General features: G+C 45.5%; 1 protein-coding gene across 1 annotated transcript; it reads left to right on the top strand.

Annotated features, from left to right (window-relative positions):
• Positions 1-26411: 26411 nt before the first annotated feature.
• IQCA1 (IQ motif containing with AAA domain 1) lies at positions 26412-143811 on the top strand. Its single transcript, XM_063161431.1, has 21 exons — positions 26412-26427; positions 29109-29295; positions 41353-41677; positions 45163-45276; positions 47607-47789; positions 48514-48585; positions 60591-60763; positions 83769-83853; positions 90031-90150; positions 94098-94173; positions 102787-102893; positions 103074-103166; positions 110941-111002; positions 113447-113529; positions 115900-116007; positions 118409-118605; positions 128105-128191; positions 130755-130932; positions 133828-134066; positions 138710-138757; positions 143716-143811. Exons 1-21 carry the CDS (start codon positions 26412-26414, stop codon positions 143809-143811), a joined length of 2649 nt encoding a protein of 882 aa, XP_063017501.1.
• Positions 143812-144179: the final 368 nt, after the last annotated feature.

The following is a 144179-nucleotide window of genomic DNA, read 5'->3' as shown; positions in this document are numbered from 1 at the left end:
ATTTTCCCCAAGTCCCAACTTTACCAGCAAAGCTGTCCCACAGGGATCCAATGAATGCATCCTCCAGAACAAGCTGTGGGGGATGACAACATCTAGTGATGCTTGGACATCACCTTTTTCTGTCCCTGCTAAGCCTCCTCAGAGCTCTCCTAGCACATCTCCAACCTAGAGCAGCTGGTTCATCTCTGGATAAATATCAAAAGGAGTTTAGTCCTTCTGCTGACATTCATTATCCACTCCATTTTACAATAAGGAGCTGGTCAAATCCCTGCAGCTTTCCCAGACAAAACCAGCCAGGGTTTCAGGAGGTGCTTTCAGGAGATGAAGGCAGCCTCTGTGGGAAGACATGAGCGCCACATTCCTCATTTGAGTGCAACTATTTCTAAACACAGCTCAGGGAAAGCTGCATATTTATTTTTTTTATTGTATTAAAACCCATTTTATTAACCAACTGGTACTTTAATGTGGATGATGCCTTTGTTTATAAAATAAATTATGCTGTTTCCTTGCATCTCCCACTGTGATTGCACGATTCCTGGTCAGATTGTATAATGTTTGATCTAAGAATGTATAAACTCCGCTAAACAAAGCTGCAATAGAAAGTTGAATAATAAGTCGAGACTCCAATCTCTCTCAGGGAAAAAAAAAAAAAGGTGAGTTTGACAAAGTAACATGCTGAGAGAGCCTGGGAATCTTTCTGATGGAATAAAGTATTTTAAGAGGGGCTGAATATTCCAACTCAGCATTTCCCATCTGCGCCTTCTAAAAGTGACAGCAGCTTCACCCCTGACTCAAGCAAAATCTTCACAAATTGGGATTTCTTTTACAACTGTGTGAAAATTAACACTTTCACTTGCAATTAGCAGCATCACAGCCCTGCTCACACTTTTGCTGCAGAAACAAGCTGCACATGAATATTCACAGGCAGGCAATGCCATCTCGAAGAAACCGGTGCTGGGGAGGGCTTTACCTGTCTCTCCTTCAGACAGAGGAAAGGCACACATCAGTCTCTCCACGGGGGTTCTGCAGGTTGTTGCCACTGCTCATCTTGGAGAGCTCTGGGACAATCATGGAATGGTTGGGACGGACCTCAAAGCTCATCCCCTTCCACCCCTGCCGTGTCAGGGACACCTTCCACTGTCCCAGGCTGCTCCAAGCCCTGTCCAACCTGGCCCTGGGCACTGCCAGGGATCCAGGGGCAGCCACAGCTGCTCTGGGCACCTGTGCCAGGGCCTGCCCACCCTCACGGGGCAGAATTCCTTCCCAATATCTCATCCAAACCTGCCCTGTGGCAGTGGGAAGCCATTTCTCCTTGTGCTGTCCTAAGTGTCCTTGTAAAATCACTTCTCACCTGACAAGAATTTGCTCTGCTGAGGCAGGTCTAGGCATTATGCATGTAGAAACTCGAGTATTTTTCAATGGACACATCTTCCCTTCCCAAAAAATACCCATCACCACAGTAGCTGAACTTCTCAACCCCTCTGTGTTTGCAGGACCATCTTAACACTCTATAAGTCAGTTCCACTCAGAACAGCAAAAACATGAGCAAGACCAACCTGGAGATATTCCAGCCACCAGGAGAAGGCCCAGCATGGAGAGGACCTGCCCAGTCTTTATCCATGACCTGCCCCTTCTCTGCTCAGGTGCCAAGTGCATTGCAGCCACAGCACGAGAGTCCTTTCTGCACAGCTCACACCACTAAAACCAGCTGGAAAAGAGGGAAAATTATTGATTTTAATATCACAAGCTTGACATAGAGGGAGTTAAGCAGCTCTTTTTAATGCAGCAGTCTTCAAAGCAAAGCTGTGGCTATTTCAACTCCATCTTTCCTGAGCAGTGCAATAAAAGCTGAAGGAGCACAAGAAATGCAGGAAAGGGAAGGCACTAAGGAGGAGGAGGAGGTGGGAAAAACTCCAGCTCTGCCTCATGGATAGTCCAATTTCAAAGCACACTGCTTGTGGCCAAGGAGTGGAAGCCAAAATTATGAACTCAGTTACCAACGAGACCTGGAGCAGAAACTGTGCCCAGAACTTTAAAAGTCCAAGTGAAATGTCATTCCTTGGTGGTGTTCCATCCTCAAGCCAGTCTGAAGTCATCCCCAGGATTTGATGGGTGTTTCCATGACGTCCTGAAGAGCCAGAGGCCACCCTGCTCCACCCTTTCCAGGAAGGATGGGCCCATCCTCTCCTCTTTCTGCAGGCCCTTCCCTTTCCAGGGCTTGCTCCAGCGCCTTTCAGCTGCACCAAGGCACAAAAGATAAAGAAAGTGCCCATTTTCCACTGTCAAAGAGAAAAAGGAGGTGCCCCGAGGCTGCTTTCCACTCTTTAAACAGCCCAAAAGTTGTTCTCCACCCGAAAAGAAATCTGGAGCTGATCTGAAGCCCATCAGTGGAAATTGGTAGAGCCCTCGCTGTTCTCAAGGAAGCCAGGAGACCAGGAAACAGAGAGCCACACTCCTCAGAGCTTAAAATATTTACTAAAAACTGGATGCCAGGAAGGTGAACCAAAATGATGCTTGAAAAGACAGAGTGGCTATTTAAGGGATGGAAAGACAGGTTGTAATTATAGTGTCATGGGATAAATTTAACATGGCTCATCTGAAACAAATTGAGAACTGATTAGGCACCCAAAATGAAACAAACACCTCTAAGTCCTTTATTAACTCTTGCTTGGAGTAGCAGAGAAAATTCAGTTTTAAAAGCAAATGCCTTCTCACTTTGCAGAGAATTTTATAGGGATGAATCAGGTACTAAAGTTCTTGCCAGCAGTTGTTTTGCTTGGCTGCCTTAAAAGCAAACAAATAAACAAACCAAAAGCCCCCAAACAACTCCTTGACTGAAACTTCAGGCTAGTCCTGGAAAAGTCCCAGCCCACCAGTAGAGCTGCTGGGGAGTGTTCCAACAGGCAGGCTTTGGGCAGAAGAAAGGTTTTCTGCTGAAAAAAAAGGTTGAGTTTCATGGACATACCGTCATGGAAATATTTTCAGTTTTCCAGCAGGATAAAATTTGAAGGAACAACATCTTAATTTTCAAGGTTAAGTCATCGTTTGGTCTAGATCAGCTGCTGTTCCCCACCCTTTGTGGGTGAAACTTTCTGCCAGAGTTCCCTTAACATGATTCATCCAACCCTCTCCCAGGAGAGACATTGCTTCCTTGGCATCCCTCCTGTATCCTGAGAAACACAGTCCAGCCAGAGGAGAATGGAGGCAGCTGCTCCAGGCTCTTGCACAGAAACAGGAGGACTTAATCATGCTCTTGACACGAAAAAGAAAAGGATACATTTGGTTTTGAGGCAAGCTGCAATGACGAGTCAGGCACAGCGCTGTAATCAGCACACACCCACCGCTGCCTCCAGGAGAGAGGCAGGGAAATTCATGGGTTATTACAGGCAACCAGGGGACAGCAGCATTGCCACCAGGCCAGCTGCCACCTCTGCCAGTCCCTCTAAATCCTCTGGATCCCCCAACAAGCTATGAATGGCCAGATGGATGAAGGAGAGGGCAAAAGGCACTCCCAACCATTCTGCAGGACCTTCACCGAGCAGCCCCTGTTGAGCAAGAGGCCCACACATGGTGATTGCTCTTGCAAAACAGACATTACACACGCTCTCGGGGCTTTCCCAGGCTATCAAGACATTTTGGCTCATCCTTCAGGACTTGGCATGAAGCACTTGTTAGCACAGACAGGTGTTTGGGCCGCAGGGATGGCCAGCCATGGTAGGGTAAACATCTGGTGCTCACGATCAGCCCCTCCAGAACAGCTCCTCATGCCTTGGCAATGCTGGGAAGTCAGAGCAAACCAAAGATGGATTCAGGGCAGTCCCTGGCACTCAGCATTGGTCTCACAGTGTGTTTGCACAGAGCAAAAGGTGCTGCTCACTGTGTTTGGGCTGTAACCATCAGTAACTCCTGGGCCTGCCCAGGAGTTCAGGGCAGGTCAACACGCCATGAACAATTCCTGAGCTCCGGAGATCAACATTCAGCAGTGACTGGTGTTTACTTCATACCCTGAGTCACACAACCACTGTTAGCTCTGCCTCAGCTAATTTAAGCAGACAGGGCTATGCTGATGGTATCTCAACCCCTCAAGACTTGTTTTGTCAAAGGACCCCCGTGCCCTGCCTTACCTTCAAGGATTTGCTGGCATTCAGCCTGGAGGAGCAGTGAGCTAGAAATCCCAACATGGAGCCAGAAATAAATATTCCTCTCTGTTTACTCACTGAACTGCAGTCTCTTGGCCTTCCCACTCAAGGAAAACTTATCTTTGTAAGATTTCAACTAGCATTTACATCCCCATAACAAATCCACACAGAACTTGAACGAGCCAGATTAAATGAATACGAGTGTTTTCGAGGTCATTGAAGTCAACAGAGCAAATTTCCTGTTGGGCTTCTCTCAAATAATGGAAAACAAAGCCATTTATTTACTCTCAAAAAGTATCTGGGATGACATAAGCCTGCTCTCACCAGCAAGAGGCAAGTGGGGCTTGTAATCCCTTGCATACATTTGGTCATTGAGGTCTTCTCTGAGTTACAAGGGGAACTTCACACTTTGGGACAGCTGCTTTTGGAATCCTAAAGGATTCCAAAATCCTAAAGGACCTGATGCTACCAGCTCAACATCCAGCCTATCAAGTACTTAAAAAGAAACAACACTGCTGAGAGTGAACAGGATTCAAGAAGCAAAATTACCACATTTAAAACCTTTTCAGGTGTTTCAAACCCGCCACATAGGTTCAGAAAATTCTGAGGCTCATTCCTACCTTCTTTTTCTCCTTCCTGCAGAGGATGTGAGGGTTTTCATGTGAGCCTGGTACATGTCAATGCCATCTCTAAGGACCCTCATTCCTGGATATTCACCAATATTTTATTGCACAGCTGAAAAATGTGAGAAGGAATAAATTATGAAGCATCTTGAGCAATCCTGCACTCCTATAAGGCACTTAAGATACTTTTAGGAAAAATGTACAACTACATTACAAAGCCCCTTGTTCTTCAAAGTGATGCTGATGCTGCAGAAAGTGATAAATCAATACTGCAGAGGGCTTTCAAAACTGCTTGTTCCTTGGGGTTTATGAGGGGGCTGTGATGTCCAAGTTAAACGTAGGGGTTGCGTGCCTCCAAACCTATGTTCTTCCCTTCAGTGGGCTTTAGGCTGCCAAATCAAATGCAGAAATAGCTTCAAAAAGGGTTCAGAAGATGTAGGCGCACCCCAAGAGGCTGAGACATTGTGCCTGCTCTTACAGACACAAAGCCATCTGAAGTACTGAGGGGCAGCAAAGCTTTGACACACGGAGAGTCACGAGCTGCTGGGGACACGGAGCTTTTGGCAGCTGCCCAGCTCATTATGCCCAGCCATCCTTTGAAGGCTATCGTGCTGTGGGACAGAAATCAATACCCCACACACTGCAGTGAGCTGAGCCCGGGGCTGGGGCAGTGCATCACCGGGAAAGCAAGGAAGGGAGTAGCACACAGAGAGCCAGCACAGCCTCGCCTGATCCTGAAATATGGAAATCCTGCAAAGGGGGAGCCAGGAACACAAAACCTTCAGGTTCCTGCTGCAGGGAGCCTGGCTTGTGGTCCCTCCACACAAAGGCAGGTGCTGCTGATGGGTGCTTGCCATCACCCTGTGTGGCCAGGCTGATGTCATCAGCCCTGTGTCAGACTGAGGGCTCTTACAAACACTGCCTCCGCTCCAAACCCACCATCACTTGCTACAAAAGCCCTCCTTTATCTTCACAACATCGTCCCAAATTGCACAGGAAACACACCTTCCAGGGAGGCATTTTCATATTGATCACCCCTGGGGATCTGTGTCAGCAATGGATGAAGAAAGGCTCTGAGCACATCCGACAGGATCGCTGTTGTCCAAGGCTTTGGATCTCTTTGTTGCCCTATCAAGACACGGCTCCGACCCGCTGGGCTCGTACCCCTCAATGCCAGGGGCTGGCTCCAGCTGCTTTTCATCGCTGTCTAAGAAATTATCACAGGAGACTTCGTGCAATTAAGCCTCAAAAATGGGCCTGTCAGTCCTCCAGGGGAACTAAGCCTGCTTCATGAAAGCCACTTCAGCCTTTGCTTTCGCTGCACAAGGTGTTTTTGTTACCCTGAGGATTTCTATCAAAGCGAGACACTAGTCAAGACACAGCAAGCCACTGTAGTTTTTTACCTCTTTGTAGCTTATCAAGGTGAATGTCAGTGGAAAAAAAAATTTAAAAATCTCAGAGGTGACCAGGCACAGAGATGGCCATCTAAAGTTACATACTTTGGTACAAGAAAAATAAAGAACCCACCCCTCTGTTTTTAGTAAAAGCAAACCTGGTCTGTCTCAGCGCCAGGACTCCGTTCAGAAATCGGCAACGGGAGCGTAATGAGCCGCACAAAGGCAGCCCTGTGACACCTCGTGCTCCTCCCTGCAGACTGAAACCTCTCTCAGGATCCTCAGCCTGCCTGAAGGCACCTTCCAGCCCCCATTCCCAGTGTCCTGGGGCCTGGCCGGGCACCAGGCTGTGTTTCAAGGCCATGCTTCTCAGGGTGGCTGCAGCATCTTGCAGGATTTGAGGCACGGGCGGAAAGCTGCTGGTCCTGCACACAGGGGAGGATGGACGGGGATAATATTTGTTCTGAACGTGTGTGCTGCAAGAGCGTGCTTCAAACCCAGCTGTGCAAACAGAGAAAGCAAGGAGAGGTAACTCTGGTGAAGGCCAGCTCTGTGTGGAAGGCTCTGGACAGCACAACTCCTTTTTCCTCCTCCACCCACTCCCAACCCTCCCTGATCTTTGCAGCCTCTCAGCTTGAAGACACACGTGGGGCATCCCCAGAATTAAAAGCCTGCCATGTTATGATTGCTTTAACTAATCCCTGCTGAAGCCAGGCTGCTGCATCTGGCACGTTCAGCCCACCTGGACTGGAGCTCCAAATGGAGGTGATGCTCCCGTCTCAGCAGCCCACATTAAAATCCCAAGGCTGACAGGATTAAGGAGAGGAGACGGGAGTTGTCACTTCACCACTTCCCTTAGCATCTTCCTCTGAAGAGCTTAAGGCTTCTTACGTGGCCAAAACGTCTCCTGCATTTTCTCTGGTCTTGAAAAGCAGCAACAAATTGCGACAAGGTGAAGAACTAAAGCATTCAAAAGTTGCAGCTGACATTCCCACTGGAGAGATCCAAGCTATTCCCAAAAGGGAAGCAGTTCCATCTTGAGAAAAACCCCTACATCTTGCATTTTGGCTGGGCTGGACTCCTACAACATTTATTTTCACAGGCAATTTATGCCTGTGCAGCACCTGCTCACCCAGACCATCCATCACTCTCCAGCTACCCAGGCATTCCCAAAAATAAATTGGATAAATGTGGTCCAATCCTTCTTTTTTTTTTTCCTCCTGGATATGACACCTAATTCCACACTGAAAACAAATAAAAGCTGAATATCTTTCAGTGTGCATGACTGCAGGATTTCGCTGCAGATGTTTTATCCAAAATATTTCCTAAACATCTTCACTCAGCAAACAAGGACTGAGCCTGTAACTTCTTATTGTGCTTCACGTTTCTATTGTGTCTCTGAAATGAAGACATTATAAAACAAGTTAGTCTTGATCCCTTTTTTCCTTAAATCTGCGTTCAGGGGAAGCAACAGGATGAACTAAAATACAAATTTACAGATAAAATCCATATTTAGCTTTATGGAGAAATAAAGCTCTTTATGGCTGGACATTTTGACAGAGATATTTCCTTACTGTGGCTGATCCAATCTGCAAAATTTCCTTTCATTTTCAGTCTGGATATAAAATGTCAGCGATCCAGGGGATAGAAATATTTGTCAAACATCCATTTTTTTCCTGGCCCTGACCAACACACAGGAATTGTCAGAAAACAAGCTAGAAGATGAGGAATTGATTCTTGGCTGAACTACAATTAAGTTGTAGCTTTGCCTTCACTTCCAGAGCTATATTAGGCAGATTTTATTTGATGAAATCAATTATACGGCACGCTGGAGATAAGTTAGGGAATTAGCTTTGCTTATGCTAATGCCCATCACTCCGGGGTGGTTTTGCCTGGGAAGGAGGTGTGGAATTTAATGTGATTTATTTAGGAACAGGCCTCGTGTTTCCAGGAGGGGAAGATGGCTGCAGGGAGGAAAGGTGAGGGAGGGCAGAGCTCCTCAGGACCATCACCTGTGGCATCTCCTCATTCCCTAACGTGTTCTTCCCCCAGCACACAGGAGTCTTGTGGAAATTTTGAACACTGGGAGGGGCAGGGAGATGTCAACTCCTTCTGGAGCTTTTGGTTGCGGTGGATTCACCCTTGCTGGACTAACTCTGCCTTCCTTATTTCCAGTTCTGTTACTATAATACCAGCACTAGAACACTGCAAAAGGGCCTGACAGAGCCTGTGCCAGTGGGGAGAAATTGCTTTCCTCTCTTCTGATAATGGGGCACCCACCTTAATCCAGCTCCAGGTGCTAAGGGCACAGATTTTCAGTGTTGCTGTTAACCTATCTCATCCTGAGATCCTTTGGAATTAAGCACCTCTGGAGAGGAGGGAAAACCTTTCAGTACCCATTTGACACTGGACAAAATCAAAGGTGAGTCCAAAGGCTTCAGCTGATTGCAGAAGGGGACAATTATCTGCTAATGATGGTGCCTGAAAGGCACACAGAGCAGGGTACAAAGCTTAGGAAGCACAACTGGTGTGAGTGCCACCTCTCCTTCTAAATGCACCATTCAGACTGGGAATAAACTGGAGACACTGGTGCTAAAAGGGCCTGACTGGATTTGACACAGAAATCTCTCAAAAATTGCTCAAGTGCCCTCTTGCAAACCAAGATTTCAGAGGCTTCCAGCACTTCTTGATAAAGCAACACATTTCCAGAAAAGGCAGAACCAAATGAGCAAAGTCAAATGCGAGGCTTTGTTTGCTTTAGAGCACAGGAAAAAGCCCCCAGGAATGAAACCTTATCTGGTGCCTCTAACAGGCTGGATCCCTGTTTTTGCCTTGCTCCCAGGTTTCCTCCACACAGGCTGGCCTCTGAAGAGTCCTCCTGTGGCCACATGAAAGGCTTTTCACACCCCTGCATGGCACCAGCCTTTAATGCAGCCCCAAAACCAAACCCACCCTTAGATCCCTTCCTGCTGGATCAGAGCTCAGGCTGCTCAGCCTTGAGTCCCCACCATGCAGCCTAAATGTACCGTGAAAAAATCTGGAAACGGAGGCACTTAGGCTTTTAATAAATGGAGATTTACTTAGTTTGAAGCTCAACATCAGATTTCTGCTGTACTTAAAGTAAATACCATCCATTAATGAAGAAAACATGGGATTTTTTTTTTTATATAAAAATAAACACAGAAGAAATTTAAAAGCTACAGCTTGTAGCTTTCTAAGGATTGCTTTTAATAAATTGTACATGTACCCACTTTCATGGAAATGCATTTGACTGGGAAAAAAAAAAAGAGTTTTTTCTCCAGTTTGATAGAAATGCTGCCAAGTTCAGGCTGCCCAAAGTGAGACACATCAGGGATGTCCCTACAGCTTGGCACTGCGTGGGTCCTTGCTGGGGGCACATGGAGCCACACAGACCAAGCAGAGAGCGGGGAGCAAGGCTGAGAAGGTGATGGAAATCTTAAAAAAAAGGGGGGAAACAACAATCAAAGCTTCCTGATGGTTTTCCCAGCTGATATCAAATACCAGCACCAGCTGGCTGCTGGTGGACAGAGTCCACACCAAAGTGAGGGGTCTGGTTTCTGTCAGCCACAGCAACAGGCTGAGCCCCTCAGAAGGGCTGCAGCAGTTTTTGGGGAAAGCATTCCCAGGGAAAACATTCCCAAGGAAAGCAGACTCTCCTTCCCACATGCCAGCCAGGGACACCTGCTTATCACCAGCACTATCTGTGGTGACCAAGGATGGCATGTGAGGGCACACAGTGACCAAGGGTGGCACACAGTGACCAAGGATGGCATGTGAGGGCACACAGTGACCACAGAGAGGGAGCAGGCACTCCTGTGTCTCCAACAGCAGAAAACAACACAAATCCCCACTGACTGAACCCATTTACAAGTGTTTTAACCTCATTTTCACCTCTGCATTCCCCTTCCCAGCCTTGCCCACCTAGCACAACAGCAATTCCCTGCTCCCATCTCCGTGACCTTTCTGCTGTCCTGCTCCCCCACCTCTACACATGAACGTCACCTGTAACACTCAGCCCCAGTCAGCTCTCCCTGACCTCTGCACCACACAAGAATTCCTCCTGCTAACATCAGACATGCTTGAATTAGCAAGGAAATGAAAACAAGCCACAGGAAAGGAGCGGGCTGGGGGAAAGGTGGGGATGGAATGCTAAGCAATCATGTCAAGTCACGGCTGGCCACATCCCGTTGGCTGTGTCTGAGGGCTCCTTGTGTCACAACAGCCCAGCAGCAATCCTGCACAGCCACTCCTGCAGCTCCTTGGGCTCTTTTTTGGGACACAGCTCCTTCAAGGCAATGGCTGCACATCCCAGAGCTGCCCTGATTTACACCAGGAGAACCCAGAAAGCGCCCAAGGCTCAGCCCTACAAAATCACCACCACTTTATGAAATACCTGGCCAAGTTATTGTGCAGCTGGGAGAAAGGAGCTTGGAGTGGAATGAATGGATTTTACTTGGGATTAGAAATTTGCAAAGTTATGATAAAATGAAGATTGAAAAAAACCCAAACCAACAACAAAAACATACCACTGTTATTTCCAAAACAAGCTTGTTTTCCCTATTGCTGGTTCTAACACAAACACCAGGAAAGGTTCTAATACTGACACAAAACCACTTCATAAAAATGGCTAAAAGTGAGAAAATAAGTTCATTTTCTTTTCATCCAATATCTCCTCAGCCTCGTTTTTGCTTGAGCATCCCAGGAAACAGAGATGGACAACTCTTTGAAGGTTGACCAAATTGAGGCCTTGAACAGTTTCTTTAATTCACCCAAGCAGAACCTTTCCCCAACATATTTACATGTGAAAAACTGTCTCCCAAATTAATCTAGCCATGACTCTGGGGGGAGGGGGGGGTAAGGGGACTGTCATTATATTGATGTATCTTTATATTTTCTAGTTCAAGGTATAAAACTGTTTCCAACACTCATTATGCCTTTTTCATTAGTGTATTTTTAAAGCTGTGATGAATTTTTCTCACTGTTAATGCTCTTAGAAGCCCATTTCCTCCAAGCATCCCTTTAGAAGAACATGAGGAGGAGGAACCACCACAGCCAGAAGAGCTGGGATCCTGAACACTCAGGTTGGGCCGCAATAGCAAAACAAAGAGAAAACCAGCAGTGTCTGGCTCTTGGTAGGTTGATTAAGTGAGAAATGAGGAGGATTTGCTTCCCAGGACAGACTATTTGCTCCTCACCATATAAACTAGAAAGGTCTTTATATAGAGGAACATTTATCAGCTCTTCCTGAGCTCTCCAGATCTGATCACACTGCAGCACTCCAGTCTTCAATGTGATATGGAAAGAAATAAAGTTATATGGAAAGAAATTAAGTGACCACCTTCAAAAGAGCTCCACAGGTTATAACCCTGGGAGAAGACAGCCCAGGAACATTAAAGATCAGACTTAAATCCAACGACTCTAATGAAATTGTGTAGCTGCAGATGTGACTCCCTCCTTAGCAGACTGGACCAAATTCAACTCTGCTCCAACACACCCAGCCCAGCCATGGCTCCCATCTCCAGCCTTAATGAAAGCTTGTCCATGGTTTGAACCCAGCAACAATTAACCTTGACAGGGGGAGATAAGATTCAAGTTTCAAAGCACAGAGGGTTTGCTGGGGTTTCGTGCGCTTTCATGAGGCTCTGATTATTATTTTAATGCAGTTGTTTGTGGTTTAGTTTCCTTTCCTTTTCTTTTTTATTTTTTTTTCAACTCTCCTTAATGGTAACATTGAAAAGATAAAAGTTTATGCACTCGTGGCAGGAGCCAAAGGATGGCCCAAGTCCAACCTACCTCCACCCCACCGCACTCCTCGGATACGCTTCCAGACAAGGGGAATCAGACAAAGAGGTGCTGTGGAGACTTCAGGACTGACTGGCCTCAGACTTTTTGGAAAAAGGAGAAGAACTCATTAGGTTAAAGGGAAAGCCAAAAGTAGTTGGGAGAGTGCTTTTTTTAGGGGCCTGAAGTAAGAAGCCAACAGATCTCCACGTACTTCCCAGCAGGAAGCCTGCAGTCATCCCCAGCACTGCTGATAGCCCCCCGTGCTTGGCAAGGTTCCACCCAACCATCTGGAGCTCATCCACCAAGGTGCAGCTCTGGGGAAGGAGACAGAGGGCCTGGAGAGGTGCTCAGAGAGGAGGAGGTCGGGAGGGGGACGAGGGCTTTGGCTCCTGGGCCTCAGCGTGGTATCTCTGGATGGCAGCTGAGGGTCCGTTTTTACCTCTTTGTAGCTTATCAAGGTGAATGTCAGTGGAAAAAAATATAAAAAACAGATTAAAAAATAATAAAAAAACCCAGCTGCAGATGGTGCAGCTGCCACTGGCGTGGAGAACCTGAGGATAGCCAGCAGTCAGTGCTGGCAGCAGCATGGAAACCCTCCCAAGAGCTGGGCCTGCTGCACTTTTATCGGTGCCATCACCACTCACACCTGGCGTGTCCTCCTGGCAGCTCCAGCCTGGTGCAGCAATTCCTGCCTCCCTTGTGCTCTCCACAGCTGATGTTTAGACCCTGCTGGTGCCTTCAGCAGAGCTCCATCTCGGTGCCTTTGAAGGCGGCGGTGACGCTCAGCCCCGCCGAGGGCTGCTAATGAGAGCCTGCTCTCTGCCGAGGTGGAAGTACAGCTCTGCAGCCTCCACCAGAGCTCTGCAGACAATGCAGCCACGGGAGGCCTTTCAGCAGGAGGAGAGAATCAAAGCTGGGGAGCGACCTGGTCAGAGCAGCTGGGGAAGGAGATGCAGGGGGCAGGGAGGTGGGAGAGAGCGGGCGCACTGCAAGCGTTGCAGTTTTCATTTTCTTCCCGTGGCCATTGGGCAGCAAAGAGCAGTGGCAGGAGAGGTCACAGGGGCTTTCACCATGGGCAAACATCACCTGGAAGGGTTTGCCACCTGTGGGGCTAGCAAATGTGCCAGCAGCTTCAGAGAGAAGCACACTAGAGTGCAATATATGGGGTTTGTTTCTAGTCTCTCCAGACACTCCTATGCACACTTGTGTCCCACCCCCTGCTCTGCATTCCTGCTGCAGGCACTGAAACCACTCATTAGGTTGAACACATGAACTTCCCTTCTCTCAGCCTAAACCTGACCTGGAGGGCACCTTGCTGGAGGTGAGGGGAGCAGGGAAAAGGAGAAACAGCAGAGAAAGAGAAAAGGACAGGACTGTGACCGTGTTCACAGGGGTCCCAGGATGAGGGAAGAGACGAGGATTTGACTCCGTGTTTCAGAAGGCTTGATTTATTATTTTATGATACATATTACATTAAAACTATACTAAAAGAATAGAAAAAAGGATTTCATCAGAAGGCTAGCTAAGAATAGAGTAGGAAGGAATGATAACAAAGGTTTGTGGCTCGGACAGAGAGTCTGAGCCAGCTGGGTGTGATTGGCCATTAATTACAAACATCCAACATGGGCCAATCACAGATGCACCTGTTGCATTCCACAGCAGCCCATAACCATTGTTTACATTTTGTTCCTGAGGCCTCTCAGCTTCTCAGGAGGAAAAATCCTAAGGAAAGGATTTTTCATAAAAGATGTCTGTGACACAGGACTTTTGCCACAAGACCACCAGTAGATCACATAACCACTTCCCACTGCAGCAATGAAAACACAGCCCAGGCTGAGCTCTTCCTCCCCAACACACACCTCCATGCTAAGGTGAAGCTGCCACATTCTCCCCATGGGAGCCTTTAAAGATGCAACTCATTCACCTTTTCCCAAAAGCAACTCCTCAAGCCTCAACCCAATGTTCCCAGATATTTTGTTCTTTGTTGGCATGCTGTAAGCACACCCATTTGTCTCCCTAAAGCTCCTGCACCTCTCTGCCCTCATGCTAGGAGTGACCATTTACTATCTGATGACCACCCCTTGGGCCAGAAACATGGGAAGCTCTTTTTTCCAAGGGCTGTTTGGAGCCCAGGAATGGTTTTTAGAGCATGTTGCTCTCACTGAAACCAGCCAAAGTTAAGGCACAGCCTTTTTTAAAGAGCAATCCTGCAAGGCTCTGCCATGAGGATTTCAATCACTGGGGAGAGGAGATTGCAAGAGCCAGGGATGCTCCTGGCCAAGCCCTGCAGGAAAGATGCACCTGCAGGCAGAAGTCAGGCTACTGCCAGAGCCCAAACCAGCACCAAACCCACAGCTGAATCGTGTGTCTTCTTTCAGATTTTCAGCCCCTAGATCAAAGGACACAGCCACAAGGGCACAGTCATCTGTCTGACCTGTCCCAGATTTTTTGAACTACCCTAGAAAGCTACTTTAGGCTTCAGGGGAAAAAAATGTTCTTGATAACACAGAAAGCCAGGTTTTAATATTGTGTGCATCATGGTGTGGCTCACAGCAGGGCACCAACTTCGCACAAAACCTAGTTCAGGGGAAAAGTCTTTCTAGTAGTCCAGGAGCATCTAAAAAGGGGGAAAAATGGGGCATCACACCTCCAGAAAAACAAGACACACTGACACACTCACTGCTCACAGCTTCCAAGCAATAAACGAGCCATGGCCAGCCTTGATTTTTAACAAGACATCACTAATGGTGTATTCTAAAAGTGAAGAACAGCTCCTGGGGCCAAACCACCAATCCAGGGCTGCTTAAAAATCCCACAGCTTGTGAGAGCTTGCAGAGCAGCACTCTGAGGTGCTGCTTAGCACAGGATGGTTCAGCCTTTGCCCCATCCTTCCCTGCATGGCTTTCAAGTGCCAGCCCAGCAGAGTGTTTTTCCTGCTGCTGGGTGACTTCAGATCCTTGACCTGGTAATGGCATCACATCTGCTAACTATTATCAGAGGGGGGAGAAAGGCTCTCCCTCCTCACTTCCCTGCTCCAGCACCGTGTTGTGTCTGTTAGAGCTGAAAGCAGCCGAGCTGTAATTCAAACAAATCAGATCTAATCACCCTTATCAGAAGGGTGATAAAATCAGCGAGGCTGAGAGGCTGCAAAAACACGAGGCAAAGAGGTTGTTTCTCGATGGGCACGGAAAGCCAACACCTCTGAAGAGCAGTTTTCCCTGCAGAGACATCGGATCACAGCGGGGCATTGCTGAAGAGAAGTGTCCGTGCCGGTTCTCTGCCATCTTTTGTAGAACTAAAAAATGTTATTTCCCAAACTCTGCCGCTGAGGAGGGCCCTGAGACACAGAGGGCAGCACTCCACAGCAATATCCCACAGCTGGGTCTCTTTGCCTGGTCAGCTCCTGATCCCAAACTGACCATCTCAGTGGCCCTGTACCACAACAGGAACAGTCCTTGGCAGTTTTCCTGCCTCGGGCTGCCCAGGCTATGATGAGATCCTTCTGGCTAAGCTCAGCTCCAGAGGAACCACCCTTGGCCAGCTCCAGGAGAACCTCTGCCTTGCTCTGACTCACCTTCCCGTGGCTGAGGAGCCTGAGAAGCGTCCAGGAGAAGGGCCTTGTGCAGGATGAGGCGGGCATGGGTGTGCAGACAGACAGGGAACTTCCTGACACACAGCCCTGACCTCGCTCCAGCCAGCGTGATGCAAAACAAAGCTCCACTTACCCACTAGCAGGGGATGTCATGCAGGGATGGAAAAAATGAGGGCTGGCAGAGACCTCAGGGGGTCACCTAGTCCAGCTCTGGGGCACGTTGGAAGAGTTAGCACTGTATTATCCCTGTCAGGCACACATCTAACCTATTCTGAAAGGCCTCTGGTAACAAAAGCAACATATTCCTGGCTTTTGCTATTTATATCCTGATTTCGAGCACTGCTTGAAGAATGGAGGGCACAGAGGGGAATTGCTGCATAATAGCTGGGAATAGCTGCATAATAGCTGAACACTGCATTACTGAAATCTTGCAGGACCCCGGGGGAAGCTGCTGAATAGGTAAGTACATCTCAGTACAAAATGTGAGGGCAGGGCCACCAGCAAGGTGACAAGTGCACATTGGAGTGCCCCAATCGGCCCGGCCAGGCCACCCGGCAGGGCTGTGACATCTGGCAGAGCTGCCCAGGGTGGTGTGGAGTCTCATTCTCTGGAGACATCCAGACACACCTGGATGCATTCCTGTGTCACCTGCTCCAGGGGGTTGGACTGGAGGATCTCCAGAGGCGCCATCCAACCCCAATTATCCTGACCCTCCTGCGCTGTGCGAGGTGGTCTCAGAGCTGCCTGGGTCCTGCAACCTCTGCCTCCCACAGAAGCTGTCCTGACATCCTTCCCAGGGATTAAGAAGCCAGGCAAATAAAGAAATAAAGTGGTGTTCTCAGCTGCATGGGAGAGGGTGTCTCTGCAAGATGGGGGTCTGGCCATATTGACACAAACATGCAGACTTTTGAAAAGAAGAGTGGAAACGCTTAGCACAAAATCCCATTAGCAAATAACGGGATTTCTGGGAGCACCATCTGTGCACCACATTGAGCACCCGCCCCGGAGCACGGAGACCCAGGCACGTTGCATATGGAAAGCCAGACAAAAGAATATACAATAATACACAAAGGCAGGGAAAACACATATAGCACGGGGAAGAAGCCAGAAGAGATGTTTTCCTCCCCGTCCTCACAATACCCAAAATCCCATTCCCTTCACAGCCTTCCCAGCGTGGCTCCTGAGGCACCTCACGTCCCTTTGTGCCCGCTGTGAGGCCCCGTGATGCTGCCACAGGAGGGGAGAAAGAGCTTTGACCTGAATGAGAATCAGCTGACAAACCAAAGCTGTTGAGTGTGAGGTGACACAGAGATTTTTAGCCTTAGAGGCGGCTTTTTTTCCCCCCTCGGGTGTTTTCCAGGGAGGTCTCCCAGATTTCTAAGGCAGGAGATTACCTGGAAAGGGCTTTGTCTCATCCGTGAGCTTCTTCAGCTCCACTGCAGTGGAAAAGTCCAGAAGTAGCCATGCTGTGGTAACTGAAAAAAAGCAAGAGAGGATTTGGTGTGAGTGGGTTTTGGAGAGCAAAACAAACCCAACTTTACAAGTTGGCAACTTGAAGGAGCCCTCTTGAATGACACTCGAGCACCCTTTCTCCTCTGCACTTCCAAACGTCTCCGTCTTTGTCCGCTCTCCCAAGGGCTCTTCAACAGCCTCCTCCAAAACAGCTATTACAGCAATTACTGCAATTAATTGATTTGCATATCCCCAAAGCCCCATCATTAGTGCAACACAGCCAAGCGTGTTAGTGTTTAATAATATCAATCAACAATTATTCATAACATCCCGCCCCGGCAGACCTAAATATAGAGACAGGCATTCATGCGAAAACAAAAAGGAGGGGAAAAAAAACCCCAGCAGCTAAACAAAAGAATTAATTTAGAGCAGAATTAGGATCATAGAAACAAGACAGACAAGAGACAAGGTCAGATGTCTCGCTCCCAGCTGATGTGAGACTCTCCCAACCTGCCTGCTCTCAGTTACTGAGTGAGCTGCAAGTAAATGAAGTGATTTTCTCCTTGTAGCGAACAGCCAGAGAGCTGCAATGAGCACCAACACGGTGGGGTGGAGGCAACAAGAGGTGACTTCCCTGTTCAGAAAAGCACTTCAGCTAAAGCTCAAGAGGCTCCCCATTCAGGACAACACTTAAGCACATGCTGAAATTTAGGTACGTGCTTAAATCCTGCTCCTCCCTGGGCCAGACACGAGTTAAAGGGAAAGGCTGCTCGCCACTTTTCCAGGCTTTTTTAGCAAGGCAAGCTGCATCTCTTAGGGACTCTATGCTCTTTGCCAGCCTCTGGATTTGGAGCCACACGGGGATGTGGGGCCAGTGGGAGTCCAACACCACCAGGATATCAGAGAGCTGACACATCTTTACCATCCAGAGTGTTGGATGTGCCCAGATCCCCCAGCCACCCTCTGATCCCACATGTGCTGCTTCAGTGCTCACTTCAGGGAGGGTTTCCACCACCTTCAGCAGCAGGAGGAGGTTTTTGCAAGAGCCCAGAGTCAGATTACCTTAATGTAATTAACAGATATGTTGATCAAGCAAGGAGAACAGCTATTGCCCTGAAACAGCACCAAGAAAACTCAGGCAGTCAGCTCCTCCAGTGGTGTTGGCACCAAAAGCAAGGAGTTTTTTATACTGCTGGAGGAACTGGCAAGACCATGGTGGTAAAGCCACAGCCTTGCTGCAAGCCCCAGCTTTTCACCCAGCTGATGGAGTCCTACTCTGGCAATATCCCATTTATTGAAGGAATTGGGCCAGGAGGGGCTCAGGAGGTGCTTCCCACTCTCATGGAGGCAGCTGGAGCTGGGCAGGAGTGTCCTTAACCCTCATCACTCATGACATCCCAACCATGCAGCAGAATCAAAGCCATCCTGAGCTTCCTTCATCCTCATCCAGTGCATCCCAAGGTCCCTCAGACAGCTCTGCCAGCACAATTCCAACATGGCAAATGGTCCAGGTATCACAGAGGGTGGCAGGAAAGATGGATCTGGCCATGAGGAGAAATGTGGTTGCAGGGAAGGAGCAATTCTACCCTTGCTTCCCACCCTTTGGCACTGGGACAAGCTCTCCAGAACACTTTTCCCTCTGCTTTGGCTCTGTCAATCCCATAGTCAGATCCCAACACTGTAAATCACATCAGCCTGAGAAGAGGACACGCAACTTCCCAGCTCTGGGCCCAGGGCTCCTGCTAAAACTACTGACTGCAGACTAAACAAAGCTTTTTTTTACCCTGCCCACAGTCTGGACTCCTAACTGGAGACTCATCCAGCATGAAATCTATTCCCATTCCTTCCCCACCCCTCCCTGCCTCCACCAGCGCTGATGCTGGGGGACACATTGTGCCTCGATGGTAGGAAGGAATAAAATGCAACGTCTCATTGGCAGCACTCTAAATAGAGAGAGAAATAAGATTTTAGAGTCCCCTTGCCTTTTGTTGGCCTTCCAACTTCCCCCAGTGCCTGTAGCCATACACAACGAGCTGGGAGGTGTGCCCAAAGCAGGAGCAGGAAGCAAAGCAAACTACAATTGCAGTAAACCACTTCAAAAAGGCTTCGGTTTCACTCAGAATTGCTTGAAAGGAAACTCGACGCCTCATCCTTCATCTTTCACACGTCTGAAAAGAAACATTCGTCTGATTGTCTGGGTTTTTCTTGGGAAAAAATGCATTTCTGGAAGTCACAGTTTAAAAGCAAAACATAAATAGGAAATATAAATGCTTCCTTAAAGCCATATTCGTGTTGTTTGTGAAAATCCCCAGCAGTTTTCATTGCCTCCCAACAGCGACTGAGAGATTTCAGGGGAAAAGTCAGATATTAGAGGCCACACTGCTATTTTATGGAGAACGTGGAAGGGGAAATCCAAAACAACTCCGAGCACAACGCTGAGGACCTTAGAGAGAAGCTTGCCTGGGGCAAACATCTCCTAACTGCTGTAATTACCGTGAAAGGTCACCAAGGACACCTCCCCGTGCATGCTAGAAAAATTCATGTGAGCATTTTGCGTGGTCAGCGCGCAGTTCTGACACTGAGCTACACGAGGTGACATCAGCAAACAGGCATTCCCCTCGCAAAGAGCTGAGGACATGGAGCACCTTCCAACTCCTTGCTCTCTTGGTTTGGAACACGGCCATTAACAAGTCCGAAGCGACCAAAAAAACGGGGATGAAAAGCGAAGGCTGCGCACGCATTGGCAGCAGTGAGGACAAAAGGGCTCAGTTTGCAGATATAATTGGATTTAAGAGCCAAATTTCTCCCGGGAGCTGGCTGCTGGGAGGCTCTCCTGTGTCCCATGATCCAGCAGGAGCTGGCTCCTGCCCACGGTGCCTATGGGGTGGCAGCCAGGTCCCACATCCATGCGCGGCTTTAGGGGAGCCCCAAGGAAAGGCAGATGCAGAGAGAGGTTTGCAGGAATGTTCATCCTCAGGTGCTTCCCTCCCCAGCTACCCACCGAGGAGGGATGGGCTGCTGAGGAGAGAGGTCCCTCCACAGCCTCATCCCACAGCTGGAGCCGTGTCCCCTCTCCCAGGACACCCCAGGGACACCCTGAGCAACGAATCCTTCAAGCCTGCCCTCCTCTCTGCACAACATCTGGGACTGGCCACATCTGGCCACCTGGTTTCACCTGTCTCAGGCAGAATGACCATTTTGGAGCTGGACTGCTTCCTCCAGAGCCCCACATCACCCTTTCAGAGGTGGGGGAGAAAGCCTTTGACCTGCTGTGGGCCGTTGTGAGGACTCACTGTTGGCATCTGCCTCTCTTGGCAGGGTGAGTGTACAGTCATGCAGGCTGGAAGGGATCCTCACAGCCCCATCTGCTCCAAATCCCTGCTCAAAGCTGCAGGAAACAAACCCAGCACGTCCCCTCTGCTCCTGCAGCCAAAGGCACAGGTGGGGGACACGTGAGGAGCAGGGAAGGAGGCAGGAGGTCTCAACACAAGAAAAATCCTGCTCTGAGCATTGTGGAGAGCAAATCTGGGTGAGAAGAGGCTGCTGAAACACAAATAGTCCTGCCTGAACACCTCAGCTTAATATCTCGCTCCAGACACAAAAAACCCTCCCCAAAAAGCAGGTTTTAGTCCTCAACTCGCATCCAAAGGAACACTCAGGCAAAGAACTGACCTTTAGCTGCAAAAACAAGTATCCTTGGTGCTTTTCTTCCTAAACTTTACCCCCTTCTTCCCAGACCTGGTGGCTCTGCTGTGCACCTCACAAAGCAGAGCTATCCCAGCAAGGGCCCACCTGCTTCATTTACCCCACACAGCCAAACTGGGGTAAGAGCAGGAACTGCTGCCTCAGAGGTGTCCCATCACCACACACTATAATAATAAAGAAAATAAAGAATATTCTGTCAAATAATGAAAATCCTGCAAAGCCACTTTTTGACTGAGCAAATTCACCTGTTTCATACTTTGTGATACAGGAAAACCCCTTCACCAACTCAGACCAAACCTTTCCCTGTGCTCATTCCCAGTGACAACCCTGCAGCACTTATGAGCTGTTCCTTCTCTGGCCTTTTTGTTGCATTCCATAACACCAAAAAGCAGAGCCAGGCCTGGAAATTAAACTGCCCCCACTAGTTTCATTCATAAATTTGGCTGCACAACCACCAAGTCAGCTATTGTTGTTATTTCTCACAGTTTACCACCTCCAAGCCAAGGAGTATTGTTTTTATTGCTATTGTGAGAACAAGAGCAGGGGAAAAAAATAATCTTATGCTTCCCTTCCCCTCCCAATCAAATATAATAGAGAAAAAAACAAAAAAAAAAAACCTCAACAGGGCGGATGTTGGATCCTCAAGGATTTTTTTTTTTTGGAGCTATCTACAGGAGCTCAGCCTGGCGCTGCAGGTTTCTGAGTCTGAATTTTTATCAATGGGCTGCACTGGGTCCATTTGAAAAGCCAGCAGGTGTTCGAACAATGAAGCAGAGCTGCCTCTGCATCTGGGCCACAAAAGTCATCGCCGTGTTTACAAGAAACAGGATAAGCAAGAAAACATCCTGCCACAGGCACCTAAAAAGCTGCAGCCCCTTGTTATTCTTTTTTTTTTTTTTTTTTCTCACACTGGGCTGTTTATTTATAGCACGAGAAGCTGAAGCAGGAGGAGGAAAGAAAGAAGTGAGAGCTTTCTCACTCATTTCCACGCAGGAGTGACGCACGTGCGACGCGGCAGGCGCTGGCTTGTATTGTCCCTTCAGCTCTGGGATCTCATTAACCCCTCAGCTCTGGCTGCAATTAATTAATGGTCAGGGCACAGCCTGCTGGGTTTGCTCCATCGATGTGACCAGTTAAGCCTGACTCATTCTGGGACGCCCTGGAGGGAAACTGAGTCACCACGTTCTGGAAATAACATCCCTAAAGCCTAAACTCACAGACATTGTGGGGGAGGGATGAGGGAAACTCCTCATCCTCAGCACTTAAGGTTGGATCCTGAGGGCCAACAGAGCAAGAGGATCTTCCAGAGCTCAGAAAGGACATAGAGGAACTTCTTCCCTTGCACAGTGCACCAAGCACATCTGCAGAACCAAGGGTTGTCACCAAATTTCAGCTGCTGATGGCTCGTGGTCCCCCACAGAACCACTGCTTCTGCAAGTTCTTTCTCATGACATTTTGCTCTGCTTCCTTTCAACTTTTAAGTTTTAAACAAAGCAGGACACATCCAATTTAGTAACAAGACCAAGTTTTTTTAATCAAATTCATTGAAGATGCACCAAAATGAAACCTCTAAAATGTTTCTCACCATCCTTAAGAACAGCTTGGGAAGCTCCAAGGCATCTCTGCCTTCCAGACTAACACTTTGTGACTCAAGTCATTCTTAGGTCCAGCAATCAAGTATTCCCTCACCTCATGTCCTCCTTTCAATAGTTTCACTTCTGGAAGCCTTCAAAACACACCAGTTAGAGCCCCCCTCAGAAACCTGGGGAAATGAGAGCTGAGCTGCTCAGTCTCTCGTGGAGTTTGACTTCCTTGCTTTTGAGCTGAGTCAAAGAGGATTAACTCAACAGGTGTTTTACTGAAGAGTGGGAGGGAAAACAAAACAAAACACAATGAAACAACTGCCTACGTGCACGAATAGCAGATGAATTCCTCCTCCCTTTCTGGGGAATGAACTGCTAAAGCAGATGGCAGACATCCCCTTCTCCTGCAGCCCCGAGTCACTCTTACTTCTGGCTTTAGACACTTCAAGTCCCAGAGCTCAAACGCTTCCCCTCAGTCAGGTCTGGAAGGGGATCTTGCTGATGCAGACTTGACCTCTGAAGGGTTGAGCTGCTTGCACTGCCCCTGACTCGTGGTCTCCTGCACCCTGGTCATGCTCAGAGACACCAGCTGGAGCACAAAGGACTTTCCAGCAGCCTCTGTGCCCCGTGCACCGTCTAGGATGGCTGAAGCCCAGACTACTGCCCTGTAAATTCATGATAACACCTCACAGCTCTTTTTTCATGAGCAGGAAGACCATCGAACAGCACAGGAATAAACAGAGACCAGCATCTTCCTCCCCTTTGGGCCATGGAATGCAAATTACAAATTGCTGTTCTGATTTCTCACCAACCCAGCTGGTCCTACCAAACCTCCTGTTGGCCACAGCATGAGACATGGGGGCTTGGGTCAGCTAAAATCCCACTGCAGCTGGAGGGAGCAGACAGCAGCTGAGGCTGTGTAGTGTTTGTGGAGAATTTCTTGAAGCTTTCAGAGATTAATGTGCACATAAGCCAGTGTTAGCACCCAAACTTTGTCATTTTTCCATCAAAATCATGAGAAAAGCAATAAAGCACTTCAGATTGCTGATGGTGAGCCTGTACAGTGAGGAAGTGGTCAGAGGCTCTGTATATCTTAGCAGAACTGAAAAGGGTCTGTCTAGAAGTGTCATTCCACATGCCATACTGAACATATCTTCACAAGAAATGCTACTTATTTCCAATATTTGGGTTGCAGGATGATATAGAAGTGAACTTTGCCCCTATAAGTGACTAAAGCTTGACAGAGGGTTTGTGTGAATTTATTAAAAACTCCTGAGCCAAAGCCAAACATTCAAGCCAACCAATGTCCTAAAACGTCTGCTTACAAATTACTTGGATAATTGCCAGAAGCCCGAGTCTGGTCCCTTTTTCTGTTTCTTTCTCACCCAAAAAACATCTGGTGTGTGTTGCCAGTCTGTATTGACTGCTCTCTTGATGCTGTAGGCATCTTTAGGAACAGCATCCTATATAATTAAATAGCTGAGCGCTGACGAACTGTTGTCAAGACAGAATAAAATCAATCCACTCCCTGTCGTGTCATAATGATACAGAGCTGGCACTGTTTGAACCAGCTTCTTTGGAAAGCTTTAATTTTATCAAACAACACTCTTTCAGGGGAGATGATTTGGGCTTTTGCTTTTTAACAAAGAGAGAAGTGGAGTGCAGCACACGGCACTTAATATCTGGCTGAGATTTAAAACGCATGCTCCTTATGAAGTGTGACATTTTATCCCTGAAGCCACAGGAACATTTCCCACATTTAAGTGATAGAGGGAAAATTCTTCAAATTAGATTTGAACTTTATACCTTCTAATTCTGCTGCAATCCCCCTCCTCCATGTACCACGCTCGGGCCTGATGAACACACTGTGATATCAAAGTCTAACAGACCTGAGTGCTGACAAATCCCCTTCACTTAGCCTGGAAGTAAGCAGCAAACCTGCTGGAGATCCAGGAGTCAGTGTTGGCTGGGAAAAATAGCCTGGAAGTAAGCAGCAAACCTCCTGGAGATCCTGGAGTCAGCGTTAACTGGGAAAAATACCTTGGAAATAAGAAGCAAACCACCTGGAGATCCAGGAGTCAGTGTTAACTGGGAAAACAACCCAATCACAAGGCTAAATGAAGTGGTGAGTGCAGCCCAGCTGGCAGAGCCACCCCTACTGGGTGTCACCATGAGCTGGAAGCCAGCACTTGAGGCTTCAAGGGTGACCCAAGTCCCCAAGGTTTGCAAAGGGCCACCCAGAGCTCCTTTAAACACTTCCATCCAAGCCTAAAGGAAAACCAAACACCCACCTGCAAGGAATCAAGGTCAGAGGGAGGGAGCAGCCCTCCTACAACAGTGGGCTGGGTGAGCTAGGGGTGTTCACCTGGAGAAGAGGAAGCTCCAGGGAGATCTCAGAGCCCTAAAGAAGCTCCAAGAGATCTAAAAAGGGACTTTGGACAAGGGCCTGGAGCGCCAGTGCATGGGGGAATGGTGTTAAACTGAAAGAGGGCAGGATTAGGTGGGATAATGGGAAGGAATTGTTCCTGTGAGGGTGGGCAGGCCCTGGCACAGGGTGCCCAGAGCAGCTGTGGCTGCCCCTGGATCCCTGGCAGTGCCCAAGGCCAGGCTGGACAGGGATTGGAGCAGACTGGGACAGTGGAAGCTGTCCCTGCCCATGGCAGGGGGTGGGATGGGATGATCTTTGAGCTCCCTTCCAACCCAGACCTTTCTGGGATTCTGTGAAGCCCTGAGCAACAGCTCCCAGGCTTGCCCATCACAAGGTCCTACTTCTCACTTTCCAGACTCACAGGTTTGCTGTGCAACTCAGCTGTAACCAGGTCCCCATTTGGGGACAGTTGTCCTGCTGTAACTGCCATCCTTCAGGATGAGGAGAACCCACAAGGATCATCAGGTCCAACTCCTGGCCCTGGACACCCCAAAAATCCCACCCTGTGCCCAAGAGCCCCTTCAGAGGAAGCTGCAGACCCCAGTGAGGTCTGACCTCTCTCTCCTCCAGGCTGAACAATCCAAGTGCCCTCAAGCTGCTCCTTCCCTATCTTCTGTGTCTCCTTTGAGCACCCTCTAACAGCTTTAGATCTTATCTAAAGCTGCCCCAAACCAGAGCAGAGAGGACAATGCCCTCCCTGGCCTGGCTGGCACTGCTGGGGTGATCCCCCAGGACAGGGATGTCCCTCCTGGCTCCAGGCACTGCTGACTCAGATCCAGCTGGCCACGGACCAGCACTGCCAGATCCCTGCTGCCCTCTCACTCCCCAGTGTGTCCCTGCCTCCAGGGCTGCCCCATTCCAGGTGCAGGATGCAGCACTCTGTTAAGTTCCACACAGCTGGGAGTGCCCGGCCTCACAGAGCACATGGTACACTGCATCCCAGGCTGTCACACCTGTGTCACACCCTGTGTCACACAGCAAACAGAATGCTGGACTCCCAAGTGGTGGCCCAAAGGCCTCAGCCCACCATGGATGAAGGAGGAAGCCCTGACCCACAGCTTCTCCCTTTGCACTTCTCTGGGCCAGCAACACTCAGGAAAAACCCACTCCACCTTCCACCCTGCACCCTGAGGGACAGCCCAGACCTCTGGAAGTGCTTTGAAATACAAGTTGCAAAGGCAGAACATGATTCCCATTAGGTTGCTTGCTTTCCCTAAGCCCTCCTCAATAACAGACAGGTGCACTAAGCTCTTTGCCAGGGACCCACGTTGAGAGGAACAAGACCCTCCAGTTTTATGTTTTACCCCCTTTGTAAGCTCACAGTCACCTCTTAAGCTCATAATAAAAGATTTTTTTTTCAGAAATGATGGCACCTAGTTTCCAAGGCAGCAGGACTTTTAAGCCTGTGTTTGCAAGAGCCTGAGGAATTAGAGATGCCAAAAGGCACAGGCTGTACAAAACCCATCCCCTGTTCCTGCTGGATAGATCAAATAACACACTTGGAGTTTTTAATGCAACACGAGCTGCACGAGGAAGTGGCCAGTGATGCTGTACAAAAAATGTACAATGAGTGGGATAACAGCTACAAATCCCTTTAATCTCTGGTCTTACCTCGACATCTCAGACTGTTTGGAGCCTGCAGGGATTATTGGAGGCGTGTGATTCCAGAATGGAAAGAGGGAGATGCTTCATGGCGTTCACTGACCGTGAGCGGTCTGCTGGACCTCAGCTGCAGTGAGCACAGAATCATTTTGGTTGGAAAACACCTCCAAGATCATCAAGTCCAACCCGTGACCAATCCCCACCTTGTCACCTAACCCCAAGCACTGAGTGCCATGTCCAGGAGACTCTTGGACACCTCCAGGGATGGGGACCCCATTGCTGCCTGGGCAGCCCCTTGAATCCCTGAGCACCCTTTCCATGCAGAAATTTCTGCTGCTGTCCACCCTGAGCCTGCCCTGGCCCAGCCTGAGGCCGTTCCCTCTGCTCCTGTCCCTGTCCACCCCGGCTGTGCCCTCCTGGCAGGAGCTGTGCAGAGCCACAAGGGCCCCCTGAGTCTCCTTTGCTCCAGGCTGAGCTCTGGGGACATCACAGCCCAGGCAAACCTGTGTCCTTTCACTGCAAATTACTGAAAAGCTCAAGGACTCAACTGGAACCCTGTTGGAAACCAGAACATCTCCCACTCCCTGCTTTCCCCTTTTATAAATGTCTTTTTTCTTAGGTGAAACCAATTACTTACTCTTAGTCATCCCCAGCTCCCATTTCAGTTCAAAAACAGGCTCCTTTCCCATGGAAGAAAAAATAAAAACCAACTCTCCTCATTTCATAATTAATTTTTCTTCATGACTTTTCCCAGCAACACAACTCATTTTTTTTCCCAAGTTCTCTAGGAACTGATGAAAATGAAAATCCCCTCAGCCTCCCTGCACGCTCTCATGTGCATCACTTCTTTGTAGCTTAATTTCCCATTTTTAAAAGGAAGACATTTGCTTTCCTCCAACTTTTTTTTAGGGGGGGCAGGGTGGAGAAGGCAGGTGGGGAAAGTGAGCAATAAATATTATTTCATCATTTATACAACGACAATCTTGTGCACTGTGACACCGAGGTGCTAACAGAGGGCAATAAATCCAGATTAATAATTAACATCCACATCATATCAAGCCATCTTGGCGCTCTCACTTCAACTGCTTCAGAAATCTTCCCACTTCTTTATTGCAAACACATGCAATAGGTCGATCAGTCCTTGAAGCCACACACGCTGATGGAGACAGCACTGCTGGGACTCTGCAGGTAAAACTTTTGGCTGAAAAAAGCACAGTTTGGCATCAGAAGGGGCGTACAGATGCCAGCACCAATGGAAATAAAAATGCAAGGTTCCTATTTGGGCTGCAAAGACTGGAATATTTTATTTAAAAAGGAACAAAATACAAGTTACTTACTGCTTTTGAGACCCTCCTGACCTGCACGTGGATGAGGATCAGGCACTGGAAGGAAGCAGACAAATTTCCCATGTTAATTTCAGCGTGAAGAACCCCTTTGATATTAACATTGAAAATTACAAGCTGATTTTACAGCATTTTCTAACCTCAGCACGAAGAAAATGCAACAAGTTCTCCTAAAAACCCCCCACTGATCCCATGCACTTAAAGAAATGATGTGGTGGGCATAGTCATCATATGGCTTGAAAAACAATATTCTTAGACGCTTTTATTATGGTCTTCAAGATACATGTTTTCAAGCTTTTCCTCCAAAACCAGGGAGGGCTAGAAACTTTATTTCAAAAACTTGATAGCCAAGAGTCTCACCTAATTATGTGAACTGGGGCTTCAATGGGAGAAAAAAAAAGGGGGGGGGGGGGGGGAAGAAAAGGAATGCAGGCATACAGAATTTTGTGTTAAAAAAATATGATCACTGGCAAAACTTTACTTATTGTCCCAAACTTCTTGCTTTTTTCCTTCTCACTGGCTCTGTGGATGAGTGCATTTTCCCCCCAAAATTTGTGCTGTAATCCTGTCCTCTAAACTTTTTAAGTTTTGTAAGTGTTAAGGGAATGGAAGACCTCTAGAAAGTTGCCTCAATAGGGAAAGAAATAAGAAGAAGAAAGAGGAAAAACGTGAATGCAACAGGGACAAGCCCTTGGTGGGAGAAGGAAATAACAGGGAGGGGGGAAAGTAAAAAAAAATAAGGAGGAAAGAGAAAAATATAGGAAAGGGGAAGAAAAGGGGGGAAAAGTACAGGAAAGGGGGAGGAACATATAGGAAAGGGGAGAGAAGGAAATATAGAATATAGGAGAGGGGTAAAGGAAAAATACATGGAGGGAGGGAAGGAAAAGAAAGGAAAGGGTGAAAGGGAGAGGGGGAAGGAAGATATAAGAAAGGGAGAAAAAAGGAAAATAAAGTGAGGCAAAGAAAGGGAAGTGAAGGAAATTAATGGGGAGGTGAAAGTAATGGCGGGCTGGGAATGAAACTCTCGGGGCAAAAACCAAAACTAAGGGAGCAGGCAGCGTGATACTGATTGCAACGAGGGATGGTTTTAAAGTAAAAAATGAGAGATTTAGATCAGATTAAGAGAAGAAATTGTTGACTTTGAGGGTGCTGAGACCCTGGCACAGGTGCCCAGAGCAGCTGTGGCTGCCCCTGGATCCCTGGCAGTGCCCAAGGCCAGACTGGACAAGGCTTGGAACACCCCGGGACAGTGGAAGGTGTCCCTGCCATGGCAGGGGTGGCACTGGATGGGCTTTGAGCTCCTTTCCGACCCAAACCACCCCGTGATTCTGCGGGCAAAAAAAAAAAAAAAGTGTTTAAAAAAGAAGGGGGAAAGCCTGGAGCTCCCTTGGCTCGGAGGAGAAGCCGCGGGCACGGCTCGGCCCCCCCGGGCTGTGTCCAAGGCAACGCCGCGGCCGCGGGCGGCTCGGGCCAAGCCCGTGCCGGTGTCGGCCCAGCGAACTCAGGCTCGGTACCCCGGGGCTCCAGGGACGTGCCGGTGCCGGCCCGGCGGGATTCGGGCCCGGTTCCCCTCGACCCGGGCTCCGCCTCGGTGCCGGGGCGGCTCTCGGCGCTCAGCATGTCCCAGAAGTGAGTAGCCCGGGGCTGCAGCAGGGCTGAGGGCGAGAATCCCCTCAGAGGGCTGGGATTCGGCCCGGGGGAGGCGGGTGGGTGCACTCACAAAGCCACAGCGTCCTCACAGGAAAACCGGGCAAATGTTAATGTTATTCACTCGGACCCTTTGTGCAAAAGGTTCCTGAACTCTCTTATAGCTCACTGTTTGCGAAAATGCCCTCAGAGGGCTGGGACAAGGCCCGGAGGGAGGTGGGCAGGCGCACCCACAAAGTCACCGCGTCCTCTCAGGAAAACCAGGCAAATGTTAATATTATTCCCTCAGACCCTTCGCTCAAAAAGGGCCTCTCTCTTACAGCCCACTGTTAGTGAAAATCTCCTCAGAGGGGTGAGACACAGCCTAGGGGGAGGCGAGTGCCCCCCACAAAGCCACCACGTCCTCGCAGGAAAACCACTTAAATATTAACATTATTCAGTCAGACCTTAGTGCAAAAGGGGTCTCTCTCTTTACTGTTCGTGAAAATCGCCTCAGAGGGGTGAAACACGATCTGGGGTGAGGCGGGCAGATGCACCCACAAAGTCACTGCATCCTCACAGGAAAGCCAGGCAAATGCTAAAGTTATTCCCTCAGACCCTTTGCTCAAAAAGTTCCTGTCTCTTACAGCTCACTATTTGCAAAAATCGCCTCAGAGGGGTGAGATACAGTCCGGGGGGAGGTGGATGCACCCACAAAGTGACCGCGTCCGTCCTCTCAGGAAAACCAGGCAAATGTTAACATTATTCACTCAGACTTTGTGCAAAAGGTTCTTGTCTCTTTACTGTTCGTGAAAATCGCCTCAGAGAGGTGAAACACAGCCCAGGGGGAGGCAGGTGCACCCCATAAAGTGACTGCATCCTCACAGGAAAACCGGGCAAATGCTAAAATTATTCGCTCAGACCCTTTGCTCAAAAAGTTCCTCTCTCTTACAGCCCAGTGTTTGCAAAAATCGCCTCAGAGGGGTGAGGAGACACAGCCCGGGAGGAGGCAGGCCGGTGCACCCACAAAGCCACAGGAAAACCTCTTAAATGTTAACATTATTCTGAGTTGTTAACATTAGTCTGGGTTATTCACTCAGACCTTAGTGCAAAAGGTTCCTCTCTCTTTACTGTTTGTGAAAATCGCCTCAAGAGGGGTGAAACACAGCCCGAGGGGAGGCGGGTGCACCCCACAAAGCGACCGCGTCTACTTAGGTAAACCGGGCAAATCTTAAAATTATTCACTCAGACCCTTTGTGCAAAACGTTCCTCTCTCTTACAGCTCTCTTACAGGGTCAGGGCTTCCTCCTCCATCCATGGTGGGCTGAGCCTTTGGGCCACCACTTGGGAGCCCACTGTTTGTGAAAATCGCCTCAGAGGGGTGAGATACAGCCCGGGGTGCACCCCACAAAGCCACCGCGTCCTCACAGGAAAACCAGGCAACTGTTAATGTTATTTACTCGGGCCCTTTGTGCGAAAGGTTCCTCTCTCTTACAGCCCACATCGTGTCTTGTTGCCCCCCAGTAATTTTAGCACAGTGCAAAGCTTTATGAGTTTGTCTGCAAAAAATAGACAATGACAGCACTGGAGCAAAGTGCCTGCAAAGAGCTGTGCTCATTGCCCCAGAAAAATCACTCCAAACCCAGCAAGTATTATTATTGTTATTGTGCTGCAGTGCTGGGAGCTAAACTGTGAGCATCTTCCATAATATTATCCCTCACTGTTGTGCTGTTTGCTGCTCCCAGCTCCAGCAGCACAGCCCAGTTTGTGTAGGCTCTTTTTCCCAGTTCCAAGCTGGGTATGGCTTATTCAAGTTCACTGAATAATAGTGCATTAGTAAAAACAAAATAGAAAACACCTTGAGGTGGTTTTGCTACCTCCTTCTGCTCCTCTCCTTCACACCCAGACCTGACCATATCCAAACTGCAGGTTGTGAGCAAAGCCTTTCCTGGCATCTTTCCCATGGTCTCCCTTCTCTGGCATCAGTGGTACCAACCTCAAAGCCCACTGCTTCTTTTGCCCAGTATCCCATTTCCAAACTCACAGCTTTTTGCCAGGGAAAACGCCCTCAGATTCTAAACCATCCTTCCAAATTCAGAACCGGAGCAGCTCTCCTTGTCACCAGCGCCTTGGGTTTCATAGAGCTATTAAGAATGGACAAGATTGCAAAATCACCAAGTCCAACCTTCAACCAAAACACATCATTAAATGCTACATCTGCTTCCAGGGATGGTGACTCCACTGTTCCCCTGGGCAGCCTGTTCCAATGCTTAACAACTCTTTTCAGTGAAAAACGTTTTCCTTACAACCAATCTGAACCTTCTTGACTTAACTTGAGGCCATTTCCTCTTATCCTAGTGCTTGTTGCCTGGGAAAAGAGGCTGAGCCCCAGCTGACCACAACTCTCTTTCAGGCAGCTGCAGAGAGCAATAAGGTTTCCCCTGAGATTGTTTTCTCCAGCCTTCTTTACTCCACTCTTGCCTCCACTCATTGGCAGAGCCAGACACCAGTGAAAACTCCACTGCTTTCCAGCCAGGCAGCTCCTTGGTTCAGGAGAGAAAGGTGAGAGGAATGAAGAACAACATCCCCAAGGGCAGGGCAGAGAAGGTCTGGGAGCTGTGTCCAAGGACAGACCCATCTCAGCCTGCAGTTGGAGGAAAGCTTGGTTAGATCCCTGGTGGATCCACTGCAGGGCTTGTATAAATGCTGCCTAACACTCTCATGGAATCAGTTAAGTGAAGTTCACAGGGTAGTGGAGAGTTGTCTGAATTGTTCTCTTTAAAAAGGAAAAAAAAAAAAAAAAAAAAAAAAGAAAGAAAAAAGAGATAAAGGAAGAAAGAAAAAAAAACCACAAAAGCAGTGTTTGACCTCTTCTTCAGAGTTATCTCAGAATCTGTCATTCCTACCCAGTCTCTGGATCATGGCTGCTGTCATTTGAGCCAGATTAACACCAAAGGAGTCAAACTGAGCATAGCTGGAAAAATACTTGTGCTTCAACTGGTTTGCCTCAGTTTAATTTTAACAGAGACAGGGATTTTAGCATTTCCTATGGCATTGCCAGCACTGAACAGCAAATCCATCTAAACAGGATCATATGCCCATGCCCCATGACAAGAGCACACATCCCCTCCTGTTTCTGAGCAAGGTGCTGCTCAGGGACTCACTCCAGTTTGGTGTTGAAGCCCCTTGGCTCAGGTTGCTATAATGACACTGTAGCTGTGGACAGCACAGGATTCACAGCTGGGCTAATCCAGCCCTTCCCAAACACAAGCCAGGGTTGGATCTCAAATAAGTTACCGAGGCTACTGTTAAGGTGGTTGGTTGCAGTGAGGTTATGCTGGCTGTGTACCATAAATCAGAGTTGTTCAGGTTGGAAAAGCCCTCTGAGATCATCCAGTCCAAGCCTTAACCCAGCACTGCCAAGGCCACCACTAACACATCCAAATGGCTTCTAAATCCATCCAGGGATGGGGACTCCACCACCTTCTTCTTTCCATGAAGAGATTTTTGTTAATATCCAGTCTATCCTGTATCCTCTCAGTAGCTCATTCCCACTGGGGTTGATAAGAAGGCTGGAGAGGGACTTTTCACACAGGTATAAAATAATAGGACAAGGAGGAATGGCTTAAGCAGGAGGGCAGGTAAAGATGGGATATTGAGGAGAAATTCTCCCCTGGGAGGGTGGGCAGGCCCTGGCACAGGTGCCCAGAGCAGCTGTGGCTGCCCCTGGATCCCTGGCAGTGCCCAAGGCCACACCGGACAAGGCTTGGAGCAGCTGGGACAGTGGGAGGTGTCCCTGCCATGGCAGGGGGTGGGATGGGATGATCTTTGAGCTCCCTTCCAACCCAAACCATTCTGAGATTCTGTTATTTTACAAACCTTCCCTGGTGCAACTTGAGGCCATGTCCAAGGTGTTTTAAATGCCATGTGACAAAAATGACTTCCAACAGCCTGCCTTACCTGAAGGCAGTGAGACAAAGAGACAATAATGCAAGGGGGTTATGAGAAAGAGCTTTGGTTCTTCAGAAATAGAAATGCTACACCGCTTTCCTTGTTCTGAGGTTCTGAGGCACGTTCACCATCCTCCAGGAGCTGTGATTCTCAGAGGTGTGGGCTGAAGCAGCAGGTTTAATTGCCCTGCCTCAGGAAGCTGTGTCAGGGCAGGGAGGGAGCTCAGAGTCAGCCGTGCTCTCTTAGGGTCACTAAGTGCAGCAGGCAGCCAGGGGAGCAGTCAGCATGCCCAGACATGCCTGGGATTTTCCAGGGGCAGTCTCAGCCTCGGGAGGGAACAGAGCCATCAAGGGCAGGGTGATTAAAAAGTGCTGGGGTGTCTCACTTCCCAAAGCACTCAGCCCCAGCATTTGCATGCAGATGTACCTTCTGTTCCAGACACTGGAGATTCTCAGAGATGCTGCTGCATTTATGTTTTCCTGCTGTTTCCTCCTCTTTTATGGATTTGTTTACCCTCTCCTTGACCCCTGGGATCCTGACCAGTGATTTCTTACCTTGCCCGTGACAGCCCTAGCCCAGACACGTTCAAAGCCAAGCCTTGGCACTGCTACCACTCCTGCCAGGTTTTAATCAGCTACAAGACATTTGCCACTGCCACCAAGGAGCTTTAAACAATCAGAGCGCTTTAAAATTTAATCTCGTGTCACAAATAGAATTTATATTAATTCACTGGTTAAATATTGATCTAAGACAAGATCCTGAGCATCTCCCTCCCAACAGAAACAGCCAAAGCAGAGCTCTCTGTTTTACATCACATCCCCGAGGCTCAGCTGAAGAAAATTAAGGTTGCAACACCCAAATGTGAAAAAATGTCAGTGCAACTTCTAATCCCCCCTGCCGTCCCCCCTCACGTTCTGTGGCTGCATTACGATGCAGTTTCTGATGCTGTGATCACATCCTATTCCCTTCCCACGGGGCCCCAGCCTCATGCAGCCATTGGCCCGTTGTTGAATATTTCTTTTTATCCCCTCATTCAGCGTTTGGCCCCAGGCCATATTCTTCAAATTCCAACCAAACGCCACAATTATTAGCTTCCTCCTGGGCATTCCTTGCATGTTCTCTCTCATACATCTCCCAGGCAGTCACAGATTCATCTTTGCCCCTCTTTCCACCCCTGGTGAGCATTAGCACATCATCTTGCTTATGTTAAAGCAGGAAATCAGAGACAGGATCAAATTGATCACAGCTAAGACTCAAAGCTACAACTCCCTCCTGTGCCTCCCTTCATCCTTAATGAGCAGGTAGGGAAAGATCTTGTGTATTACTCCTTCAGTGTCTCCTCTGGGAAAAAGCATTGTCAGTGGAAATATCCCAGCAGCACTTGTGCTGGAGAACGGGGAAAGAAAAGGCTGCAGTTTTCCAAGAAACTGAGTAGATGGTGTCAGCTTTGAGCCTAAAGCCTCCTGCTCCTGGCAGGGTTAGGGCAGCACCCAGCCCTTTATGGATGAATTGTAGGCAGCTGGATGGGTAACTGCTCCTTCCTGGCCTAAGGAAGAGAGGGGTAAAAAGAAGATGATACAGGATGGTTAAAGCTGAAATAAACCATGTTGTCAGAAGCAGTGAAGTGTGTTAGAGGCAAATACTGCTTGGAAGGAGAAATTCTGCTTGCAAAGGACAGGAGGCTGCTGTTCATGTAACACAGAATAGTTTGGGGCTGGAAGGGACCTTAAAGCTCACCTCCTGCCATGGCAGGGACACCTTCCACTGTCCCAGGCTGCTCCAAGCCCCATCCAGCCTGGCCTTGGACACTTCAGGGATCCAGGGCCTGCCCACCCTCCCAGGGACAAACTTCTTCCCAGTATCCCATCTATCCCTGCCCTCTGGCAGTGGAAAGGCATCCCCCCTTGTCCTGGCACTCCAGACCATTGTCAATAGTCTCTGTCCATCTTTCTTGCAGGTCCCCTTCAGGTACTGGCAGGCCACAGTTAGGTCACCCCAAAGCTTCTCTTCTGCAGCATTCCCAGCTCTCCCAGCCTTTCCCCATGGAGCTGTCCCATCCCTCTGCTCATCCTGGTGCCTCCTCTGGACTGTCTGCAGCAGCTCCAGGTCCTTCCTGTGCTGGGGCAGCTCTTCAGGTGGGGTCTCACTGAGCAGGGCAGAGGGGCAGAATTCCCCCTTTCCTGCTGCTCACACTGTGGGATCAGCCCAGGGCACAGCCCAGGCGGGAGCTGAGGGACAGGAGGGCAGCCTCTGGAGCATTGGACAGCTCAAAATAGCTTAAATAGCTTTTCCCACACCTTAATTGCTTTGTCATTTAGGAAAACATTGTTTTTTTAAAAAACCCATGAAAGAAAAGAGTTCTTTTTCCTGCCAGCCTTGTGAGTTAGGCTGGAGCAGGTGCTTGAGACCTGCTGAGGTGTGTTGCTGCTGCTGCTGCTGCTCCATGGAGCTGCTTCCTCGCCTTCCCTGTGGTTTCCCATTACATTTCTGCCACACAAATCTTTTATTCCCCCTTCACTTTCTGTCATAGTAGCCAGGACTGAAATTGGAGATGACAGAAGCACAGAGCTGTTCACGTTAACAATGCCAGCAGGCTGTGTGTTTTCTTCTCTTGTCACAACCAAAGCCTACTGAGGTTTAGCCTTTATTTTCCCCCAAATGCTTCCAACTCTGTAAAACACCGTGGCTGGAGCAAGCCTGCTTAAAAAGTCATCTGGCAGAGTCACATTCACCACCAGCTGAGAAGTTTGGCATAATTGTGAGACTAATCTTATTTTAGAAGCAAGGCAGGCTTAAACAGGCTCATGAGCCTGAACTGCTCCAGACTGCAGGCTAAAGGCTTTGAAATCAGCAATTAATTCCGACAACATTTCAGGCAATTTGGTTCACAGGATCAGTGCTGAGTTGGAAGGGACCCACCAGAGCCATTGATCCAACTGCTGGGCCTGCAGCTCAATTCCACAGGACACCCCAGGAACCCCACCCTGTGCCTGAGAGCATTGTCTAAGCACTTCTGGAGCTCAGACACGTTTTGTTGTAAGGCCACACTGATCTGTGATTCTGCCTGCACCTCTCCAACACAAAGCATGTTTGCCTGTAATAGGGCAAAAGAGAAAAGGGGGGTTACTCCTGTAATGTAATCACCCCACAACACCTGTGAGGGAACAGGTAACTGCTGACCTGGATCAGCCAGCATCACCCTAAGCCTGGTGATTTTTAGAAAAAGAGAAGAAAAAAAAGCAGCAGCAGCAGCATAGAAAACCCTTTTTCCTCTCAGGGCCTCACTTTCCCCTCCCAACCTTTGTCTCTTGTTTCTTTATTTTCCCGAGGCTGCAGGGCAGGGTTTCCCTCCCCCGTGTTTGCCCAGGGCTCAGCACAATGCCTGACCTGTCAGGCTCCCAGTGTGGCCAGGGGACCCCGAGCTGTGGCCCCTGCGTGCACTTCCTTGTCACCAGCCCTGCATCTCTGTCCCTGCTGCCTGCGTGTCCTGTGCCAGGCTCCCTGAGCCCTGCTCCGCATCCCTGGGGCTGTCACAAACCCTGGGGCACTTTCTCCAGCCCCGGTGCTGAGGAGGAAATACAAGGTGGCCTTGCAGTGGCAGCAGAGGTTCCTTCAGCAGCGGTTTAACACACACAATTTAGAGTTCCTTTAATCACACAGGAGTTCCCAAACGAGGTGAGGAAAGCTGGAGTCAGAGTCTAATGTTTTCCCTTCCACCTCCTTCCATCCATCAGGATAAACCGGGGAGACCCAGGCACACTGCACTACTGCAGCTTTAGCATGGGAAAGCAGGAGATACTGCTGAGGGCAGCCCAGAAAAACCAGGCAGCAAAGAAGCCAGGGTTCAACCCATGCACAAATCCAGAGACAAGCTGTGCCATGTCCTGGAATAACAGGGGCAGTGTTCCCTCTGGCAGGGAGTGAAACCCAGAGACGCTCTGGGGGGGAAGAAGAAAAGGCACACAAAGGTGACCCCACTGATGGCAGATTGCTGCCCTGGCTCAGGAGTGGCCTGAGGGACAGCTTGCATGCTCAGCACAAACCCTTCCAAGAGGGGCATGCTTCAGCCTTAAAACCAGCCCAGCGCCAGTGAGCAGGCTCACCTCAGCTGGACTGCAAACCAACAGGCTTTTCCAAGTGTTGGGAGAGATGGGGCAAGCAAACATGCAGACTTGGAGGGCCCTACAACACTAAAACAAGGCATGCACAATTTGGCAGGATTTTAAACATCTCTTTGTAACTTCAGCAGGAGAAAAACCCTGTGTTGTTAAGCTTCACTCTACATAAGGAGAGCAGGCTTTATTTTGAGCAATAGAATTGAGATTTGAACTGGCAATCAGGCTAGGGGCAAAAGAAATTCTTAAGCCCATGTTTTAGACTCTGTTTCTACTCTGTGGGAGGGAAGAGAAAGGACATCAGTGAGGAGTTAAAGCTCTGACCTTCCCTCCAAGCTGTGAGCTGCCAGAAATCACTCTGGGGACTCTGGAGTTCAGTCACTTGATGTGCTTCTTCCTCATCCCATTACAGCATTGCTTATTTCCCCCATAACACCCCTATTTGGGAGTTGCTATGACAATTTGTAGCATTACTTACAGTGCTGTATGCACAGAGAGATCAGGAAACAGCTTTCTTTCCCAGGATTTTATTTTCTTAAGCCTTGAATGAGAAAGCTAGGCTCATTACCTGCACTAATAGGTGAGTTAGAGGCTCTAATCCAACCTAAATCTGGTGGAATATCCTTGGGCACAGACACAGCTCAGGACAGAACAGAGCCTGCAAGGTGGACCAGTCACAGTAAATAAAAGCCCAGTGCATTCAATGCTACATTGTCCTCCCCCTGCAACGTGTGGAAGCAATTTTGAGGCAGTTCATAATTTAATGCAAAGGGGCACTGAGCAAATAGGCAAAAATTCCAACAGGGACTCAGGGATTCACACGGTGTCTGATTCACAGGCACGGAGAGGCAGTGCTCTCCTTTGCTTTTGAGGCATAACCTTGAAGTTATTCCTCCTGACTACCCCTGAGCACGTTTGTCTCTAAAGCTGAAAGGCTCCTCTGCTTCACAGCAGCTCTGCCAAGTGCCCCAAAAGCAGCTCTAAACACCAGGCAGAGCTCATCCTTCAGACTAGTCCAGAAGGGCTCTCATTTGGACCTGGGATAACCATTTTAATCCCATTTTGGGGATGTGTCCTCTAGTTTTTAACCAGGGTGAAGCAGTATAACACTCAAATTACATTTCTGCTTGGCCTGTACCCATCCCATGCCTAAGAAACTTGGGGGGCAGGTCCCCAAGGTGTCAGTGACCCCGAACACAGCAGGTACATAGGGTTATCAGCTACAAATTTACCACTTTCACATCCACCTTCTCCTTCAGCACTTCATTTTCCAGTGGGCCCATCGTTTCTTTTGCCCTCATGTTGCAAAAGCCACAATCATCCCATAATATCCATAGTCTTAACATCTGACCCCCAGCAACCGCGCCTGCAATCATCCCTGTGCTTATCTGATAAACTAATGCTTTATGGAAGCACTTATGTCCTATCTGCAGTGCCTCATGGAAACGTCCTGCAGCCCCCTCCCCTCCTCCCTCCAGCAGCCATTCCCAATGTAAAAAGAAACTGGATATGAGCTGGCTCAGCAGGAGGAACCACTTGACATTCCTCACTCAGAGAAGGCAGATTATTGTAAACCGGTCACTTCTGCGTGCACAGAGCAACCTGCACGGGAAAGGCTCCAGCCCCAGCATCCCCAGGGCTCATCCGTCAGCGGCATGGCTGTGGGGACACCCCACAGGGCTGGGCTTCCTCCGAGGCTGACGAGCTGTGCCCTATCCGTGGGAAATCACACAAAGTACGCAGGACACCACGCCGTTTCCTCCCGCGCTGGAAAACCCGCGTGCCTCACATCCTTCCGTGCCCTGGCTCCAGCCCTGCTGGCCTTGCTCGGCCCCATCTCCTCCCCTCGGCCGGGTTTGTTCTGTTTATCTCCCGCACCTGGCTTAATTGCCGCAATTGACTGATACGGGTGGTGCAGTGGGATGTAAATGAAGTAGGAAAAAAGGGAAGGGGAAAAGAGCTGGGTGGGCTGCAGAAGCATTAGGAAAAGCAAGGCCAGCTGCATCCTGCAGAAAGCCAGGTCAGCTGAAGTGTATAATACGCCCTCTAAAACGTTAATGGTGCAAATTCAGTAGCAGGGTTTGGTTGTTGGTGTTTTTGCTGACTGCAGGGGGGAGTCCCACAGCCGTGTCACCATCCCAGGGCACCCCACACTCGGGGCACTCGGGGCTGGAGTTTGTCCTGTCCCACCCCACACGTCCCTCTTGCAGCACAAGCCTTGGGTCACTCTGACCTCCAGGACTGGCAATGATAAGATCAGCTCACAGAGCTCCAACATTTATTGTCATGCACAAACAATGCTAACATCTGTCCAGCTTTCTGGTCATGGTAAATAAACCAACACTCCCCCAATGTAAGGTCTGCTTTCAAAGCTCATCCAACAAAGGCAGGGCCTTTTGCTGTTCTCATCCCTCTTTGAGAAGCTCTAGGAACAGCAACTTGGTTCAGCAAGGATGGGTCTAGACTGCACCATTGAAGCCTTCATTCCTGGGATTAAGGAGCAAGTCAGCTGTCCCTGTTTCCATTGCCACTGTTTTCTCCCAATGAATGAATGGTTTTCTCCCAACACAACCATGGCTCAGCGCAGAAGGAATTTCCTTGCTCTGTTCCCAGAGAGGCATTTTCAAAGATGTAGGATTTTTTAACACTTTTCACTGCCAAGAGTCTCCATCTGGCAAAGGAGAACAGGACCTAAAAGTGTCTTCTCTGCCACAGGTGTTATTAACACCCTTGCACGACAAACCTGCTGTTTGAGCCCTTCTCTGAATAAAAACCTCATGGCTCATTTCTTGCTCCTTTAGGCTCATGCCCCAGGACATTCTGATTTGCTTTTCCCATGAAAAGCCACTGACAGCCAGTCCATGCTCACCTCAGAACTCCACCTATTCCTACCAAAACTACCAAGTGAGCAGCATTACTGCTCCTGGATATGGAGATGGCCTGAGGTGACAGCTTCCATGCCACATAATCCCACGGCCACCAGACCAGACATTTAGCAATTCCTTGGACTGCAGCAGTTGCTACCACAGAAATAAATCAAATTATTTTCCTTACCTCACATTTGAATTAGGGCCCCCAGCTTCACTCCAGCATTTGCACCAACCCCACCCTTACCCTGCAGTTAATGCCAAGCAACCACTTCAGAAAGGCAGAACAGCTTTAGAAACACAAATTGGTCCAGATCCCAAAAGTGCAGAGCTTCAAATAGTCCTTCTCCCTATTAAAAGGGAAAAGGACTATTAAAATGCCTATTAAAAGGCATTGGAGGGAGACACCTTTTCAATTAAACCATCTTCTCAATTAGCACAGCTGAATAAAACTCCTGGCACTGTTGGGGGTTGTAACTTCAAGCATTTGAAGGATACTTCAAGCCTTTTAGAATGAAGTTGGAAAGCTTTAAAGTATTAAGCTTGTTTTAATAAAACAAACCCAGAAACTTCTGCTAATGGTTTTCAAAATACTTTGTAGTTAAAAACTGTCACAGACATATTTTCTGAAAAATCCTTTGCTAGGATTTTTTCTCCTGAGGAGCTGAGAAGCCTCAGAGGAAAAGAAAAACAACAATTATCTGCTGCTGTGGAATGCAACAGGTGGATCTGTGGTTGGTCCATGTGAGTTGTTTCTACTTGATGACCAATCACAGTCCAGCTGTGTTGGGACTCTGGTCAGTCACAAGATTTTATTATCATTCCATTCCTTTCTTTTCTAGCCTTCTGATGAAATCCTTTCTAATATTCTTTTAGTATAGTTTTAATATAATATATATAATAAAATAATAAATCAGCCTTCTGAAACATGGAGTCAAGATTCTCTTCCTGAGATGAGAAACAGGGGGCCCCCTGTGAACACCGCCACAAAAAACCTCCTTATGAATGCAATGGCTGACACTTCCAGGCTTGCTCTGTGAGAAATCCACACCCTCAGAGCCCTGGCTCTGTGCGCTCACTCCCGCTTTCATACCCGGCTGACACGAAATTCTCCTCTTCCCAACCAGCACTTGCTGCCAGATATGGGCAGACACCCAGAAAGAGCTGGACGCCATGCTGGAGAGGGAGAGAGAGGAGTTCCAGGAGCCCCAGGAGGACGCTGAGGAGGCGATGAAGATGCTGGCCACGGCCTACGTGCAGTACCTGGCCATCCTGCGGAAGCTGGACGAGGCCCACGCCCCCCTGATCCACCAGCAGAAGCGCGCGGCCGTGCGGCAGGCGCTGGACGGCGTCATGGGCCGCATCCTGGAGATCAAGGGGGAGATGGTGGCCCTGGAGAAGTGCGAGTGCCACTCCATGGCTGCCGTCCTCAAGGAGCTGCAGCGAGTGCCGGTAGGGCCGCTCCACGGGAAACGTGGGTTCTGTCTGTACGCCTTGTGTTTGTAACCCTGGTTTGTTCTGCTGCCTCTCTGGGGCCGCCAGCAAACTTCCACGTTTTTCACACCCCACGGGGAGCTGCTTCACGAGAAAGATGGGTTCTCTTTGTGGGCCTTGTATTTGTAATGCTAGTTTATTCTGCTGCCTCTCTGGGGCCACCAGCAAACTTCCACCTTTTTCACACCCCACATGGAGCTGGTTCATGAGAAAGATGGGTTCTCTTTGTAGGCCTTTTATTTGTAACCCTCCCTGCTGCCTCTCTGGGGCCACCAGCAAACTTCCACGTTTTTCACACCCCACATGGAGCTGCTTCACGGGAAAGATGGGTTCTCTTTGTGGGCCTTGTATTTGTAATCCTAGTTTATTCTGCTGCCTCTCTGGGGCCACCAGCAAACTTCCACGTTTTTCACACCCCACATGGAGCTGCTTCACGGGAAAGATGGGTTCTCTTTGTGGGCCTTGTATTTGTAACCCTATCTGCTGCCTCTCTGGGGCCACCAGCAAACTTCCACGTTTTTCACACCTCACATGGAGCTGCTTCACGGGAAAGATGGGTTCTCTTTGTGGGCCTTGTATTTGTAATCCTAGTTTATTCTGCTGCCTCTCTGGGGCCACCAGCAAACTTCCAAGTTTTCACACCCCACGCACCTGATCTTCCATGCAGAGGGCAGGGAAAGGGTGACACACAGTCTGAGGGTGATCACAAATGATTTCAGGGTTCTGGAACATTTAGTAAGGGATTCTGGGGCATGCTCCTGATACTTCCAGTTGAAAGCAGAGATATGGAAAGAAGCAGATGGCTCCCCAGCTGGTGTCAGCACCATAATTTTGAGGGTTTTGACAGTGCAATGGCTTGTGCAGTGCCAGGAGTGCTGGCATCAGTTGGCACCCACCTTTCTCAGAAGGGAGGGGAGTCTGCCTGGCAGCAGGAGGGTGGGCAGATGACCCTTTGTGGTCCCTTTCAATTTGACCCACTCCATGGTTCCATATTACAGCATGAATTTGTATTTACAGAATCCCAGAATGGTTTGGGGTGGAAAGGAGCTCAAAGCCCATCCAGTGCCACCCCTGCCATGGCAGGGACACCTCCCACTGTCCCAGGCTGCTCCAAGCCCCATCCAGCCTGGGACACTGCCAGAGATCCAGGGGCAGCCACAGCTTCTGTGGGCACCCTGTGCCAGGGCCTGCCCACTCTCACAGGGAGGAATTCTTTCCCAATATCCCATCTAACCCTTGTCTCTGTCAGTAATAACTTCACAGCTTTGCTGTTAAGTGTCAGGAGCTTGACTCTGCCAGATTTTAATGTGGGGTGAGATAGAAAATGGGCCACTGATAAGTAAAGTGGAGTCCACTGCAGCCTGCCCTTCGTGGCACGGTGAAATCAGCACCGTGAATATGACAATGAGGCCAAGCGTGGAAGCTGTGCTTTAAAAGCCGCAGGAAAAATGAGCTGGCAAAGAGGGTTACTTCTCTCGCAGACAGCTCCATCTATTGTCACATTCAGGTACCGCTGCTTTGCTAAAACCAGCTGAAATTCCTGCTTTTTGTGCTTTAAAATTCCTGCTTTAGCTCCGAGATAAATTGCCCGGTATCATTATAGCATCACTCTGAGATCTGCATCGTGTTTCTGTTTGCACATCTGCAAATTTAGGAGAGGATTTGCCAGGAATTTCCACCAGCCCTTTCCCTTCAGCATTAAGCACTGCTTTAAACTATTTTAAACACATCTCCAGGGAAAACAATCCTTCAAATCATATTTTGAAATCCTTAGCACTGCTGTTTTCATGACTCAGCAGTAAATCCATCTGCAGCAAAAAGTTGGCAAGTCTGAGGAGTCATGCCTGACATCTCCTCCAAAACAAGCATAAATTCAAATTCCTGCACTACACCTTAATTTTAAGAGGGCATAACATACCTACCTACCACAAAAGAAATCAATCACTGAGGAGATTTCAGGTTTTTTCAAAGAAAAAAATTTCCATGCTAGATAAGAATATAGATTTATGGGGTGTTCTTTTGAATAAAATATTTAAACATTCTTGGTAACATAACAAAATTACTGAACAAATAACTCCTGTTTCTCAAGGATCTGCCCAGAAAGGATATCTGCTGTCATTCCTTTCCCTTTACTGTCAGTGCTAAAATCCTGCAGGAGTGAAGGCAGAGGACAAAATATTTTATATTCTGTGTGATGATATTGCCTGGTTTGTACTGTGTCACTGCAAGGCCAAGCTTTCCTATTTCCCCAGTTCTGTAAATTGTGTTTTTGTGCAGTTGCCTTCCAGCATCCAGTCACTCCATTTCCTGGGGTAATTGTGAAGGTATTTGGATCCATAAATCCCATGTGGAGCTGGGAGTGGCTAAAAAGCCACACATTTGACTTGAGGTTAAACATCCCAAGCCTGACTTTTCAATGTTGGGCCCCAAAAAGAGATTATGAAGAGAAGCAGGCTCCCCACCCCTTCCAGCCCTGGCACTGGGGGTTTGAGCTCCTTTTTCCAGTCAGTAAAAGTCACAATCCAGAATCACTTAGAATTAGAGGCCAGGTGAGACATCAGAGATAATCCTACACTGATTCTGTTCCCTAAAAATCCTCTCATCGTCCAGGAGGGTGTCCAGACAAACCCTTGATTTCTTAAACCTCCAGATTTTAATCCACCCAGAGTGATTTGCACTCAGAGTACAGCATATAATCATTTCCATCAACTGCCAAGGGTTGTTGGAAGGTGCAAACAGGGAGCTTAGCAAGACAAATATTTAGAAACTTTATCAGAGCAGACCTCTGCACTGATAAAATCATCAGGGATCAGCACAGCCTGACTTGGAGGCTTTCTTGTGGTGTCATGGTAGGGATGTCCCTCAGTGTGCAGCTGAGGGAGTGAGGAATGAAATTGGGAGAAATGCAAATCAGTTACATCTTCCTAATTACAGAATTTTTTTAAGAAGTGTCTGAGATACCACAGTCACACAGTCTGTCTACAGCTCAAAATATCTATAAAAAACTCTAGAATTATGCTTTGGTTCCTTGTAATGGTAAAAAAAAAATGGCAAGAGAGCAGATCTATTTTTCATGTTGATTAAAACAAGAAGTGGGATGATCACACAACCATAGGTATTCAGCTCGGTGGAAATCATGTTTAAATTTCTAGCAGCCCTGCCAAATATTTTAGCAATTTGATAATATAATTGAGCCATTATAAGAAGAAAGATTTCTGGGCTCACATGGTTCACAAACTGGGTTGATTTATTTGTTTTTGTTGAATTAGGTCTAAAGTAATTGAAAAATAACAGCAGCTGTTACAAAGGTCAAATTCCCCAATACTCAAAAAAATACTCAACAACCTCTGTCCTTATTTTATGGCTTTGTAGAGGTGTTCAATTAATCAGTAATGTGATTTAAATACAGTCCTAAAAAGCATCTTGTGACTTTCTTCCTCCAGGAAGACATAGAAATACCCATCCCAAAGTATTTCATTCAAGAAAACCTGGGAATCCTGCAGTACAGGCAGAAATACCTGCATGAGATTTTGCTGAATGCTGGTTTGATAGAACAGGTAAATGTACCCCATGCCTACATATTGTGCTTGGTTTGTTTAGTTCACAGCCACATGTGTCTGAGCACGAGGCACTGAAGTGAGAAGTGCTTTTACAGCAGTGAGGAAGTAAAAGTGTGTTTACAGATAAGGCACAAGCAGAAAGAAACCTTAGATTTCCCTGTCAAACAATGTGCAGTCACATCTCAAGGCTGGGTAAGACTGGAATGATTCTACTCTGCTTTCTGTGTGTGAGAGTGTCAGAAAGAGCAGCACTTTGGCCAAGTCAGTGCTTTATTTGTCTAACTAACCCTCATCTTGTAATTAGTCCTACTGATGCCTTGAGAATGCTGACATAGAACAAAGACTAGACAGAGCTAAAGAATAAAGCAGGGATTTATTAGAAGGCCTCAGTGGATCCACCTTGGGCAGCACAAGAGCCCAGCCAGGGCTACACCCAAGATGAACCCAAAATGGTCACAAAAATGGACAACTGCTCACAGGGTCTCTAAATTTTCTAAGTTCTGCTCCATTTGCATATTGGAGTTAATTGTCCCGTTACAGCTTTAGGTTATGAATCCCATCTTCTTGTTTTTCTCTCTGCAGCCCACGTTGTTTGTGCGCTTGGGCCTGAGATTTGGATCATTTGTCCTTGGTCCCCAGCTAAAGAAGGAATTGTTTTGTCTCCCTACTCTGTGAGGAGAGCTCACCATCCCCTAATATGAAACTCAGATTAAAGCAGTGTACACACTAAAGCAGCACAGAATCTGAAAAATATAAAAGCTAAAACTTGAAGCATCACTACTGAAACCAAGCTGTCCTGGCCCAGGATTCCTCACTGGAGCAGGCAGAACTCAGAGAGTTCAGGTCAGCACAACTGCTGGCATTCACTTGTTTGTAACCTCTGAACAGTGAGTGCAGTTTCCCCCGTGCAGCTACAGAGCTGCAGCTGCTGGGAGGAGCAGAAAACTGAGTTTTGGCAGAGCAAAAGTCATTACAAACAAATACATAAGCACTGCAGTGAGGACTGCTCTGGGTTTGATATACTTTTGACCTTTTGGGAGTGGCATGTTGACCCCTGAAGTAAACAACTGTGCCTACATGCCTGGATAACTTGGATTCATGGGTGTTGTAGCCATAAGAGACATTGCTGATGGCCCACTTGGTCACACTGCTGCCCTGAATTCTCCAGCAGTAATTGTGCCTGTTGATCCCACAAAACAACAGAGGGAAAGTCTCCAGGGATGGAAGCAGCCCCAGGCAGACTGCAGAGACAGAGCACAGGCTTCCCTGCTGGGGAGGGGCTTTGCTGGGCAGCTGCAGAGCTCCCCTCTTTGAGTTCTCTGCTCTCCTGCTGTTGCTCTGGGGAGATCCTGTTTCAGCACAGTTTATCCTGGAGCCTTTTTGCTCCCCAGAATTCTGTTCTTGCCCCTTTCCAGCGTGGCATCCATTAGGGATGAGGTTGTCTAGTGAGCAGCCAGCTCAGGCAGAGCACCAGGCTCTGGCAGGGTCCAGGCTGCTGCAGGGAGCCAGGGGATTCAATAAACAGCAATAAAATCACCTCACCCCGTGCAAACCCAGTGTCCTGTGCTGCACTTCCAGCTCACTCACCACTGGGATTGCTGCAGGGCTGTCAGCACCTCTGCACCTCATCCTCTCAGGAAATCCTGGCTGCTGTGTAACCAACTGGAGCTCTCCATGTCCGTGGCACTGCTGTTAGGAGCAGTCCAACGTAAATCAAAACCAGCAGAGTTCATCTCAGGAGTCTGCTCTGCACATGGTTTATGGGATTCTTTTCAGGAAATCTAGTCTGTGTAATTGTGGCCTAGAAAGCCCTGCTGAAAGTAAGTGCTACACAATATAAATATAATAATTAAATATGAGCTGCCTCCAGCTGGGAGATGAACATCAAGAAACAATAATTCAGTTTTTCCATGGGGAGCATGAGGGGGTCTCAGGAGTGAGAAGGGGGAGTCCCTTCTGTTCTGATCCATTTTTCCCCTCTGACTCAGAGCAGCCCCTCCTTCCATTTTCAGCTAAAGAACTGGGATCCCAGCAGCACCTCCAGAAACCCTCCCTTCAGAAAAGGGAAGGAAAACATTCCCCAGCCTAAGAAACTCTCCTTTTGGAGGGACAAAGCCCCATGGTTGTGCCTTTCTGCTCAAATGGATCAAGTTCAGCAGGGCTGCATGAGCCACTGTGGCTTCCCAGCAGAGCAGGTTTTCCACCTCACACATCAACAGGAGTCTCTGCTCTTTGTTTGCTAAGATACCATTTTCTAACTGAGGCGGGCAATTTACAAAACATAACTTTGCTTTGCTGATTCCCTTTTTTTGGCTGTGCTGTTGAAGGAAGTTGTCACGGCCATGACCCTCGAGGAGGCCATTCGAGTGATCCAGGTGGCAGAACGGGCTCGCCAGGGCCGCGCTCGAGCGGCCTTCATGAGGAGAATTTTCCTTGAAGAGAAAAGGCAAAGTAGAGCACAGGAGCAACAGACTAAAAGTCCAGATGAAGCTGCCACTTGCATTCAAAAGGTGAGTTTCTTGTGTAGCAACAATTCTAGCAAAGCCAAATGACAGTGTTTTGGTCAGGAGAGCAGCTGTAGGCAGGAACACAGCTCACACGATGGAGAGCTTTCTGAAATGATCCTTTTTAGGGTATCCAGCAAGGTGAAATATATCATTTAAAATTAAAAAAATGAGACAGGACCCCCAGATGTAAGATCAGTGGAACCAGTCCTGCACTGGCAATGCAGAATGACTTTGGAACTTACACGTTGTTTTTCCATTCTGATTTTTGTGACCTCAGTTGCTCTTTCTGGCCTCCCCTTGGAATTCAGTGCATCTCTGAATCCGTGCCTTTTTCTGTGATCTCCAGGGGAAGAGTTCATCCCATATCTGGAAAAAAGGACAGAGGGAGGTCAGTGCTAAATTCCACAAAGAGTTCTTGCACATGAATAATTCAGACAATTCAGCCTGATGAGAGCAGGAGCTCAGCCTAAATCTTATGTCTGAACTTCATGAAGCAATGGCAGTTTTTAGAAGCCACCCAGAGCAGCATGAGGAGATAACAAACCTCAAAATTTGTTAAAAAAAAAAAAAAAAAAAAAGAATATCAGATGGCAACCTGTTAAAAAGCAATAGTTTCAATGGTGTATTGTGCCTTTCCTTCCTCTATTTGTTTTTTCCTGTGTCTGCCCCAGAAAAGGAAGCTGTACCAAGGCCCATTTGTCTGATCAGAGTTTTGTTTACAACACAGGTCTGGCGTGGGCACAGGCAGCGCAAGGAAACAGAGAGGCTGAGAGAGGAGGAGATGATATTTCTGGGCATGGTAAGTGGGGCTGTGCCTCCAGAGCACAAAATGCCACACTCTGTTTCTTCTTCAGGCTTTTATCATTCAGCCCAAGAGGAGAAATTAATTTCTATGATTCCTCCTATTTTAAAAGGAGTCTCCAAGGAATACAGAGCTCAGCTGAAATGATAAATGGCACAGGAGTAGCACAATTTGTCTTCTGCTGAATGGGTTTGTGCTGTCCATACATTCTCCAATGTGTGTGGCAGATGTGGAAGCTGCCTGTGGAGAATTTGCCCTGGGTTCCAGGGAATTTGACCTAGGCATGATCAGCAAGGAAATTTTGTTAATCAGCTTTTCAGTCCTGATTTCAAGAGCGGTGAGCTGCCTTATGTCTGGAGTAGAATTCGTGAAGGTTGGAAAAGCCTTCTAAAATCATCAAGTCCAAGCATTAACCCAGCACTGCCAAGCCCACCCCTAACCATGTCCCCAAGTGCCACATCCACACATTTTTGAACATTTCCAGAGATGGTGACTCTACCACTTAACTGGGCAGCCTGTTGCAATGCTTGACAACCCTTAGAGTGGGCTAAAATAATTAATTTTTTCTAATATCCAATTAAACTAAAGAAGCAAAATCTTTTTCTCCCACCCCTTTGCAAGCCACTGCCTGTGTATGTCAAGAGCAGGGAAGAGAAACCTAAGAACTGGCATGCTAATCCATCAATATTTCTCTAAGTCCATATAAAAATAATCAAAATCTGCCTCACATCACACTGCAGAGGCACAGGGAAGTGAACAGCTGCCCATGGTCAGTTAAAATGCACAGGGGTGAAGGAGAAAAATCAGAGCATCCTTTGCACCAGGAATCTGTTCCTCCCACCCCCTTCCTTGCAACAAACACCCCAAAAATAAGATAAAATCTTTACTGTTGACCTTTTTTTTGCCCCCTTCCAAGTTTTTGGAGGCATTAACAGGTGTCAAGCCTCACCCAAGTCCAGCTGCAGTAGCACTGTTGGAGTAACTCTTTTTTTGGTTTAGAGATGGGGTAACTGAGAGGTGTTTAAAAACTTTTTATTTTATTTTTAGTTTTATGTGAAGGATGAGATAATACAGATGTTATAATTTATGTTATTATTATTAGAAGCTAATTATTTCTTAATTATAATACATTATAAGTGTATCCTTCTGCTATCAAATTTTAAACATTTTCTACAAATCCATTTTTCACATAGCATGGCTATTGTACCAAGCTCTAGTAGCCCTTGTACCAAGTTAAGTTCTACTAAAGCAGCAGCACATCACAGAAACATCCAGCACTGCTCTGCATTTGTTAAGTTTATTTGTGCTTCCATGGTCTACAGTTCTTAAGTGATTAATTTATAAACTAATAACTTAATTTTGATTTAAAACATGCTTTCTGCTTTTCCCAGGCAGTTTGGGGGATTTTCTTGCCCAGCAATGGAGTTGCCCTTAGCTGCTTTAGAGGGTTCTGAAAACTGATTGTGGCTAGGGAATACATCTCACATCAGTTAAAAGTACCATTAATACCTTACCTTTAGGGAGGAAAATGTACATTTATCTAAGCTTTGCCATGTTAAATACAGGTAACACCTTAGGGATTACTCCTTTAGTATCTGCTGGTCTCCAACAGCTAAACAGAATCTTGGGTGCCAATTCTGCCTCTGTTTAAGACAAAATTCTCAAAGATTTTAACCAGTGCAGACCTAAATACTTGGGATGCACTGAAAATGAGTTGGAAAGGGCACCTTTTGCAGAACAAGGGATTGTTTCCTGTCAAATCCCACGATGTTTCTGTCGAGGAAGGAAATGTAAATCTGGCATCAGTTATCTGAGGATTCACAGCCAAGCCCTCATTTCATGGTGGCCAGTGTGGGAGGAACTGGAAACTAGGATGTGAACAGCCTGGTTTATGGGGAGCATAATGTAATCTATATCATCAGAGGGATGAGGGGAATTAAAACCAAACACATCGAGTGCATTCAGTTCCTGACCTCCTTTAAAAAGCAAGAGAATTGATGATGTTTGCTCCTTTGCACTCTGACTCATTGCTCTTTATCAAGTTTATAATCAAAGCATGTTGAGAGGAGAAAATGATAACTCTAAATAAAAATTTAAAAATCCTGTTCTTCTTTCCAGGGTTTTTATATTCCCTTTTCCTTTTCATGCTGCATTCCCTTCCCTGGTCTCCAAAGGAAGCAGACATTGGTTCCCACTGATAGATAGGCAGGGAGCTCCAAAGGTCAAGTCCCTTTGATGTATGATCACATCAGCCCTCTAAAAAATGACCACAGATCTTCATGTGTAAATATGTTGAATTTGCTTTTCTAATGCTGCACGACTTAGATAAATTAGAAGACCCAACCATCCATTACTCCAAGTCCATCCCAAAGGAGACTCGACTTTTGTTGCAATAAATATAAATTCTCTTATAATTAGGGCTTTTTTAAAAAAATGTCTGTGTTACTTTCAGACAAAGACTGCTTTGCACAAAGAGCTGATCCATCTGAAGTTCTTTGTAAAAGATTTCTGGGAAAATTCAGTTGTGTTGGCCTAAAAAATAGGAAAATAAGTGTCAAACCCAAGAATTGTCCAGTATTCTGCTTTATTCATTGTTATTTTCTTTACTCTCTACTTGGTTCACAAAAAATTTATGTGTCTTTTCTGGAATTCGATTCTGTTTCATCTTTTGCTTGATGACAGAGAACAAGCCTATGGTAGAGAGATTTTTCTTGGCTCAAAAATAAAGCCTCATTATTATTATTATTATTATTTATTAAAGCCTAATTGCAGAAACAGCATGATCCCCTCAGCACCCGTTCTCCAAAGTCCCGATAAATCACACTTTGCAGTCCCAGTTTAATTTGTGAAGAGAAGCAAGCCTCCTAAGAGCACATATATCTTGATAACTGTATCCTGAGCTGCTTCCTGATCTTCCTCACATTCCTGCCACAGGGCTGTTTACTGCCAGCTCCAGCACGACCACCAGAACCACTGCTCCAGGCACAGGCTTGTGTTTAAACCACACTGATGTGGCAAGAAAACACATTGAGCTGTCTGAAAACACAGACGTGCTGTCTGGGCAAACCTGCCTTTCCTTGCTCTGCTTTGCCCTCCCAGCTCCATTTAACACACCAGCTTTTTAAACTGCCCTGTTCTTCTGGCATTTATAGATTCCCTGTCACTAAAGCCCCCCTTCAGAGGTTATGATTGTTGAATTTTGCTGCAGAGCTGTGTGACCTGGCTTTTGGCAAGTGCTGTGTCTCAGGCTAGTGCAGACTGCTCCTGGATCCCCCTCAGCACTCTCCTGCAGGAAGTTATACTTTTAATCTCACAGCACAGGCTACTGGAAAGAGGAAAGGCTGGGTTCAGCCTAAAACATTAGGATAAACAGTTTGCCATCAGATTGATTTATGGGAGGGTAGGAGGATGTTGGGGACTGGAGGAACAGTTGGTTTACAGCAATTAATTGGGAAGAACATGAAGCCAGCAAGTGCCCAGGTGGCCAAGGGCACTTTTGTGTACCTGCCCTGGGCTGGGCACTGGTCAGTCTGTTATTTTCTTTACTCTCTACTTGCTTCACAAAAAAAATGTATGTATCTTTTCTGGAATTTGATTTTATTTCATCTTTTGCTTGATGACAGAGAACAAGGCTATGCTGTGTCCAGTTCTACCTTGTTCTTCTCAAAATGTTCTGGAAGTCAGGCCAAAAAATTCCAGTCAATGCTTTGGTAAATCCTCTGTTGTGTCTGGAGGAGTTAAAGTTTGCCACGTGCCTTATTTTGTCAGGCTGTTCCAAGGTTGGCAAGTACAAGTTGTTATTGGAGCTCCTGAGAATTTTGTTGTTTCTGCACACCCAGAGTAAATCACACTACCTTCCCTAAACCTGCTGAGCAGGAATTAGAGGAGTCCAGGAAAACAGAAGGACAAGTCCCTCTCTCCACCAGCAGTGCTCTGATACATTTGCCCCCAAGCCTCTTCTCCCTGGGCTGGGCTGACTCAGAACAGCCCCTCCTTCCATTTTCACCAGGAGAACTGCACTCCCAGCAGCACATCCAGAAACCCATCCCTTCAGAAAAGTGAACATTCCATAGCTTAAGGAATTCTCCTTTTAGTGGCACAAAGTCTCATGGTTCCTTCTGTCATTTTTCTCAAAGGGATACAGTGCAGCAGGATGCATGGGCCGTGTGGAGCCACTGTGGTTCCCACTGGAGCATCAGGTTTTCCTCACCACACCAGATCCAGCTTCTCCTAAAGGTCCTCATGGAAACACATCTCCCTGGATATCAGACTTCAACACATTGCAGGACAAGCCAAACCCCAGTTTAGGGTCTCACAGCTGTGAATTTACATTTACAGAGGTCGATCCTGAAATTCCAGCCCTTCCCAAAGAGTTGGAGGAGTAACACCTGCTGCTCTGTGATTCTCTGACATGGTATTTCCAACATCCTTCCTTCCTCCATATCCAAGGCCTGCCTGGATGGGACTTGGAGCACCCTGGGCTAGTGGAAAGTGTCCCTGCCCTGGCAGGGGATGAAACAAGATGAGCTTTAAGATCCCTTTTAACCCAAACCATTCCACGAGCCTTTTCACATGAAAGGATCTGTGTGGTGTTAAATAAAAAGCTTTTCTCTCCTTCGTACCTCTTTTAAACATACCCAAATTTAGGCATGTTGTCTTGGTTAACGCTTTATTTATATCTGAAAAAACAGGCTGCCAAACATTCCTCCTTCTCTGAATTCCTGATAAATATAATTCATTTCATCCAGTCAGAAAGGAAAAAAAAAAATCAACATTTCCCAGAATAGCTTTCTGTGTAAACATTATAGACTATGGCTAAATAAATATTACACAGGATTTAGCAAAGTACAAACTTCATCAATTGAAATTTAAAATATTTCATCAGCTCTTGAGAGTGGGCAGCTACAGCAGTGGTGCAGATCAGGCGTGGTTTTGCCAAGTTTAAGATTAAAATGAGTTTTGCTTTCCTGGGTGTCAGCACAAAGTCCTCTGTTATTTCACATCTCAGCAGTGATAACTAATCTGTCCTGTTTTCAATAGAAATTTTAAGCCTGCTTATTTTTGAAACAGAAAGACTCTGGGAAGAAAGAATGCTAAATAATTTGGCTTTCATTGGCTGCAGTCACACTAACAATGAAATCACTGCCTTTCAGAGCCCAAAACATGCTTGCCATGTTTAGTCAAGTTTAACAGCATGCCCAGGTATCATATCAGAAATAAACAAAACCCAAATTATGTAAACTCATCTGGCCCTGCATGTAAACCTTCAAATTTTCTTTATCTTCCTAAAAGGTGTTACATGTAAATATATTTCTAAATATGTATGATATGAATCTCTAAACCAGCCATTTTCAGTATTTTTTTAGCAAGGTCTCTTACTACAAATGCTTTGTTTGAATGCATATGACAATTACTTTAATTGGCAAAGCCATTGGAGTGAGTCAGAGAGTAGGGAAGCTTTAATGAATGCAATATATTTTGCTTACTTGTTCCTTTTTTTTTGTGCCTAATTTAGGAATTCAGCCATATAATTGATGTGGCTATCACCATTTGTGTACTGTGGAACCTCTATTAATACAATTTTCATTTGGGGGGTTGGAACTGGATGGGCTTTAAGGTGCTTCCAACCCAAACCATTCTGTGATTTTATGATTCACAAGATAAGAGACCTCTTTAAAAATCTATTCTTCCCTCAGCCAGACAAATTATATTGAGGAAATAAAGCAAGGACATAGCTCAATCCTGCAGCAAACTTTTAAATGCAGTTTGGATCACAGTTCAAAATTCAGCAGAATTGTATCATGGAATCACAGAATGATTTGGGTTGGAAGAGGCCTTAAAGATGATCTCATTCCACCCCTTGCCATGGGCAGGGACACCTTCCGCCTGAAGAATAAGAGTTGTAAGTAAAGAACAAGACCCCAGCTTCTTTGACAGTAAATTATTTTAGTCTTCATGCCTGTGTAATCCAAATGGATAAAAAAAGAATTTCACTGGTTAAAATAAGTGACTATTACAACTACTTACTTTAAAAATATCTGGAAATTAAGCTTCTCCCCCAGAGAAGCACACTGTAAATGTACTGAAAAAAATATTGCACAACTGGTCCATCTTTTGAAATCTTACTGTTGGGGGTGATGCTGGCTGTGGCAGAACATTTCCTGGAGCCCCATAAAGCCACAGAGCATGTGCTTCAGCTCTGCTGTTCCAGGCCTACGACAAGAAGCTGTCCTAAATTAAGTACCCAGCAATAAAAGCTGCAGTAAATCTACCTCTCAGGCATAATAGGGACGTTGGCCTTCCAACGTGGAGGGAAATGAAATGTATTTATTTCACTGCCGCCGAGCCTCTTGCCCTCCTGATGGAACAATTGAGGAGCAGTTAGTTCCACAGCAGGGCCTCCTCCTCCTCCTGTGTGAGGAAGAGCAGCCCCAGGGTGCTCAGGCAGCCTGCACACCTCTGGGTGTTCCACAAGGAGCAGTACAGGCTCTGCTGGGGAGCTGGCTCAGCACCAAGGCAGGGCTTTCCAGCCAGGAAAGGGATCCCAGCAAGCAAAGCCCCGAGGTGGGCCGGGAACACAGGCCCAGTTCTGTGGAACCACAGAGTGCTTTGGTTGAGATGGGCCCTAAAGCCCATCCAGTGCCACCCCTGCCAAGGCAGGGACACCTTCCACTGTCCCAGGGTGCTCCCAGCCCCATCCAGCCTGGCCTTGGGCACTGCCAGGGATCCAGGGGCAGCCACAGCTGCTCTGGGCACCCTGTGCCAGGGCCTGCCCACCCTCACAGGAACAATTCCTTCACAATATCCCAGCTAAACCCACTCTCTGTCAGTTGGAACCTATTCCCCCTAGTCCTGTCATTCCAGGCTCTCTCCAGTTCCTTGTAAGCCCTTCAGATACTGGAAGGGGCCCTGAGGTTTCCACACAATCTTCTCTTCTCCATGCTGAACATGCCCAGCTCCCTCACCCTGTCTCCAGATGGGAGGTTCCCCAGTCCCCTCATCACCCACATGGTCCTTCATCCCACTGACTCACCTGGCAGCTGTAGGAAATGTCTTCTCCCTTCTGCTGGTGCATCATCCCCTTCCCTAAAACCTAAATTCTTTTGGGGAACGAGTAAAGAACAGAACAGAAGAATCTTAGCAGCACACTCGTGACTGATGAGTTGAAATAAAATTCTCTTTTAGACAAACGTCCATTTTGCCTTATTAATTTAAACAAGGATTTTAAAGACAAAGCCCATCAAACATTAGATAAGCCTTTTAAGTTAATGGACCATGTAGTCCTATTTTCCCACAAACTCAGGAATCTTCATAATATGTCCTATTTTTACAGCAACATCAATTATTAATATGTATACTTTTGCTGACAGAGGACCACACTAAAATTGTGAGTTTCGTTATCCAGTTCTGGGTCATTAACTGTGAAAAGCTTGTAAATATAATGGTTTATTCACATGGGAAGCCTTCATTAAGATGCATTATTCTACAACTGATGTGGCAGCATTGCATTATCAAGTTCACTGTCTCCATCTAATATTTGTAATTTGTTTCTAAATGAGTTGCTGTTTGTAGGGCAAGTTAACAAATTTGAATTTCACATGGCCAGAGAAATTTCTTAAAGATGGGAAAATGCTTCTTCCCCCAAGGAAAAGCTATTTATTAGCATCTTCCTGGAGAATGCCTCCCTTTGATTCAGAAGCAGGAACATTAGAGGCGTGGAGAGAAGGGATGTTAGAGATAAATTGGCTTTTGTCTTCCTCCCATGCACATAAGAGGGCTGTGGAAGCACACTCAGATAACTGCAGAGTTCCTCAAGAGCCATGTGGAAACATGGAGAGTTCTTCCATGATGCTGCATGGCTGGCCAGCAGGGGTTCCAGCATTCCTGCTGGAGCTGTTGGAATTCATCCTCTCTCTTGGCACTCTCCAGCCATTTCACTTCCTATTCCCTCTTGCATCTTCAGATGGCCAAAGCTTTTTCAGACCTGTTTCCTTCTGAGCTCTGCTGGCTGGCAAGAGAACAGAACCTCCAGCAGGGCTGTTGGAGAGATTCTGTCTCCTTTTGAAGGCCCAGGAGCACCTGGAGATGAACACAAGGCACACAGGTTGTGCAGTTGGCTCCTCTTTCCTGAGACAGGGTTAGGAATGTGTTTTATGCTGAAACCATAAAATCATGGAATGGTTTGGGTTGGAAGCACATAAAAGCCCGTCCAGTTCCAACCCCCCCAAATGAAAATGGTGTTAATAGAGGTTCCATGGCAAACAAAACCCTGAAGCTGGTGAGGTTCATGCCTCTGTGATTATGTCAAGAACACTGTGGACAAAATAAAACAAGTTTAACAGAGCAGCTTTCTTCAAAGCTGGAAGGTATCACCTATGCTATTCATAGCTTATTTTCTTCTTTTAAAGTGTTTTAATAGTCTAAAACATTTTCTATCATCATTTACTTGACAGAAGAAATGCATTTTCTGTGGAAATTCCTGACAAATGGTAGAGAACTGACAGTTCCACCCTCTAGACGTCTTGTTGCATCTCTTCAGCAGCTCCCACTGCCCCAGTGTCTAGGTTATGTTGCTAAATTCCCTTCCACACTTAGTTTTGTCTAGTTCCTCTTCTTATTCCCTCCCTAATCAATTAATTCACTTCCTTGAGCATCCACACTCTTGGATCAGTGCTTACGTTTTTAACATAGTTCCGATTTCACTTGGCCCACGTACACATAAATTCTTCTGATGTCTCCTCATCGTTGTTTTCCTCAAGTCCATTCATTTTTTGTTTACATCACTGCATTGATTTCAAAGTGACAGGACAGAGAGCCAAGCTGGCTGTACATGCACCTGTGCTGTTTTATTTAAAAACCAAGTGCCCATGGCATGGTGTCCTCACTGCCAGCCAGTGAACCTCCTGGTTCTCCTCTCCCAGAGCAGGAGCCAGCCTTGGGTTCCTGACCCCTCCTGCTCTTCCCCCATGGACAGGGCACTGCTCTGTGTAAGTTCCTCATCAGCCAGCCCTGAGTCCTTCAGGCCTCATTTCTCACAGCCAGCTGTGCTCCTCGTGTCCTGCTCCCATCACAGCTGGAGGGTGTTACTGCCAAACAAGAAATCAGGAGGACTGGGGGAAAGAGAGAGTACAGCCTTATCAAATTCTGTTCTCTTTCATGTTTTTTCTTTAGGGAAATATTGAAGGTGAATGGCTGGGGTCTTGTTCTAGAAGTAATTCTCATTTCTTCTTTTTCTTCTAGTAAAATGGACTGTGAAAAACAAAAAATTAAAACTAAATACAACGGAGCTTCTCATAAGCTGTTCTGCAGGTTTATGTCTGTACTCCAGCCTTGGTGCTGAGTACAGCTGATAAACTCCTGTTAGCAGATGTATTGATAACTGAATGGTGCTCAGACAGGGAGCTGGACAAATATTTACCCAGGGCTGAGCTGGGTTTTGCCAACCAGAACATTTCCCATGGCCTTGTTGTTGTCAGCATCTGAGCCAGCTGGTTCAGAGCTACCTGGGCTGTGTCCACAGCAGCTTCTTGACATCAGATATGGGCCGTAGCAATTCTCTTTTTGAGATAAGAATTTCCTAGTGCTGATCTCACACTGGCACCTCCTGTTTGCCACTTCAAACAGCTCTTACCTTGTCTGGCTTTTGGGGCTGCTGAATAAATTCACAGTGGGGCAGACTGGTCATGCAAGGCCCCCCCTCAAGGTGCAGTGGAGAGCAGCTCAGAGGAGCTGCAAAGCTTCTGGGATGGCGGGGAGGAGCTCTGCTGCCTGTGCTGCTGCTTCTCCCCACCTTGCTCTGCTCCCACTGCCCTTGCTGTGGCACTGGCCCTCAGCTGGCTGATCCACCTTGTTATAGTGGGAAATTAGTCACTTGAGGAGGTGGGAGGAGATGAAAAGACACAAGGGATTATTTTCCAGTTTTTAGGGAGCTGAAGTGGCTCACTGCAGGCTCAGGTGAGTGCCAGAGCCTGGGCAGAAGGGAGGGATCATGCACCCAGCAGCTGAGGTGGTGCAGGATCCCTCCCTTCCCTGCTCACCTGGTGACATTGCACCTTTCAGTGCGCAGGCTGTGCTGGAGAGGAGCCTGTCTCTGTCCATCAGCCTCCCTAAAGCTGCAGGCACCCTCGTGCCCATCAGCTGGGAATGTCTCAGGAATCCCCTGAGGATTGCTGTAACAAACAGAGGAGTTGGTTTTGTATCTCAGTCTGGAAAACAGGCCCTGTGGGGGCTCCTCTGGTTCCCAAAGGAGCCCCTGAGAGAGCAGCATCACATCTGGGCTTTGTTCAACATCAGGAAGGCAGGCAATGGTGAAATACAAGTAAACACTGTCAACAGTAGCTGTGTTATACTCATAAATAGGTGCTGGTGAGGGGGGAGATTGAAAACACTCAACTTCCCTGAAAACTGGGAATGGAGCAGAGGCAACATCTCAGGGTAAAAGGCAGCACTTGGGGTCACATACTCAGGGAGGGAACATGTGCAGCCACCTTTCAGAAGCACACTGCTGTTCTTATTTCCTCCTGAATATTTTCTCCCTGGTGGCCTTGACCCATTCCTGGAGCACAGTGCAAGTCACACATCCCAGATGCAGTAAATTGCTTTTCTGAATGGGGCCTGTGTGCTTGCTTTGGACAGTGGGGGATCCCTCTGGGTGCTCAGAAACCAAAGTTGCTTGGCACTTATTAGTGATTTTTGGAACCTGGTGGAAGCACAGAAAACCAGGGAATAACAGATCTTAAATATGAGCTGGCCAAAGCTTTGACAGAGCTTTTTGTCTTTATGGGAGGCCTCAGGAACTGAGGAGCACACCAGAAAATACACCAGAGCAAGAAGAATGCATTACTGAATCAGTTTGAGATGTGCCAGTTAAGGACAATTTCTGTATGCCCTGAAGTTGAAAGACCAGAGCAAAATTATATTGGTTTTTTTTTTCATGCAAACCAAGCTTTTGTTCACATATACTGCCACCCATGTCAGTTACAAACTTTGAAAAGAAATAAAATTGTACTACATAACCAGATTGTCATATTTTCTCCTCTTTTCCCTTCTTAAATTTGTCATATGCCATCAGACAATATGATTAATAATTCCCAAGTACATGAAAAAAACAATTTGTTCCAGAATTAAGAAAACCTAAAACCACAAAGCCAGTTCACAAATTGATTTTAAAATAGATTTTCCTCTACACTTACAAGGTAGCAATAGCTCGTAAAACACTGGGAACATCTTAATTTTATCAACGATTGCAAGCTGAAAAATGCAAAGTTCCAGCCCACCCACACAGATGGGTTTTTTCATGCTTCTGTATTTGAATACCAGAAAGACTTTCATTTTTCTCCCTCACACTACATGTGTAAAATCAATCACAGAGCAGAAATTATTGTAGGACTTGAAACTGGCTGAGAAGGCCTTCTTTCCAAGGTTATCAAATAATGGGAAACTTGGGGAGCTGTGATTTTTGTTATAGTGTTTGGGGGGGGGGGGGGTGTTTATTCCTTTTTTGTTGCTGTTGTTCCTCAAGGGAAGTTGATTTCCTAAAGGAGTCTGACCAGCTGCAACAAAATACCAGGAAACCACTGACCAAGCAGTGTGCATATAAAAATTTCAGTGCACAAATTAAAAACAATACTGGCTAATTAAAAAGCTCCAATGGGAAGTCCAGACATTTGAAAATTCAATTAAAAAATTCTCTGGCACCCTTCTGACATGGATAAAGCTGGCATTTGCAGAACAGCAGCTTTCTCACCTGTCTCATTGAGATCCAGGATCCCACGCTGCAAAGGTTGTTTTTGTACATTGCAATGTTGTTAATTAATGCTGAAATACCAACAATAGACCATTGTGTGCATCCAGGCACTTTTTATGAGCACAGGGTTGGGTTTTTTTCCTGGCTTCCTGCAAGTAAATTAAGGCTTAAGCTCAGATTCACTGTCAACCTGGCATTCCAGTAAATATTAAATTTCTTTTCATTCATACCTTTTATTTTCTCCTCTCCTTTTCAGAGCCTGCCTCCCGAGTTGGAGGTAATGATCAGCTTGCAGAAAACAAATGTCCTGGAAGGTGAATTCCAGGAAAGAGCAAACTACTCCTTCACACATGAGCTGAGGGCAGCAGAGGGGCCCCACATCAAGGAAACCTTCCAGGAGGAGATCACCCAGTGCTTCCTCGAGTGCAGGTGAGCAGAAACACTGACCCCTGAACCAGTCCATTTGCCCCCAAGTGTCTGGTTTTGAGTTCCTACAAACTGCAAAACCCATCTTTAAGGCAGTGGTGCCAGTCCCAGGTGAGGAGTTAGCTCTGCACCAGCTGCAAAGCCCAAATGCTGAGCTGGAGGATTCCTGACGAGGGAGACCAGAGCTCCTGGCAGGGCTCAGAGGTGCTCCTTCAGTCACTGGCTGTGGGTCAGAGCCACAAATATTCAAGTGGGACACCTTCACCTTGCACATGACCTTGGGCCCAGTCTTTGGAATTACAAGCAGCACACTCTAAGCCTCAGGAGCAGTGACTTTTCTCCCTGAGGTTTAAGAGAGGGAACTCACTCTTCCATGAGGTGGAAGGACCATTATTCACCATAGCAAATCACATCACGTCACTGGCACTGCCATCCTGCTGCTGGCATTAGCCATGAATCTGAAACACTTTAGTTCTTGAGGCCTGACCTTGGAGCCACTCCCCCAAATGGAACCTGACTCTGCTGATCTCAGGGAAACTTCACGTCTCAGTAGAGTTAAGCACGTACTTACACAGTTTTAAACCCTCTGCTGACACCTCTGCTTCTCTCAGGGAGTTTACTTCAGCCAAAGAACTTCTGAGACTGGCAATTCTGACACTGGGAACTCTTGTGCTAAGGAATATGGGCTGGTTTGATAATTTTATGGCATTTACCCCATCCAGAGGATCAGTGTGTGAAAGTAAATTGGGAAGCAGCTACCAAAACTTCCAGGATTTGGCAGCAAGGCTTCATTTGCTCTGCATAAAGCTGCTCTGCAAACTGTTTTTGTGTCTTGAGCTGCTCAAGGATGTTACAGGGCTCATATTTGTCTTGTGGACCAGTGTCATGCCCATTAATCATTGAGTGTTTGCTCAGGGTACTGGACTTGCCTTCAGCATGCAGTTTCCAGTGGGAAACACAAATGCATTCTGATAAAATCCTGCCCTGTTTGTTCCTTGACTCCTTCAGTCAGGTTTGGGCAGCTGTGCTCCAGTGAAGTGTTTGTTAAAAAAGAATGAATGATCAAAACCAGCACTCTCACAGGTCTGCCACAACCTATTTCTCTTCTTTCTTGCACTTTTGCCTCTTACAGACTCTCAAGACTGCAGTGTATTTTTACTCTCCTTTGGAAAGAGCTGCTGGTTTTACAAACCTCAGTTATTGCAAAGCACTTTCCCATTCCTTAAATCAGCCCTCTCCCAGGGCCTGCTCTGCACACTCCTTGAGCTGCCATTTCCTGCCATTCCCCACAGCTCCCAGCATGTTCTGAGCTACAGAAAGATCTTATTCCCTTTGCTTAATATTCCTCACCTAATAGTCATTCTCTACCATAGGTCAATTGTGTCCAATTAACTTGGCTGTGGAGCTGGGGGAGAACTCCCTGAAATACTGCAGGAACCAATGGCAATGTTTCTGTAGCAGATTAGCAGGGAGCAGGCAATCTCCCAGAGAACCAGGCTGAGCCATAAACCTCTTTAAAGACATTATGAGACACTATTAAAAGTTAAATCTGGTCCACAGAGACCCTTAACAGCAGGGCCAACCAGCAGCCTGAGCCATCCAAAGGATCATTTGAGGGAGCTGCAGCCATGGTTCAGTGGAGGGAGGTGCAGAGGGGTGGCTGAGAGGGCACTTCATCAAAACTCCTGCTGCCTGATTCAGGGGCGCCCTCAGCCTCATGCGCCTGTCTAAGGTGGCATGTAAAGTGCTGAGCTTTCTTTTTGCAGCCCTTACAAGCAGGATGGGACTTGCTTGCTACATTTATATCTCAGCTTCTGGTGAGACTCACGGCTAGAGGCACACCAGTAGCCCAGCATGTGAACATACCTGATTAAACAAGCTCCAAGGATTCCTTTTTCTGGTCTGCCTAGTCAGGCTCAGTAGTCTTGAATCTCATCTAGATTTGAAAATTAACAAAGATTAAAGGAGATGCTGGAATTTAAGCACCACATTAACTGTTCTTGGATAGTTTTATGGATAATCCCCTGAGCAAGGGATTATACTAGATGGGACTAAGATACACCCACAGGGTGCTTAGAGATAAGCCTCCAGTCAGGCTTGCTCTGCTGCATTTGAGACAGAGTGAGAAAACAGCTCCCTTCCAACCTTGTACAATAACCCACCCATCTGAAACAATATCATATTTTAACCATTAACCATTTCCTATCAAAATGGTGTGATTAGGCTTAAAACTGCTTTTAGGCTCAAGATGTGCAGTTCTGTGCCTGCCTGAGAGCAGGGTCATTGCAGTGGGACAGTGGGACTGCAATCTGCAGGTGGCACAGGGACAGTGTCACACTGGTTGCAGTGAGTGTTTGATCAGAGAAGCCCAGCGTGGTTTGGGCTGGAAGGGACCTTAAAGCTCATCTCATTCCACCCCCTGCCATGGGCAGGGACAGTTTCCCCTAGGCCAGGCTGCTCCAAGCCCCATCATACTCCCTGCTACTCTCTCCTTGCAATTTAACTCTCTGTCATGACCCCTAAAAATCATTAGTGCATGGTTCAGCCAAGCCCAGACAGCTCCCATTGATAAAAGCTCTTGTGGTGATTTAGCAGATGAAATCCTGCCCCTGGTGAAGGCAGTGGGAGAGCTGCCATCAGCTGCAGCACAGGCTGGCCATGGCCCAGTGCTGGGGCTCATTTGACTCTGGCTGAGTGAGGCAGTGATTTACAGAGCTGAGAGGAACCAGAGCGAGCTGCTGAGCCCTGCTCCTCACAGCAGGCCTCTGTCTGAGTGACCACAATCACTTTCCCCTCAGACACATTTGTTGGCATCCAAAATAGGTTCAAAAAAAAAGAAAAAAATCATCTTATTTCTCCACAAGGGGAGTGTGTGTATCCTGCAGAGCCAGGCTTTCCTGCCAGAGAGCTGGGAGCTGTGTCCTGCTCAACAGAGGGCCAGGCCTGAAGTGTCAAGGTTTGCATTAATTATTACCTGCCAGGATATAGTTTGGCTCTCCCCTAAGCCAGTCTGACAGATCAACAGCTAATTGTAGCTTGTAAATTATTCTTCAACCAGGTTTTTTGACAGAGTTTACTATTTTTTATAGTCTATTAAATAAATAGATAAAAGGGAACAAAGATTCTTTTGAATAAATTTTGCTGTGTGGAGTGGAAAATAAAGCCAAACTTCCATATTTTATCTTTCACTCTGAAAGGACTGTGATAGAAAATACAATTAGCAGGCATTGTCTTTCAGCACAGTTACTCTTAGAATACAAAAGGAATGAGCACATATTAAATTTCTCAACTTGTAAGAGCTGCTGTAAATATTTATCGCTTTCATTGCACAAGGGAGCAGCTTCAGTCATTTCAAGACCCAAAGCAGCTTCTTAGGAAGAGAGGTTATAATAAAAGCCAAGTAAAGCAAAACCCAAAGGAATGGACTAAATGAAATTGTTCCAGTTGCTTATATCAATCCTACTGCAGAGAAGATAAAATAATTTTGATATAACATTGCATTTTTCAGTCTTACCATCCATCCTTCAATTTACCTGGGTTGACTTCTGTGGAGCTGCTCTTTTTTGGTTTGCAAATTATTGACATAAAGCCTTCCAGATTTCCATGTGGCCTTGTCCAGCCACACTAGAAAAGAAAGATAATTGTTTATGAATGCTTTGTGAAGAAGCATTGTACAGTTTACCTACAGACCTGCCCTTCTTTTATTTTTTTTTCCAACAGCAGGAGTACAAATGATCCAAAATTAGCAGTTGCTATGATTCTATAGATCTGAGTCTGGATGGTAATCACTTGAGTCCCACACATTCCATCCATTCAATTAATAACAAAGTTTCATATTAAGATACAGCAGAGCTGGGGTTTTAGCTTCAATTTCCTTTCCTGTTCCAAACCAAACCCATTTTTCTGTAATTTCACATTTAGGGTTTTGTGCTGAATATGCAAAGGCAGTCATCATCTTCTGAACTCTTTACCCAGAGAATAAACCAGTTCCCAAAGAACGAGTCTTGTTAGAGTCATCCCTAAAATGAATTTCAAAAAGGGATGGGCAGAAAAGGGGAGAAGGATCCCTTTATTATCCAGAGAAATACAGCAGTATCTTTGTCTAAGACGAGTCTTTTCTGACAGAAATCAATACAAAGGATGAGAAATCAAGATGAGGTTTTTATTACCAGAGATGGCCTCCAGAATCACAGGGGAGAGCCTCATGCACGGGCTCTGCTGTGCTGTGCCTCATGCCCTCGAGCTGTAACAAATTACTCCATGAATTTCTGGCAGGATTTATCCACCACTGCTCAGAGCTCTGGGGAGCATTTCATCAGTGCCATCACTGACCTAATAACAGGGGATCTAAGTAATAGCAACTTTTATGGAGGCTGTGTGTTATTCCCACAGATTTGGGGATTGGTTTTCGGGAGGGAGGAGGCAGTGAGGGGTAAATGTGCTTCCATAATAGGTTTACACTTTACTGATTAGCTTTGAATGATCTTCTTGCTCTGCCTGCTGACTCGAGTACTGTCAGAAAAGGAATTGGCCAAGCTTCATGGTGAGTGAATGAGACTCCTCCTGAAGCAGGGGGGGTTCCTGTGCTTTATTTATTCATTTTGAACATTCCTGACAGCCAGCCCGGGCTTTGATGCAGAGGGAAGAGAAAGAAATAGGAAGTGATGGTGTTTTGTTTCCCTTTTTTCCCCAGCCTGTTTTGTGGAGCTGAGTTTACTGCCAATATTCCTGTTCCTGGGGCTCCCTGGGCAGCAGGGGCTGGGGAAGGGGGAGGCAGGAGGGAGGTGAATGGAGAGAGAGGTTTTTGCACTGAAACCCCACAGAATAGGGAAAGTGTTCATTTGTGTTGATGCCTTGTCAAGGCTGACCTAGAACAAAGAGTTAAAGAATAAAAGTAGGGATTTAGTAGGAGGCCTCAGTGGATCCACCTTGGGCAGCAGGAGAGCCCGGCCAGGGCTGCACCCAAGATGAACCAAAGTGGTCAGAAAATGGATGACTGGTCACAGGGTCTGTCACTTTTATCATTTCTGCTCCGTTCTGCATATTGCAGTTCGTTGTCCCACTACAGCTTTAGGTTATGAATCCCATCCTTCTTGTTTTTCTCTCTCCAGCCCACGTTGTTTGTGCTCTTGGGCCTGAGATTTGGATCATTTGTCCTTGGTCCCCAGCCAGAGCAGGAATTGTTTTGTCTCCCTGCTCTGTGCAGAGAGCTCACCATCCCATAATATGAAGCTCAGAAGTACACACTAAAGCAGCACAGAATGTGAGAAATAGAAAAGCTCAAACCTGAGGCATCAGTGTCAGGCACTGCCCATTTCCCACTCCATGCACTCTGCTTTTTTGGAGTCAGTGGTGAAGCTGCCAGGCCATCCCTCAGCAGGGAAGCCTGGCCAACAGGGCAGAGAGGGATGGCACCCCAGCAGTGCCAGCAGCAGCACCCCCTGCTCTGCTTCCAAGGTGTAACAATTCCTGCCTTTAGTCCAATACAAGACCGGGGCATCACGGCTCCAAACCCAGCCGGGCTCGCAGCGCTTTCCAGTCCCATCTGGCTCGCCTCAGCCTGCCAGCACTGCTTTCCAACAGCCCAGGAGCGTGGACTGCAGCCTCCACACGGCATGGCTGCCACTCCTGGAACAGCTGATGGGAAATTGCCTCAAAACCAGGTTTGGTGGCACAGGCCTCTCCAGCAGACAGTTGTCCAAAAGCAAGTGCTGGGCTGAAGATCCTTGGAACACAACCAGAGACATGGAGCCCCTTGATCACAGGCCTCTTTCCATGCAATGCCCTGTGAGTCTGGAAGAACCATCCCCTTCTTCTCTGCCACTCCTGCAGGGCATTCCTGCTGGAGGAACTCCTGCAGGAACTCCTGCTGAAATTTGTATTTACATTTAAATACATACTATGTAAACCTTCTAAAAAATTCCTTATAAATCCATTTCCCACACTGCAGGGGCATTCCTGCTGTAGGAACCTACCCAAAAAAATGCCTCTTTGGTATTTGGCACTTGATATTCAGCACAGAGAGGAGTTGCTGCCCACAAGAGCTGTCTGTAGATGGCTGAAGAACCATTCTCTTTTCACCTAATGAAAACTCTCATTACCTGTTTTCCCTGTCATCATTTTCACATGCTCACAACATGGCATTCCACCCAGGAGCAGAAGCTACCAGCTAGGAGCAGCTGTGAGCTCATGGTAATAATCAGGATTTGGGTATAAATAAGTGGTTGTCTGCTAATTCCACCAGACAAGGATGAGGTGAACTAAATTAGAAAGAGATCTGTACCTGCACCATGTTTTCTCCTGTCCTCACCTGGAGTTGAATACATCTTCACCTGCGCTCTTGTACTTTGTGCAGTTTACACAAACCAAATTCTTCTGGGAATAGCACAAAACAAGCAGATTCTCCTTCTGAATTCCTCTGCAGGGTTGTGTCTCTTAGCCAAATCTCCTGGTTTTCCTCAGGAGAGTGAAGACAAGCTCTGAATTATGGAAATGAAGCTCTGAAAGAGGGTGGCCCAGCCTGGAGTGTCCTCTGCCCAAACACTTGGTCTTCCTGCAGAAGTAAAGAAACATTGTTAGAAGAGGCAATATCTGGGGGATAGGGTTTCTGTCAGTAGTTTCACCTCTGTTTTCTGACAGAGCCAGCAATCCCAGGTTTTGCCAAGGCAGCAATCCCTGTATCCCAACAATGAGTGCTGGTGCAGGGACAGCTTCCACTCAGCATCCCTCTCCCTGAGCACAGCCCAGCCTGCTCCCAGGTGCTTTTGGGAGTTGAGTCTCCAGCAGGAACCCCCCAGCACAGGCTGCCCAGGACCCAGCACAAACATCCTGGCAGGCAGAGCCTGCTGAGCTCCTCGCTGCAAGCAGCCATGGCAGTGACTTAAAGACCATCTGTGGGAACTGAAATGCTGCCTCTGGGCTCCCGGCTCAGACAGCCTCCAAGACTGATTAATTAAGATAATTAGGAGCTGTAAACATTAATGGGTAATGTTCAAGCCTTTCCTAACACGTTCTTAAAAGCTTCCACTGTGTAGTTATCTGTTGACTAATTTTGGCAGGCATCTTCAGGGCTGGAGGGAGCAGGGGGATGGAATGCAAATGCACCACTGGCTCACGGGAGGAGTGAACCAAAGCAAATAACCCACTGGGTTCCTTTAATAGAGGGGAAATAAGTTATCAGAAACAAGAGAATTGTTTGTTTATGGCAGTGTAGAGTGGAGCCAACAGCTCTGCAACCTGTTTTCCCATAGATTGGAATCAGCTACCTAACCTGAAAGCCATTTAAAACAAAACAACAACAAAAAACCCCTTCAGGCCTTTCTTGCTTATGGGATCATCTTTTTAGAAGCGTGAACCCCTCTAATTCCAAAGGAGAGACAGCTGTTATGAAGTCCACCTGCAGTTAATCCACTTTACTGGGTGTCCATGGATTTACAGGAGGCAGGGGACACCTCTGGAAGCTTCTGTGCAGTGGCAGAAGTTGCCTCCTTCAGTGCAAGATCAGAATTTACGAGAGTGCTGACATTAATGGAGGCAGCTCCATGGCTTTGGGGGGCACCAGCAGGAAGCCCCTGGATTCATCTGTTTCCCACACACAGATAAATCTTGGCTGCAGCTATCTGAAACAGCAAGGCCACTTGGACCCTGGTGTCACATCTCCAGAGAGGCATTGATAAGATCACCAATTCTGCTTTCTAAATCACCACAAACTCCGAGATAACCTTTTATTCCCAGTTTGACACCTGGATTTATGATTGCCACCTCTGTGCAGTGATTGAAAACACATGCAAAGGGCTCTTTGCAGTCCTGGATTTTGCTCATTCAACTATCCAAATTTCTAAGGAACGAAAAGAAGATTCTTAAAGCAGCATAGGTGCAAATTGAGCTCCCCAAGGGGTTTTCAACATAACAAGTCATGCTCCTGAACTCTTATTTAATCACCAAGTGCACCAATGCTGCACATAAGCACATCTTCACCAGCTTTCCAAACACTGTGATTCCTTTCCAGAGAGACACTCAGCCATCTCAGATCACAAAGCCCTTAGGGACCTTCCCTGACTGATCTCTCCTTTCCCTGAGAGGTTTGGCATTCCCTGGGAAGAGAGTCAGGTCCTGATGTTATTTAATTGTCCTCATTCCAAGCAGACTCCCATTGACTTCCACAGGGATTCAGAGAATAAGACATTGTTGGTTTTGAGCCTTTTTCAAGGCTGTTACAGCCAGGCAGAATCACAGTCTTGTTCTCCAAGCAGTTCACCAATGCAAAACCAGGGAAAAACACATTTCAGTGCCGTGGCACTTTGGGCTTTCTGCCTTTGCAGGAATGCTCAGAACTTCCAGCATTTGTGAGCTGATACCCAGCTCTCCATCAGGCAGGATTTGCACTGCACACCTCTTGCCACACTTGCACACAAATGATGCAGAAGCAACACGAAAAGCTCATTCAGATCTCAACAGCCCCACATCAGCAAAGTCACAAGCCCAGTTCTACAGACCAGGCTCTCCTCAACCTGCTTGCTCCCAAATCCCTCTGCCCAAAAAGGCTTTACCTTTTCCCCACCCCATTCCTGCCCTAGTTTCTGTCTCTGTAGTTTCAGCTGTAGACCAAAGGCAAGATTGTCCTCAGCCTGTGTGAATTTTTACAGGGATAGCAGAGACATTTCTGTTCCAAAAGGCACGAGGACCAAAGAAAAAGGTAAAACTCCTGTGAGCAAAAAGATGGGTCCAATTATAGACATTTTCATTTATTTAGCATAATTATTATGCCTTTAACTATATTGATCCATTCTCACAGACCTGCCTATCCTGAGCACGACTCTGTAGAATAACTCCAGGCTTCCCAATTTTTGATTTGTAGCACTCTAGAAGCAAAACTGACCATTACAAAAAATTGAGGCTAGATTCCCTTTCCTGCTTTCTTCAAATGGCTGCAAGTGACCCACGGATACCCACAGTCCACTGACCTTGAGGCTAAGCCTCCTGCTTAGAATTAAAGCTCCTAAAAATATTCCCTCCTTTATACATCCAAAAGTCTGGAATCAGCTAAAGTAAATAGCATTAGTCTGAGCTGGCCCATTTGCACACAAGAAAAATAAAATCTGGTGACTAATTAGTTCATTTTCCTAAAGCACTTCATACTCATCTCCATAATACTTAGGAATTAAAAGTCTGAAAATGCAAAGTGTTCCCAACCTAATGCAGCAACCCCCCCAGTGAGATTCCCAAGGACACTTCCCAAACATTAGGTTTATTTGTTGTCATAGATACTCACCCAGACACAAACATCAGTGGCACCCAGGGACTCACACTTGCCAGCAGCTTGTTATAATAAAGCTCTACATGTCTGAAAGGCAGGATTGGGGTTTTTTAAAATTTATTTTCCTGGAAAATCCTGCAGGCTGTGCCCGTTCAGTGGGTGTGTTAAGCTGCTGTCCTCCTCTATTCCTTTCTCAAGCAGAGTCCTAACACAGCAGGCTGGGTTTCTGAAGGCTGGAACAGAGCAGTGGGGTGTTTCAAACTGCTAACTGGGGCCTGATGTTCACCTTGGAGCTGGCTTCTCTTTCAGGAATCCAGCTAGATACCTACTAGGCTTGGCCCAGGGGAGCCTGCTCTGCCATCTGATCTGCTCTTGGTTTAACCAGCACAGCCTGGTCCTAATCAATGAGAAAGAAAGAAAGGAAGAAGGGAATGAATCCCAAGGGGAAGGGGAAGAGACCCAGCCCAGCTATTATTTCACTCTACTGTGACAGGGAGAGGTGTCTTCTCCAGCAAGTTAATACAGAGCAGGAGGAAGAAGCAATTTTCCCCACTTCCCCATTTCCAACAAGAAAAGATCTGCTGGCATACAGAAACAAGAAACAAGCAAAGAAAAAAGAGCCAGGAGTCCCTCTGGTGCCTGGTAGAAGCACTGAAGAGCCAGTGGCTGGCAGAGGAGAGGTGTTTAATGGATATTCTGGGAAGAGAAAGACTGAGGGAAAAGCTCAGAACTAGGGAGAATAAAAATGAGCGTGAAGCACAGAGCAGTGGCTCCCAAGCTGCAGCCCTTGCTCCACAGATGGATCTCTTTGGAGAAGCAAGCAGAGGAGCTGGAAAAGGCATTTTCAGCCTTGGCTCTGTAGAATGCAAAGAAGAAAGGAGGCAAGTGGGGTAAAAAAGAACTGTGGCATGGACTGACACAAGCAGAGCAAAGGGATAGCAGAAGCAGCCACGAGGAGCTGGAGAGGCAGAATCAGAAGAGAAGGGATGAAAGAGGCTTAAAACTGGGGAAAAAAACCCTATGAGTTACCATTTTGATAAATAGGCACAGTTAGGACCAAAGGCTGACAGAAAATAGGAAGTGTTTCCAAGGCAAAGACAAAAGAGCAGTTCCCAAATGTCTGTGGCAGGTGAATATATTAAAAAAGACTTGATTGCCAAGAGAACAGATTTGACTTGGAGAAGATGAAGGAATCAAGTTATGGCTGGGAATGTGGCTGTGGATGACAGCCTGTTATTCTTTCCCCCAAGAGAAGAAGGATATGTTCGATTCTGAAATCCAGTTGTTTCCTTGTTTTCACTGGCAGGGGCTTTTTCCCACTTTTCACCCTGAGGACCACGGCAGGGGAATGTCTGCTGGAGCACGAGGCTGATTCAGGGCACTGTGGCTCCAGTGTGCCAACAGGATTATTTAACAGCCTGCTGACACGTTCCTCAAGTGCTGAATTCCAAGTGAATTCCACACCCAGCAGAGAAAATTCCAGGCTTACTCTGCAAATCCAAGGAGCTGGAGCTGAGGGGGAAGGAGGACACAGGCAGCAGGAGCAGGTTATCCCCTAAACCTCAACATCTCCATGGTGGAATAGCTGGAACAGGCTCTAGGTGACAGCAGAACACTGGCTGCAGTCCCAGGGCTGGGAAATATGGCAAGCACACTTGAGACAAAGCTTCTTCAAAAATTATTTGATAATTTCCCTCAAGAACTGCCAGGCTGCTCCTTTGTTAGCTGGGCAGTGTGGGTTGGTGAACACCTAGGGAAGCTCTTGCCAGGGGAAAATACACATTAAAGCCACTCTGTCCAAATCCTGTCCTCAGATTCAAGGCTGGAAAGGTTTGATGGCAGTATTTCTGTGGGCAGAGCAAGAACTTGCCTGAAACCTGAGTCACATCCATTCCTTCCAGAGCCAATGTGTTTCAGTTTTACTGGGAATTTCAGCATGGGGGAGATTAGTCAGACTCCATCAGGCAGGTTGTTTTTATTATCCAGGTCAGAGTCCAGGGCTTTTAAGTCATGCTGCATTGCAGCTCTGTGCAGAGACAACAGAAATTCTAATTATTTATAGGCATTTACTCTAAAAACACCCAGCTATTATGGTTTGTGTGCTGTGTCAGACAGGCTTAGGATCATCCTAGGCTGAATAAAAGACATTTAATGGCATATAAGGGAGTTTAGGTGGTTCTTCTTAGGCTCTACTTGTACAAAATAACTATATCAACAATAATAATAACTAAATCAGTAAGATCTTGTGCCAAATACAAATGTGTTTGAATTTCCCCATCCCTGGAAGAGTTCAAGGCCAGGCTGGACAGGGCTTGGAACAAGCTGGGACAGTGGAAGGTGTCCCTGGCCAGGGTATGGGATGAGATGGACTTTAAGTTCCCTCCAACCCAAAGTACCCCTTGATTCCACCAATTGAGCAGAGGGTGTAGAAGCATAAAAAAAGCTGGTTCAGTATTTCCTGAGGCATTTATGGAATAGCAGGAAACTTGCTGGCCCTGAAATCTGTTCAAATACTCCCCTGTCTCTTCCCAGAGCCCCTTACTGCCTCAATGATCCTTTGGTGGCTTGAAAAGGAAATTTACTCTCCTGCTTTGTGTTCTTCATCACACAGGGAAACCAGCTCTAAAACAGCTCTTCCCAGATTTATTTTTTTTTCTGGAAAGCATCTCTAATCCAGCATCCTGTCCTGAAGCTGCTGGTTGAAAGCATGGCTGTGAGCTAAAGCCAGTGTAGCTGCAGGACTCCTCCAAGCATCCCAAGGCAAAGCACAAATGTTCCAAACTTCCAGAGCCAGAGCTGTGCCATGTGCTAAGGTGTACTTCCATCACAGGCTCCGCTCTGGCTCTGGAATTTTAGAATCCTCCCACCTCCATCCCCTCCTGAAAAACCCCATCTGACACGTGGCTTTGTCCCTGTCCCTGTCCCTTGTGCCAGGCTGGCAGTTTGGGGGGAGCGGCTGATTGCTGCCTCTCCCACGTGTGTGCCTGCATCCCCTTCTGCCCAGATCCTCCATCCTTTGCCCCAGGGAGCTCTGCTTTCCTGCACTGAGCCCATCCCAGACAGCTGATGCTCTGCAGAGGCCTGGCAAGCGGCACAGTCATGTCTCCAGGCCTGGAAAACAACACCAAAGATTGAGCAAAGCTGCCCTGCAGGGCTCACCTCCCAGCTGCACATCCCACCCCACCTTGCCTGTTCCACCACTTTGGGGAAATTACCTGTGCTTGTGCTCTCTGCTGCTTCCCAGAGCGGGCTCCAGCTCCAAATTCCCAGAGAATATCCCTTTCATCCCTGGTTTTCCAGCCTCTTTGCCACGTTGCCAGCAATTCTCAGCAGCACCGACCCCATCTACCAAAGAAATTGTTTAAAAGCACATTATTAAGCCATCATTTAAATTAACAATAATAAAAAAGCTGCACTTTGTGCTTATTTTTGATTAAATCTGAGTGCATCCCACTGAGTAATGTGCAGAAGGAATCAGTCATTTGGAGAGGCAAAAGGTATTCAAGTCTATCAGTCTGCAATTCCAGCCAATTTTGAGAAACTATAAATCATGTACCAGAGCCACATGAAACAGGTACAGGATGAGAACATCCCAGTTTTTCCCTCCCAAAAGTAAAAAGGTGATAGTTAAGGAACTTGGCACCTCCAGGCATTACAGTGTGTTTCTTGGACTGCAGAGATGACTGGGGTTTTGAGCTAAAACTCCTGATAAATGGCTGCTCTTAATACCATGCCTGGCTTAGAGCTGAGCTCATCTGGAATGTTTCTCCTGGTCTTTTCCCACACTTTTAAAATGCCAAAGTAGAGGTTCTAAATTATTTTTCTTTCTAGTGAGCTCTTTGGTTATCAGCATTGGCCAGGAGTGTAAACATCTCTAATTTTATAGATGGATTCTGCAACATTCTCCTTTTTTCCCTGGTTTTACACTCTGTGTACACCTGATGGGGATTTGTTCCAATAGGGCTGCAAAAGCCACTTGGGATGTACATGGAAAAATCAAGCACTGTGACTGCTTTCATCTGCATGAAATTGCCTCAGAATTATCATTAAATAGCTCATTTATGCTTTCACATAAACCACAGAGAACCAGTTCTCTTGAGGTGGACAAGGAGCTGTCCCTGAGCCACGAGTGTTCCCTAAGGGGCAAGAAGGTCAGTGGTGCATCAGGAAGAGAACTCCCAGCAGGTCAGGGTAGGATCCTGCCCGCTGCTCAGCCCTGGGAGGCACCTCTGGAGTGCTGTGTCCACTTCTGAGCTCCTCAGGACAAGAAGCTCCTGGAGGGGTCCAGCAGAGGCTGCAGAGGTGATGGAGGGATTGGAGCATCTCTGGGGAGGAAAGGAGGAGCTCAAGAGTAGCCACAGCAGAGAGGCGACCTCTGTAACGTGTGTAAATATCCAAAGGGTGGATATTTATATATCTGGATATCCCAGAGCATGGAGCAGGCTCTGCTCCTCCATGGGGCCCAGCAGTGGGACATGAGGAACAGGCAGGTGCTGATGCCCAGGAGTTCCACCTGAGCAGGAGGCAGAAATCCTTCCCTGGGCAGTGACTGAGCAGTGAGCAGAGCATCCAGGGAGGCTGTGGAGCCTCCCTCACTGGGCATATTCTGTGACAGTGGTCACAGGGGTTCTTGGATGAGGGAAGAGACGAGAATGTTGACTCCATGTTTCAGAAGGCTCGATTTATTATTTTATGATACATATATTACATTGTAACTATACTAAAGAATAGAAGGAAAGGTTTCATCTCAGAAGGCTAGCTAAGAATAGAAAGGAAAATAATGATAACAAAGGAGCTCTCTCAGAATCTGTCTGAGATAGCTCAGCCTTGATTGGCCATTAATTATAAACATCTAAGATGGCCCAATCAAAAATTCACCTGTTGCATTCCACAGCAGCAGATAACCATTGTTTACATTTTGTTTCTGAGGCCTCTCAGCTTCTCAGAAGGAAAAAAATCCTAAGAAAGGATTTTCACAAAAAGATGTGTACGACAATATTCCAGAGCCATCCAGACACAATCCTGTGCCCTGTGCTCTGGGATGACCCTGCTGGAGCTGGGAGGCTGGACCAGACCCTCACTGTGGCCCCTTCTGGGATTCTGGGCAGTGAAAGAGAAAGCAGTGTCTTGTCATTCCTAAAAACCATTTTCAGCTTCTCCTTTCCCACTGACATTTTCCTGCTGCATCACAAGTGCTTCTCAAGGCAGTTCAGTCTTAGGTGCAAATAGTGATTCAAGTTTTAAATGAAATTCCAGCCACTCTCCCAAGCAGTGATGCAGTGCCTGATGAACCTGGTCACACTCTGTCCTTTGGAAACTCCTGAGGTTAAACTCCTGTGTGAGTGGGACAGCCATGGCACAGTGGCTGGGCAGCATTTTAATCCTGAGAGGCAAAAAATGAGTTCTGCCAGCCTGGACTGGATTTCTGCACTGATACCACAGCTATAAGGCAGAGATAGAAATACTGAAATGTATTGAAATACTGAAATTTGTCTGATGCCACCTCAGATCCATCCATTTTCATCACCTTGTAAAAATTACATCAATGAAAATCACATCATTTACCCACAAGCAGGGTTGTCTAATCATCATATCACTCCTACATGTCCTCCTTGTTGGAATGTTAGATATCTAGTGTTGGAAAAAAAGGATGAAAGCACAGAGCTTCTGTGCTCCTCCCAGGCTCCCATTCCCGGTTTTCCAGGCAGATGTAAAGGGTGTCCCTTTGCACAGCACACACAGGGAGGCTGGCACACCCCGGGAGCACTGCGTCATCCTCAGTTTTAAGTGATGGGCCATGGCAAAGCAGGGTGAAGCAGCCAGGTTAGAGCCTTCTTCCCCTCCTGTAGAGATGCATTTTGGTCCACCTTGACTTCTGAGAAGCAAAAACATTTGCTCAGATCTCTCATAAACAAATCCCATAAAACAAAATGTTCTCTTATACTCCATTTCACTCCAAATCCCAAAGAAACTTGTGATGTTGGAGGGCAAGTTATTTCTTTTGGCTGGCCTTGCTAGAAAAAAATGGCATGCTTTATTTTCCTCTTTACAGGATTCATATTGTGTTAATAAAGTACTCTTGATTCCCTCTGGCTGACTCTGCAGGAAAACTATTCTTACAAAGCTTCTAGTCTGGGTTAAAGTAATCTTGCTTAAAACTGCCCATAATTGTTTCAGTCTCTCAAGTTAAATGCTGAGCACTGGAAATTCTGCCAAATTTGAGCCAGGATTGGGTGTTCTGTGCTGGCAGGATAAGCTGACCAAAGGTAAGGAATTCAGTAAATGTAGCGGGAATTGACCTGGTGTTTCTTTGAGCCAGCTTCTGTATTTGTGACCTTGCTCTGAAGAGACTGGAAAGACACAAGGAAATCAAACCAGATGAGAGTTTAATGGGAGCTATTCCATCAGCGAGGCCCCAGCCCTGGAGCAGCCCCTGGGGGCAGCTCTCCTGCTCAGCAAGGGCTGCTCACCTTGCTCTCCTCTTCAGCCAGGGCTGCTCTCCTGCTCAGCAAGGGCTGCTCACCCTGTTCCCCTGTTCACCAAGGGCTGCTCTCCTGCTCACCAAGGGCTGCTCACCCTGCTCTCCTGTTCACCAAGGGCTGCTCTCCTGCTCACCAAGGGCTGCTCACCCTGCTGTCCTGCTCAGCAAGGGCTGCTCACTCTCTCTCCTGCTCACCAAGGGCTGCTCACCCCATTCTCCTGTTCACCAAGGACTACTCTCCTGCTCAGAAAGGGCAGCTCTCCTGTTCAGTAAGGGCTGCTCTCCTGTTCAGCAAGGGCTGCTCTCATGTTCAGCAGGGACTGCCCACCCTGCTCAACAAGGGCTGCTCTTCTGCTCAACAAGGGCTGCTCACCCTGCTCTCCTGCTCAGCAAGGGCTGCTCTCATGTTCAGCAGGGACTGCTCACCCTGCTCAGCAAGGGCTGCTCTCATGTTCAGCAAGGGCTGCTCTCCTGCTCAGCAAGGGCTGTTCTCTTGCTCAGCAAGGGCTGCTCTTCTGCTCAGCAAGGGCTGCTTCATGTTCAGCAGGGACTGCTCACCCTGCTCAGCAAGGGCTGCTCACCCCACTCTTGCTCAGCAAGGGCTGCTCACCAAGGGCTGCTCACCAAGGGCTGCTCACCCTGCTCTTGCTCAGCAAGAACTCCTCACCCTGCTCACCCTGCTCTCCCACAAAGGCTGGAGACAGCCACCAGGAAGCTGACCTTGGAAAGGAGCCTGGGGACAGCCAGCCTGGGAAAGAGGAGGAGCAGCCCTTCATCCTTGGAGGAATGCACCCTGGTAAACACAGGGTGATCAACAACTCCAAAAGAGTTTCCTTCTCCAAAGGAAACACACTTGAGGAACTTCAGAGCTAGAAAACCAGGCATGGGGTAGTGCTGGATGTTAGTTTTCCCTGCAGGGGCAGGCGTGGGACATGCAGGTGTCCTCAGATCCATCAGGAGATGCTTTCAATGTTATTCCACACCTTGCAGCTCTGCCCAAAGCTGTTCTGCACTGCAGCAGTCAAGCCAAAAACCCGAAATAACCTTCCAGGGATCTGCTTTCCAGCCCCTTTAATCTTCCCATTTCCATGCTTGGTGGGTACATTGAGTGTTCTCTAGGTTAGTCTGAACCTTCAGCACAGCTTGGTTGGTATCAGCTCTTGCCAAGCAGTTCAGTTCTATCAGCCAGGGTGTGATTTCTCCCAATCCTCAGTTCATTCAAATGGGAGATCTGAGAAAACTTTGGGCAACAATTTTTGAGTGTGTGGAGGATCATGCAAAATCAGAGCACCAGAACGTTCCATCGGTGTCAATATTACGCAGTTTTTCTTCAGATTGTAGCAGGTTTTCTTTTAACTTAAGCTAACATTGGAAGAATAAGTGGCTTTGGTTTTCCTTGGCATTATTCATGCCCAAGCTGCCTTTTATTCCCATTCAAAAACCTAGGAGCCATTTGCAGTGCTATCATCCATGTCTCCAATTATCTCAAGGAGAAAAACCTAATGCCATTTTAAGCCAGCAATGATTTGTCAGAATTTTGAAGAGAAAAAAAAAATTAAAATCCTTTTCCCTTGGGTTTTTACAGCAGGAATCAGGATAACCAGGAGTCCTGGCAGAGAAATGCCCCAGCCCATCTGAAGGGGAACAGAGATTCCCATTTTTCCATTAATTACATTAATTACTTATTGCTATCCCAAAAACACCAGAAGGATCCTTGGAAAGGTAATAACTTCATGACAAAGCAGAACAGACTCTTTTGCTGTAAGAACTCAAGCAGCTTATGAACAACTGCACTGGGTCAGCCAAAGGTCTACCTTTCCTGGCCAGTAACACCACATGTAATAAAACTATCAGGGAGAATTACCACATTCCTCATTTAGCTCTGTCCCCTCCAACAACTGTTCCCAACTATTACTTGGCTTTGAAGTTCCCTTCTCCCATTTCAGATCTAAGGCAGGCACTGGGGACCCAAAAGACCATTCTAATTATGATAGTTACTATAATAAAGGATATCACCTTTCCCCACAAACCTTGCCTCCTCATTCCTCCATGGGAATGCTTTCCCTTGCACATTGTTGGCCTCACTACACTTGATCTTCAATTTTCAAAGCTGAATATTTATGCAGAACAATAAAGTTTCTGATCCTCCAATTACTCTGCACTGAAATGCTTCCATGCATAACAAGCACACGTACAAGCAAACACTGGGAGGATCAGGACCTGAGATAAAACATCAGTTGTAATGTTGTCTGTGTCCAAACTCATTAAAGATGATAAGAAGCCTGTGGAAATCAATCTCACTTTAGAAGTAATTCTGTATTTGCCATGGTTATTTTTTCTGGAAGTGATTTTCAAAGAGCTAAAGAGAGCACAAATACAAAAGGGGGAAAAAAGCACCGCAGCAAAGACACCTAAAATAAACCAGCACTGCTATTTAGGCACTCTGAGAGAATCCATATCAGGTGGGATTACAGAAACAGGCAAGAACTACATAACTGAGGAGGGTTTTATTTTTTTTAAGAGCTCCCCCCTCTTAGTTTGTGTCCCTTTTCTGCACAGAACACCCCTGTGTCCCTCCACTCAGAGCCTTCACCATCATTCATGCCTCCTCTTCTGCGCACAGCCCGCATCTTTTCTTCCCTTGAGAAGAGTTAAACGCTCTTGTTCCTCCAAAGAGCAATTTATTTTTCCTGACAAGGCCTTTTATGCAATTAGCTGGAGAAGCCATAGCCAAAAAGAAAGAATAACACATGTAAAACCACGCCAGAGAACAGAGTAGGTAGGAACTTGTTGAGTCTATTACCAGACAAAATGTTTAAATCAATGGTGTGCTCTCATAAATCAAAAGCCATATTTAGTCCTAACTACAACCATCCCTGAGCAATGTGGAATAGAGAGAAAACACTTTAGAAAAATTTGAAGCTCCTAAATGAGGAAGGGAGGAAGCAGCAGATGAGAGAAGCACAGTGCAGGGTCGTCTCCCAGACAAAGAATTTATTGTACAGGTGAGGATGGAGGTGCCACAGCACTGAGGGCTGAGCAGAGCCTGCCAATCGCCCCGACTCGTCCCAGCCTGGTGGTGATTTGGAGACATTACAGAACCATTTGAACCTAGTTAAAACTTGGACATTTATGTGGGGTTTGTGCTGTACAAATATTGAGCCCAGAAGAGCCAGAACTCTTTGCTACAGATCACAGACAAAAGGATTTGCACTGCAGACCATAAAAGATCATTCTTTTTCAATTACACTTGACAGGTCTGAGTTATTGTAAGAGGAATAGGTTTGGAGCAGTAACAGTGAACCAGAGAACATAATGTAATTTGAGAAACAGCACAAAAACCTCATCACATCCTTTTCCTTTTCAGCTGGGAGTGCAAGATCGTATCTTTTCACCCCTCCATCCTTGTTCATCCCTTTACTCTGCCACTTGAGCTGCTTTGATTCAGATTTAGGGCCCCCATTCATCCCAATTAGATGGCTTTTCTGTAAAGCTGCTTTCCAACCCCTGCTCTGCTTCCGTTGACAGGATTTCACTGCTTTCCAGAAAAGTGATGGATTTCTCACATACCACAGTTTCTAAAGGTCCCTTCTTCAACAGCATCCTCCTCAGCACAGAAACCTTGAGCAGTTGTGTTAAAGCAGTGGCTCTGACCCAAAGAAGGATCTTCTTGCCTGCTGTGAGCTCCAGCACTCGTCATTTTTATTTGCAGCAGTGCAAGCAGAGGCTGCTGCTCGGTGTCTGGGAGCAGGAAACGAGGAGCAGGTCACCCCCAGGAGCCATCCTCAGCTCCTGAGCCATCCTGCAGGCTTTGGGCTCCTGAGGGCCTCCCCAGGCTGCTGATGGGGTTTGTCTCACAAGGAGGAGGTTTCCTCCTAGCCCTGTCCTTCCATCTCCCCTTCTTTACTCTGTTCAGCCACCGAGTCCTGTCCCACCATGGGATTTTATAAACTTCATTTGTTCCTTCAGGCAATTGTTTTTTACTGGAACTGCGTCCTCCCTAAGAAATCCAGGACAATTTGCTTCTGCTTTTGCTTGCAGTGCTTAGCACGTTGTCAGCACTCCCACTGAAGCAATCACACTGAAAATAAGAGTTGCTTCTTCCAGTTCTGGCATTTACACATTTTTATGAGATGCTGGAAAAGTACAGTTGGATATTTTTCCCCCTTGCAAATGCTGAGACAGTAATAAGTAACAGATTCACAGAGTTCTGACTCGGATCTAGGTGTCTCTGACATGTACCATGGCTTTCAAATATATTACACACTCTAATGCTCCTGTTATCAAGAGCTTAAGCTTTTTACATCCTCCTCTCCCCATCAGCAGTGGAACCAGGGAGGATTCTCATCACAAAGCTCCCCTGCACACTTCCCACAAAACAAAGCAGCCTGCTGGGGCTCCAGTTGGGAGCAACTTCTTGCATCATCTGGGATCATTTTCTTACCCTTTTATTACCTCTAATCACCAATACTTCAGTGTTTCTAGGAAGTTTCAAAAGGGGAAGGCAGTTAAAAATTATTTGAACAAATAATATTGTGAAGCAAGCTCAGAATCCCTCCACAGTGTTTGGGAGCTCCTCCTAATTCAAGACCTGTTCATGGGACACACCTGGTAGGACCCTCTTCAGCCCTAGATGAAGTGCAGCTTATCTGATGGCACAAAGATATAAGAATTTAAGATTATAGAGTGGTTTGGGTAAGAAGAGACTTTGAACACCATTTAGTCCCACCTTCCACTAAACCAGGTTGCTCCAAGCCCCATCCAACCCGGCCTGGGACACTTCCAGAGTTGGGGGGCAGCCACAGCTTCTCTGGCTGCTCGTTTTATCCTGGTGTTTCCAACTGCAAACCAAGGAATTTAGGTGCAGTTGAATCCAAATGAACATCCTAAGATAAATGCATGAGGCAACCCATTGCGATGGCTCTGAGTAGAACGCTGCCAGAAAGTGAAGGGGGAATGAAAATTGAGATTCATTATGTTTAAAGTGGACTTTTGACCAGGAAGATGAATGGCTGCATTTTTCTGGGCAGATTTACAGGCCAGATGAATCCCTGGTTTAACCTCTGAACTCAGAGGATTTCATGAAGGGAGGAATTTGCCAACTGGGGGTCATGCATGTGAATTCCCAGGCATTACAAGATTGAAGTTGTGGTCATTTCAACCCAGAAAAGAAAGAGGAAAACCCACAAGAGGGTGGGTAGGGAAATAAGATTTAAGAGTGCTGCTTCCAGACCATCAGACAGCAGTGGATACACTCAAGAAAAAAGCAGATGCCCTGGAAGAATTAGAACATCAAACTGTTTGGTACTGTCTGCTCTGAGGTCACTGATGACCATGGAAAATCACATCCTGCAGTGTCCTCAGCCAGAAAATCCCAGCTATCCCTGACTGCTCAGTAAATGCCTGACCCTCTTTCCATGGAAAGATGGACATTGTCTTCTCCTCCCCTCGTTTTTTGACATAAGCTGAAGTTGCTACCAAAAAAAGGTGAGAGGAGCCACATCACCCCAAACAACTGCACCCTCTCAGAGGAGGAGAACCACACAGAAAATAGAGATTATAAACCAGAAAACCCTTCCCAATTTCAGAATATGGTAGAATTTCTACAGCACTCAGATGTACTCAGCATACATCCCCAAAGGTAAATATCACAGAATGGTTTGGGTTGGAGGGAACCTTAAAAAGAATTTAATCCCAACCCCCCTCCATCTCTAAGAGCTGTAAATGATTTAGAAGTGAAAAAAGGAGTACAAATACCAAATGTAACATGAATAATTATTGGCAGCTGGCCCTGGTATCATGTTCAGTGGGCTCCCAGCTGATTCTTCACCCACAGTGCATTTGCCTTTCCTTCCTCCCAGCTGGCACTGAGGTAGCAACAACCTCAATTACAAATTTTGGGAAGTTTTTTACTGTTACCAGACTTGTAACAGCGTTTAAGGCTTCACTTAACATAAAACTGAGCTATTTTCTGGCTGTCTGCAAAAAATGGAACACCAGCTAACATTAAATAATAGATCAGGCAGGGTTTTGAGGCCAAAATCCCATTCTTAATGGATTTTTAAAAAACACACTGACAAGCACAGCCCTTTGTTGATGCAGGCTGGTTTCTGGGAATGCAGTGACCAAGGATTTGCATCTGTTTGCATGTAGAACTTGTAACTGTGGAACAAGCCAGGGCTCCCAAGCACAGATGAATGTTTGTTGATTCTGCCCTAATTGGTGTTGCATTAATAGCAGCAAGAGATCCCAGCCCTACACGTGGTGCTACAGAAACAGAACAGATGCTCTGTTCCAACGATCTCAGCTTAAAACTGAGCCTGCAGCTTAACACCAGCCTAGCAAAGTCCCTTAAGGTACCAGTTGTTTAAAAAAAAAACAAAAAACATTTTTAGGAATAGTGTTGACCTTTCTGAGCTCTTTTCTTCTCCAGGGAAATTTAATTTCATTTAGAGGAAATATAACCATGCTGTTTGAAAGTATCACGAGGGTTTTTCTGCACTGTCAGAATTTTCTTTGGAACAGAAAAATCTTCCTGATATTACCAAACAAACAGAAAATCTTACAAATATATTCCACCAAGCAACAAAAGGGAAAGAAGTTAAAGGGTTTTATCAGTATAAACGGCCTTGGGGCTGAAGTTATTTTCTGTATCTTTTAATCCCTTTCTGAAAGGTCTGGAAGCTCCCTGTGTTACCCATGAAACCTTCCCACAGTCACAGCTGCCCCTTCTTAACTTCCATCACCACCAAGTCCACTGGAAATTTAGGAGTGGTAATCCTGACATTTAGAAATTAAATCCTGATTTAAGCAAAATAACTCTTAAAAAAAAAAAAAAGCCAAAATGGATGTTGAAAGCAGAGAGCTGGGCTATGAACATTAAATAGTGTAAAATAACGTAACAACCATTCCCAGAATTATTTGGGTTGGAAGAGACCTTAAAGCTCATCCCATTCCCACCCTGCCATGGGCAGGGACACCTTCCTGTGTCCCAGGGTGCTCCCAGCCCTGTCCAGCCTGGCTCTGGGCACTGCCAGGCACAAACACTTTAATCTCCATCTCTCAGCTAGGCAGGAATCTGCAGTTTTAGGAATTTCCCTGAGAATTTGCAGTTTTTGTTGGGCCATGGGATAAGAGACACGGATTGGTCTTAATGAACTTACAGGGCAGAAGCCACTGCCATAAGAAGCTCCCCTGCTATCTAACATCTTTATCAACCAGGTGAAAAATGATGAACTCTAATTCCTCTTCCACTTTTGTTTCTCCCACAGGCATGTCACAGGCAGGTTTCCTGACTATCCCCTTGAGAAGGCAGGTGGTTCCAAGGCTATTATTGTTGAAAAACATCCAGAGGAGGTACTGTCCCTCTTTTAATGAAAAAAAACCTCATGGGGTTGCAGAAGGATTTGCTACAAAACATGTCTGTTTATTTAAGTAGCAATTTTCCCTAACAGTGGCTCCTGTTCTCCAAGACCCTTACGGTTAAAAGCTTTTTGTTGCAAATGAAAGAATGAAGTTTTTTCCCAGGGTGTTTTCATCAGGTGCTAAAATCTGTTCCCGTTTGGGCTGTGCAGCCACTTAATCAGCACTGAAGGTGCTCAGGTGATGGGAAAGAAGTAGAGAACAAGAGCAGAGGAGAGTTTCCAGTGCAGGCAGGGCTAAGCCTTGATTTACTGCCAAGGCTCATTAAGCAAATTGAAGTATCTCAGTTTATCTTGTGTGTTGTAGGTTGTTTTTCCTGGTAAATCCCTCTCCTGATTTCTCTGGCTAATGGAAGTGGCTGATAATCTCTTCCTGTGATCACTGGGTGTCACACAGGGAAAGTGATTAAGCCCAGCTGAAGGCAGTGCTGAGCACTTGGAGCCTTTCCCACCCATCCCGAGGAGCCAAGGGGGTCATGGCTCTGCTGAGGGAGAGCAGGAAGCAGGACTTGGCCCCTGAGTCAACCACTGTGCTGGGCTAGCAAAACTAAGAGGTCAAAACCCAAATTCTGTGGTCCTGAAAGCCCCATCCTTGAGATTGTTGTGTGATTTTTCTGCAACCGGTGCATGGTAAAAGAGGATTTTTGTAGAATCACAGAATGGTTTGGGTTGGAAGGGATGTAAAAATCCTCTCATTGCAGCCACCCTGACACTTTCCAATAGCCCAGGTTGCTCAGAGCCCCATCCAGGCTGGCCTTCAATGCTTCCAGGAAGGAGAATTTTGGATCCAGTCCTCCCTGGGGCACACAGCAGTCTCTGTGTGGTTTGGGGGATGTAAGGACAGCAGAGAGCACAGCACTAACCATCAGCCAGCTTTGCTAAAAACACAGCAAAACTGCTGCAAACAGCTCCCTGTGCCCCACTAAAACTGAGTCTGGGGCATACTCCTGCTTTAACCAAGTTCAGGGGCTAAACCCTGCTGGGCTCTGCTGTGCTGAGTTTGAGAGGTCCCCAGGATGAGGTGAGAGATGAGAATCTGACTCCATGTTCTCAGAAGGCTGATATATTATATTATATTATATTATATTATATTATATTATATTATATTATATTATATTATATTATATTATATTATATTATATTATATTATATTATATTATATTATATTACATCACATCATATTACATCACATCATATTACATCACATCATATTACATCACATCATATTACATCATATCATATTATATTATATTATAATTATGCTATACTAAAACTGTACTAAAGAAAGAGAAAGGACACAGACAGAAAGCTTAACAAGAATGAATAATAAAACTCATGTCTGACTCCTCAGTCTGACACAGCTGGCTGTGATTGGTCATTAATTAATAACAATTCACATGGAACCAATATCAAACATTCACCTGTTGGTAAACAATGTCCAGATCACATTCCCAAGCAGCAAACACAGGAGAAGCAATCAGATAATTGTTGTTTTCACTCCTCTCTCTCTGAGGCTTCTCAGCTTCCCAGGAGAGGAAATCCTGGTGAAGGGATTTTTCAGGAAATGTGACAGTGACATTTCTGTTGAGGCAGGCAGAGGGAAGGAGACCCTCAGTGAAGTTTTCAGCCTCCAAAGCAGAAACTCCTGCCAGAGTCCAGAAGGTTTTGTTGGGAGCCACCCAGCAAGTGGGGCTGCGTGCTGGGGAAGGGTTTGGGGGATGTGGTGCCAAACAGAGCTGCCAGCGTCAAGGATTAACACAGCTGGGGAGGAAAACACAGCAAGGAATTATGCTGAGCAATACAGGACATGGAAGTAGATTCTGGAGGAATGGGTTTAACCTCCCTGTCATGCTCCCTGCTTTCAATTCCCACCTTCAGCTGTTTTGTTGCCTTTCCTGAGCATCTGCTTTTTCTTTGCATGAAAACATGGAAGCCAAAAGTCTGGAGAGGTTGTTTTACTCCTCATTTTCCCTGCACTCTGGAAAAAAAAAAACCTTCCTCTATTTTCCTAACAAATTTTCACTAGCAATTATCTGATTTTCACCAATTTTGGGGCCTGTTTTTTTCTCCCTTTTTAGCCAGCAGAATGTGTGTCACAGCCTCAAGAGATCTCCCCAGTGCAGCTGGCCAGAGAAAGTTCAGTGCAATCATGATTTTACCTGACAATGCCAGACAAGTAAAACATTTTTTCTTCCACTGAGTCGGCTGCATATTTAAAAAATCCCTGAGGCCACTGGGTTTGTTCCACACACTGGTCTGCTGGGCAACACAGGGAAGGAAACCCTGGCCCCATGGAAGCTGATGGGAGTTTTGTCCTTGACTCCAGGGGGGACAGGAGTTCACCTCGTGTCTGTCTGGGCTCCTCTATGAGCAGGGGTGGGTTACTCCCAAGTCAAACTCCATGAAAAATCAAGACTGAGCTGTATTTAAAAAGGGAGCATTTTATAAGGCTTCAGTAAAGACACTTTGGGGAAAATAAAATACAAATTAATCACTTCACGAACCATTGCTGCATTATTATACATTCTATATTTCTTGATCCTTTGACAACCCTGACCTTACTTGACTTTGTGATGTAGCTGGCCTTCTGCACAAACTGCTTCCATGACATTTTACAAATACCTTCCCAAAGACATCCCAATGCACAGCACTTGGTGCTTTAGTCAGAAAAAGAAGTGCTGTCCCTCAGAAAGAAGATTTTTCTCTACTTTACTTGCACTTCAAGAGAAATTTAACATTCCAGGACAGTGGTGTAATCTCCCTGCATCTGTTCCAGATTTATATCCCTAATGGTTTTTTATGTTTTGCTCCACAGATAATCATCGGTTGTGACAATTTTTAGCTTTGCCCTTATCCTGCTGCCAACAAAATTAGGATCTTTCCCTGTAGCTCATTAAGTCTCATCACCATGAAAATAAGCCAAGAGAGTTGCCATTTCACAGGCACTTCCCCCTCTCCTAGCTCCTCATTTCCAATATTAAATGACATTAAAAAACAAAAAGAAAGATGTCAGAGAAAGACTAAAAGCCTTTAAATATTCTGAATATTTCTAGTTAACCATGCAGGAGGGAAACTCTACTTGGCCTCTGTTAAATTACACTCACCTACAGACATCAACCTACCTACCCCAAAAAATCCCCACCAAAAATCTTCCATAAAGAAGAAACATTTCCAAGATTCCAGCACAACTTCTTTCAGTAGAGTTAATATTCCAAGAGAGGAATTTTCCCTCCAAGGAACACCGGGCTGTGTCCCTGTGCAGTGTTAGAGCCAGGCTCTGAGGCTGCTCTCACCTGCACAGCAGGAGATCCAGCATTCCCAAACTCACTCCAGCCCTGCTTTTCTTTTAAGGTTTTCTTTCAAGGAATAAGGGAAGGTTTTATTCCTGAGGAAGAACTTTTACCTGAGCCAACACCAAAACTTCCTGAGTCTGAGGACAGCAGAACAAGTGAGTCCTGCTGGCAGCTAGAAGTTTTCTTATTCTTGGCTCATACAAACCAGCATTAGACACTTTCATTCACAGGCCTACACTCTGGTTTAGTGCCCAGTTCTTCCCCTGCCTCCAAAAAAAAAAGGAGATTTGCACTGCAAGACTCTAGAAACTGATATAGGAATACAAAAGTCAATTCAACTTTCATGGAGCATCAGTTTTAAAGGAAAATGTCTTTTCAGCCACTGAAGAAAATGTTACTGGAGAAGAATCATCACTGGTACAACAGGAGTTCTAGGAAGGACTGGGAAAAAATACAAAGAGGCAAAAATTCATCTGCTCCTATTGAAACACAGTGTCTTCCTCAGGATTAAGAGTTTGCTAACTACTTTCTGCATCATTTGAAAAGTAGACAATCTAGCAAAGAAAAGGGGAGTCTGAAACAACTTAACAAACTACTTCTCTTTCCACCATGAAGTTTTCTCCAGAGCAAAAAAAAAACCCTACACTGAAATGTGGGTGACATGCCTACTAATCTCAAACTAACCTTTGCTTGCCATTCCCTTTCTTCCCTCCCATTTTGTCAGATTGTTCAGGCATCCTCTTGCTGTGGTATTTTCTGGGTCTCCAGGATGAAGGAGGAATTGAGAATCAGACTCCATGTTCTCAGAAGGCTGATATATTATATTATATTATATTATATTATATTATATTATATTATATTATATTATATTATATTATATTATATTATATTATATTATATTATATTATATTATATTATATTATATTATATTATATTATATTATATTATATTATATTATGCTATGCTATGCTATGCTATGCTATGCTATGCTAAACTATACTAAAGAAAGGATACAGACAGAAGGTTTAACAAGAATGAATAAGAAAAACTTGTGACTGACTCAGAGTCTGACACAGCTGGACCATGATTGGTCATTAAGTAAAAACAATTCACATGGAACCAATCAAACATTCACCTGTTGGATAAACAATCTCCAGACCACATTCCAAAGCAGCAAACACAGGAGAAGCCACCAGATAATTATTGTTTTCATTTTCTCTGAGGCTTCTCAGCTTCCCAGGAGAAGAAATCCTGGTGAAGGGATTTTTCTGACAATATGACAGTGATACCTTGCAGCTGGAGGGGAAGTGGTTCTGGATAAAAGAGCAGAAGCCACTCAAGGTTGGACACAGCTTGCCCCAGCTCCGCAATGCTGGAGCTGCTTGGAGCGGAGCTGGAGGAGCTGCAGCCAGGCCAGGCAGAGGCACAAGGACACCTGAGCTGCCCAGTGCCATCCCAGCAGGTTCATGAGAACACAGACTCTGGCTCACCCCTTCCAGCATCCCTGCTCTGTGCAGAAACATGAAAGCAGAGTGTGGGCGCACTGAAATACTGCTGCAGAATGGCCCTGCTGCAAGGTGGGACCTTCTGTCAATCCCATGTGTGTGTGTGCAGGTATCCAGAGGTGCTGGGCATGGTTCTGCTTCCCCTCTGCAGGCAGAGCAGAGGTGACAGGGCTGGGTTCTGGCTGTGTAGGAGCACTGCAGTAAAGGATACACTCAGAGTAGCTGTGTTGGTTTTGGATCCAACAGGCCTGCTGGGACACTAAAAACCTATTCTGAACTCCAGTCAATCTGTTAATCTATCCCAGGGAATGAAATGCTTCGCTGCTTATCAGCACAAGATGTGACTGAGCAGTGCTCAGGGCTTGAATTACCATATTTAATTAAATGTAAGGTACTGAAATGCTCGGGGAGAGCCGCTAATGGAACTGCCACTGATGGCTGCAAAGCACAGCCCTTGTCATTGTCCCCCTCCAGCATCCAGTGCTCAGTACATTGAAAGGTATACTTGAGAAAACAAATATTTTCACTGTTACAGGAAAAACATCCTACAGATGGAAATGTTTTATTTTGTACTCTTTCACAGTACTGCCAGTATTAGTGGTCCATTAGTAAACTTCAATGGGTGTGCTGATTTAGACTCATTAGTAAATTATCTTAGAATTCCTCTCAGGGACAAGAAAGCTGCCTAGAAACAACAGAATGGTGGAAGCAGCAAATTTTTCCCTGCCTTTTTCAGATAATAAAGTATAATTGGCCAGGAACTAAAGATATGGGAATTGATGGAGCTGTACCCAGCTATTAGCTGCTTCTTGCTTGCAGGGATAAAGATGCTGAGCTATCCTTGTGTATCTGTCAGGGTTTGTCACAATATCTCCATCCAATCTCCTTCAGCCACTAGAACAATTTCAGTCTTTAGCCATATATTGACATTAGACACACCTCAGGGCAGCCTCTCAAAATCCATCCCTGTAAAAATCAATCTGCCTTACAAACACCGGGACAAATTCATCATCTGGGTCTGAGATAATTCATTATGAATTCATCATCTGGGTCTGTGTCCAGAGGGAACTTTGAGTTGTGTATCATTAGAATATTCTGCTTCTAGACAGCTTCAGGAACTGGTCTTACTCCATAAGAGCCCCCATGATTTGGGACAGAGAAATCAGCCTTTCCCTAATGATAAATTGGGATATTCAGCACCTGTGCTGGAGTTGGGCAGCACAAAAAGGCTTCTCTGGGATGGTCTGGAATTCAGAGAGTGCAGCCTGTTGGATATTGTGTTTTCCCAGTCCCATTCCTCCCTGCCTCTTTCAGGTCGTTGAGGAGCTGGCTATCAAAAAGGCACAGGCAGAGGCACAGAAAAATGAAAAGGACAAGAAGAAAAAAGAAGCCAAGGAACCTGCCTCAGAGAAAAAGCCAGAAGTTGAAAAGCCGGTAAGGAATGAAAGCAGGTTGTGAAGGCTCAGGTGTGGGCAGGGGCTGGAAAGTGACATTAAAGTGGTCACCAGAGCTCCAGGCTCAGGTTCAGGACACCAAGAACTGGCTGAGCTTGGTCTCTCTCAGCCTTCCAATGACCTCAGGGATTCTGGGGAACTTTTTACCTCTCATATTTTAGGAATGGCCACAACTGAGCTCAGTGAGAAGAGCTGAGGACGTGCAGACTGTCAGGGACATCAGTGAGAGCAAAAATCCACTTTGGGGCTTTGAGATCATTGCCAGGGCACAAAGTGGTAACCAAGCATTCCCTGACCCTCTTTCCATAGAAAATCCCAGCTATCCCTGACTGCTCAGTAAATGCCTGACCCTCTTTCCATGGAAAGATGGGCATTGTGTTCTCACCTCGTTTTTTGACATAAGCTGAAGTTGCTACCAAAAAAAGGTGAGAGGAGCCACATCACCCCAAAGAACTGCACCCTCTCAGAGGAGGAGAACCACACAGAAAATAGAGATTATAAACCAGAAAACCCTTCCCAATTTCAGAATATGGTAGAATTTCTACAGCACTCAGATGTACTCAGCATACATCCCCAAAGGTAAATATCACAGAATGGTTTGGGTTGGAGGGAACCTTAGAAAGAATTTAATGGTGCAGAGGAGTTCATCACTGCCACCCCTTGCAAAATTAGGAATTAAAAACCTCAGAGCTTGTGTGGATTTCAAATCAACTTTTAAACCCCATCAGCCATGCATAAATAAAGCCATGCATTTTCCATGTCCTCAGGGTAGGAACTAGTTTTGTTTCAAATGTCAATAGACACCACTTAATGTACAATATACCCCCTGAAATGTTTGAGGTAAAGGGCTGCTTTCACAAAAGACACTTGCAGATTATTTCAGGAGCATCTTCACAGAGCAAACCACCTGTGGAACAGAGCAGTGACCAAAGGGCATCTTCAAAAGCAAGCTGTGCAACAAAAATGGTCAGCTTTTGCTGAAGCAGCGGCTTTTGTTTCTCATTTACCTCCACAGTATAAACAAAAGTTAAAAGAATATATATTTTTTTAATAAGGGTCATTAATCTCTCACTAAATATGTGGAGGAGAAGGGTGAGTTTTCTAGGGCAAATATTACTCTTCACTGCAAGTTTTACACAAATTAATTTGAAGGCCTAACCCTAGAACAAATATATTTCCAAAAAAATGCTTTTCTTGGACAACATCCATTAATCTGGCCAAAGCTCTCACAACATCTAGCCAGGAACCTAAATTACATGAATTTAGGAAGCATCAGTCAATTTAATTGGAAGGTAGATACCTACATGTTAACTTGTAAATGAGCATCTTGAAAATACTATTTGGGGGTTTGGGGTGTTTTGGGTTTTTTTCCTTAAATAAAAATGTAAATGAAAATACAAAAATGTAAATGAAAATACACAGCAGACTGAAGGAGGAATTACATGAAAATTTTTCAAGGTCTTTAAGCCTGATTGCTTAAGTTTGGTAACTAGGAAAGGTTGTGACTGCTCCTGTGCAAACCAAATTTTTAAGTTCTGGTCACACATGTCTTCAGTCAGTCCCTTGTTACTGTGACAAATTTGCTGGGTGACACTGTCACAGCCCTGGTGAAACTCCTGAAACTGGATGGCACCTCACCCATCTGCTTAAAAACCTGACATTCCCAGGATAAAATTGGATTCCTTCTTGGTTTTGCACATTTCTGAAGGTAAGAACCAACAACAGCAGAAATGTCTCGATCCCCTGGCAGCCTCTGCAAGGCTGTTTTGAATTGGGGTGAAATAACAGCGTGGAGCTCTGGGGTTTTATAACTTCATGTCATTCCCATCTCCTCAGCCATCACAACTCTTGTCAAGTAAAATTCTGAGCCATTATATCAGGTTCTCTATGGTTCATTGAGAAACAACAAAGGGAACATTCTCTCCAAGGTTATAGCACTGACAGGGAAAAAAAAAAAGAGTGTCTTAGACCAGTTGAGAAGTATTTGGAAAAGTTCTAACAGCAGGACTCTTATTAAAATAAGTGTAGGCTATAAGTCATAGGGATGCAGGCAGAAAAAAGCTCTGCTCCCAACTTCAGCTCTTAAAGAAAACAAAAGTTGGATCCCAGAAGGAAATTTAAGTATTTCTGAAAAGCCTGATAGCAATCTTTACAAAGAGTATTTGATATCAAAGGAACTTCACTTTTTCTTTTCTCTGCAAGGTGCTGATTTGATTTCCCTAAGGAAAAAAAAACAACCCATGCCTCCATCCCCCCAAAAAATCCCTTTTTCCAAAAGCAGCAGCAGTCTGGGCTGCCTCACCCAGCAACCTGCTGGAGCTTGTCCCACTGAATGGGAGCAAGGCTGTGCTGTGCATCCCTGAATTTCACCCAGAAATGTCAAATGGTGAGGCACATTCCTGTCCCTGGTGAAACCTCTGAGGGAAATCTCCAAAGGAAATGTGCACAGTGAAGCTAATTCAGTTTTCCCTGCTGTCCAGTGGGAATCACCTGGTGTGGAGCTAGCTTTGGAAAGCCTCAGAAATAGATTGAGGCTCTTATTTCTACATTTCTTAATTAATTCAGATTACATTGCCTTAATTCAAACTTATATTGCTGGTTCAAGGGGCCTTAACTCATGTAAAACAGAACAAGCATGGACTCAATCCACTGAAAATCAAAAAATATGTGAACTGGCTTCAAAGGAAATGTTCTTTTTATTATGTTGACTCTTAGGCTGTTAATTGAGGCAAGAGAAAACAGAGCAGCAACTGTCCCTAAGACACAAGAGAGTGGGTTTGATTAAAATCAATTAAATTGACACAATGATATCATTGACATCAGTGTCTAAAACCACTGAAGCAAATAACTAAAACAATTCATAGGCTTATTTATAACAATAAAATGTTGATGTGTCCTGTGGTATTGAGAGGCTAAAAATGAATAACCCATTTTTAGGCTGGTTTGGGGGGAATTGGTTTGTTGGGTTTTTTAATAGTTGACACATTTCCTCTCAGAACATCGTGGTTGAATCATTTTCTATAAAATACCATGGAAAAAATTGTAAAAGAAGGATTCTGCCCACTGCAAATGATCCAAGGATGAACCACACCCTGTGAAACTGGGAATACATTGGAGTAACATTGAGCTCAAATCCTCAAACTTTTTGTTATCCTTTAAATAAAGTTCTAAAACAAAACAGTTCTTGATGTTCAGTCAAGAACCTCCCAAGTCTCTTTCAAATGCATCTATAGGGTAGAAGTGATAAATTCCATTTTCCTGTCCTTCTGGGCCCATACTGGAATTACTGTAATGATACTTTAATTAAAAGCAGATATTTGATAACTCCCATAATGAGGCTGCAGCTGTACCTACAGGTAGCAGATATTTCCCTAATTACAGAGCTAATTTAGGGAGTGTTTAGTTTTAATCATCCCACGAGCTGCTGATATTTTATCTTGCTGATAACAAGTGGTTTGCAGGTTATTTAGCAAAATCCTGATCCTGTTTGGTATAAATCCACATTCACCTGCTCCCAACAGTGATCTAATCTCTCTTTATCAACTGCTACCTTACTCACATCTTGAGACTTATGACTGATACAAGGTGAAGAAACTTTGATAATTTTCTGGGAGGTTTTTCCCTCAGAAATACTGCTTCAATTAAATGAAACTGTTTCAGGAATGTGGCAAAGTATCAACAAAAATGGCATTTAAATGAAATTCCATTTCAATATTGCAAGTCGCCTACCTAAATTACATCTTCAAACAAGCTGGAGTTTAATTCTTGTTTAATTTGGTGACTTCAGCTGATAAAATGACTAGTGGAAAGTATCCCTACCTATGGCAGGGGGTGGAATGGGAACTTTCAGGCCTCTTCCAACCCATTCCATAATTGTGTGAAACAATGCTGTCAGCAATTCCTCTCTTCACTTTCCCCCCAATCTAGGTAGTGGATGAAGGCTGGAAAATGGCTCCAAGCAGTTTCCTTTGGATGCTGGAGGAAGGAAGCTCTCAGTACCAAGGTCAGTAGCAAAAGATAACAATTCCAGCTGGAATGCTCTCCCAGATCAGCTTAATGGCAGTGTCATTCCTATAAGGTCAAGTGGGCAGCTGCCCAAACTATGGAATGTTATAAAAATTAGGATGTTACATTAAAAATGGTGTTTAGGAAGGGAGGCTCTCAGGACCTCAGTTCTTCCAAGGAATCTGTCAAAACCATTGAGCTAATCATGCAGGAAGGGAGATTTCTGTGGGTGAAAGTGGACAAACTCGAAGCAAAGTGCTCCAAAAAGCAAAAAAAAGGCATTTTAGGATTTTCTGAGAGCAACAAGGATGACATCAGAATAGCCAATAATTCAAAAGCAGCAGACTGTAGATGAATTTTCAGCATCAATGTTTTCATAATCCTGTAATTCTACCTGTCCTGTGCCCTCCAAGAGTGAGAACTCAGGGAAGAGTCCATGGATTCCTTCACAGCTGCTCATATTATTTTTAATCATATCTTTGAATAGAAGGAGCATTTTCCCAAGCAGAGGCATGAAACTCTGAATATCCTTGCTTCATGCCAAGTGTGTGAAACTAAAACATAATTCAGACTGAGCTAGGGGTCTGGCTGCTTTTTCACCTGGAGAAAGCCCCAAAAAGCAGGGATTTTTTAATAAAAACCATGAAAGGGCATTTGGTTCTTTTCCAGATCTCTTCTATCCCCTCCTCTACTTTTGATATTTCTGTTTATCTCTTCAACACTTAGTGCTCAGCCTGATCCACACATGAATTAGGAAGTGTTGCACTTGTCTGAAGTGGAAAACGAGGTTATTTTTGCTGTATTTCTGCAGATCCTGTTCTGATACAATGTGGAAAAATATCTTTTCTGCTCTCCACTCTTCAGAGCTAGTGCCTTGCTCAAATCCCTCATATGAAAAGTCTCCATTATTCCCTCCTGCTGACAAATTACTGGTGTCAAGTTTTCTGCCTGGTTTCAGCTGGCTGGAGAGAAAGAAGTGAACTTAAACTTGCTAAATGTGCATCAGTAGTTTGGCCTGACCTCTGACTCGTAACAATTAGGATTTTCTTACACCTTATAAATCACAGAGCAGCTTTCTGGCTAAAAAAAAGGAGCTTTGCAACCCATCTGCTCTCAGCTAGCACGTCAGAACCCTGCTGAAGGCAGCAGGAGCTTTAGATAAGCATCAAATCCATCCAAACTCCTTTCCTGAGCTGGCCAAGCATGAAATGGCACCTGGAAGTCCAAGGCAGCCTTGGCAAGAGTGGGGCTTCCAGCCAGGCAGTGCCCAGGGCAGGGCAGGAGGGGTTTGCCTTGGAGGGAACATGCCTGGCTGTGAGCTCAGCTCAGCTGTGGCTTCCAGAGTTGTCAGAACCCAGGGCATCCCTCTGGCTGCCCTGCAGGACTCCAGACCCTGGCAGGGGCTCAGAGACCTTGGCACAGAGTCACAAACATCTGTGCCTTCGATTTAGCCCATGGAAACAATGACCAACCTTGTGTGAGGAGTTACAAACCACAAGGGTTTGAGTAGAATGATAGTGGATTTATCACAGGGTGAAAAAGGAGAATTTTGGGGATTTAGAATGGGAGTTCAAGAGGCAAGATGGAGGAATCTGGGCATGTCCTGCCCTTCTTCTCCTTCTTCTTGTCCTCCATCTTCTGCTGTGATGGTGACACTTTTCAATGGGTTTAGAGTAGAGGCAGACTGTCTAACATAGGTGATAGCTATTGGAATCTCTGCTGGTCAGAGTGACCCCAAGATGTGTCAGAAAGTCTCTTTTCCCAGCCTGGCTGTGGAAGGAGGAGTCAGGACCCTTCTGTTATCTTCTCAAGGTTGCTTATTTTTTCTTACCTATAAAATTCTTTCTCCTGGCCTGCTGAGGTCCATTCAGCAGGTCAGAGAGAGGCACACTGACCACCCTCAGGGCAGTGTTATCTTTTTATAATAAAAACTATGTGTACATTATTTACCACAACTTACCAATACCTATCACCTATGTTAGACAGTGAGCTTCTACCTTAAACCAATCCAAAAGTGCCAACATCACCCAGAAGATGGAGGCCAAGAAGAAGAAGGACAGGGCACGCCAAAATTCCTCCATCTTGGGACCCTGAGCCCTCATTCTAAAACCCCAAAAATCTATTTTTCACCCCATGAGAAACAATTATTCTACTGAATAATTGTAATTCCTCGTATAAAGGTGGTAATTTGCTCCATGGGTCAAAATCAAAGGCACAGGTGTCCTGGGCTCTGTGGCAAGGTCTCTGAGCCCCCTGGCAGGGGCTGGAGCCATCCAGGACAGCCAGAGGGATGTCCTGGGTTCCAACAGGTAGGTATTGGAAAATTATGGTAAATAAAATACACATGGTTCTTGGTATAAAAAGCTAACACCACCCCAAGGGTGGTCACTGTGCCACAATCTGACCTGTTGGACAGATCTCAGCAGGTCAGAGAAAGGAGTAGATAAGGAAAATTAAACAACCTTGAGAAGCAGAGCTGAGGAGCCTCAACTTCTTCTTTGGTCGTGGGGCTGGGAAAAAAAGAGACTTTGTAATACCTCAGGGGTCATTTCAACCACAGAAACCTGAGAGGAGTGAGGAATAAAAACACCACAGTGGGGACTTTGACAGCAGTGGAGACTCCCAAATTTCACAACTATTCTCTATGAGAAGCCAGGGGGTTAGAAGGGGATGGGGGAATCTGAACACCAGGACACCTGCTCTGAGCCCTGCACACACAGAACTTTGGGGGTTATCCCACGGTGTGAGTGCCTCTGTGATTCCCAAACACAGAACTTTGGGGGTTATCCCACAGTGTGAGTGCCTCTGTGATTCCCAAACACAGAACTTTGGGGGTTATCCCCACGGTGTGAGTGCCTCTGTGATTCCCAAACACAGAACTTTGGGGGTTATCCCCACAGTGTGAGTGCCTCTGTGGCTCCCATTCCCAAACACAGAACTTTGGGGGGTTATCCCCACGGTGTGAGTGCCTCTGTGATTCCCATTCCCAAACAGAGAACTTTGGGGGTTATCCCACGGTGTGAGTGCCTCTGTGATTCCCAAACACAGAACTTTGGGGGTTATCCCCACAGTGTGAGTGCCTCTGTGGCTCCCATTCCCAAACACAGAACTTTGGGGGTTATCCCCACGGTGTGAGTGCCTCTGTGATTCCCATTCCCAAACACAGAACTTTGGGGGTTATCCCACAGTGTGAGTGCCTCTGTGATTCCCAAACACAGAACTTTGGGGGTTATCCCACAGTGTGAGTGCCTCTGTGATTCCCAAACACAGAACTTTGGGGGTTATCCCACAGTGTGAGTGCCTCTGTGATTCCCATTCCCAAACACAGAACTTTGGGGGTTATCCCCACGGTGTGAGTGCCTCTGTGATTCCCATTCCCAAACACAGAACTTTGGGGGTTATCCCACGGTGTGAGTGCCTCTGTGATTCCCAAACACAGAACTTTGGGGGTTATCCCACGGTGTGAGTGCCTCTGTGATTCCCAAACACAGAACTTTGGGGGTTATCCCCACAGTGTGAGTGCCTCTGTGGCTCCCATTCCCAAACACAGAACTTTGGGGGTTATCCCCACAGTGTGAGTGCCTCTGTGGCTCCCATTCCCAAACACAGAACTTTGGGGGTTATCCCCACAGTGTGAGTGCCTCTGTGATTCCCAAACACAGAACTTTGGGGGTTATCCCACGGTGTGAGTGCCTCTGTGATTCCCATTCCCAAACACAGAACTTTGGGGGTTATCCCACAGTGTGAGTGCCTCTGTGATTCCCAAACACAGAACTTTGGGGGTTATCCCACAGTGTGAGTGCCTCTGTGATTCCCAAACACAGAACTTTGGGGGTTATCCCCACGGTGTGAGTGCCTCTGTGATTCCCATTCCCAAACACAGAACTTTGGGGGTTATCCCCACGGTGTGAGTGCCTCTGTGATTCCCAAACACAGAACTCTGGGGGTTATCCCCACAGTGTGAGTGCCTCTGTGATTCCCATTCCCAAACACAGAACTTTGGGGGTTATCCCACGGTGTGAGTGCCTCTGTGATTCCCATTCCCAAACACAGAACTTTGGGGGTTATCCCCACAGTGTGAGTGCCTCTGTGGCTCCCATTCCCAAACACAGAACTTTGGGGGGTTATCCCACACTGTGAGTGCCTCTGTGGCTCCCATTCCCAAACACAGAACTTTGGGGGTTATCCCCACGGTGTGAGTGCCTCTGTGATTCCCATTCCCAAACACAGAACTTTGGGGGTTATCCCACGGTGTGAGTGCCTCTGTGATTCCCAAACACAGAACTTTGGGGGTTATCCCACAGTGTGAGTGCCTCTGTGGCTCCCATTTCCCAGTTCCACACCCCACACCTCCAGCCCATCCTGCTGGGGCTGCCAGCTGCTCCCCAGCTCTGAAGGCACATGAGAAGGAGCCCTTTTCTGCAGAGAGCACAAGCAGGAGCCCTCAGAGTGGAAAAGCTCTCTTGCAGGCTTCAAAGGATACCTGCAGCTCTGCCTTAGGCACAGGAGGAGTCTGTGGCTGTGCAGTTCAACTTGAGGTGCAGATATTTTTTCCTCCTTTTCTCCTGGTGAACCTGGTCTGTTTGACACCACACTTATTTTTAGTAATTAGCTGGTTTAGCTTTTTAGTAATTAGCTGGTTTGGGCTTTTCATTGCAGGGCACTCACACAATACCACCTGGGGGTTGTCCAAAGTGATTTCATTTTTAATTTGACTATGGATCCTTTTAATCAAATTCTTTCATCAGAATGAAATCTACAACAACATCCACCCAGAACACCACAGACTCTTGTATTTTTAGTTTTTAGGCTGCTTTCCTCTCAGTAGCAGAATTATGCAGGAAAAAATAGGTCTGAGTTTGGACTTTCTACTGAGAACTTTTTTCCCCTAATCTTATACAGAAATAGGTCACTTGCTATCAGCATTGGCACAGAAGTTCAGATTTGTTAGTGCAGAAACCTTGAAGACATGATTGAAGCAACAGAGCCTGATTAAGAAATGTTTGTATCAGGACTAATTCAAAGCTCCTGTTTGTATCAGGAGTAATTCAAAGTGTGTCTAAAGTTCACCTAAATGACAGCTGACCAAACAACAAACATCTTTGTTTTGTCACAGTCCCCAACACTTCATTTGAAGAAAGTGTTTTCATCCCATGAAATTGGTGCTTTATACCTAGCTTTCTTAAATATTTTTTTTAATTTAGATCAGTTTTGACAAAAATCTAAACATTTCACTCTGTTTTTAACTCTTCTACCAAGCTAGAGCTGCTGCCTAAACGTCATTGGAAGCCCTTTATCCTCCTAGGCTATACCTGGCCATTTTTCTAGGGGCTAAACTCCACTTGCCAAGCCCTAAAACATTTATTTTGAATGATGTGGTTGGAAACAGCCTCTTTGTGTGGCATCTCCTGTCACACTGGAATAGCCAGAGTTTACAGGGGGCAGATGTAAGGCTGAGCCTTTTCCTCCCTCTGTATTTTTGCAGTGTATTTTTGCAATGTGAGGCAACAATGTGCTATTTCCCCCATTTTACAGATTATATTTATGACTTGCTCTGTATCACAGAGGATATTTGAGTTCAAATACTCCATGGTGTGCCCAAATATTCCTTGAAGGTGTGGTGATACTCTGTATTTTTAACCAGCCTTCAAAAGATTCAAATCCTTTTGCCAGGAGGTTCAAAGTGGCCATTTCAAGAGAAGCTTCATGATTCAAATAAATATTTTAGAATTGTTATTAACAGGCTGTTCTGTGAAATTCGGGGATATTGGAGTTCCCTACTGGCCTGCAGGGCTGGGATGCAGATTTAGAAGTGCTCTGGGCTGCCTTTGAGCCCTGAGCCAGCTCTGCATATAAAACAATCCCAAAATAAGCATACACTATTTTAGAAAAGGTGACATCAATTTCACTGCACACACACAGGCACAGAAATAGCTCCTGGAGCTGGCTGACCCTGCCTGTAACAAAATACCAGACTCTGCTGACCAGCCAGTGAAAACATAACATCCTTAGCCTCCTGACCCTCCTTTAAAATTAACTTTGAAACATTTTGTTGATCTATAAAAGAATAACAGAGCATCTAGCACCTATGAGTTATTGATCTCTCTACTAAAATTAGGCCCCTCTAACCCAGTGGTTAATATAACACTGAGATAACTCATTGCCAGGTAATCCCAGGGTCTGGGGGGACCCTCCCTGCTTTGCCTGCAGTGGGTATTAACCACTAATCAATCTACAAAATGACAATAAACAATTATGGAAAAAAAAAAAACAGAATAGAAAAACCTACAGATCCCTCTATGAAAAATAAATCTCCAAAGCCTGGTACTCCTGTGAAAACATAGCACTGGCAACCTGCTGACCCAGTCAGGAAAGTGTTTAAAAATTCACATAACTCCTATGTAATGTCCCCTTTCCCCAAGGCTGGAATTCCAGGCTGGAGGAGCTACCTCATAACTTGGGCAAATCAGCTTTTCCTGCTGCAATATTACATGCCATCTGTCATGCCCTCTGATGACCCACAAGTAATTTAAAGAAATTAAATGTCTGTACTTTGGAGTTTCTTCCATTAACAAAATCTCCCCTGTCCTCCTCCATCCCCACCATTCTCAGTGCTGAAATTAAGATTACTCACCTGCAAGAATTAATCCCTCTATGAACTTTGTAAAACTCCAAATCCTCTGCCTGGAACTGGGCCCTGAAAAATTTTTGGGGGGGATGGAAAGAGCAGCCGGTCTTGGATTAATTAAAACTTGGATGTTAAAACCCTTCTGAATTTGCACAGTGCCTTCAGCAGGCCAGGGCTGCAGGGGAGAATATCAAATATAATATCTGTACAAATAGAATGTCTGTACAAATAGAATATCTGTACAAAACTGATTCATACAGGAGCCAACATCTGAAAGTGGAAAACTGTCATTTCAAATCATCAGGAAATTGAATTAGCACACAGCTGGAGATTAGCTGTCATTTAGGAAGATACAATCAGGGCTTGAAAGGCAAGATATGAATTGTCTTCCTTCAAATTATCTCAAGGAGTGTAGGAAAAAAGGTGTTTCCATTAAAACCAGCACTTAGAGAACTCAGATATGCACTGAGCTCGTCAGACTTCATTTAGTTTTCTTTCTAAAGAGCAAATTGCAGTTTGCCTCAACAAAAATAATGAGCTGCACCTCAGGATCATTAGGTACTTTATCATAAACAGCTTTTTTTCATCCCCAGTTCCACAAATTCACTGTGACTGGGTGTTAGGTCTCCTTGTTACTTCTCCTTTGCACAGCACTTTAAAACAGAGGGGCTGGATCAGGTGGGTCTTGTCTCTTTTGGGCTTAACTGCCTTTTGACTTCCAAATTGAGCTTAGAATCTCCTTAAAAAGTGAAGTTTCTGTGTGGCCTTGCATCCCTTGTGGTCAGCTGCAGGTTATTGCTCTGTCACCCTCACTGTCCCCTCCTCTCTCCCACCTCCAGGTGCTCAGTGCTGGTTTTATTCCCATTCCAGTGCCCCTATTCCCATATTTCAGCCTCCTGGGAATGACTACAAAGGGCAGCTCCACAGGTTGCAGCAGCTCTAGCTGAGCCATGGGGAGAAATTTGTGGGTTGAATTAAAAAAAATAGGGAAAATCAAAAAAAAAAAGGGATATTTGTGTGTTGAATTAACCCCCTTCCTTTGGTCCCCAAGCCAAGTGACACTGGTGGAGAACACATCCTTCAGGGCAGGAGCCACCTCTGTGCCTTCTTCATGGAAAAGATTGAAGCCTTGTGCTGTGAAATGAAATGAAATAAATAAATTTTTAAAAATAAAATAAAATAAAATAAAATAAAATAAAATAAAATAAAATAAAATAAAATAAAATAAAATAAAATAAAATAAAATAAAATAATGCCAAAATCAGGCACGGGACAGGGTTCATGGAGATTGAGCACTCTCCAGGCTCTCAGCTTCACAGCCTCACTATCCCAAAATCCTCCTGAATTCTGATCCCATTCTGCAAGCCAAGGCAAAAGCAGAAATCCCTTAACCTCAAGATTTGCAGATCCTAACACAACAGGGTGTTGTGGGGTTGTGAGGGTCCCCAGGACGAGGTGAGAGATGAGAATTTGACTCCAGATTCTTAGAAGGCTGATATGATATGATATGATATATGATATGATTTATATCATATCATATCATAAGAAATGCTATACTAAAACTATACTAAAGAAAGAGAAAGGAGACATCAGAAGGGTGGACAAGAATGAATAATAAAATCCCCTGATGACTCAGAGAGTCTGACACAGCTGGACTGGGATTGGTCATTAATTAAAAGCAATTCATATATTTGGATAAACAATCTCCAGGCCACATTCCAGAAGAGCAAAACATGGAGAAGCTGAAGCTTCCCAGATTCTCAGGAGAAAAATCCCGACAAAGGGACTTTTCAGAAAATCTCATGGTGACAACAGGTCTCTGAACTTGGTGAGGGTCCCTAGAGCCTGCTGCTTTCCTGCAGCTCATCATTTAATAAAAGCTGCCTACAACCACCCTTTCTTTTGCCTCCAGAAACAGTTGGAGAAACCAACCAATGCCTTCTGTAATTTCTCCCCCTTTTTTTTCTTTCTTTTGGCTAACAGTCTTTTGGGAGAACAGAGATAACAAAGCAGATTTTCTCCAGGATCATGACCCAGAGCTGATCAGAGCAGGGGAACGGGGAGAAGTGGAGGAGGAGATCAGAGTGCAGGTGAGCTTATAATAGCAGGAGGACACTGCTCACGTGCATTACCTGGGGAGATTTTTCTCCAGCTGCAAGAACTGGCCCTGGCACAGCCCTTCCCTCCCTGCAGAGTCCCTGCTGCCTGTTCTGTGCTTGTTCAGCTGAACAGAAAGCTGAGGAAGGTCCCTCTGTGTCTGTCTTGGGCAGGTTGATGAAGTGATGCAGGAGAAGCTGCTGAGAGTCAAAGAGGCTGTGGATGGAGAGACAGGTCCAGGTCAGGTCAAAGCTGTCAAAGAGAAGGTAAGAGCAGCAAGGTGGGGAATTGAGGGGCAGCCTCAATTCCATCAGTGCAAACCTCAGGGACAATCATCAAAATGTCCCCCATAACATTTACTGAATCTCACGTCAGGAACATCTGAAAATCTCTTCACCTGTGGCTATTTCCAGGGCCTTCTCCATTAGCTTTTGCTCTTTAACTTGTATAAATATTTCTTAGGGCAAGTTGAGCCGTTCCAGAGATAAATCACTACAAGGTATTTCAGATTTTCACCTTCCTGAAATCCTTGGATACAGTCAAACAGCAAAATGGAAGCAATCCCTCTCTTTAGCCTGACCAGTTCAGATTTATAGTTTTCCAAGGAAAACAGGGATCTGGAGGCCAGTGAGTTTTCCAGCTGCTGGCTGTTTTCCTCCTGAATAAGACTGGTTATTATGTTTCAGAGCCATACACCCAAAAAAATTCCCTCTGAATGTTTTGATGTAACCTTTCATTTGTCTGTAACACCACATAGATCACACACAGTCAGGTACTCATTATGTTACTACATCCTCTGGAAGGGTTTGGGAATTTGCAATTAAGCCAAGTTTATTTAGGCATAAAAAATAGGTTAAACCCTCCCCAAAACACAGCACATGTCATGTTCACATCTAGTTTTACAGCATTATCATATGAAGAATTCCACAGCTTGTGGTTCCCTAAAATTCCTTACCAAAGCATTTAAATGAGAGATCATGTCAGTGCAAAATCACTCAAAGCTTACAGCCCACCACTCAATCAGCAGATCCACTTAAAACCCTCGGGGCAAATAGCCAGCCCTAATCTCATGCTGTATTTCATTTCTGTAATACCTTTTAGCATGCAAATACTTGCTGTTGCTCTACTTCTACTCAAATTATCTTTAAAAATGCTCTTTCACCTGACAAACCTCCAGGGACTATCTAATAAGAAAAGACTGGGGCAGCTCTGAAAGCTGATCCCAACTGGATTCCTAAATCTGCTTCAAAAATAGGGGGGGGCTTAAGACAGACAGACGAAATATTGCAACAATCTCCCCCAAGTTTTCATGGGCAGCCACATTTAGATCAGCTGGTCAGTGCCCTGCTGCAAAATGTCCCACTGGAATTACAGAGCTTTATCTTAGGGCTGGGTTGGGTTTGTTTTTTCCCTTCAGTGTACTGTTGGAATAGCTTAGGGTGGAGGGAGATTATTTAACTTTTATCTTCCCAAGTTGTGCCAGTAGCCTGAGAGAACGAGGCAGGGAAAGAAGCACTAATTAAATAATAGAAATTCCTTAAAGATTTCATCTAAAATAACCCCACCCAAGCCAAAACAGTTCTATTTGAGGGATGGGGAACCAAAGGAAAGGTGCAGTTTAAGTCAAAACACATCTTGCCTGTGCAAAACCATTTAAAATGTCCATTCAGCATTGGCAAAGGCTTTTTCCAATTAGTGTTTGCATAAATATCTCAGCCATAAACCAAACCAGTGCATACCTGTGCACACAGACTGCAGATCTGCTTCAGGATAACCTGCTCTAGATAATAAGAATAATACGAGCTGGAAAGTTTTGGAAATAGCTCATTAATTTATTATTCAGCAAAAAAAAAAAAAACTCAAGTTTTTCAAGCAACATTTGAAGTTCCATATGTCTCCCCTCAGCTATGCAGCACAAAATAACAGGTTCAGGTTCTCATCGTAGCCAGGAGTGTGGCTGAGATCAGTGTGAAACATCCCCCTGCCAAAAAACAAAGGGGATATTCTGCATTCTCAGGAGAATTCAACATTCTTCAGAGGAATCAGACCTTCTCCTGCACTCTGGCAGTGGGCAAGGGGCAATGAAAGGGGAATTTCTTCAGGAGAGCTTTTACAGGTGGAATTTTGTGTCTAGAGACCATTATCCCAAATTCCTGATGCCACATTTGGCCATTCCCTCTGTTTTAGGGAGGGATTTCTTCTGCTCTCTTTGTCAGGGAATAATCCCTACCAGAGCTTCTGTGCCTTCCCAAGCCTTAAGATGAGTAGTTCTCAACTCAGAAAATTTCTGTCAAATCCATATTAAAACCAAAAAAGTCTGCCTGACCCACAAGAACCAATCTGAGTTTTAAAATCCCTTTTGTGGGGAATACAGCAAGGAACTGCAATCTGAAGGGAAATTTCAGTGTTCCAGACATCTCAGGTCTTAGATTTAAGAAAAACAAGATATAACATCTTCAGGCCTATCCAGAGCCACTCCTTTGTTTCCATGAGCTCTTTATCACTGATTCCCAAACCTTCACACACCACTTACTGCTAAAAGCTGACTCTTAGCCCTACCAAGAGCTGCTCTTAGAGCTCCTGAAGATAAGAGGAGTTTCTTTGTAGTGTCTTCCTTTACCAAAATACCCCATCCTCCTCCATCCCCACCATTCTCAGTGCTGAAATTAAGATTACTCACCTGCAAGAGCTATTCTCTCTATAAACTTTGTAAAACTACAAATCCTTCATTTGGCAGCTGTGTGGAAGAACAAACTTGGGTGAAAAAAATTGTTCTTCTCATGACGAGTGGGTCTCTAGAGCAGCAGACTGATGTGGAAATAGCAAAATTAATTAGATTGCAGCTAATAGTCAATAAAGCACAGTGCTGTTACTGGAGTCACAGATCCTGTGTGTGGTGGTGTCCACAGGGGTCCCAGGATGAGGGAAGTGATGAGAATCTTGACTCCATGTTTCAGAAGGATGATTTATTATTTTATGATATATATTACATTAAAACTATACTAAAAGAATATTAGAAAGGATTTCATCAGAAGGCTAGCAAAGAAAGGAATGGAATGATGATAAAATCTTGTGACTGACCAGAGTCCCAACACAGCTGGACTGTGACTGGTCATCAAGTAGAAACAACTCACATGGACCAATCACAGATCCACCTGTTGCATTCCACAGCAGCAGATAATTGTTGTTTTTCTTTTCCTCTGAGGCTTCTCAGGAGAAAAAAATCCTGTCAAAAAAGATTTTTCATAAAATATGTCTGTGAGACCTGTGCCTGTTTCCAAGCTGGAAGCTTCCCACCCCCAGGGATGGAGCAGAGTGCCCTGTTTGAGACACACTTTGCTTTCCTCTGATTCTTCCAGACAGCCCCTGGTCCCGTGACTGTCATTGGAAAGGGGATGGGGACACAACAGGAACAGAGGAACTGGGTCAGCTCTGCTGTAAACTGCATTTTCCTTCTCTTGGCACAGTGGCAAGCCAGCATCACCAGCTGGGACTGGGAGCACTGGGACAGGCCAGGCTGAGGAAGGGCTGGCAGGGAGATGTCCTGTGAGGGAGGAACATGGCAGGCTCTGATCTGGAAGTTACATTTAAGAGCTTATCAGAGCTCTTTCTCCCAAGCCCATTGTGCTGCTGTTCCTGCTCTGCTCCCCCAGGGATTTATTGCTGATCCCCACTGCAGGTAAAGCAATGCATTGGAAATGAACACACCCACACAGACACAAAGGCATGGCCAGAATTCAGGGGAAAAAAAAAGAAAAAAAGACACAGAAAACCCAGGAAAAGGGGACATGAGAAGCTAAGTGTGGATAACTTGCTTCTGGGCTAGGCCTCAACACAGCTTTGGAGGTTCCTTTTTGGTGAAACTGGGCAGAAGCAAGAAAACCACAAGTGGCTGCGACAGAAATACTGACAAGAGGTATAAATATATCTGTAAATATAACTATATCAATATATATATAAATATAAATAATTATAAAAGATAAATATTATCTTTTTATATATTGATATATTATAATTATTATAAAATTAAATCAATATATAATTATATACCATTATAATATAAATGTATATATGTGTATAAATATGAATTTATATATAAATACATATTATATGAATATTATATATTTATAGCTAAATAGATATAGATAGATAGAGATAGAGATAGAGATAGAGATAGAGATATAGAGATATAGATAGAGATATAGATATAGATGATATAGATATAGATGGAGGCCAAGAGAGAAGCTGGGTGAGAACTGAAGAAAGGCTGGGTTTGAAGGCTCTGATTCCCAAGCCCTGCTGGATTTCCTGTAACTGCTGCACCCAGAGCCCTCAGCCAGCTGTAGGAGCTGTCCCCTCTTTGGATCCTAAATCCAGCAGGGAAGGCAGAGCAGAGTGCCTCATTCAGCAAGTTAATGAATCAGTGGGAGCATCTTTGTCTGAGCATTTTGCAGTGTCAGAAGCTGCTTGTTTTATCTCAGCACTGCCAGAACGGACTTCTCAACCCGGGCCCAGTGCAAAGCTTCACTTGCTCAACCTCCCATCTTAAACATCTCACATGATGCAAGGAATCCCCTAAAAAACTGCATCAGCTGCTGCTGTTTCCCTTAAGCCACAGGAGCACTTCCCTCCGGTCCCTGTTCCCCAAGGGAACCTACAAGAACGACAGAGAGGGACTTGTTACAACAAGGGACAAGTTTTACTCTGATATTTTCTGAAAAATCCTCTTTGCCCAGGATTTTCTCCTGGGAAGCTGAGAAGCCTCAGAGAGGAATCAATGAAACTCCAGTAATTATCTGACTGCTGCTCCTGCATTTGCTGCTTTGGAATGTGGCTTGGACATTGTTTACCAACAGGTGAATGTTTGATTGGTTCCATGTGAATTGTTATTAATTAATGACCAATCACTGTCAGCTGTGTTGAGGCTCTGAGGAGTCAGACACCAATTTTTATTATTTCGTTCTTGTTAAGCTTTCTCTTTCTTTAGTACAGTTTTAGTATAGCATTCTTTAATATAATATCATAAAATAATAACTCAGCCTTCTGAGAACATGGAGCCAGATTCTCATCTCTCACCTCCTCCTGGGAACCTCACAAACACCACAGACAAGGAGGAATGGCTTCCAACTGAGAGTGGGTTTAGATGGGATATTGGGAAGGAATTCCTCCCTGTGAGGGTGGGCAGGCCCTGCAGAGGTTACCCAGAACAGCTGTGGCAGCCCTGGATCCCTGGCAGTGCCCAAGGGCAGGCTGGATGAGGCTTGGAGCACCCTGGGATGGTGGAAGGTGTCCCTGCCCATGGCAGGGGTGGAACTGGGTGATTTTCCAAACCAGCCATGCCATGATTCCTGTGGTGGCCATAGCTGCAGCCAGGACTATGAGATCACAGCCAAAAGGTGTCACAGATCCTCCAGTTTCATCCATTCCCCTCAGGGACACATTTGGACAGCCTCTCCCTCCTGCTGCCACCCCAGCAGCAGCCAGGGCTCTGGAATTGGGTCTGGAATCAGGCTCTTGTCTGCTCCAGCCCCTGAGCTGCCCAAAACGTTTTGCTGGGTGGGAGAAGGCACCCCCTGGGCACAGGACAGAGCCCAGTGTCCCTGGCAGCTGGCACCTGGTGCAGCTCACCCTGTGGGGTCAGCAAAGCAGGCAATCACCCAGGCAGGGCATGGTGCACAGGAGCTCAGCTGGCACTTGAGGCAGAGCAGCCAGAGATTTCCATTCTAAATGAGCAGCGTGTTCACATCCATTAAACATTATCATTTCCTAAATAAAAGCAGTTCCCAGCAAGACATTTTGGAGACAAGCCATTGTCTACGATTCATATTTGCTCTTATCACATCTCAGCCTGTGCCAAATTCCCCACAAGTGCTGTTGTTAATTAGGAAAACACATTTTTCCTCCACACAGTTCATTTTTGTTTTGCTCTGGAGTTACTTTATTGGTGAAGCTGCCTTGAGGACAACACCAGTTGGCCAATAAATTCAACATATGCTTCATGTCTTTACATAGGTTGAAACGAGCTTTTCTTCCCAGTCAGACACAAATATATGTAATTTCTGGCTTGTTGGAAGAGAAGTTAAAAAGACAAAACAGGAGGAACAGCAAAAATAAACCAGTGACAGCCTCAATATTTCCACAGTTGTTAAAACAGCATGGCGTGTGCTTTCTTCTTCCCATTCCTTTTCTTCAAAACAAAATCCCCCTGGCACATTTGGATGAATATTTGCTGCCAAACTTATTTATGTAAAGAAACCCAAGGTTTAGTTCTCCAAATACAGACTTGTTTGCTTTATCCTAACCCAAACCATCTCCTTTTCTCAGTAGCTGATCCATGTGGTGCTGGACTTAAGCTGCATTTTCATCTGCATTATCTTTGTGGCATCACAAACAGGAACAGGTGATTGAACCACAGGTTCCTCACATTGTGTCTATCTTGAAAAACCTGAAATTGATGTATTCCTGAAGGCTGCTGATCCATTCTGTGAAAAAGCCCAGCATTTTCCAGATAATTGGATAGGATTTTTTTCAAACTCAACAGCACAGCCTCCAGAGCTCTGCAGAAGTATTCACTCTTATAAAAAAGGCAAAGTAAATGACTGTATTCCCAGGAAAGTGAACATAAACTTTTGGAAAGAATAAGCTGTCTTGTTCAACTAAGCATTTAAGCACGTGCTTAAATTTAAGCTGTTGGAGAAATCCCCTGGTGCCCCAAGGTTTCTGTGTAAACAGCTCCACTGGAGCAATGCTGAGGTGCTTTAAGGAGCTCAGACACCAGTGGTGGGCACTAACATGGATTAATGATGCCCTCTCCACACTACTAATTATCCCTAACCATATTTATGGCTCCTGAGCTGTAATTAATGGAGGGGCTTGACAAGCCTGAGTCACATCTTCCTTATTTATGTTTGCAAGGAGTTTTTTTTTTTTTTTTAGGGTGTAAAGAAATGAGGCACACGAGTCAAAGTCTTTCTGTGGTGAAATTGTGGTGAAAAGATGAAAAGAGCGGGTTGTGTTTTTCTGACCTCTTCCAGCTTCTTCCCTGAGGCATTAGGGAGGAGAAGGATGTCCAGTGGTTAGGAGGGTAGCCAGAGTCTCAGGAGCTTTTCCCCTCAGTATATATATACTTAATATATATACTTAAGTTTATATATATATATATATATATATAGATAGATAGATAGATAGATAGATAGATAGATATAGATATATACTTAATATATATACATGCTTAATATATATACTTAAGTATATATAGATAGATAGATAGATAGATAGATAGATATAGATAGATAGATAGATATACTTTATATATATACTTAAGTATATATATTAAGTATATATATACTTAATATTTATAAGTAATCTATGTTAAATAAATATATATTTACTTAAATATATATTAAGTAAATATGTATTTACTTAAATATAGATTACTTAATATATATTAAGAAAAAATATATTTACTTAATATATATCTGTTTTTTAAAAAGGTGTAAACAGTCTCTGGAGCAGCTACTTGGACCCCACACCCTTTTCCTTCCTGCTTCCTTCTTGAGCAAGGGCCATGTCTCCCCTCAGCCACAGAAGTGGGTTCCAGAGAAATCATGGAATAAGAGTCACACAACTGGAAAAGGTCTCTGAGAGATCATCAAGTCCAGCCCTTAACCTGCCCTGCCAAGGCCACCACTAAACCATGTCCCCAAGTGCCACATCCACACAGCTTTTAAATTCCTTCAGGGCTGGGGCTTCCGCCTCTGTCCTGAACAGCTGTGCCAATTAAAAAAAAAAAAAAAAAAAAAAAAAAGTTTAATATCCAAGCAAAAGGAAGGAGAGAAGCTTCTTCCCTTGGAGCAAAATGACCCTGGGATGCTTTGCTATGTAGCAGTGGCACTGCTGGTTAAGGACATGGATTTTCCCTTTGGGCTACATTCATACACTGAAACATTGGCTGTTCTGGCCCTCACTTGGCTTCAGTACATCCAAGAATATTTATCTGTTCTAAATTCACTAACTCCTTCTTGCTTGTGTGGTCCTCAGGTAAGCAAGGCAGCTGTGAAGAAAAAGGTATCTGAGCTGGAGAAAGATCTGACTCCTGGCAGGTGAGGAGAACCTCTCTGCATTACATCTCCAGTATCAGCCTTGGTTTTCCTCACCTTCACCACAAACACCGATTAAAATCCCCATTGTGCTGTCACACACCAGCAGGAGCAGTCCGTGCCCCGCAGGCAGGTGAACTGCAGCTGGCAGAGCTCAGCACATGCAGCATTTCAGCAGGAGATGGGCCCTGGGTGCCTCTTCCCCCTCTCTGCAGGTGCAGAAGCACCTGGCTGCTTTGGTGGCTCTCAGATTTTCCATCCCAAGAAGTGAGGCTGCAGACAGTCCCCAAATCCCCTCATGGCTGAGCTGTGGTGTCCATGCCATAAATCAGTCCCGTGGATCAATCAGAGTGCTGCCAGACCTGGCCTCCTCTTGTGGACCCTTGCTCTTTGAAGCACTCTTATTTTATTTGGCGGATCTGAGAGGATTTCTCCTTCTGCCCTGCCATTTTCAGTGAGTGATGTGTTCCCTGAAAATCCAGCCATTTTTCACCTGTACACATCACCACAGGCAGCAGTTGATCCAGGAGCAGGGCTGGAGAACAGCACAGTGCCAAACACAATCAGTGAAATTCACCCCCAAAACCCATTTGTGCAAGAACAGCCAGACCTGGACTCCATCATTTGGGTGCTGGTCCCACACAACCAGCCAATGATCTCTTTACCCGCTTTAAAATATATTTTAAAAATTAAAAAACACCTCCAAGCAGCTATTTAAAATCCATGTCTCACGGACTATGACAGAGCAGGACCTCTCCTACAGAACAGTGCCAAAATCTGATATATTCCCTGCTTTTAAAACTGCTCTTGCACATACCTGCTTCTTTAGATATAAACTTACCATGCAGCCAGCTGAAAACATGAGCTTTTTAGTAGCTGGCTTTTTATCTGGCATTTTGGCTCCCTGCTTTGCTCTTCCCTGCTGAGCATTTCAGAAATAACCCAGAGAGGGGCTGAATAACAGATTCAAAATGTCCCTTTTGGTCCAGTGAAGGGGGCACAGGGGGCTCCAGCCAGCACAGACTGGTCACATCCCCCTCCCCTAGAGGGGACATGCATCATTTACCTGGCACAGTAAAAATAATAAACCAGGAAAAGTAGAAGTCCTGCTCCCACCAGAGCTGCCAGGTTAGTCCCATTCCAACTTCTGCCTGGTTTATGATGCATTCCCAACATAAAACCACTGAGGATGAAAGCAAGAGTCAGAGCAGCAAAATCAACCTTGTTGAAGGTGCATTAAATTTTGGATTTGCTTATTGCTGCTCCTACATTAATTGTGCCACTAAGACTGCATAAACATAAAACTCCTCAGCTGAAATGGAAAAAAAGGCTGCAGACCTCAAATTATACCTGGAGGTTTATTAGCCAGCTGAGAGGCACTATTAAATATATTTATTGTAGCCAGACCAGGACATCCCAATTAAGATAGGTGAGAAAGACAGAATAATTGAGGGGAAAGAATGTGAAAAGTGTGGAAAAACACTGAGAGATCTAAAAAGACTAAAATCAATATTGTTTATGCTGTCAATACACTGAGAATTTCCAACAGGTTTATTCAGTTTTCATCATCCTGGAAGCAGTATTACTCCATAAAACCAAGGGCCAGAAATGTCCTTGAAATTAATACTTAGAATTCCAAAAGAAAGCATAGAGAGAGGATCCACATCAAGAGAAAATCACACACAATTTTAAGTGTTTTAACTCCTTCATTATTGGGATCTACTTCCAGCCACTAATGGAGATAGGGAGAAGCTTCCACTGGGGAACTCTTGCCCATTCGATCAATCCCAAACTGGTTTGGGTTGGAGGAGACCCCAAAGCCCGTCCAGTGCCACCCCTGCCATGGGCAGGGACACCTCCCACTGTCCCAGGCTGCTCCAAGCCCTGTCCATCCTGGCCTTGGACACCACCAGGGATGGGGCAACACTTCCACTGGACATTTCTGCCCCAATCCCCCTCTGACCACCACCCTGCAGGTGGTGGATCTGAGCAAAGCATTCCCAGTGTGCTCCCAGAGAGATGAGGCTGTCTGTTGCCAACACAATAAATTCCAAGAAGAATTAATGAATTAGTACTAATTGGAGAGCTGGGTGAACAGGTATGGTAGTGTTAGGATTGCCATTATTGTGTAATTTAAAAATAATTTCCCAGTAATTGATATTAATGAATGAGTCCATTACACAAGTCATAACTGATCTGGCATCACCTGAAATGGGTAAATGGAGTCAGCAGGAGAGGGGGACCCAGCCTGGGAGGGAGGGAAAGACATTGCTCAGCACGAGACAGAAGCTGTGCTTATTGATTTCACACTGATGGCACTAATCATGCTCCTCTGAGCCACAGAGGGCATTTATAAAGCTGGGCAAACAAACAAGCCCCAGGCTGGCTCAGGTCTGAGAGCACTGAGCCTTTCCTGACCATTTCTGAGTGATGTCTCTTGCCTGCAGGAGCATTGATTCCCTGTACCAGCAGCTTGCAGAAGAAAGATTGCTCATCCAAGTCAAGAATGTGAATCTCTCTGACTACATGGGTAAAGTACCCCTTTCAGAGAAAATGTAGTGTTTGATCAGACCTCCAGCCATTCCACCTTCACTGACCCCTATTTTCAGTCAGGACTGAGTTCAGGTCACTGCACTTTGAATATCTAAGGCCAGGTATGCAAATCAAGGCTGCTCAGGAGCTTTCACTTCTGCTGCTGAATTCAGGCAGGACCTGTTTGCAGAGCTGGTGTTTGACTCCAGGCAGCAACAGCAGCAGCCTTGAAGGGTTGTGGATGTCACAGCCACTCTGAGCTGGAACCACAACACCCTTTAAGGAGCCCTTGCCAGGCAGTGGCAAGACAGTGCCAGTCTAACAGAGCAGGGGTCATAATCCATAATGCAGAATATTTCCCAGAGAGCAGCAAAAATTGTACCTCCAGCTTTTGTTGTCTTTTGTAAAGGCTCAGCCCCTTCCCTGCACCTCCCTGACTGCCCATGAACTTTGAGCAGTGCTTTGAGGCATATCTGGCCCTTCATGTGAGTAAGAAGTGTCTCTGCCTAGTTCTGCATTTCACACTCCTCTTGTCTGGTTTCTGTTAGCTGCAACTGCAGCCAGACCTGGTTATCTATGCTCTATAGAGAAAAAAAAAAAAAAAAAAAAAAAAAAAGGGGTAAAAAACCCCAAACCCCACTTTTGCAGACTTTAGAGGTGTCTAACACCATGCCCACAAACATTTGGTGACACACAGTGAAATCACAGCATCTTAACAGCAAAAAAAACCCCAAGATTCAGCTATGCCAAAGGCCATGGTTTGAATTTGCTGCCATCCAGAAGCAGAAGTGCTACAGGCTGAGAGTACAAGGCCAAGGCAGAAAAGACAAATTCTCTCCTATCACCCCAAATGCCATGTTTATATAAACTCTCAGAAGCACCAGTTCAGCCTGCAGAGCCTCTGCCCACCCCTCTGAAGAGCTGTGAATTCTGTCAATTAAGTGTCCCATCCACTTCATGCTAATTAAAGACCACCAAGTAAAGGAAGATTTCCATTCTTCCTTTGTTCTCCCAACCTATCAAAGTCACTTTTGTCCAACAAACATTCCCCCACCACAAATGCTTTTAAAACAGCACATCTCCAACCATTTTTTGAAATCCAGAAAAAGTCTTTTGATGGTTCCAAGGACACAGAGAAAGAAGCCTTCATCTGCTCAGCCTTCCACGGCTGGAGCCTAAGGAAGGTCACTTCCAGTTCCTGGGGAAAGGACAAAGAGTGGAACTGTGCTACCCAGCCAGTAAAGGCACTGAAATGTCCCCCCTCTATGACAAACTGACATCACTGAACTAATTTTCTTGGTGACCTTATCTAAATTAGTCAGAGAATATCCACTGTGATTTATGTGCAGTTGCAATTAAACCCTTTGATGCCTTCTAATTAAATCTGTGAAGATTAATTCCTATCCCGTTCTTTTGATTTCTCCTTAAATAAAAGATAAAACCTGAAATTAATTTTATTCTTCAGAGGGGAGGGGGCAGTTGCACCAGGCCTTGTCTGCCTTTTTGCCCCCAAATTATACCTCCACTTTTGCTCTTAACCACTGCTAATTTGCCTCTGCTCCAGAGGCCTCTTGCCCTCTGCCTTTTTATCTCCAGTAAAACATAATATATTATTATTTTTCAATAATAATCACCATAATCACATGTAATTTATGCTAAAAATAATCACTGACTGCATCACAACTGCTTTTCCTGCTTGTGGCCCGTCCTCCTGTATCTTTGTTCTCCAACATTGCTTGGATATGGGCTTTGACAGGGCAAGCAATGTGATTATAGCTCTGCAACCAGAGCCAAGGCAAGATTAAATCCTTTCAGCTCGTGTCAGGGATTTTTAGTTTCCTTGGGTTGTTTTGTGGAGGTTTTTTTGAACAAAAGAGGGGAAAAAAGAAGAGGTGAACTGCAAAGCAGAGGGCCCCACCAAATGAGGTGACACAGCGAGGAGCTGAGATGGGACCCAGCCAGGGAAAAGCTTGTTAAAATAGCTTTTCCCCCTTTTTGAAATCCTTCTGAGAGCTCATGGTTCACTGGGATTCTAGCCCTGCAAAATCCCAAATCCAGGAATGCTTTGCCAGCAGCGTGATTTATGGCGCTGCTAATGATTCTTCTCCACAAAGTTCCTTTCAAAGGTTACTGCAAACCGTCTGCTCTCTGCCGAACAACTTCCACAGCCTGCTCAGCTCCAGTTTCCCTCTGCACTTCACCTTTCTCAGGGCCACATTCCACCAGGAGGTTGCCCGGCCTGAGTCCCTGAGCCTGGCTCTGCTGAGTGTGTGCCCCAGCCCTGTGCTGTGGCAGCTCCCCATTCCCTGAGCGATGCTTTCTGCAACGACACTGGCACATTCGCTGAGCTCCTGCTTCCTCCTCACAGGCTACTACGACTGTCTGGGGACGCTGCTTCGTGAGACAGGGGCCCAGCCCATGCCCTCCATCCCAGAAGTCAGGCAGCTCGTGGCACTCTATGGAATATTGCCCTTGGGTAAGAGCACACCAGAGGGCAGAGCACTCTGAGCCTTTGCTCCCTGCCAGGAACTGCGTTTTACTGCCTTTGACAGGGTTGATTAGTGGCAATCTGAAGCATTTTGCAGTCTAATTGTTTTTCAATGAAGCCTTCGGAGTGAGGGCTGGATCCCTTGAAGAGTGCATGCCCTCCCCAGCCCATCTCTGCCTGCGTGGCAACAGTTTGTGAATGGCAGCACATCAAGGGAAACCACTTGGGAAAGATAATAGCTCAAACAAGCTCCGGTGATCAAAATTAATCAAGTTAAGGCAAGGGCTAAGGTTGCAATTTACCTTTTACAAGCCGGCTAATGTTACTGGTGCTGCACAGTGCAATCGTTGGAGGAATTAGCCTGGATACATTTGGTACATCACAGAAAACAGTTGTAAATGCCCTCGCAGTTTTAATGCCAGGCTTAGCCAATATCTAGCAAGGCTTTGCTGGGTCAGGTTGTTTGCTTTTAATGTAAAATCTATCCCATTTTTCACTTGGGAATGGCCTTGTGCCAAACTCCAGTGATTGCAAGAAGTGCCTGTCTCGGGGGCCTTTATCAAAACCTCGTTTGAGCCCCTTTCCACTCCTGATTGGATTTTCCAGCTTCAATACTTCACTTGCCTCCTTTTCCATTCCTGAATGGAATCTCAGTGGATCTCAGGGAGATTTTAACTCCTCCAGGCTGTGTCAGTGTCTGCTCAACCCCCTGAGAGGGCAAAATCACCAACATCTGCCTGCCTCCCACCCTGGAACACACAGCAAGCACAGAATTTCTGTTTTCCCCTCCTCCCAAAGTGCTCAGGTTATTCTCTCCTCAGCCTGGATGGGGCTCTTCCCACCTGGAGCAACACCCTCAGCTGGTTTGGGGTAAGGCTGAAGGTCTGACTGCAGTCAGCTGAGATTGCTAAGCAGTTATCCCTGTCTGCACAATGTGTTTCACTTATCCCCAGACTCCTCCAAAGCTGTGTTTTGACACCATCTGATCTAGGGAAATCAAGCCCTGAGACACCCCTTAATCAGGAGAACCCATAAATTTTCTGCCATTTATACAATTGGTAAAAATTCTAGGGAGAGGAGACCCTGGACTAGTTAAACAAACAAAAGGTACTTGCAAGAGCAGTTTGAAAAATGCCTTTGAGTAACAAAAGCCATTACATGAGCCAAAAAAAAAAAAGGTTCAGGAATGGTTTCACCTATGGGGTGATCTGTTATGGATGACATTTCACTTAATTGGTCTCCAAACTAGTTCATCATGAGATAATTGTGTATCACAGAAGTGAAAGTTTTTCTCAAAATAGCCACCTGATGGCAAGGAAAGCCCCAGCTTAAATGGCATTAAGAAAATTACAAGCAGCTGAAAGGAGAAAGAATAGTAGAAGCTATACTTCATTTTTAACACAGAGGAGTCTGCTGCTCCCCTCCTAATAAATCTTTGTGCAATAGTAATGGATTGCTGTGGAATGACCAAAAATTAATAAAGCCTGGGTGGCTGACAACTTCCTACACCCTGCACCGTGCTGGAATAATGGCATTTGTCTCTGTGCTCAGTTCCCTGCCATCTATTTGGGATGTTAAACCATTAGGACACAGATAACCACCCTGATTGGATTTGTTTTAAATAGCAGCCATCCCCATCAAGCCAGAGGGCTTCTCCAGGCTGAGGCAAAGGCTCCCTCTGCAGCCCATCAGTTTTGGGGCCAGTTTCACTCCCACAATCTGGTGGACACCGGGCTGAGAGACCTCCAGATGCTGTGGATGCTCCCAGAGATTTTCAAACACATTTAAACAGCACCACTGTTGACACAGCACATCTTTAGGCATCGAGGCAAAGGGGGCATGGACAAAACATTTGACATTTCCTGCCACTTGCCCCTCTGGAGGTTCCCCTGTCCCCAGTTCATGTGGTGGCAGCTGCAGGGAAGACAAGTTCCATCCCCACCAACCACCTAAGCCTGTCTGTGCTTGTGTTTTCCCAAGGTGAGGCTTTCCCAGGTGATGGATCATATTTGCCACAGCCAGAGTGAATTTACCTGGAGCAGCCATGGAGACAGAGTGGGAATGCTGAGCAGGCACAGCAACCCTGGCACTCACATTTCCTCTACTCCCAAAATCATTCTTTTAGCTCACAGGGGTTTAAAAGTGAAGTTTTCCCACCAGGAGGTACAAACAAGGGTGAGTGAGTCTTGTTCCAAAAAGAAATGTTAAATCTGCTGGGCTCTCAGCTCAGGTTATACAGAATTGAACTCAAGAGCACTCATGCCATAGGAAGGAAACAATTAATTCATGTTATCAATTATTTATGGTGAATAAAAAAGGAGGAATCATTCCATTACCTTTATGGCAGATTTAAATGAAAGCAATAATAATGCCTTATGACTTTTTACAGGTTCCCAAACTGTCCATGAGAATGCTCCTCTGGTGAAATCCCTGCTGCTGGCAGGACCTGCTGGTGTTGGAAAGAAAATGTTGGTCCATGCCATCTGCACAGAAGCAGGAGCCAACCTCTTCAGCCTCACTCCTTCCAACACTGTGAATTATTCAGGCAAGGAAGGCCTCATCATGTTGCTTCACATGATTCTCAAGGTGGGCAATTCTCCACAAAGGTGGCCCAGTTCTTTTGTGGGACAAACAGGGAATGGTAGTTCCTCCATAACAAGCAACATACACAGCTTGGGCAAAGCTGCTTAGCCCAATTTGGAGTTCCTTCCCTGCCTTCAAGTGTTCAGGAGGAATTTCTTGGTGGAAAGGGCTGCCCAGGGAGTGGTGGGTCCAAGGAACAACTGGACGTGGCACTCAGTGCTCTAGACTAATTGAAAGGTGGTGATAAGTCAAAGGTTGGACTTGATTTTTGAGGTCTTTTCCAACCAAAATGGTTCTGTGATTCTGTGAAACCACTTGTTGACAGCCAGTGTGTGCAGCTCTGCAGAGGATTTAATGCCCCAGGAGAAATCACTGGGAGCAGCCATATTTTTCACATTAAGATTTATGGGAGCTTTGTGTTACCTTGAATATGAAAAGCAGCACAGATAAAGAAAATTCTGTTCTCTGTTTATGTGCACATCAGCCAGGAATGCTTGCCATGCAGCATTTAATCAAATGCTAGGCTGGGGGTGGTCAGAAATTTCCTCTCTGGGGCTGTTGCTGGACAAGAGCTCTCTCCCCTATATTGCTCTCTGTTTACCTATCAGCAAGGTCTTCAAAAGAAGGAATCCTAGTTCAGGATTACAGGAACAGAAATGTATGAGAAGTCTGGAAATGAAAGCAGGCATATGAACTGTGAAGAACACAGCCCAAACCCTCCTCCTAAAAAAAAAAAAAATTAAAAAATACACTATCCTGGCAAGATTTCTTCCAGATTTTAAATGCTCAGTATTTCTGCTCTGCATGAGAGCTGGTAAACATTTCCAGACAATAAAAAAATTAGGAAAAAGCCAAAGGGAATATTTTTCTAGTGCCAGTGGTCTACTAAAATTGGCCTTGCTGGGGATTTATCAGCTGTATTTCATGGAATCCAGTGTTGGAGCAGGTTTTGTGACAGGTGAGCAAAGCCACCCCTGAGGAGGCGGTGCCAAGGGAGGGGTGGCAGTGCTGTGATCACACACCAGTGGTGCCGTGGCACTGGCACTGGGCCTGGCACTCCCTGGCACGATTCAGAGCCATGATCCTGAGCTAGCAGCCCCTCCTCTCTGCACATTTCACCTTTCTGCTCTCCATGTCTGTGCCCTCACCCATGGCAGAGCTCAAGGGCTTTGGGCACAGGGGAAATGAGGGAAGCCTTTGTACTCCTGGACAAGGTTCCAGCTGAAGATAGCAAGGGATTTTTTGGATACTTGCATATAAATACTATGAACAATAAGAGGAGCATGCATAAGAAGTGTATTTGTACACTTTAATAAGAATATACACACACGTCATGTATTCGTGTGTGCTGCAGGTACATTCAAACCCTTGCATTTCCCCACATTAATTAAAAATAACTGGAAACACTTCTCCAGCTCCTTCCTCAAAACCATGGGGAGCAGTCCAAGCTTATTTCTCTCTACTTAAATTCTTGCAAAGGATAGTGACACTTCGGTGAGCCCCCATGAGTTCCTGGGATGGAGTCACTCACAATCCCATGGAATCAGAGCTCTCCAGGGCTGTTGTGTTTCCCCAGTTTGAGGCTTTCCCAGGTGATGGATCATATTTGTCACAGCCCAGGATGAATTTACCTGCAGCAGCCATGGAGACAGAGTGGGAATGTGTTGTTGGTTGTGGGTTATGTACAAATCACAAACAGGATGGGATTGCTAGGAGCGTGTCTTGAGTTGTTTTGTTTTTTAGCATCAGTTTTATTACATGGTTATGACAATGGGAAGATGCCATCAGTTTACATTTCAGGCAGCAGACTAAGAACTTAATATTGCAACTTACTTTAAAAGTTGTTTGACTAATCACATGAAGTAAAAGCATATTGACAGTAGTTTTATGCAATCACTATAAGCACACCTCTTACAGCTTTCCCAAAACCCTCTAATTTTATAAATTCTCACAGGAATGTTGAGCAGGCACAGCAAAGGAAGTACAGCATCCCTGGCACCCTTGCTTACCAAAAGGTGACTTATTCCAACTGCAGCACTGCTGCAAACCCTGCTGCTTGAACAGCACAGGGTTTCTCTTTCCTGGGTGTTCAATCCTTCCCTGTCAGGGTGCCCAGAGCAGCTGTGGCTGCCCCTGGATCCTTGGAAGTGCCCAAGGCCAGGTTGGATGGGGCTTGGAGCAGCCTGGGACAGTGGAAGGTGTCCCTGCCATGGCAGGGGTGGCACTGGATGGGATTTAAGGTCCCTTCCCACCCAAACCAGTCTGGCCTGTCCTAGCAGCATCCAAATCCAATCTGCTCTATTTGCATTCCCAGTTCCTGTGGTGGTCTCAGCTCTCCTCTCACCTGCTGTCCCCATGGCTGAGCATTTCAGCTCAGAGCCTGTAGGTTCTGAGCCAGGCTGGAAACAATCCTGCCCCCACAGAATTTCCACCTTTTTATTCCTGACAATGCCAAATGTGCCTCGTTCCCCCCTCTCTCTGCTCCAGTCCAGCAGCACTAACTCAGCCAAATACCTGCCTGTACCAGCAGGAATATAGCAAACACCTTAAAATAATTAATTATTCCCTGTTATTGGTCATTTATGAGACCACAACTGGACTGCCAAATCCAGCTGTTTGGGGCTAAAATAAAGCTGGAGTGAGAGGGAGTTTAGCTGCTGTTTTCAGGATTTTCATGGAATAACACAGAGAACAGAGTCAGACTTTGCCCAGAGTGCACAGAGATGGGACAAGAAGAAATGGGCACAGGTAGCAATAAGGAAAATTGTTTGTGTATTAAGGAGAAAGTTTTATGAGGATCTAAAGGACAAGGAATCTCCTATATCCTGCAGGAATTTACTGCTACCCAAGCTGAAGGAAACAAGACACGTTCAAAACAAATTCCTTGACAAGAGAAAGCTGAGCACTGGTTACTGCCCTCCCCAAAAAGTTCATTTTTCACCATGGTGCAAAAATCTGGTTATTTGGTTAATGTAAGACTACACTGGACAGTGACACATGTGGCAGACAAACCATGGAAGTTGTTGGTAGCTTGCAGCTGATAATTTATATTTAATATTCTCAGCTCTCAGTCTTGCCTGACCCATCACAGTACCCCCCATCTGAGGGCCCTGTGTACAGAGATCACTGAAAATGCCCCAAATCTCCACAATCAGACACTTCTGGGCAGCTTTTTTTGAAAACAGCAACTGTTGTCACGGCAGCTTTGTACTCCAGCTTCCCAGAAGTGCCTTTATGGAGAGTTAGTCAAGCAAAATGCAGACCTGGCACTGCAAGCTGTGAGTGAAGGACAGGAAACATGACAGCTCTTTGCCTATTAAATTCTCATCCACACAACCAGGATTTAGTAAATAAGGATTTATGGTGCTCTGTGGGATAGGTGAAGTTACCTCACACTTTTGATTACCTGTCCTATGTGCAAACAAAAGAGTTTCTGTAATGAAAGGAAACTCTGGAGAGCATAAAATGACCATGAAGAAACTTTCCCTCCATGACTGAAGTGTTGGCTGCTGGTACTGGTTTGGTGGGAGACGCCCTAAACAAGTGAATAGGATTGGGGAAAAAATGAAACTTTAATTTGTTTCAGATGCAAAAATTCTTTTTCCCCCCCTCCCTTTCTCAGGGAGGGGACTCACAGGAGACACAGCAGCCCTGATCCAGGAGAGGCTCGAGTGTGACTCCAGGCAGGCATTTTAATGTCATCCAGAGGAAATGACTTCTCATAGCAGAGCAGAAACACCAACGTTCAATCTGCCTGTTCAGAGATGGAAGGGAGGTGGATATTGAATAGGGAAACTACTGAAAGAGGCTGCAAACACCAAGCTTGAGCAAATTCCCTTTATGCTGTGAAGCAGAGCCAGGGCAGCTCTGCTTCACAGCATAAAGGGAAGGATCTGTGTCCAGCAGAGAAGCACTTCCCAGAAATCCCCCCCCAAAACAAAACTCACTCTTGAAACGTGAAGCAGAATATTCCACACTGGAATCTTATTTATTTCAATAAAATATATTGATATATTTTATTATAAAATGAATATTGAAATACTATTTATAAAATAATACTGAAATATTATTTATTTCAATGAAATATGTAATGATTTCAATGTAATGAAATATTATTTATTTAATATCTCAATGTTAAGTATTATTTATTTCTAATGTGGAATATAACAATATGTATAATATATATTATATCATATATAATATTTTATATTATAATAAAAATATATTACGCATTATAATATAATATTATAATAATGTAATATTACACAACAATTTAGTGAAATATTATTTACTTAATATTTAAATAGTAAATATTATTTATTTCTAATGTGGAATATTATAATATAATAATATGTATAAGATTATATATGTTATATAATATCTATAATAATAATGATATATTATACATTATAATAAAATACAATACTAATGTAATATTACGTAACAATTTAATGAAATATTACTAATTTAATATTTCAATATTAAATCTTGTTTATTTCTAATGTGTAATAATAAAATAAAATAAAATAAAATAAAATAAAATAAAATAAAATAAAATAAAATAAAATAAAATAAAATAAAATATAATACAATCACATTATATATCTTAATATAATCATATTATATTATCATATAATATATCTTAATATAATTATATATTATCGTATTATATAACTTATATTATATTATATTATATTATATTATATTATATTATATTATATTATATTATATTATATTATATTATATTATATTATATTATATTATATTATATTATATTATATTATATTATATTATATGTATGATGTAATATTATATACAATAATAATTATACATTATACATTATAATATAATACAATAAGAATGTAATATTATGTAACAATTTAATGAAATATTATTAATTTAATATTTCAATATTAAAACATTTATTTCTATGTAATATTTATGTAAAAACTTATAATTTCTATGTAACAATTTAATGAACTATTATTTATTTAATATTTCAATATTAACTGAAATATTCCACCCTGGAATATTCCAATTAAGCCCCATTTCCCAGCCTGAGCTGCCAGCTTGTGCCAATTGGCTCTCCTATGTCCCCATAAAATCCTGGAAAGATGCAAGGAAGGGCAGGGAAGGAGGCATGGAAGCAAAATCAGACTCGGAAAGGAGCAGGGGCAGAGGGGAGAATGCCCAACCCAGTGACACGAAAGCCCAGGTAGTTCAGAGCTTTAGCTGCAGGCAGTGAAATGCCGAGCAGGGGGTTGATCACTGGCAGAGGGAGCCATCCCCTCTGCGGGCACAGAGCACACACAGAGCTCATTGTGCCCCGAGCCACACCTGGGGAAACCTCCTCGGAGCAGCTCTGGCCAGGCTGAAAGGTTGGGGAGAGGTGGCCAGGAGGAAATGCCAGCAGGGGAGCTCTGTGTGTGTGTGTGTCAGCTCGGTGTGAGCTGTGCAGGGCCACAGAGATTAATATTGTCCAGAAATATTTCAGCACCATCGGTGCTGGGGGATTCTTATCAGCCTCTTTGGGTCTGCTCTTTAGCAACTCAGAGCTGACTGTACAAGTGTTACACCCAAGAAAGGGATGTGATGCAGTTTATTTAGATTAAATGATACAACTCCAGCATTTAGAGGCAACAGAATTTTGAAGTCTGCCATTAATTTAATTTTTTCCCACTGATTTGTGTTCATTTGTTCATCAGCACTGCTGTATTGTCAGCCAGACCATTGTTCTGGCAGGTTGAGGAGCTTGTCCTGGTACACTGACAGAATTCTGTGTGTGTTTAGCATTTCCATGCCACAAGACTCTCCCACCACAGCTAAAATTTGGGAACAGTACAATGAGTCTTTCTTCCAGCATCCAAAACAATTCTGCTCTTGGTGCAGCTCAGCCTGCTGGAATTCTTAGATCCTTGAAGTGTTAAGTATCAAACAGTGCTCAAATATGCAATTATTTCTGTGAGAAAGAAGCTTGAACTTGTGTTACCCTAAGGTTAAAAATTAAATTTATCCTGTTCAAGTCATTTTCTGCCTCACAAACCAGAATGCAGTGGCATCATCTCTGTAGCACAGGAATATTTACCTGGTGATGTTCTCGCTGATCAGGTCTGATTACAGCTTTCAGTGCAGCATTTCTGGGGGTATAAACTACAGAGCACTAAGTTTTTCAGCAATAACTTGAGCTTCTAGAAAATCTTGGGCCTTTAAAAAAAAAATTCCATCAAATCCTTCAAGTTTGGAGGAGCCTTGTGCAACATGTCCTGGGCAAGAATCACATTCCTGCATTTTCAAGTGTAACAATTTAACTGTTAAACTCTGTCTCCCAGGTTTGAAAAGCTGAACTCAAGGCTTTCAAAAGTGCTGTTTGATCTATGGTGACTCTTGACAGCAGGATGAGAGGGATTTTTATTTTTTTTTCCCCATAATGATTTTCCCAAAGAGCAAATCTCACTCAGTGTGGTATTAGAAGGGTTAAGGGGCCATCTGCTGGCAGCTCCAACAAATTGTGGAATTGCGGCGAAGCTAATAAAATTTCAATTACAAATTAATTATGTACAGTGCATTTAATTATCCATGGATTCAAACTGTCCGTGGATAATTCAAATGGAGCATTTCACAGGGGGATATACAGGCAGCTACAGATCTGCCAACAATTTAAATTAGATGCCAGTGGATTCTGGGGGTCTCATCTGGATTCCCAAGAAGAAACAGCCAGGCTCAAACACACTGTGTTGAATTGGGTTATATGAGGGTCTCTTAACACCTGACAAATCATGGAATGGTTTGGTTGGAAAGGATTTAAAGCTCATCCAGTGCCACTCTGCCATGGCAGGGATGCCTCCCACTCTCCCAGGGTGCTCCAAGTCCCAGTGTCCAGCCTGGCCTGGGACACTTCCAGGGATCCTGGGGCAGCCACAGCTGCTCTGGGCAACAAACACATGCAGGCCATTTTCTCCATTTATCTCTTTGCCTCAAAACAGAAAACACAGGGAATTCTCTCTTTAGGGGCCAAAACTGAGGTTATTCATTCTATTTCCACTTAGTGGAGAAACAAAGGGGGCAAAGAAGATGAAAGATGTGACCACACTGAGCATTATCCTGTAAGAGTTAAAAGGAAGGTATAATCTGGTTTCAGACCTCAGGGGACTGCATTTCAGGGAGGATGCTCAGCACAGAAACCATCTCCAAGCCAAACAAGGAATACCTGCACCTCCCAGCCTGTGGTGACCCCACCAGAAGGACAAAGAGAGACACCAGCAGTGTCCAACCTTTGCCAACAGCATTTGTAGCCTCTGTAACCTTTCCCCACCCTCGTTTCCCACTGCAGCAGCAGGCACTGAACAGGCTCCCCATGAATGTGATATCTTTTTGAATAAGTTGGTTTTATTTTTTTTCATCTTCACTATTAGCATTAAATGTTTGAGCTCCTGCCATCCACCAAAGGAAGAAGCTCAGGAAGGACATGGACCTGTTGAGTGAGCCCAGAGGAGGCCACCAATCTGATCAGAGGGATGGAGCACCTCTCCTACCAGGAAAGGCTGAGACAATTGGGATTGTCCAGCCTAGAAAAGAGAAGGCTTGGGGGTCACCACAGTGCCCCTGTGAAGGCTGCCCTAGAACAGAGGTCAGATAAAGAATAAAGCAGGGATTCATTAAAAGGATCTCCTCAATGGACACACCTTGGGCAGCACAAGAGCCCAGACAGGGCTGCACCCAAGATGAACCAAAATGGTCACAAAAATGGATGACTGGTCATGGGCTCTCTAACTTTTAAAAGTTCTGCTCCATTTATATCTTGGAGTTAATTGTCTAATTACAGCTTTAGGTTATCAAATCCCATCCTTCTTGTTTTTCTCTCTCCAGCCCACGGTGTTTGTGCTCTTGGGCTGAGATTTGGATCATTTGTCCTTGGTGCCCAGCTGGAGCAGGAATTGTTTTGTCTCCCTGCTCTGTGCACAGAGCTCAGCATCCCCTAATATGAAGCTCAGACCCACACACTAGAGCAGCACAGAATGTGAAAAATATAAAAGCTCAAACCTGAGGCATCACTTCCAGTGCCTTAAAAGGCTACAAGAAAAAGGGAGAGAGGCTATTTACAAGGGCCTGCAGGGACAGGACAAGGGGGAATGGGTTTAAACTGACAGAGAGTGGGTTTAGATGGGATATTGGGAAGGAATTGTTCCGGTGAGGGTGGGCAGGCCCTGGGACAGGGTGCCCAGAGAAGCTGTGGCTGCCCCTGGAAGTGTCCAAGGCCAGGCTGGATGGGGCTTGGAGCAGCCTGGGACAGTGGCACAGGGGTGGAATGGGATGAGCTTTAAGATCTTTTCCAGCCCCAACCATTCTAGGATTCTACAGTCCAACTGGACTTGGAGGTATCACCTGACATATTCTAGAACTGACCAGCTGCCACCATCAAAGTGTCACACACTGAAGGTGGCACTGCTCCCACTTCACCCTACCAGCAGCACAGCAAACAAAGTGACCAGCCCTTGTTCCCCGTGCTCTCTCCCATCCCCAGCCCACCCCTCCTGCACTCCCACACTCACTCTTTGAAGCACAGCCACCAAAATGAGCTGCAGTGCTGCTCACAACTCAATTCCTCCTGCCTGGCTGCCAATCAGCCAGCAGCCTGTGATGTACACAGCCCCTGGGTTTTGTCAGCTGCCTTCCTGGAAGCAGCAGCTTCAACTAGGGGGAATTAAAGGAAAAAAAATAAAAAAAGCAAAAGGCAGGATAGAAAGAAGCTGTGCCTGTCTCTCTCTCTCTCGTTACCGCTGACTCCTCGAGCCGTCACTTTTTGTTGCTGAGCAAACTCTGAGAGCCACTGGAAAGTGATTAAAATTTGGCAGCAGAGTGTCTAAACCTCTGGAATGGCTCAGCCTCTGGCGTTTCTATAGCAATGGGGAAGAGTGCAGGATGTGGAAAAAAGCCTGTAGCATTGCTGCCATCCTGCTGTGAACCAGGGGTATCGAGCCTCCCACTCTGGAGCAGGAAAAACCAGTTTTGGGCAATGCCCCCCCCCCCCTCCTTCAAATTTAATTCTTGGGCTCACTGGAAATTAAATGTTTCAACCAGAAGACTGACAAACTGTTTTGCTTAATGAAGAGTGCCCTCCCTCTCATGCAGCAGCCGTGCCTTGCCTGTTTCACCATCCAGAAAAGCAGGGTGGGATCCTAAAGCTGCCCTTGGACCATGATTTTCCACTGAACACCAAATCCAGGCTTCCTCTTGCAGGAGCACAACTGAATGTGTGCTGAGAAATTAAAGATAAGCGTAGCAGACAAAATGATCCAGTCTGGGGTGGGCTCTTAGTGCTCCATTCCTAACTAGAAAGAGTTGGATTTGCCAAGCACTGCTGTCTGTGATTGCTCAACATTCCCAGGGATAAAAAATGAGCCAGGCTAATTGAGCTGCTGCAATCTGGATACAAAAGCCCAGTGACAGGCTCCCAGGTATGAAATTGCAGCTGCTTTAATCAACTCTTTGCCTTTTCTCCTAGGTGGGCAAGGAATTGCAGCCTTCAGTGGTGTGGATTGGAGACACAGAGAGAATATATTCCAAAGGGGCAGCGAAGGGAGAAGATGAGGTGAATTCTTCTTTATTTCAGTGCAGATAATTTCTCCTGTTGCACTACAGCCCACACAAAGCACATACCACTATGGCCAGACCTGCCAAAGCTTGCTTGATAATAGCTTGTCTCACTAACCTTTTTTTTTTTTTTTTTTTTAGCTTTTAAGAGAGTCTTGTGACTTCTTAAGAGCCCCCAAGAGGTCACATTTCTCTCTTCCACCTATCCTTGCTTTATTTAAAAATAGTCCAGTCACTGCTCATCAGTGCCCTGGAAAGTAAAAGGGAATAATGGAGAATTTCAAAATATGAGGCAAAAAGCTAAAAGTTGAGATGAGCTTAAATTGTTCAGCTCTATTAATTTGAGAAATTGGATGGAGCCAAAGTGAACAATAAAGTAACAAGGATAGATTTCCACTGCAAAAACAATGAGCCTGTGTTAAATAGTTACAATTACAGATTATTTTCTTTGGGTTCTCAGGAGTCCTAATGCCACTGCTTCCATTCCTTCCTCTCCTGTGGGGCTTCCCCATTGGAAAGAAAATTAAAATTCTGCCCCATATTCACAGCAACCACACCACCCCAGTTCCTGTTGTCTGCAAAATATTTTGCTATTAGAGCTTTATGTGAAAAATTAAACCTTTTTTTCTTAGGGTGTCTGTGAGGTGGTCACAAGAATGTATTTTGGAAAGGCAGCACAAGGCAACCCAACCTTGGCTGGGGCTGTTCCTTCTGCCAGGGCTGGGTGAGGTGGTGGCTGTGCAGGGATCCTTAGGGGTGATGCCTCAGGTTTGAGATTTTATATTTTTCAGGTTCTGTGCTCCTTTAGTGTGTGGGTCTGAGCTGCGTATTATGGGATACTGAGCTCTGTGCACAGAGCAGGGAGACAAAACAATTCCTGCTCTAACTGGGCACCAAGGACAAATGATCCAAATATCAGCCCAAGAGCACAAACACCGTGGGCTGGAGAGAGAAAAACAAGAAGGATGGGATTTGATAACCTAAAGCTGTAATGGGACAATTAACTCCAATATGCGAATGGAGCAGAACTTTTGAAAGTTAGAGATCCCATGACCAGTCATCCATTTTTGTGACCATTTTGGTTCATCTTGGGTGCAGCCCTGGCTGGGCTCCTGTGCTGCCCAAGGTGTGTCCATTGAGGAGATCCTTTTAGTAAATCCCTGCTTTATTCTGTAACTCTCTCCAGCCTCTGTTCTAGGGCCCTCTCAAGGCATCAGAGGGACCCTTAGTGGTCCCCACAATGGGAAGGAACCTTTCTCTTAGGCTCAAACCCTGACAGAAAATGCAGGTGGGGGCTAAAATTAAGATTAGGGGCCCAAAATGACCTGGATTACTCATGATCCTTGCTTGCTTTGCCATCTGTGTAGAAAACTTTCTTGTCCTGCCCACTTCAGAGTCCAGGGTGTCCCCTCTGGCCCTGGTACCCATCCCAAGACCTTCCCCCTTGGTGGGAGCCTGTTGGCTCCAGGCTTGGGATCCCACACATCCCAAATTGTTCACAGCACACCCAACACTTAGAGGAGAGAGCATGGACCTGGGAGGACAAGGCAGAGTGCTGGAATTTTGGAGAATGGTTTGGGTTGAAAGGGGCCTTAAAGCTCACCTGGTTCCACCTCCTGCAGGGCAGGGACATCTTCCACTAGAGCAGGCCCATCCTAAAAGATGAGCTAAGCTCAGCCTTCAGAGGCCAAAGCAAGCATCAGTCACTGTGCTCATCCCAGGGTGACAGAAATGCACAGCGTGACCATGAGAAGAAAAGGAATGGCCCACCAAATGTATTGTGTTAAGACAAGCTTATTTAGGAGAAAAAAAGTGCTACTCTACCCCAAAACTTGTGGGAAAGCTTATGGATTAACACTAATGACACCACAACAATCTGGTGAGGCTTCTCCAGCCAATATTCACTTGAACATTATCAAATATAAATAATATTTGATATAAAAGGTTCTCCAATAAAAGGTTGTGCTCAATACTCATTTGCTCTGTAAGCAGCAGTTAAAAATGTGTTACAAAGTCAAGCAGTAAATTATTGCAAAGAAATGAACCCTGAGCTCCCAGAACCTTTGTTCTCAGAGCCTCAGCAAAGTTTAAAAGCACAGCAAAAAAAAAAGGGAGTGCATTTTTCACACTTAGAAGTCAGAAAATCATAACCTCCAAGAGCTGGGAGGATTCCAAACCAGGTTACAATTTTCTACCTGTCGAGGTTCATCAGGTGTGCAGGTCCCTGCAATATTTCTCCTTGAGCTGGAAATAAGGATTTCCTTCTTTAAATTAATTGTTTCCTGCCTGCCTTTGAATAACCAGACCATAAATTCAGTAGTGAAAGGCACTGGCACAAACCAAAACAAAAACGGAAGCAGAAATCAAGTGTTTATCTGAATTTGAGGAGGCAGAATCTTCCTACTTGTGTTGATATCTCACCAGCTCACACCAAATACAACCAGAGCACTGAAAAAGCCCCAAAATCCTGTTGCAGGCAGCAGGTCCAGCTCCAGCTCATTAGCTCTGAGCTGTCATCATCCTTAACAACTCTTTCCTTCTCCTGTTCCCACGTGCTGCAGGTGAACTTCAAGCGCCTGGCCAGGCTGCTGCCCCAGTTCCTGAGGACTCTGAAACCCAAGGACAGGGTTCTGCTCGTGGGCACCACCAGGAGACCCTTTGATGCCAATGTGGGACCTTTCTGCAAAGTCTACCAGAAAATCATTCTCATCTCAAAGCCTGACTACCTGACAAGATTTGGCAAGTATTTCAGTCATCCTCAGGGTTAATCCCACTGCTTCAAATCCCTGCTTGTTGCCTGGTCATCCTCAGAACTGCCCTTCAGCTCAAGTCATGCCCCTGGTGTGTCTCAAGTGCTGGAAATGTAGGTTAAATCAATACAGGTTCCTCCAAAGGCCAAATAATAAAAAAGGAAGCTGGGAGAATAATTTAAAATACTCTTCACCACCAATTCACATTTTTCCATGAGTTCTGAGCTGGTTCCCCCCCACCCCACCCCATCTCAGCACACATTTTATATTTTAATTTTTTTTTTTGACACATTGCTTCTGAATTTCTGGTTCCAGTTTGCAGTTCTGAATTTCCAGTCTCCGTACTCCAAACAACACAACTTCTCAGCCTCTCCAAAACCAAAGCATGTCAGGAGGACTAAATTTTCTCTCTCACAAATTCCACTTTTTGTGCTTACAGATCACGAGAGAATTGTACAGGCATCCATGATTTTGCATGTTTGGTCTATCAAATGTTTACAGTGATAAACAAGCCCTCCCCAATTCTGACAAAATCATTGAATATTCCATGTACTGAGACTCAAAGCTTTCAAGGAAAACAGGGGTTTTTTCTAATAAAACAAACCTCCAATATTTTGAGGTTTTAAGCACCCTGAAATCTGCAATAAACAGCAATAAAAGAAAACCCCTTTGGCTCAGGGACCTTGGCACACAGGCACTCTCTGCTCTGTCCAGTGCCACCTTGTTACAAAACTCTGACAAACACATTGTGCAGTCCAGTTCCATCCTGCATCCCTCAGAGGCAGCCCAGGCACCCAAGTGATGCACATCTGGGTGAGCCCAGGACAGAGTTTGGCTGCCTAGCACATTGCAAACCTCTCCCAGGCTGCATCATTTTCCTGCTGTGGATGGGAAATGGTCACCAAGCAAGGGAACAAGTGTTTCATGTTAGGTGACAGCTCTGAGGAATTGCTGAGAGATAAGGAGACATGAGCAAAACCCAGAGAAAGGAGGTGACAGCAGCTGAATTGAGCTGTGCTCACTTCTGGGGGTTGAGCTGCCACGTTCTGGGACTCTCACCACTAACCTGGAGTCCAAAAAAATGGCCAGCTCAAGGGATTTCAACTGCACACTTCAGAATGCCCAAAAAAGTTAACTTGTGGCATTTAAAGCAGAATAAATGTGTGGCTTTAATTCTTTGATGTTGCCCTTTTTCAGACAGTGCCTGGCTTGTTCTTCAGCCCCAAGCTTCCCTGAAGTTCTATGGAAATAGGATCTTCAGCTCCCAGTGCTGTCAGTTTTCAGTGCCTGACACCCCCTTTGAGAAGGAAAGAAACTTGTTTTGACAGAAAAATAATGACATAACAAATACTTGTAACACACAGTGCACAGCTACCTGTGTGCTGCAGCCCTCCCTCTGGTTACAGAGCAGAGGATTCCAATCTGTGCTCAGTGGGAGCAGTAAATATACAATGGAAATCATTAAACTGGAAGATTCACAATCCCATACTGATTTCTTGCCATTAATCACCCAGCAAGGCAGTGCCTTGTGTTACACACCTGCACCAGGAGCTGCAGCACACAATATCTGCCTGTGTGCATCAATTCCTCTTTTATGAATTAGTGATTCAGCCAATATTTATTGAGCACAAGCATGAGGCAAGTGGGAGACCACAAATTGCTGGAGTGAGAAATGCAGAGCAGAGCTGTCAATAGTTATGGGCTCCAGTCCATGGAATTGATGTCCAGGGGAGAGCAAGGCAGCTTTTCCAGCAGCACCAACCTCCACCCAACATCTTCATGCTACATCTGAGCATTCAGGCACAGCAGAACTCAAAATGTCTCATTCAAGGAACTTTTTAACCTCTTATCCATAATCCTCCTAATCTTTTCCAAATATTTCTATGTAATGCTTTAAAGCAAAGCCTGAGGAGGCCACATCAAAGTTCTCCTAAATTTCTCTGAAATAGAGCTTTACTCAACATAAAACAAAGCAAAAAATTGGTATTATTCCTATTCTTTGGGAACAAAATCTCAGCCACTTCACAACCCCAAAGAAATCAATCAGGTCACAGAAGTTCACAGCTAAAAGATACAACCAAGTTCACCTTTCAAGTAACCAGCAAAACCCCAATCACAGAAAATTTGCACCTTTAAACATGTGCCTGATAGCTGGAAGCCTTTGGGACATGGAGCCCCTCAGCTCAGCAGGAATAAGCTGTGATGAGGGTCAGAGAAATAAAAACAGGCTGGCGGTAAAGGTGTTAAACTCTGCACATCCAAATGGGAGCACTGGCCAGGTTCTGTGGACACACACAAGTGGTTCTTTCCCTTCTTACACACATACCCAGCCCACTCTGTGTGCCCTCAAGGACTTGCTGAGAAGCACTGACTGGTGGCTAAAAATTATCAGTAAGCATTTAAAAGCACAAATGCTGCAAATCTGAAGAGAAAAGAGAGCACACAAAAAAAAAAAAATTGAATTTTGGCTTTCCTGATCAATAGTCCTTATTTTCTTGTTCCAGTATCAAAATAAATAATAATAAAATGTTATTATATTTGAACTGGAAATAAGGATTTATTCTGGAAATAAGGATTTCCTCTTTAAATTAATTGTTTCCTGCCTGCCTTTGAATAACTAGACCATAAATTCAGTAGCGAAAGGCACTGGCACAAACCAAAAATTCTCAGTAAGGGTTTAAAAGCACACATGCCTAAAAGCCCGATGCTGCAAATCTGAAGAGAAAAGAGAGCACATAAAAAAAAATTTGAATTTTGCCTTTCCTGATTGATAGTCCTTATTTTCTTGTTCCAGTAACAAAATAAATAATAATAAAATATCTTTCTCCTGCTTTCATTGATTTTCTGTCTTTGCATTGTCTCTTTTGCATGTCCTGATGCTCAGCCCTATGGAAGCACTACATCCTGCAGGGTGGTGGGACCCTCACCAAGCTGCTGAACCTCAACTGCCTGGCCCACATGTCAGATGGCTATACCCAGGGCCACGTTGTGGAGGTGGTGCACGCTGTGCTGACTGAGCTGAGGCTGCTGCAGATGGCCAGGAAGCCCCTGAGGACTGTTGAGTTTGTCACTTCCCTGGCCAGACACGACCCAGTGTACAACGAGGAGGAAGCAGCGTTCCAGGTGAATTCTCTGTTTCACGTCTTTTGTCATTTGTCTTGGTTTGGAAAGACAGGAGTCTGCTAAGGAAGGCAGGAGGCTCCCCTGAAATGGAGAATGTAAACCCTCCCCACCCCTCCCAATTGCTATAAATTTTAAATTAAGGGGCTCTCAGGCAAAAATATGGGAGCAGGAAATAACAGTTCTTTAATAGGGAAGAAAATAAAAGGATAAAATAAACAATGCAATACACTAGAACAACAGTGACAGAGTCAGAACCCAAGCTGACACCCTGTGGGTCAGGCTGTTGGTGGCAGTCCCATTGGAAATGTGGCTGCAGCCCTCCTGCAGTGTCAGGGGTGGTTCTGTTGGAGCAGGGATCCTGTAGAGAAGGATGTATTCTTCCTCTGAAGATCCAGGGGAAGGAGAGGCAGCTGCTGTTCCTCTGGGAATCCCGTGGAGAAAGCTGTGCTGGTGTTCCAGAATCTCCAGATTATATCTGGGTAGCAATGCTTGGCTCCTCCCTCTGGGCTCACATCCCCCAATGGGATGCTGCAGTTCTTATCAGCCATGCGGTGACATTCAATAGCTGTTATCAGCAGGTGTCTCCCCAGAGGGAGGAGTGGGTGTGGAAGAGATAAGGAAAAGTGCCCACTTGACAAAAGACAACTGCCATGCAGAGGGTAGCAGAGTACATCTTGCCTTGCAGTCTGGGACACATCCCCTGCCATGTCCAGCCACACTTGGTGCAGGGACCTGCTCACTGTGCTGGTGGGTTGGCACCTCACCATTTGAGAGGTGATTTAGGGCTCAACAGCACCAAAACCCATCTCCCCCAAGCTGGATGTGCCAAACCAGTCCTTATTTTGGCAGCACAGCTGGCACAGTGCTTTGGTGAACCTGCTGCTGCTCATGTTGAGCAGAGTTTTGTCCACATGCATGGATAAAACACACAGGGGCCATCAATTCCATGCATTTGTCCTTTTCCTTCCAGAGCTGAGGTGTTCAGCAGGCATGGATATATCACCTTGAGAAAGCAAAACACCTGGCCATTCAATATCCATTCTAAGCCCTTCTCTTAAATAATTTCAAAAATAATTTCTTTAGAAGTTTTCCTTCCAGGCTTTAAAATAAATGAGTTTCTGCCTCAAGCTCCATCCCTCAGGGCTATAAAATCCTGAGGACAGAACTGAGAGAGTTTGAGGTGTATTTTTTTCACTGGCACAGGGTGCTCAGAAAAGCTGCTGCTGCTCCCTGGAAGTGTCCCAGGCCAGGCTGGATGGGGCTTGGAGCAGCCTGGGACAGTGGGAGGTGTCCCTGCCATGGCAGGGGGTGGGATGGGATGGGCTTTAAGGTCCCTCCCAGCCCAAAGCAGTCTGGGATTCTGCGATTCCACACATGCCTCAAGTACCCATGGATCACCTTCCAGCCTGATAAATGCTACAAGGTCCTTGGGCACTGGGCAGAGCCCTGCTGTCTCCCAGTGAGGTGAGACCTCTGGACTGCTCCAGGAGACCCCAAAAGAGCTTTCTCCATCCCATGGCCCCATAATTCCTACTGCTTATAGGAATTATTTGGAATAATTCCTGTAATCTAATTTCAGCCAGGAACCTTTCCTGGCTGGGAGGTTTCCTTGTTGTCCTGCTCCCCCCAGCAGCTCCCACCACAACCAGGATGCTGATTCCCACAGTGTTCTCCCAGGCTTCTCCCACTGCTGACCTAATGACAGTGCACATTTCTCCCAGCCCTGCTGAGTACTTCCCAATTTCCATTTAGAGCCATTTGGCTCACTCAGCACATGCAGAATTTGTGATATTTGGCAAATTACCCTTTTTTTTTTCCTCATGCTTGCTCACTAAACCAATATCTCTCCTCAGGGAAAGGCTAATGGTTCAGTGTTACAGCAAAGAGGAAAAAAAATACTCCATCATTCCCAGCTCCAAGTAGTAGTCCATTTGTACCCTGAAACATGAGAGCAAGTATTCAGTGTGAGTTTAACTTGAAAATATTATCCCAGTCACTATAAAATGTTCCTGTTTTGTACAGCACAAAGTGCCCAGGCAGCCCTTCATTTGGAACACAGCTCAAATGATCCTGTCCTCAGCATCCCATGGCAATCATCTCCTTGCTTTAATTACAGCCCTTAAGAAAGTATTTCCTTTTATCTGGTGGAATTTTGTTTCCCTTTTAAATGTCATGGAGCCTTGCTGCAGCACCTGTGATATGGCACAGGGGAGCAGGATTGTCAAAATAGCCCTGTGCATTAATTAACTCCAGTAATCCCCATCTCTCCTCACACAGAAACCCCTCTTCCCAAGCTTCCAATCACTGCCATTTCTGGACCTTTCCCTTTGCTTTGCTGTGTCCCCTGTGGAAGTGGGGCAGCTAAAACGCTGTGTTCCAAGTGAAGATTAGCCCTGTGATGAATCTTGGGTTTTTCTTCCCTGAAAGCATGAATCTCCCAGTCTGACATTTATATTCTGCCAGTGTTCCAAAATGGATATAAATAATGCAAAATTTGGTGACAATGTGATTTCTGCCTTCCATTTACTCAAATTTCTGCCCCAATTACACATTCCCATTTTTTGAAATTATAAATTAGCGCGCCAGGGTGGTTGATATAAATCCTTGCACAGAAAGGATTTCTGGAGAGGCAAAGCCAGCTCACCACACCAGTTCTGCCTGGTAGTGACTGGACCAAAATCATGGAACGGTTTGGGTTGGAAGGGACCTTAAATCCCACCTTGTTCCACCCCATTCCAAGGGCAGGGACACCTTCCACTATCCCAGGTTGCTCCAAACCCCATCCAGCCTGGCCTTGAGCATTTCCAGGGATGTGGCAGCCACAGAAATACCTAAAAGAACCCATTCCAAAGCCTGTGGACACCATTCCTCCAAAAGCCAAGTATTTTAACACTGATCAGTCACTGCTGCCAGTAACTTCCATCCCCAGTGCAGCTGCTGGTGATAAATGGACTTAAATTTTAGCTGTGTCTGAGGAGCTGATTTCATGGAACAGCTCCACCAGCTAAATAGACAGAAAGTTACTGTTGTGCACTGAAATATTTGCACAAAGAATGGGGAAGAGAGCAAAAAGAGACATCCAGGGTCTCTTGGCTTCTGCTGCCAAATGCCTCGAGTCCTTTGCCAGTGACCCAGAGCTGGCAGGGAGATGCTCAAACAGCCCTTTCCACCCCACCAAGCTCCCAGAAAGCTCTTGGCAAGGCTTTCCCACCCTCTCCACCTCCCACAGAAGGTATGGAGGGTGTTACAGCCAGGAGACAAAACTGAGGGGGAAATAAAATCTCTGTGGCATCGTGGAGTCTCATCCAGGGCCAGAGACATCACTGGGCTCTCCCAGCTTCCCTCAGCTTTTGCCAGGGAGCCCAAATTCACAATCCCCATCTCATCCCTCTCATGGGAAGGATCAGAAACAGCAACACAGCCCAGCTCTGTGCTTCTCCCAAAACCTGGAATAGTTTGGCCTGGGACTGAGGCAGCAAAATTCAACTTCACTGAGAGCCAAAAGTTCAACTTCACTGGGGTTCCTGCCCACCACCATCCATGCCCTGCCCAGATGGGGGCACCCAGGAGGCTGGAGGATGTTCTTATCAGGGTTTTGAAGGTGAGGAGCTCAGCTAATTCAGATCATTAAAGCAGAACTGCAGTGGATGTTTGAGCCCACCTTGAAAAGGTGGCACCAAGAAGGACCATCTGGGGTCAGGAGAGGGACATGTTGAGTTTTCCTTCCCTATTCCCTTCCAGTACCTCTTCTCCCAGCTTCTCTTCCTGTAACACACACTGGAGAAGGCAAATTCTTCAGGGATGCCTGAAGAGGCTCAAACTGGGAGCAGGATTTGGGGCAAAGCAGATGGAAAAGGCAGATTTTGCAGGATGCCACACTGGGAGGGAGCTTGGAGATGACCTGGGCAGAGATTTGACATTAAATAGCAGCCCGTGGTCAGGAAGGAATTTTATCAATGCCTGGCACAATCTGAATCTCTGGTTTAGGCAGGACTTTGTTGAGTGAGGTTCCTGTAGGGACGAAGGAGTAAGGAAGGAGTAAGGAAGGAGTAAGGAAGGAGTAAGGAAGGAGTAATTCCCACCCAGGGCTGCCTTCAAAGCCTCCCCTTCTCCTTCACTCCCCATCCCTCTGACACAGCCTAGAGCTGCCTCCCTGACACCAGGAGCTGGGCAAGTGTGCAGAGCAGCTCCAGCAGAATCATTTACAAGTCACAGGCCTGTGAGCAGGCATCTGAAAGCAATAAACAGGTTCTTAATGCTGGGGGTTTGTTTGGCTTCCTGAGCTCCCTCATGGAAATCAAAGCTGTCTGCATCGATTTGCAGAGGCACGAGGAGGGGATGATTTGTCTGTTGCCAGGTCTGGAGCAGAGGGAGCTCTGACAAGAGCTATATTCTCTGGAAATGGGGGTTGATCATGGAATTTAACATTTCCATAACTATAGCAACACAAATGGCCCAGCTAAGTATTGCTGTTAATGAGACTCAGCTCAATCAATTGCTGCACTTCTTGGGATAATCATGTTCTCAAGAGATCTGAGGCTTTCATTTTGGCTTCTCCACCAGCCAGCCTGGATTTTAAGAGGTTTGGGGATTTTTTAAAAATCTTTTTTTTAATTTTATTAAATGCTTCTTTTGTTCTCCAGGCCTGGTATGGCAAGACCCCACTGGGGAAAGCGTGGCTCGCAGAACATGCAACAGATGAAGAAGGAAAAGGAAAAAGAAAGAAAAGGAAAGGGAAAGGAAAAGGAAAAGGAAAAGGAAAAGGAAAAGGGAAAGGAAAAGGGAAAAAGTAACTTCCTCAAGGATTTTTCACCTGGCCATACCAGTCACAACTCTATTTCTCTGTGAAGGCATGACAAATTAATGTTATAGGTATTCCAGGGAAAAGAATTCCTCTCTAAATGGATTTTTTAAAGTTAAAAAAGGGGAAGAAAATCAGATGAGATGTAACATGTAGCTCTCAGAGGATAAAGAGTTAATGACCACTGACTTGCTCAAGCATTATTTATTCTAAGAGATTTTAGGGGGCAGAAGGGTTCATTACTCAGGCCTGTAACATGCCATCAACTTTTAGGCCATACTCATTTATTTCAGCAAGTAACTCTCCTTAAAAATTGATGTCACTTTAATGTCTTTCATTACTTTAATATCCTATATGCTTTATAAAACTAACTGCTTTATATATCTGTGGGTCTAAAGCATTACAGTCCTCAATAAAACCATTACAGCTCTAAAGACTGCTTTTTAATTGGGATGGATTAGGAGGTACTTGGTGCAATCCACCACAAGCTGGATATTTACACAGCTGCAGGAGGAACAGCACTTGCACCTTTGGAGGCCTTAGCACAGACAAATTCATATCTGTGGGTGTCAGCAGAAAAAAGCCAAGCAGCTAGCTGGTAATTTGGGTGGATGGCCACCAAAATCTGGTTTTAATCTATTTTGCCATAGAAAGTAATGCCTGATTAGCTTGTTTGCATAAAAAGCAACGTGTTTGTTGTTTAATGCACCTTGTTTACTTAAAAATCAGCAGTTTTGAGGGCAAAGGATTTATAAGGACACTCTAAAGCTTTGGGACACCCCATAGGATGCTGATGGAAGCAGCAGCACCTTCATGTCAGGCACAGGAGGGCCTGGGAGGATTCCTGGGTGTAACAGACTGCACAGAAAAGGATTCAAGCAGTTGTGTCACTGTGAACTGGATGGGTCTGGTCGATAAAGGGAATTGTCTCCCTTTAGGCTACCCCAGCACACAGGATGGAGCCACCCCAGTCTGGGATTTCTCTGCTCCTTCCTAGCTGTATTTCACAGTCTGGTTCAGGGTTCCCCATGGTTTCACCCTTCCAACCTCGAGGCTGCACCTCCAGCCCCACCAAGGAGATCCAAGCATCAACAGAGGGAATTCTTGTTCCATCTCCCCTGTGGCACCCCTCAGGGCATTCCTGATGGACACCAGCCCTTCCCCCAGCAGAAATCCAGCTGCTGGATCATCCACAAGAGGGGTATAATGTGGGATAACCCACACTAGGAGCTGCCAGCCCCTGGCTTCAATCCATGGCAGCATGCAGCTGCAAACATCAGCTTCCCATCCCTTCTTCTTTGTGGGTGCCCAAACTCAGCAGCACACCCCAGATTGATCAAATAGGGCACTTCTAACTTCATCCTTGGGCAGAAAAGCTCCAAAGAGCTGACAGGCTTGGTGTTTAAAACCCCCTCATCTCTGCTCTCATGCACAGGGAAACTAATTTGGGTAATTCTGCCCTCAATCTTGCCGACAGCAGAGCCCTCCTCTGCACACCAGGGCTGACAGCAGGGCTGGGGTGATGGAAGGAGCACATTTCAGGAGGATGTAAGCAAGCCCATTAACTCATATTTCAGCAGCCTCACTGCAATCTCAATAGCAGAGCAAGAGCAGCTGACTGGCAGCATCCATCTCCGGGGCACAATGAGGGTGCTGAGCTTCCACACACCTCCAGGTTTGGCCAGATAGGCACCAGTTCATGGGGAAAAAAACAACAAAAAATAAAATTAACCAAACCAAACCAAATAAAAACCAACCAACCAAACTAAAAATGAAAAAAAAAAAAAAACCACAAACCAAAACAAACAAAAAAAAAACCCAAACAAAAAACACAACAAAAAACACCCCCAAAAATCCCTAAATAAAACCCCACAAAACCCCTCAACCCTCCCCTAAAAACTACCCCCAAAAAACAAAAAAAAACCCCAAAACAAACCCAAAACCCACCAAAAACTCCCCCAACCCCCCCAAAAAACCCCAAGAAACAAAAAAACCCAAGAAAACCCCAAAACCCACCAAAAGACTCCCCCAAAAAAACCCCAAAACCTCCCCAAAAAACTGCCCCCAAAAGGCCCCCGAAAAACCAAAAAAACCAAAAGCCAAAAATCCTCCCCCAAAAAATCCCCCCAAACCCCCACAAAAAAACCCCAAAAAAACAAAAAAAAAAAACCAAAAAAAACAAACACCAAAAACTGCTCCCAAAACCCCCCCAAAAATCCCCCCAAACCGCCACAAAAAAAAAAAAAAACCCAAAAAACACAAAAAACCCCCAAAACAAAACAAAAGACAAACAAACAAACAACAAAAAAACCTCCCCTCACCCCCCTAAATAAAACCCACCAAAACACAAAAAAAACCCCAAATAAAACCAAGAAATAAAAAAAAGGGAATGTCTCCTTTAGGTGTAGCTTGCACTGGTGGCTGCTTGCATTTCTTTCTCTCTGAGAGGATCCAGAAGCCCCAGCTGGTTTAACAAACAGCTCCAGGGGTGCAGGAGGTGACAAAGGGATGGGGAAGTGTCCCAGGCCAGGTTGGTGTCCCTGCCCATGGCACAGCGTGGAACTGGATGAGATTTATGAGATTTAGTGTCCCCTCAACCCAAACCATCCCATAAAGCAGAAAAGCTCTGCCCTCCTCTGTCACATTTTCTGGAAAATCCCTTCACCAGGATTCTTCTCCTGGGAAGCTGAGAAGCCTCAGAGAAAAAGGAAAACAATATTTCTCATTTGCTTCTCCTGTGTTTTGCTGCTTTGGAATGTGGTTGGAGATTGTTTATCCAACAGGTGAATGTTTGATGGGTTCCATGTGAATTGTTTTGACTCAATGACCAATCACAGCCAGCTGTGTCAGACTCTGGCGAGTCACAGGTTTTTTATTATTATCTTGTTAAGCCTTCTGTGAGTATCCTTTCTCTATTCTTTAGTATAGTTTAGTATAGCAATATATTAAATAAAGAAAATAATAAATAATAATTTATTAAATTATTAATATATATTATATGTTAATAATAAATTATTAATAATATAATAAAATATATAATTTTATTTATAAAAATAAGAAATAAAGTAATAAAGAAAATAAAGAAAATTTTAAAATAAATAAAATAAATAATGTAAACTTTTAAAATAATAAAATAAAAAAAATGAAACAAAAAATAAAATAAAAATAGAATAATAAAATGAAAATAAAATACCAAAATGTAAATAATAAAATATGAATAATTAAATAAAAATAATAAAATAAATTTTATTGTAGTTTATTATATAAAATTTATTTAATATCATATCCTTCTAAGAACATAGAGTCAGATTCATTCCTCCCTGCCACGAGAATCCCCAGAAAACACCACAAAAGGGGAGCTCTGGGGGACAATAAAGAGAGGGCCAGGCTGCTGGTGTGGAGGTGGCAGCAATCCAGCAGCAGCAAAGCTGAGAGGAGAAGCTGTCATGCTCATTTATATATGGAAGTGATCTAGAGAATGATCAGCTAAATTATTTAAATGTCCCATTACTATTAAATTACTGGGCATTCATTGTAAGAACAGTCATAATACAGTAACTAATTTGGTATTAATGTGAATGTCAGCATTTCATTGCAGTTATTTTGTACTTCATCATCAGATAATTTACCAATAAATTAATTGCCTTAATTGCTTCCTGCAAACTCGGGAGAACTACATATGACATGACTTTTAGAAAAGTCTTCATGCTCATTCCCCCAGCCTCTAATTTTAACCACACCAAGCAGGAACCCCTCTTTGGAACACCCGGGAATTTCCTGCCCTGTGGATTTTAATGTGCTTTAAATGCAGCCCCCAAGGCCATGCCTGGAGCAGGACACAGGGAATGGCTCCCACTGCCAGAGGACAGGGCTAGGTGGGATATTGGGGAGGAATTGTTCCCTGGGAGAGTGGGGAGACCCTGGAATGGAATTCCCAAAGAAGCTGTGGCTGCCCCATCCCTGGAAGTGTCCAAGGCCAGGATGGGGCTTGGAACACCCTGGGACAGTGGAAGGTGTCCCTGCCCATGGAAAGGGCTGGAAGTAGAAGAACATGAGCTGCTCTGCCTCCTCTGCTCACCTGTGCCAGCCCAGAGATGGGATCATTGGGATTGCCCCTGCCTGCCTGACAGCTCCAGCCCTGGGCTTTTGCTACTAGAATATTTTCTGAACAATCCCTTAGCCGAGAATTTCCTCCTGAGAAGCTGAGAAGCCTCAGAAAAGAAACATAAACAACAATTATCTGATCGCTTGGAATGTAGTCTAGAAGTTACTTACCATAAGTTACTTACCAACAGGTGCATCTTTGATTGGTTCCATGTGAATTGTTTTTTCTTAATGATCAATCACAGTCCAGCTGTGTCAGACTCTCTGATCAGTCACAGGTTTTTGTTATTCATTCCTTTCCAGCCTTCTGATGTCTCCTTTCTCTTTCTTTAGTATATAATGTATTTAATATAGTATCATAATATAATAAATCAACCTCCTGAGAACATGGAGTCAAATTCTCATATCTCACCTCATCCTGGGGACCCTCACAACACCGCAACAGGGATTCACCAGCAGCACTGAAACTCTGTTCTAACAGAGCTGCCACCCTCCTTCCCCCAGGAGCTCACAAAAAGTTTTCTGCTGTTTTCTTCCCCAGGAGATGAGGGGGAAAGGCTGCACTGGGAGCACGGTGGGGAGGGACAGCTCCTTCCCCTGTTTCTGGCTGTAACTGTTTGAAATGAGTGCTCGGGGCTCTTCTGCAGAGTGCAGCAGGCTCAGAGCTCCGGCACCACCAGGGATGGATCAAAGGGACTGCAAAGCACTAAATCTTCATTGATGCTGATTTCCCTGTTTCTGCAGCACGCCAGGCCGGCAGCTCCAGGTGGGGACAAGCAGGGAACACATCCCAGCCTGCCTGAGCCCAGGCTCACAGCACCCGTGGCAGCCAGGGATTGAAGCTGCCATCAGAATTAAAAAACAAGCCGAGGTTTCTCAGCAAAACCCCCCAAATCCGGTAACACAAAGTGAAGCTGACTGTTCTATTAACTCCCATCCTGCATCAGCAATTTTCTAAAGTGTGGAAACATTATAATTGACTTTTCTGCTAGTAGCAAAATGTCATTTTTCCTTAATACTCCCCAAGTCAGTAACGCATTTCAAAAGCCTCCGATGCCACTACCACAACAGGACTTATAAATTAGCACATTTTTAGCTTTTCATTAAACACAATGCCCCCCAAAAAAAAAAAATAAAAGAAAGAAAGGGAAAAGTCTTCTGGTATTAGGGTTTCTCTCCTCATTATTGAAAGTACTGCGACTTTGGAA

The sequence above is a fragment of the Melospiza melodia genome, chromosome 8 (assembly GCF_035770615.1).
Source record: "Melospiza melodia melodia isolate bMelMel2 chromosome 8, bMelMel2.pri, whole genome shotgun sequence".
NCBI lineage: Eukaryota > Metazoa > Chordata > Aves > Passeriformes > Passerellidae > Melospiza > Melospiza melodia.
This window is presented reverse-complemented; position numbering and strand designations above follow the sequence as displayed.

Coding starts and splice junctions, on each gene's coding strand:
- IQCA1 (XM_063161431.1), top strand. Junction 29,296..41,352: donor GCGCTCAGCATGTCCCAGAA/GTGAGTAGCCCG, acceptor CTTCCCAACCAG/CACTTGCTGCCAGATATGGG. Junction 102,894..103,073: donor AGGAGGAGATCAGAGTGCAG/GTGAGCTTATAA, acceptor TGTCTTGGGCAG/GTTGATGAAGTGATGCAGGA.